The 111,732-nt window shown below is 45.3% G+C and overlaps 2 protein-coding genes and 1 long non-coding RNA gene across 5 annotated transcripts; 1 reads left to right on the top strand and 2 right to left on the bottom strand.

Moving 5' to 3' along the window:
• Positions 1-18,952: 18,952 nt before the first annotated feature.
• Positions 18,953-37,416, bottom strand: LOC142579552 (uncharacterized). 3 transcript variants are annotated; one of them, XR_012827406.1, is made up of 3 exons: positions 36,821-37,416; positions 26,423-26,846; positions 18,953-20,276 (listed from the first exon to the last, which is right to left on the bottom strand). XR_012827406.1 is itself a non-coding variant. In XM_075689888.1 (2 exons), exons 1-2 carry the CDS (start codon positions 36,837-36,839, stop codon positions 26,518-26,520), a joined length of 348 nt encoding a protein of 115 aa, XP_075546003.1. In that variant the 5' UTR covers positions 36,840-37,416; the 3' UTR covers positions 25,740-26,517. The 3 variants fall into 3 exon arrangements, 2 of the variants coding, with proteins under 2 accessions (XP_075546003.1, XP_075546004.1); XM_075689888.1 differs by lacking the exon at positions 18,953-20,276 and having other exon boundaries at positions 25,740-26,846; XM_075689889.1 differs by lacking the exon at positions 18,953-20,276 and having other exon boundaries at positions 25,740-26,843.
• A 209-nt stretch (positions 37,417-37,625) lies between these two features.
• On the bottom strand, positions 37,626-41,526 carry LOC142579553 (uncharacterized). Its single transcript, XR_012827407.1, has 3 exons — positions 41,291-41,526; positions 41,007-41,083; positions 37,626-37,722 (listed from the first exon to the last, which is right to left on the bottom strand). It is a non-coding gene; the product is annotated as an uncharacterized LOC142579553 (long non-coding RNA).
• Positions 41,527-41,777: 251 nt separating this feature from the next.
• On the top strand, positions 41,778-109,267 carry oys (lysophospholipid acyltransferase 6). The gene is made up of 13 exons (XM_075689885.1): positions 41,778-42,298; positions 45,890-46,035; positions 63,517-63,594; positions 73,666-73,758; positions 75,116-75,229; positions 88,218-88,356; positions 90,388-90,429; positions 96,401-96,491; positions 97,810-97,911; positions 101,485-101,588; positions 104,503-104,700; positions 105,663-105,814; positions 108,253-109,267. The coding sequence occupies exons 1-13, from the start codon at positions 42,212-42,214 to the stop codon at positions 108,644-108,646; spliced, it is 1,740 nt and encodes a 579-aa protein (XP_075546000.1). The 5' UTR covers positions 41,778-42,211; the 3' UTR covers positions 108,647-109,267.
• The last annotated feature ends 2,465 nt before the right edge of the window (positions 109,268-111,732 follow it).

The raw sequence follows: 111,732 nt of genomic DNA, 5'->3' as shown, positions 1-111,732 counted from the left end.
CTGCAGGTAAGCCATATGAGTAGTTGCATTCATTAGGTGGCAGCCTGTTGTACACAACACATTGTTGCGAATGCAGAGGTCCCATATTCAGCATTACCTGTGTGACTCTAGCAGTTTAGCCTGCCAGAGCTGCACGAATTCAATTTAAAGCTTTCTGCACAGCTCATCATTTTTTGCTGTTCTGTTCAGTAAGTCCAAAGGCAGACTTGGTTACTGACTGGCCCATCAATACAGCTAGTGCAAATATATTAGCAACCAGCTTCCCACAAATCCTTGCCGCTTGGCACCACAATGTCCGACAGTATATTTTTGTGATGGCCCCCATTTCACTATGCCTAAGCACTGCTGTTTCGTGGGAAGTCTGTGAAAAAAAAAAAAAAAAGGTTTGTTGCCGAGTTGACGAATATCTCTTTGCAGCACCTAAATGGCATGTGAAAGGATGAGAAATTGCTGCACCAGAATGATGGTAAGGATAGTGCAAACTTTGTTCATGAATGCCATTTTTTCAATGTCACAAGTACGAATTATGTTCTAAATCTTCAGTGAAACACCCTATAGCATTAGAAATTTATATCACCGTTACACTAAACAATCTCTCAGGTCCAGAAAATAGGATGTTTTAAGGATCAGTTGGTAGCTGCAGTAGTAAAAAACTACAAATTGTGATGCAGGCATAATAAGCAACAAATGATATGACCCCATAATCACTGAAGTAACAAATAAACAACCAAATACAAAGCGGGATGGACAAGAAGTGCATTCAAAAACATTTCACATAGGATTCTATAGCTTATGAATGGCAAAAGATGCAAAGACAGCATACTTTGCACAGGCTGGTAGGCACCACACATTTGACATTGACGGGCACAGATTACGCAATTTGTAGCATGGATGCAGCTACTTTAACAGAATTGCACAGATTGGCGTAAGTGGTGCAGCATTCTGTCCACTGCAGATGTGTCGTCTCAGAGCACAAAAGGTAGCTTAACTCAATACAAGCAGAGCAATGAGATTGTGGGAAAAGAAGTAACAATTTGCCACCCTAATTCGCTTAACACAAAAAACTACAACAAGACTACAGGCTTTGACTCAACCATTAGTATTCCTTTGCCTCGGACAATGCTCAGCCACGCACATATAGGCATGGAAAAGTTTGACTATAAGTGCTCAGGTACGTGGTGTCGCAACGCACCAAACGCCTGCAGACTGCAGACGCCCCTGCGGAGTGTGCTATTGCCGGCCTTGTTTCTTTTGACTAATGCCATGCACACTGTACCTAATTGTGCATATTTTAATCCAGTAAAGTTCTACGTGCTACCACAATGCTCTGACCTGTTTTACCACAAGAAAGGAAATAGAGAAAAATACAGTAGGATAGAATAGCTGAATGGATTAGGGTACACTCGTTCTAAAGAACAGAGGCACTTAAAGAAGCAACAGAACCAAGTGCAGAAACAGTCACATTTTAAGACGTAAAAAGTTAATTTCATGTCTGACATTCATAAAAGTGAATGAGCGCCTAAAAATGCCTCCAAGTTGTCAAGAAAACACAAGCTCATGGCTAAAGGCTTGGATGAAAGCTCTGGTATCATTGCTATTAAATAATCAATTAGCAAATAAATACAGTAGGATAGAATAGCTAAACGGATTAGGGTACACTCGTTATAAAGAACAAAGGCACTTAAAGAAGCAATAGAACCAAGTGCAGAAACAGTCACATCTTAAGACATAAAAAGTTAATCTCATGTCTGACATTCATAAAAGTGAAGGAGTGCCTAAAAATGCCTCCAAGTTGTCAAGAAAACACAAGCTTATGGCTAAAGGCTTGGATGAAAGCTCTGGTATCATTGTTATTAAATAATCAATCAGCAAATAAGCATTTTTATGAACAAGGCGCAAAATGGTATTAATTCTGATGGCAATTCGTACTCAAGTTTTCATAAGAGTCATGCTTAACCAGATTTTTTTCAATAAAGTGATGCAAACATACCTAGATAATGAACTTTTCTTACAAGAGGGACCCAAATTCCAAATCCTAAGTGGATCAGAAGTGATACTCAGTGTTCCAATAAGTCTTAAAATGAACAGAGCATTCATAAAGGTCAAAATGATGTAAACACGAACAGAATTGGAAGTCACTGTATGCTTCCAAAACATTGGGTAGAAAAAGAATGATCAAGATAAACAATTTGCCAACAAGGCAATGAAATTGACAATGAAATAGGTTCTTTTGTGAGTACACCTACCCCATTCATGTTCATGGCTAGTTAACCCATTGAGTGCCAAAGACGGTAAATCGCCGGGTGTATCTGCAGTGGTAATATTGCTGAAGCCGCCAGGCAGCTGTTTTTCATTATCAGGCAGTTGTTTTTCATTACCAGGCAGTCATTTTTTTTGTACTTAGCAAAGCTATCCATAGATGGCAGCACTTGACAGTTCATTTCAGTATGGCGAGATATGTTAATGATAGATGGAAATAATGACATGTCTTACTTGAACCGACTTTTGTATGTTTTTACTGTTTGTTTTTTGATGGTCTCGATTAGTTGAAAAAATGGCCACGTCCGGTGACCAGCACTGCCTTTCTGAGCATGAGATATTTGACAATAGAGAGTTTTAGTTTAGGGGACGCAAGCTGCTTGCATACGCAAGAACTACAAGCCACAGTACTGCGCACGCGCGGACCCCTACATCTGGGTTTGCACATGCGCAGTACAGTGGCCCCTAGTTCTTGTGTATGCAAGCCGCTTGAGTCCCCTAAACTAAAGCTCTCTATATTCTCCAATAGTGACAGCAATGAGAAGCGTCATGACGACAGCAGTATAACAGCAGTTTCTTGGAGCCTTCATCTGAAGACAAAAGTGAATCTGATGGCAGCTCTGATTTAGAATCACCACAGGATGACCCATGCATTCCCACGTCAAAGAGATTGAAAACGGATAAATGGACACGGAATGCAGGTGATGCTATTGAAAAAGTGAGCAGAAATTTGTTTCCTGGGTCACTGGGATTGAAAAGATAAATTAGTGCAATCCCGGCTGGGAATAGCTCACCTCTGGAGGCCCCAAATGCAGAAGGAATAATTGAAGAGACAGCATTTCTGGGGTGCCAAAGATGAGGTACGCATGACTTTGGTTCATCACCAATGTGCCTTGAGCTGGCAGAATGGGCTCATTTCTTGCGAAAGAATCCACCAGATCCCTCCAAATCTTTTGAAATGGAACCCCTCAAGGAGATGCCAAGTGTGTAAAATTAAAAAGAAGGAGAGCAAGAGCTCATGGAAATTGAAGAAAGTGTGGTGCGGCTCTGCACATGCTGGAATGCCAAAACTTTTTTTTTTGCACAAAGAACTCATGGCTTGAAAAACTGTAGAGAGATATGTGAAAAATATTAGAAAGTAAATAAAAGTATTTTTCATAATTTTCCTAGTAACTGTTTGTTCTAGGTGCTCAAGGAGGAACAAAAAGTGCATATATAGCATACTGCTGCTTTTGGTTAAAGGATTTGTGATATGGAAAGCTCACACACGTATGTGCAGCAGGCAGTAGTGGATGGGTTTAAAATACTCTAGCTCAAACGCAACAGGGCATCCCTATACTCACTGTAAGTCAACAAATGCGACTTTTCTGCTTTTCAGGGCATTGACAGGCTAGAAAAGCAATGTGCCATCAGCTTTAATTGTGAACGCATACACTTTGCTTAACTGTCAGAATGTTCAAATAGGCAACAGTGTATTTGGAGTATACCAACATGTCCTAGTGAAACATCTAATGGTCAGAATTTATCATGACCCAGAATTTTACAGCGCACACAAGTCTGTTGCAGGCATGGTAGATGGATGAGTACTTTTGTTTTGCACTCACATAAATGTAATCGCTGCATTGAACGTGTTAACATATTCGCTGTGGCGTGGGTCAAGGGTGGGTCATGGCAGTTATTCTCCCTGTGTGGCTGTGCAGGGCATTCCTGCAGCATACAAGTGACAACTCCGCTAGAAGTTAACGCAGAGGACGAATTGTTGTTGCTTCCAATATGATGTGTCACGACGCCAAGCGAGACGCAGATGAAGTGTTCCCTCCCTTTTGCCCGCATTCTTCATGAGAGCGCATCCCACAGCGGTGGCACATGGAGTAAATGTAAATGTGTTGTAGGCTTTGCTTCTTACGGTCGATGTGAACATATAAGCGACATGGAATAAACCATATCTTTGGTTGCAGACTCTTAAATTAAGCAAAATGATAATTTTTCTCATTAAAATAGATTTTTTCCGATTGTATGACTCGGAAAATTTTACGGCCTCTCCATTTAAGAAAATTACATCAGCGACTGCATATCTACACTAAAGGTCAATTTTCGATATAACAAACTAAAATACTGATCAATTGAAGTCATAGCGCTTCAAATACTGATTTCAGTACTGTATTTCAGTAATCAAATACTGATTTTACCAACTTCGTTATATTGAGGCTTAAATGCATAATGAAATTTCATTGCAGCTGTGAAGGAATACAAAGACAATAAATAAAAAGAAGTGCATTAAATTATTTTAGGAATAGCATACTTATAGTTTAGGACGCCTGATACCAAGTGTCATGCCCTTGTGAGCTGCCCTTTTACTCTGCATTTTGCTGAACTCTTGCACAATCAAACTTGTGGGTTCTTATGAGGCACAGCCATTCCATGTGGGGCTAAGCCTTTTGCTACCAAACATTTTCTGCAAGAACGACCCAAATTTGCTGAGTGTTGTTATTGGTTCGAGCAAATGTACATGCAGAGAAAGAGTAAAAGAAATACGATTGAATATCTTTATTTCAGAACAGGGCTTTAAAAGATATACTAAAGGAAATAATACAGGGTCTGTCCTGAAAGTAATGTCAGTAAATTTATTGCGACGCGACTGTACGTCGGAGCATGGTCTAACCGGTTGAACCTTGTAGTGGGGGAACCCAGCTAAGCAGCGCTCTGTCGCTCAGTGTGCTGCAAGCACCGGAGAGTGTAAGACGGGCCTGTCTATGAGAGTTGTTTTTTATTCTTGTGCAAGTGAAAATGCAGCGCTCGCTAGAACAAAGATTTGCGATCAAGCTTTGCGCAAAACTGTAAAGCTGCAAATGGCAAGACTGCTGCGGAAACTGTCACTATGCTCAAGACTGCTTACAAAAAACATGCCCTGTCAGATCCGCAAGTGTTTCGGTCGCACAAGGTTTTTTTGGAAGGCTGAGAAGAGGTCGACAACGAGGACCGCACTGCACGGCCAAACACGACCACCACGGCGGACAATGTGAAGTGAGTGAGGGAACTGCTGAACTCAGACCAACGATTAAGTGTTTAATTAATGGCCGACATGTTAAACATTCAGAAAACTCAAGTTCATAAAATCGTTACAAACGATATCGGCATGCGGAAGGTGTGCGCAAAAATGGTCCCAAAAGTGCTCACTGGCGACGAAAAGTCACGCTGTGTCAAAACGTGCCAAGAAAACCTCGACACGTGCAAACGTGATCGAGAATTTTTGGACAACGTCATTACAGGTGACGAGACTTGGGTATGTGAAGACTTGGGTATTTGACCCGAAGACCAAAAGGCAATCATCGGAGTGGCACACGCACTCATTCCCCCGCCGGAAGAAAGCCAGGATGAGCAAATCAAAGATCAAGATAATGCTCATCGTTTTTTTTTTACATCCAGGAACTGGTTCATCACGAGTTTGTAGAACCTGGAACCACTGCGAACTCCAAATTTTATGTGGAAGTCTTCAAAAGACTGAAACGCAGGGTTCAACGCATCCGACCGGACATCGCAGACAACTGGAAGTTGCACCACGATAACGCGTTGGCCTACAGTGCCTTCATCGTCACCGACTACCTAGTTAAAGCAGGGGTGCCAATGATCCCCCAGCCTCTGTACAGCCCGTACTTGGCTCCCCCCGACTTTTTTCTGTTTCCACGCCTCAAGACGCCCCTGGAGGGCAAGCATTTTGGGACAGTGGACGGGGTCAAAGCAGCTTGTGCCGCAGCATTAAAGACCATTCCGGAGGAGGCCTACCGTAACACATTCGAGACCTGGAAGTCTCGCTGAAGCCGATGTTTCGATGTAAAAGGTCAGTATTTTGAAGATTTTTAAACACTTGTAACGATAAATTCAATAAATGATTCTTAATGGCCTTACTGACATTACTTTCAGGACAGACCCTGTACACTGCGAGTTTGTTTAACCCCAGTATTAATAGAAAAATCACTACAGAGCTTCAAAAATCTAAGGCTCGCTGAGAAGGCATGTTCTTTGCATTAAAATAGAGCGGTGCTATCGCTATGATGAATGCCTGTATAACTTATGCCCGAACTAACTTCTGTGTGGTGAAACCAAACTTGTGTTTGTAGGTTTTAGTATGGACAAGCCCAGCTTGTCCTTGGAAGGAGCAGTGCGTATTTGAACGACTAGCGTGGCTCATCCTCAGTAGAGAAGAAGTTAAGGACCACACAGTGATAAACAAGAGAGAACTGTGTCATACTGCAACACAAACATGATTGCTAGCTGTGGCACCGCTAAGAGAAACACGAGTTTCTTTCAAGTTGATGATGTATATAATTCTCATCTGTAGGATTTTGTTGCTAAGCCACTGAAGCCTCGAACTGAGCTCAGACTACTATACAAAATAATGCAACCACTGGTGGCCCATCTGAACACGTTAACAGTCACCGATTGATGTTTTGGTCATGGACAAGGCCACAAATATATTTGAATTAATCGGGCAGTCTGAGAATTGAATTGTGGCAGTAAAATTGATTTCATTATCTTTTTTTTTAGAGTGTCAGTTCAGCAGAAAATTTGTTTACAGGCTTTTGCTGTGTTATGCTTCGCTAAAATAAACTTCACCTGAAATTCTGTGATGGATGAAGTTGCAGGTGCCTGTTGTGTTCACCCATCACGCAGCCCGATGCGTGTCACGGGTTGTCACAAAATGCAGATACTGCAAACATGATCTTGCTTCCCATCATGGTCAGATTAGGCTGTGCTGCAAGAAATCAGTCTCGATTTTTATTGGCCACTATTACCCCAAGTTCCAACCAAAAATGGCCAAGCTATCTTTAAAGAACACAGTTGCCACCAAGTTTTATGCGCTCAGAAACAATAAATTTGCTTATGCTTGTTCTGTTCCATGTATTATGTGCTGCTGCCTACCAAAAGAACTAAGCACTGACAAAAAACTAGACTTGTTGATGGCATTGCTAGAAAATGCGAAGTACCACTGATGAGCTGAGCTCTTTCCTGGCCATTTTTATCAGAAACGTACAGATGAACCCTGCTAGTCCAAGGAACAAAAGCAGTTAAGCCCAAATGCGAGTATATGCCATTCTGTCCAGTATGTGCACACATGAACTTAGTCGGTGTTCGAGGTTGCCGGCTGACTGCCCACAGACCCAAACTCCGCTTCATGCACGTGCATGTCAGTCCAGCCCATGCATATGATCACATGCCTAGTCCTTGGTGTGGTCTACTGGTAGTACAAACATTTCAAGAGCAATCTTTCTACAATGGCTTGCTGACTGCTGAATAAGCTAACCAGCGCCACATCATCAGAGTCGGCAACCAAAGTTGTGGTTTGGCGCTGAGTGCGAGATACAGTGATGATGCCATTGTTAGCAGGAGAACCAGGGCCATCTAGTAGTGGCTTGTAGAAATGAGAAAGCATGCGGATATGTACGTGACAAATAGTGTAACTTCTTTTCCCCAAATGTTTGCCCTCGAAAGTGGGGGTGCAAGCATTATGCAAGTAAATACGTTGCACAGCCGACTTCCATTAATTCAACCTTGATGGGGGCAACAAAATTGATCGAATTATGTGGTGGTTCAAATGAAACAAAACGCAGAAAAAACATCAAAACACACCGGATGAATTTGTATTTTTCAGATTATAACGCGGCTCCACAGTAATACATGCCTGCTTCTCATGTGTCCAAATGCGTAAACTAAAGTGGAGGTAACATTAATGTTCCTGAACAGAGTACAAACCGCACACAGTTTTGCTGGGGTAAAAAAAAATCGCTCGTGTTAGAATCTCGTCAATACTGTAATCGGACATTGTGAGCTACTGTTATTGCTTGAAAATCTTCCTACAGCAGGCCGACAATTGGCATTTTCAATGCAAGGTGACGCGTGTCTAACGCATTCACTGTCCCCTAAGCTCTGCCAAAACAGGCACTACCAGTAAAGGGGTCACCATAGGGATAAGGTGCATGTATGCTGACTGGCCAAGACCTGAATTATCTGGTGAAGGCTAATTTAGGATCGATGTAATGAAACTTGGGGCCCATAGAAATGCATGGGCACTGTCTGGAACTTTCGATCAGGATTGCGTTAACCGGACTCAAATTAATGGAAGTCTACTGAAAACTGACCATGAGACCAAATATTGTATGGGATGTTTGCTAAAGGTGAGGTACGAGTTACAAGAGGTCTACATTAAAGAAAGTGCCACCACAGCCAAGTTACAAACCCTGATTGAGCTTGTTACACACTCACTGTCATTAAGTGGGTTGTACAGTTTGTGACAGACATTTGTGCGTAGCATCTAGAACACCAAGCAATTCTCCATGGCCAGTAACTATGGTCAAATGTTGCTACAGCACTGTTTTCACTTTCATCCTTTGAGCTGTTTTACTGAGTCACAAAAAGACAGTATGCATAAACAAAGTAGAAAAACTGAACCAATACTTGCACAATGAAGAAAAAGGTGATGCTTACATCACAAAGCAGCTAGCTCAGATATGATGCCCTGCAGTGTCACAGCTAGTTTTATCATCGTCGTCATCATCATCATCACCACCACCATCATCATCATCAGCCTGGTTACGCCCATTGCAGGGCAAAGGCCTCTCCCATACTTCTCCAACTACCCCGCTCATGTACTAATTCTGGCCATGTTGTCCCTGTAAACTTCTTAATCTCATCTGCCCACCTAACTTTCTGCTGCCTCCTGCTAAGCTTCCCTTCCCTTGTAATCCAGTCCGTAACCCTTAATGACCATCAGTTATCTTCCCTCCTCCTTACATGTCCTGCCCATGCCCATTTATTTTTCCTGATTTCAACCAAGATGTCATTAACTCGCATTTGTTCCCTCACCCAATCTGCTCTTTTCTTATCCCTTAATGTTAGACCTATAATTCTTCTTTCCATAGTATAAAGTCAAAGTGCGATAAGATCCTATCGTGCCCATAGCACATCGTGCTTTAGGTGCGAGTGAAAGTGCGCGAGGGTGAGAAAGAAAAATGGTGGCTTCAGGCACGAGTGCCGCCTCCCCGCACGAGCAAAGGAAAAGAGGGGGTGGGAAAGCAAGCAAGCGATCAAAGAAGAAGTGTCTTACAAAGAAGTGTCGCACTAGAGCTTGTCATGAGTCTTTTCTTCCTAGAATGTGTCAAGAATGGAACCACCTTACCGCCACGTTGATTGCTATTGAAGACCAGGCACAATTTCGTACGGCCATAATCAACACCATTGCTTCGGGCTTCACATGTCTATGACTACATCACTTGCTGCCTTCTTTGTTTTTTGTTATGTAACTTTTTTTTTTACCCCACTCCCCTCTGTAATACCTTGTGGTCTTGAGGGTATAATAAATTAAATTAATTAAATGTGCGTGCGAGGGTCGAGGAGGTGGTTAGTTGACGCACATTGTGATTCCTGGTGCACGCCTCGGCTGTGGCTGCGTATGGCTGTACGTGTGGCTGGGCACATACGCAGCCACGAACCCTGCTTTAGAGGCTATCTGCCGTGTGTGCAAACAGTCGGCGTGCCGAGAAGGGATAGCATCATGTAAGCTGTCTTCCCACACGTTTAGTATTGAAGGTTGCATAATCTCGAGTTTCAGTGACCTGTTGGAGCGAGAGGCAGACAAAGCATTTGCTTCCTGCTGTCGGCACTTTTCATGATTGTGTCGTCCCAGTGCGGGCGATGCTGTTAGCCGCGGGGGCAGAGTGCACACGAAAGCATGGCTGGCTTCGCTTAATTCGTACCGCCTATGTGAAGATATCGCTGGCATGCCACGAAACCGAATCATTCGTGGCTGACTCCCAAATTCAACAAAAGAAATTGTTTTCTCATTCAAATTTGCTTTTTTCAATTACCCGATAATTCGTAAAATTCTGCGGATCCTTCCCATGTAAGAAAAATCAATTGGCGATTGTACTTATTTGCATAAAAGGTCTAATTTCAATACAATGAAATTTTGACATAACGAAGCAAATTAAAAATTTTACCACTTTGTTATATTGAGGCTTAACTGCGTATAGAAGCAGTGCACTATGCCCTTAATGAAAAGAAGCAAGCAACATCGTAATGCAGTAATGCTATTACCACAGAAAAGATTGAAATGAATGACATTGACATAAAGTAAATCACTCGCAAGTTATTTAGTTCATTTTCCTAGTGCTATGTACTGGAAGATGCTAACAGGGACAAAACGAACACTGGCTATGAAGAGCACAAACTGTAGTTTTGTGCTCCCCTACGTCACTCCTCTTTGCAACCAGCGTTCATTTCATCCCTGTTGGCATCTTCTAGTACATAGCACTAGGAAAATGAATGCTCACCAATTAACCCAATTCATCACTGTTCTAAATGCCATTTTAGTTCCCTTTACAATGTCGAAATGTGTCACTGGGATAATGGTGTTCCAAATGTTTTGATGTTCAACTTCGTACAAACTTCTTTATTACTGCCCTGGCATAAGGACAGCGAGCAATCTACATCTAGTTCCTGGAGGTTACGAACACAAAACACGTTTTTTATTAACCCTTAGCAGTCATGTGCCGAGTCCCACCAGGGATGCGAAAACATCCGTTCCAGTCAGATGTCGGGTAGTGCTTGACTCGCTTGCTCGCATTCTTGGATTAGTTGGGTTGGTAGGACCAGCTTTCGATAACTTATTCAAGTAATAAGTCCCCTTCGCAATGTCTCAAGATGAAGGCAGGAACCTTTTCCTTTCCTTGATGTGTGAACGGATTTCGCACGATTCATGGTGTGAAGTGCCGACAGAATGATAGTGCTTACTGTGCAGGCATGTTATGGATGAAATTCACATAAGTTCAGTGAATCAGCTGATAATTTTAGAGCTGTTATGAATCTATTTCCCCTTCAGATGGCCAGCAAATGTCCTTCAATGAGAGCACTTCAGAAGACACTGACTATGAGGACCCTACATACCTGTAGTGCAAATCTTGGCCTTCACCCAGGACAGTGATTCGAGCACTACCACACATTGCTCAAGTACTGTTGAGAGCCTCGAGGAAAAGTAAATTTTCATAAATAAATCATTTAACGCACATGAGTTCATCTACCTGAGCACTTTTCCTGTACAGCATGTAAATGAGCAAAAAGGCTTGCGACTTGAACAGCCACAAATTGGGTAATTGTGCATGACCATAAAGGGTTAATTTTGCTTTTCAGGAAGTTTGCTATTGGAGCATGGTACAAGTGCAATTCGATAACTATTTTGACAACTGAAAAACCAGATTACCAGGTTCCCCAGCTGCTTGTACAATAAAATTTTGTGCAGTGCAGATATAATTGCAGGCTTCACTCCAAATGAAATTTTGCACATATTTTAGAAAGAGATATGTACAGCCCACCAGTGCCCACAGTACTGCCAGAAATGCAGCTAAGCCAATGTAGTAGTGAAATAAGCGAATGGAGCTTAACCCTTGGCCAAAATTTATATTGCCAATGAATAAATGTCACAAGAAATCCACCGAATGGCAACAACAAAAAAACTTCCAAGTGCACTACTGAACATGTCTTGCAAGAATACAATGCCAATAACATCAACAGAAGGAATGATAGAGATCAAGTTTATTTACACAAAATTACAAAGATCCCATGCTACAAGTGAAAGCACCCAAATATAAACAAGAACTAACAACACATTCACTAAACACATTTACATATACAGCAGTCTAAAATTTATCATGCAAATTCCTACTGAAAGTAAATGGTAAGCTAATCTGTGGAATCCCGCTGGTGCGTTTTCATGTGTCTCGTCAAGTCGGGGTTTCGTCCAAATGACTTGGAGCAAACAGTGCAGTGGTATGGTCGCTCACCTGTATGAGTGCGCAGGTGAGCGTTTAGGTTGGCCATTTGGGAAAAGCTCTGAAAGCATGAGGGACACTGAAATGGCCGCTCGCCTGTGTGTACACGCAGGTGTGTCTGTAGGTTCGTAGTCCGTGAGAAGCTCTGAGGGCACGAGGGGCATTGAAATGGCTTCTCACCTGTGTGGGTGCGCAGGTGTTTGGACAGGGTGGACTTGTGCGAGAAGCTGTAACGGCATGACGGGCACTGATATGGCCGCTCGCCTGTGTGGATACGCTGATGTTCTTTAAGTTGGAAGCTTCGCGAGAAGCTCTGCGAACATAACTTGCATTGAAAAGGTCGCTCGCCTGTGTGGACCATGTTGTGTACTTTGAGATCAGACAGTCTTTCAGTCTCGTAGTCGCAGAACTGACAGCAGTGGAGGCGTCCCTGCGCTGACTTTTCACCCTCGAGCGTTGCTGGACAGCTAGAATGCCTCAATGCTGCACACAGAAAACAAAATGGTTTACCCGAATGTAATCTTTAATTTTAAAACAATGCTCATTATGAAATACCAATGAAATTAAGGAATGCAGATGATTGTGCTAATGATGAGGTTTTTATACATTCATGGAGGTTTTGATGGCGACTTCATATGATATTAATACAAGGGTGATCTGATGTTCTTGATTCGCTTATTTTCATAAATGCACGTACAATGACAGGTTTCAGGAAATTCTCATATTTTCCTCACGTAAAAAACATTTAATTGTGTAAGAATTAAAGTCAGAGGAAGTGAAGTGTTGTGCTATCTCTTGCTGCCACTAGAGCCAAGTCTGATAGCTATACCATTAGTAATGTTTTGACGAGATCCTCAATATATTTCATCTGAGAACCACAGATGTAATAGACTGCAAGACAAACATCTGTGTTACTGTGAGCCAGATTATTAATTTTACATCAAACTAGGTCCAACTACCATAGAGTTTCCTGCAATATTTACTAGAGGGAACTTCGGCACTGCGGTCATTAGATACTAAGGGAACTATAAGTAGAACACGGATTTGTCTAACGTTTGGGCTTGTGGCTTCACAAGTTTTTGTTGCATTACCTGTGCTTTATGCTATATCTAAATTTTCCAGCAATATGTTTTCTAAACATCACACAGCAATAAGTCTCAGTACATATGCATAATCGTTGAGAGTTGCTGTATATATGAAGTCCAAAATCAAGAAGGAAAGGGGCTGACAGATGGAATAGCACACTGTGGTATAAAGTTTGTAAACAGGGATAAGGTGCCTCAGAAAGGCTGGCCAACGTTTCAATGGGAGGACCTATCTTCATCAAAGGCGGCCTCGTCATCCTCGGCATGTTAGTTTTAAAGGGTTAGTGCAGTGACGTCACATGCAGGTGTTGCTGCTGGTGGCTGATCTTAAAGGGAGAGACTTGAGAGGAAACGAGCGCTGTCGTCCGACGTCTGTGAGCTTCGTTCCGCAAATACACCTGGAGGGAATTAATTTGGCACGTGGCAACTTAGAATCTTTAAAAGCGGTAACTTAAATCTGAAATTCTCATATCAACCAAGACACTAAACACATTATGCCGCCAGCTAACCTTAATTCTTAACCTCACCTACTCTACCATTTCGAAAAATTTTTCCTGCCTACTACTCAATTTAATATACTCTTTCAGGCTTTCACGTCTATATCAACTGTACAACCCCCTTCTCCCATGTACACTTGCCCCGCCCGCTTCTGCACGTGTCACCCTCCTGTTTGTTATTCCGGTTTTGGTCCCCCTCCCCTCTCTTTTCCCCTTTTTTTTTCTTTTAATATTTTTTGAAACACCCTCATCAACACATTCCGAAGTCAATATGCCCTTTGTTGGCGCCTCAACCCAGGGTATCGCCATTTCTGGATGCCGCCGTAACGACACCTACGTTGAGCGACTAGGGGCAATGCCTGTTGAAAAAACATGCCGCTGCCTTTCAGTCACCCCATACATTGCACCGCAGACTCCTCCTCGCCATCTGAACTACTTTAAAATAACTCGATGTATTGCTGCTATGCTACTCAACTCACTCTTTCAACTAATGGTTATTTTTTTTTGTCTTTTGTGTTACTCGCGTACTGACCACCTGACCGGCTCTTCTAATGCCACAAGAACATGCCGCCAACGACACCTCTGAATGCTTCCTAACCTCTTGCCTCCCCAACACGCTCCCAGGCCCCCGTCTTTCTTAAAATTTTTTTTCTATTTCTTGTTCTTTCTCTCTTCCTTTTTTTTTCTGCTTTTCTTTCTTTTCTTTCCCCCCGTGTTCCCACTCTCCCGCTCTTGTCCCCTCGTCTTGGGAACGAAGCTCACAGACGTCGGACGACAGCGCTCGTTTCCTCTGAAATCTCTTCCTTTAAAACCAGCCGCCAGTGACAACACCCGCACGTGACGTCACTGCACTAACCGTTTCAAACTAACATGCCGAGGATGACGAGGCCGCCTTTGACGAAGATAGGTCCTCCTATCGAAACATTGGCCAGCCTTTCTGAGGCACTTTATCCCTGTTTACAAACTTTATACCACAGTGTATATATGAAGCAATATTTTCTTGAAACTGTTCAATTTGAAGAGTTGTAAATTATTTGAACCCAGAAGGATGAAGTTTAGGTACATCCATGTACTGTCCACCATTCCCAAGCTGGTTGAAACATCTTGCTTGGAGCTCCTACAAACAGTAGTGCTAGAACTTCTGTAGAAAACTGGATACAACAGATTTTTGTAAGCCATCTTAGCAAGTGCTATTCATCGCGACAGTGTCAATGCTTTGATACAGTTTCACGCCCTTCACCACAGGCTATAAAGCAATAATTAAGGAAATTAAGCAAAACAAACTAATCCGACTTAACAGTGACCCTAACCTCTTAAAACCTGTAGAGTGTTTTTTGAGTAATAACTCAGTCTGGTAATGCTAATGGCCATAACTGCTCTCGAGAATCTAAACTGGCACATTGATCTCACTAATATTTCAAACTGTAAAAAGTGTGGCTAACAAATACAGAACACATGCAAAGTGCAATTGTCTCACAGTGCCGCATAGTATATAAATAACAGGACCTTAAAATGTGTAAACTATTACATATATATTGGTGGTTCTATTAGAACTAACTTAACTTGGGCTGTTCACACTAATGTTGTGATTAACAGTGTTAACAAATGCCAGGTGACTTGCATCTCCATTTTTTCTTCTGCTTCTTCAATTAAATATTGCTGCTTTGTAACATACCAACAAATATGCGTCAACAATGAGGGATTCATGTCAACGTAATCTTACTACTTCTGTTGCAGTTGTTTATATAATGTTGCCCCCTTGACCTTTCATAACTACTATAGCCAACCTGAGTGAATACTAGCCTTAAAAACTATAGAATAGAATAGTATAGAATAAGGCCACCAGTGGTGAGTGACTATGCACACATTTACATTTTTTGTAGTTTTATCAGACATGGACAATGCCATGAAAATGTCAGAATAATGGGGCAGTCCGAAAAATCTAACTGTGATGTTAGATTTCATTTTTTCTTAGAATGCCAGCACAGAGTAAAATTTGTTTACAGAGTTTTTCGGTGTTGTTCTTTATTAAAATTAAATGCACTTAAAATTTCGTGACGGCAGAGCTCGGGGGCACATTTCACATTCATCTACCGCACACATGATGTGCTTTGCAGGTTTTCATGACTTGAAGATGCCACGCACACAACCTTAACATCACGTCAGTTTAGGTTGTGATGTACAAGATCAGCTTGTAATTTCATGGCCTTTATACAGACACATGAGCTTTCTGTCCAGCAAGTACCCACACTTGATTTTCCCAAACTTCAACCTCATCCATGTGGCTGTATGTCTAGCCCATACATGCAAGCTCATGTACAATTGCCAATCTGGTCAAATGGTACAAATATTTTAAGAGCGTACTTGCCGCAATGGCTTGCCAGTCACCACATCTGCCCGCTAGGCCTAACATTGGAGTTGGTGACCATCAAAGTTGCAGTTTGGTGCCGAGTGTGAGATGTGGTGACCATAACGCTATCGTTGAAAGGACAATTAGTGCCATCTCGTAGCAGCTTGCGGAGGTTAACCAGCTCATGAGCATGCATGTGACAGTTAGTGAAACTTTTTCTCCAAATTTTTGAACTCCGAAGTGAGGGTATGGGCCTTAAACGAGTAAATAGAGTAGCAATGAATGCTCCTTTCACACTTGCCTGCTCATGATTAAGAACCAATGAAAGCTCAGTGTGTTACGTGTTGTTCTTCCAGAGGTAACAGAAACATTGGTCCAAGTTATCTGAACTCCTTTTAAATAAATAATTTCACCTCAAACTTGCATTTTCGACGCAGCTCTATGCATTCTGCAAGCCCAGGGTCCTTTGTAGTCATTTCTGATGCATTAAAATGAGGTAGTTATGGGACACTTTTGTGCATATTCTGCTGTTACAAATTTCAATTCGTCATATAACAAGGAGACCATTTGCCAGGTGCTTGAAAGCTGGTGCATGTGGATTGTGAGCACATCATGCTGCCCCCGCCAAAGCTGTATAATTTGGGTTTTGCAGAGCCACTGACAGTAATTTCATCACGACATCAGCCTAAGTACATGGCTACTGGTAGTGCACAAGAATAGTTGCACACAGCAATGCACTGACAAGTTTTTCCCACTGCTTACAGAATAAGGGCACCACTTGTTAATTATTGAATTCCTCATTTGGCCTCTTTGATTACGTTTTATCGACGTTCTTCAAGCCTGAATATTCAGTTAGCAGCTGTACTTCGTAAAATGAAAATGTAACATTTTTCTAGAACCATAAAAACTCCCAAGACTTTCAAGACTTCGAATATGTGGTTTTCAAATTAAAGGGTGTTCAAGGCACTCAAGAACCTGCAGAGACCAATGTTTGAGAGAACTGTCAAGCCAACGGCTCAAAAACTATTAGTACAAAAGTTAAAAGAATGTAGGAATGAAGAAAACGCATGAACATGGGTGTGCAAATAGCAGTTCTTTAGACTGAATTAAATACGAATTGAATAGTGCCAGAAGTGAATCAAATCAAATATCTTTTCGAATAGTTTGCAAATAATGTACAGCCTCCTCAATAAAAATTTTTGTATCCTGGTATTCACGACAATTAGAAGCGTGTGTCATTAACTGCATGGTATAAATCATGATATATTAAAAGTACAAAGGGAGCATTATGAACAACTAAGCAGGTTGTTCACAAACTTGTGGCACATAGGAGCATAAACGGACAGTCATGCACAATCACATAAAATTTATGAAGGTAATGTTGTGAGCTAATATCTATGTATACCTTTGTGATCAAAGCAGACATGGGTATCCTCTGCAGCAATGACAAAGTGAAAAAAGAAAAATAATTCACCTTTTTTCGCGTTCATGTTGTGGCAGATGCTGCCACTATTGTATACAGTATGCTGAAATTAAACTTATCCTGATTTAACCCGATGAGAGAACACAGGTGCTGCGTTTATATACGGTAAACCTCATTAATACGTACACGCTTAATAAGTAATTTCAGTTTAAATATAGTCGCGATTAATCCCCCACGCGGTCGCTATTGAACCTAATGTATTGGCTGACCGCTTAAACTGTAGTCGCTTAACACATGCCAAATGGTTAGTGCATAATATTTAGTTTATTCTTCATCGTGCACAAGCATGGGATTGGCAAAATGCTGTATGTGCTGACCACAGAGAGCGAAGTTGCGACGCACGGACCTTTCCCGGAGTGCAGTCGCCACCGACAGCGACGTCAAAACATGGTAGCCATGATCTGTTTCCTGCTCCGACAGCTATTAGTGCTTCCATGTCGTCATAATGGATGACAATGTGGAAGATGGCCCTCCCAAATCCGACGTGGCTAGTGCGTTGACTGTCACGAGAGTGTCCGCAGAGAAGTGGGGCCAAGTGGAGAAACTGGCTCGCGACCTTGCCGAGTTTCAGGATGCCATCTTCGCTGCAAGGCCGATATGGCAGCAAGTGAAAATCGCAGATTTTTTGCTGCCTGCTGTCAAGTAAGACATATCTGTGTGTGTTTTTGAGTGAGAATTGCAATGTATTTTTGGCCGGTAAGTCTATATAGCTGCTCCTCTGCCATTATTAGTCAATTACTACATCGCTTAGTGCATACCTGATCCAAGTTCCCTGCCAACTACGTATTAACGAGGGTTTACTGTGTAGTACCACACAATACTAACTGCCAAATGTTGAGTCTAAGCAACATTTTGTTATTTAGCCAGAAATGTCTGGCTGTCTTAGTGATGCAGCTTGCTCTAGTATGTTACGTCCGCTGTGTATGGGATGAAAGTCAGATTTATTGCTTCAGTTTGGTACATGATCATGTACAGTCAATGATGTAAAACATTTGAACGTATTAGGAAAATACTTGTATTTTCGAGCGGTGGCAATTCAATTCAATGACCTAGTCGAATATTGACTCAGCGATTCGAGAATCAAATCAAATAGGATAATATGTGATTCATTATTCGAGTGTTATGAATATTCACACACTCCTACAGGTGGACATAACATTTGCTCCACAATTTAAACTGCTGATGAATATCTGTCATAGTGCCCCCTTCTATGACAGTAATAAATAAGTTTCCATAGGCCACCACTAAATTTCTTCTGGAGCATCCAAAAGAATAAAATGATAACTATACTGAAAAAAAGGAAAGAGAGTAAATTTGTTACAAACAAGACTTAATTCTTTAAGTGGAAGAAAAAATATAAACAATAAAGAACAATGCATTCATTGAGCACAGTAAGTTAAGTAGTGCTTTAAATAAGGTCACATGAACTGAGTTCCTAAAGAAGACTAAACACTCAATGGTCGTAAATGGATGTTTATATGGAAAAAGACAATGAAAAGGCTCAAACAGGGTAACAACAAAGAAAGCTCCAAGAAGGAGCACACATATCGCAATCTAGAGGCAACAAAAACATCAGCATAACAGAGAAAGACCACACCTTATGTGCACCAAAAAGATATACTGAAAATAGCAGTTAGAAAGATGCAGAAAAATTCACAAAGGTACAGCTACTTACAAAAGCTATCACACATTCTAAACATGCTACCGAGTGGTGATGCCAATAAAATATTTATCTACTAGCCACAGACATGAAGGCAGAGAAAGAGTGGAAAAAGGTCGTCAACAATAAACTTATCAGGCCAGCATCAAGGCAAATTACATGCATAACCTTCATCAAATGAGGCATGGTCAGTGTTGATAGTGGAGCTGTTTATTCCATGTATTGTCATGCATTTCTTTTCTAGTGTATTGCTTTGTGTTTTGCTTTTCTCTACGTCTGTGGTGTTGTAACTTTCCTCTACCCTATCTTTTCTTTTCACCTGCATCTTTCTCAGCTGACCTCTCTGCCTTTCTGTAAATTAATTCTCCTCTCTCTACATCTTTCTTATGGCCATGGGAATCCTCAGGTGTCCAGTGAGGAGTGAGACAGTTGTGATGCTCCTGGCACTTAATTTCCTATCTCGTTTTCCACTTTGAATACAGCAAAACTGCTACATTACTATTAGGAGAAGCTTTGTCAGACTCCAGCAGCAGTGACAAGAGCTTAAAGCAACAAAGAGAAATATGAGCAGCAGTCAGTCTTTCTTGCAGTTTTCCAAAAAACTAGAATTCCTTTGAACTCAGCAGCTCTCATGCTCCTACTGGCCTCATTTCTTTTGACAAAGACTGTAGGTGCCATAGTTATGTGATTCTGCACAATCTGGCCTAATTAAGGTCCCAGTGCTACTAGTGTCCATCCAATGCAATAAAATAAAAACACAGCAGGCTTGTGCAACCTTGCATAATTGCAGCCCAATTTCCAGCTATGCTGTTGCTTTTGAGCAGTTGCATCAATCATTTCCAAACCACACACTCTAAAATGTTACTTATATATGAGTCATCATAGGGAACCTATATGGGGCAAATTTAAGCTCAATGTCATTATTTGTTCTCTCACACCTAGAAAACATGGATTTATTGCTAGCAAAATGTTGTAGAAACACACATGCAGACAGCAAACTTTGCATGCACAGATGGAACGTGCCCCCCCCCCCCCCCCCAGTTGACATTGAATATTAGCTTGGTGCCACTCTTGTTTCTTCAAAGACAGCAATGATACATTTTATTGTCTTTGTATCATACCTGTAAATAGAGAGAACAACAATTGAGAAATTACTTGCAATGTTTATAAATAGGAGCTGAACTTTAAGCTTTCACCACACATTACCACTACTATGCCCCTGAATTTAAAAAAAATGTCCACTCTTAGAGAAAACATGCGAATGTGCAGCTGCCGGGGAATTACTTTGTGCAGGTGCAGTGAGAACTAATATCGGAGCTGCAGCACGTTGTCTACTACTCTGCCAGCACTCGCAAAGCCTTGCCTGATGCCGCACCATAATTTTGCTTGCATCACGATGTACCATGAATGAACACTGGCCTATCGTACCATCGTACATAAAGCAATGGGAGTTATTGTCTGTCCCAGGAGAAACTAGACAAAAGGGTAAAGAACTGCTCTGAGAATATGTGCATCTCTTACATAAGGCAGTGTTTATGAGGCACTCCTTGGAATTTTCGTGACCGTGTTTGTGACACTTTAAAAAATCAGAGGAGCTGAGGCACAAAATACAGCATGAGCCTTTCACACAATGTGTTGTGTGACTCCTTGCATGCCCGATATCTCTTAGTCTTCTCTGTTATATCTACTCAGTGAGCCTCTTTAATGTGCAATCACAAACAGTAAATGCACATTGGTGCACCGTTATATAAATGCAAACACCTCACTCTAATGTACGACCAGTGAACTTGTGTTCAACGGCAAAACGATGAAATGTACAGACATGGTGGACATTAACATGGAATACACCCCCCCCATGCTGCCAACTATACAAATAAAAATGGTCATCAACCCTGTCGCTTCTTCCCACTGTATACAGGGCACTACAGACAGAACAGTTGGGCGTGAGCAGTGCTGATAATTTTTACAAGTTAATTAGGTAAATTGAGACGAGTGGCCTATAAGCACACAAGCTTACAGGATGCCGAGAGATATTTAAGCAAACAACTCCTCCATCAATAAAACGGACATTACTGGACTACTTGTTAGTCAATTTTAGCAGTTTGTACTGCCAGGTGCCACAAAATTCTTACCATGTTATGAAGGGTGATACGAATGACTGGCATTCATGCACCACAATGCAAGCAAAGCTGTGGTGACAGCGTCATGTTAGTTGTGTGCACCGGCAAACTAGCAAATAACATGCGGTAGGACCTGCCTAAGGCTCTCAATGCACCTGTGCAAAGTAGTGCTTTTAGCAGCTGCATGCACCATGTTGCAGAGTATCACTGCATGCTTGCATCTTTCCTCAAAAAGAAAGAGACAGAACATTTACTGAAAGTAACCGAAATGCAGTTTGTAGGTTGTGTAGGAGGTTACATAAGGCCTTCTGTCGGGAGGAGTAGACGAGCCTGCACAGTCTTCCAAGTAAAATAGTAAAGATTGTGTATAATGGCAATTGATTCCAAGCAATTGATTATGGAAATTTTGCAAATCTGCAATTAACTGACTCTCCTGAAGCATTACCTGCACATGCCCCTTAAGATGCCACCTGTTCTCTTAAAATGTAAACTATATGGAACATTTGGTTCTTTCAGGGCATCAGGCAACAATTGTACAAGGTTCCTAACATTGGCTTTGAATGCTAAGTAATTTTATACAAAGACTGTAACTGTAACTTTATACACAGAATTTAATTTTCTAAAGACTGCCAAAGTGTTGAACAAACATCACCCAGAACCTGCTGCCATCCCCATCACATTTGCAAACATTAAAATTTGTAAAACCTTGTAGACACAATGTTGAAAGAGAATGGGGGGGGGGGGGTGTGAATGTGATAGCACACATTGTTTTTAAAACTTGGCCTGATCACACATAATTTAAGAGATATATAAACACTTTATTGATGATGGTTTACCATAAGACACAATGCATGCAAACACCAGTAAACTTATAACAATACAAGCTTACAGCCTTTTTTTAGACCTCAGTGATTTTTTTCAAATGCTATGCTGTTGGTAATTTTACCTACTTCAGGTGTGTATCTGTATAACTTGGTCAAAGCAACTACCTTCCTTGGGTCCTTTAACCATCAGAAGACTTCTAACTGAATATTTCGAGACTAACAAGCAAAACCTTTTTCTGAAATAGAAATTATTCTGCGTAAATATTATACAAGCATCTGTAAATTGTAAATGGTCACAGGCTGTTGTTTTATTATCACCTGCTTTTACAAATTTTTGCTGCTTAGGCAAAAGGGAGGCAGTTCGTCAAGTGCTTGAGAGCTGTCACATGTGAACTGGGAGCAGGAACTGCTGCCTCCGCTAACGCTTTTAATGCGCATTCGGTGATGGCACCAAAGTGCTAACTGGTCATGCGTAAGCGTAGATGTGCACAGCAATGCACTGGCAAGTTTTTCTGGTTACATGAAGAATGAAGGTAGCCACTTAATTTGTAGAGAATGTTTTGCTCAGATTGGCAACTGTACCTGAGAAATGAAAATTTAAGATGTTTTTTGGAAACATTAAAATTCAAGGATTTTGAAGGAACTGAAAACACAATTTTTGTAAGGGTTTTTAAGAAACTGCAACGACCCTATGCTAAAGAAAAGTGCCACGTCAATGACAGGAGAACTGCCTGTACCATTCGCAACGTTCACAAATGGTAACTGTGCCATGCGGTTTGTTCGTGAGCCAGTAACACAACTAGCGGCCTTGGTGGAACAGGGGACTACTACGTTTACAGGCACAGTGCCTGAAAATTCAATGCCGTTACAAAGTGGGACAAGTGTGCGGTATTCTGAGAAAGCAGATGTGGTTTGTACACTAAATAGTCAAAAAAAAAAAAAAAAAAAAAAAGAAAGGAAAAAAAGAAAAAAAGAAGAAAGCGTAGTCAATGATCAGGTGAGAGAAAAAAAGTCACACATGGATGCTAGACATTGTGTGCCTCAAAGGCATTGCAAAAAGACCCACTGCATTATTTAGAGTCTCAAGTGCCTGGAAAGAAGCTTTCCTATAATCCCAGGCTTTCACATATCCTGCAGTTGCTCTAGCAAAGTCTTTTTGGCTAGTTTGCTTTGCTGATGGTGCTACGGTGCCGATGGCAAGAGCTACGGCGGCTCTTGCCAGCAGGGCGCGTCGGCGCGAGCGACGCTTGCTCGTACCGACTACAGCGTCGTCGTCTCCGGAGTCCTGGCCTGGGATCGTGCCGTCGAGTCGCAAAGCTGCTGCTGTGACCGGCGGACGCCAGCGGTGTAGCCAGGGACAATGTCGGCTCGCATGCTATGGACAGCGTGTGGACATTTCCTCGGCGCGGCCACTGTTGCGTTGATGTTAGACCGTGGGACATGTCTCGCCGGAATATGTGGTGATTTAAGGTTGGGGGGATGTGGGGATGTGTTTTTCCCGCACGGCGCGTCTCCTGTAAATCGGCTCCGCCGCGAGGCCTGCGTGATGCCCGCGGCGGTCGATGTGGTTGGGGCGCAGTGCGAGAGATGGCGCGAGTGTTGCGCTGCTAACGCCGCCTCACGGCAGGGTTACTTGGGGGCGCAGGGGAGGACAGGCTGACTCTTCCCCGGCGGGTCGGCGAACAGCGTGGACATCCCGCGCGCCGCCGACCCATGCTTCTGCGAGACCGCCTCGCATGGCCGCCTCGGAACGCGCCACCGTCCACGTGACCGTACACGCGAATGACCAGGTGTTGGGATCCAGCATGGGGCGAACATATTCGCTCGCTTTCCGGTCGCGGTGAGTCGGACTTCTAGATTTGTCGCGCGCGCATCGGCATGTTTTGTGGATAGCAACTCGGCTAGCAGGCATTGATCTATGAAAGGTGCAATAAATGCCCTTGTGATTGTGTGCACTACTGTGTTGTCGTTCCTTTGTCCCAAGAGTACGGGTGTGCGAGAACCCCACAGGCTAAAATGTTACATGGTTTCAGCTACAGATATACAGTTAACTTCCATTAATTTAACCTCGATGTGACTGACAGCATTCATCATATCCGGCAGGTTGAATTAAAACAGGCAGAAAAATAAGATCAACACATACCACAACTTTATTGGCAGCATTTACCCGATTCTACTGCCTCTCCAAACCTAGCACGCATTAAATTTTTATGGTTTCAATGTAAGAAACGCAATGTGCACCCAAATCCAACAATCAGCCTATTTTATAAGAAGAAATGCTGCAGTTTGCCTGAAGGGTGAAGCATTCATTGCAATAACAATGCCTATTACACAACAGCACAATGTAAGCACCGTAGTTTTATCAGCCGTACAATTGCAGTAAAGGTTCACTTACTTACTAAATTAGCAAGCATAGTGTCATGTAAATATAAGCAAACATGAACTGATCTCACTCGATGACTGCACGCACACACCATCATAATGCTATTATGATCAACGCGAACTGAGGGGAGCGAATGCTTCTGCTGCCTCTCCCTTCACTGTCTCCAAAACTTGAGATTACACAACCTCCAGCATTAGGTGCACGCAAAGACAACGTACATGCAGCCACCAACTTTCGGCCCTGCCAGAAATTATCTCCAAGTGAGGGCACGGCAGTGAGCGGCAAGGCTAGAGGGGGAGATGCATGTGAGGAGGTGCCACAATGGCGATGGTGACGGCGAAAACTTGCCTGGAGTGTCAACATAATCACTATCACAATAAGAAATGTGGCATGCCTGCAATTATGGCAAGCAGAAAAAGATGGAACCTGCAAAACTTCCCTTCAGATAATGGAAATTTATTTACCCTCAATGTCCATCACTGTCACTCTTAAACAGCTAGATTTTAACACTGCTATGGGCCACAACATCATCTCCCGTGCCACCTACTGGATCTGATATTCTGTATTTCTTTATAGTCATTGCAACCATGATGAATGGGAAGTTGGCTACCACCTAGAATAACAATTTTAAAACTTCACCCTTTGACGCAGGCAAGGCTCTGACATACTGAGAGCATGCTCTGTTGCCATTAGGTTAGCATGCCCAATAACTTCTCTTTTGAATGAGCTTTTGTAATGAAAGCAGCATGTCATCATTGCCAAAGTGCACAAAACTTGCTCCATCGTCATCTTGTGATGTCATGGGGACGACAATGGCATCAACAGTAAGTTAATATCAATGCCAAAAACATGGTTTAATGTTTATATCGAAGTAACCCATGGGCCCCATTCAAACCCATTTTCCTGGGGAAAGGTATGCATTAGAATTGGTTAAATACCATAACCATTAATTGTTATCTCCCAATTTCACTTGAAAATATACAGAGGGCAGGCCAAAATATGCGTTTTCTTTGTAAGATAATTTGTGTTTGACGTATGCACTTCCTCTAGTGCTGCAAAGTCACATGCTCACGCCATTTAAATCACAGCTGGAATCCCCATTGGGGTCAGCATGCTCGTCTAAATATCTGGTAAGGGCTGATTTTCTGATTGGAGTGACAGTCTTGGCCTGTAGAAATGTACAGGCAACGGCATGAAGCTTTGGTCAGGATTGAATTAAACAAAAAATAATTAACCGAAGTCGAATGACCAGTAGTGTACTGTACAAAACATAGTTATTTAATGAATTGCATTGCCATGAGAAATGGAACCAGTGTCTGCGTTTACAAGATAGGCTGCTGCAAAAACACCACCAACATGTGAAGCAGTAACCATATGAAAACTACGGAACATAAGAGGGGAAGTTGCAAGGACAATCTTCAACTTAAAGGGATGTCTCAAGCAAAGAAGAGTCCCTTGTCATTCATGGCAACAGCAACTCTGACAGTAGCAATCACACAAGCGTGGGCAAATTTATGCTGACAACCACTCAATATACCCTAGCTGCACAAAAGCTTAAAGAAACAGTGCAAGGTATGGATAAATAAAGCAAGGTTTAACAACTGCAAGCAGCACTTGTTGCAAAATAAAGATGGCCAAGATTATTAAAAACAATGAACATGCAAGGACAGCTTGAAAATAAATGTGATTAGTGGATGTGGCTCATTACTCAGTACTGAATACTGACACTCTATTCACTTGCATGCAACTTGGCCTGGACTTACACATGTGAATATGTTTTTAAACACAACATCCATCATACTCCAATATATCCAACATCTGATGGTAGCACAAATTATACGTCTCAACATGACAGAACACCTTGATCAGTCAAGTTTCGTTGTCCTGAGAGGTGCTTTAGCATTATGATGAAAGACAGCATGCGGTAGTACTTCACCTACTTGGTGTACGATGAAGTCTTGACCTTTTCACGCACACTTAGGCCTGTCATTAAGTTCCTTCTTGAGAGCTACTTGAAAAACGGCAATGAACTACTTCACTGTGCAGTATCCTGGTGACGATGATGCTTTCTCATGTGTCTGCTCCGTTGAACAAAGTGCACGAAGGACATGGAACAGACAGAGCAGCGGAGAGGCCGCTCGCCTGTGTGCGTGCACATGTGTGACTTGAGGTGGGCCTTCTGGGAGAAGCTCCGAGTGCAGATGTGGCACTGGAATGGTCGTTCGCCTGTGTGGATGACCCGGTGCCTGACTAGAGATGATGGTCTGTCAGCTACATAATCACAATGGTGACAGTAGTAGGGAGGCCCTGGAGGCGATGGCTGACGCCTTTTTTGCGTTGTGCAGTCCCGAGTCCTTTTTCCTGCTGCACAAGAAGAGATTGACATGGATCACTGTGGCATCACCTTAATGAGAAAAGGTAGGTCCCTGAATAAAGAGAAGCATTTTTTATGGCAAACCTGTTTGCCATTACCCCTTTTCGTTTAAATTGAAAAACTCTTCGAATAACTTGCTATGACATGTATGAAATCATAATTCAGCTCACCAGGTGTATGTGCACCAATGTTAAGGTTATTGCAGTCATAAAGCTCCTTTCTTAACCGTGGTCAAGTAAAGAATACCATGCATAAAGCCAAGGCGAAGTAACCTGCTTTCATAGGACTGCAGACTTAGTCATGTCATGGTGTTGCTTTATACAGTTATATTTAGTGGAATTATTAGTTCTGCTGCATTACAACTTCTTTCAGAGAGTCTGTAATATATTCATAACCTCACTAAACAAGAAAAAGAGAAAAAGTGCACAATCATGACACTGGCAAAAATAATTTACCTTCCAATAGTCAAAATAAGCAGCACTACATCATCACATGCATCATATTCATTAGACATAATAATTCATGACTCTGCACAACTGTGGATCATGGTGAGAGATTGCCAAAGCATCATTTTTGTTGCTTTCTGTATTGAAATTGATTCAGTGTATCTCATTTGATGGACGTCAATAAACCTGACCAATAAAAGTTACTTTGAGTGCAAAGAAATGTACTTCTACAAGAAGTTTTTGTGAACACCAATGGCAAGAACTTTGATGACATGACAAGAAAAAAATAAAGAAAAAAAGGCGAGCAACAAAAAAGCTGGCCCTGAAACTTTCCTTTCTGTGCTTTTCCTAGAGCCCATGAATCTGAAATTATCCACTGTGAGAGCAGTGCTCTTCTGACATGTCATGCTACACTTAAAAGGGCACCTCACCAGGTCTGGCCATTTTGAGCTGACAAGTGCAGAGTTTACAATGCGCGATAACGATCGTGCCTGCAAAGTATTACATCACTACATGCTGCAGAAAGATCTGAAATTTCAAACTGAACGTCGTTTTCCTTTCTCCTTGTAGCCGCCGTGCTCTAAGCCAAAGGATGACGTACACGTGCTAGTGCGCCTACATACATGTGTTCGCACTGTGACGTCGCTCGTGGTGACACACTACTTCGAAAATTATTCAAGCCAACATCTGTTATTTGTGTAATATATTGCTAGAATAGAGGAACTAAAGCTTTGATAAATAATAAAACAGAAAAACCGAACGTCTGCATGTTTTTGTTTTACTGTGCACTGCAGAAAGAGATATGCACTTCCATTTCGTCTGCTTGTTCCCACATCGTGCAGTTGTGTGCGCAGACACTGAAACTATGCCATTTTCTATCGTGTTCCATCACGGGATCATGCTCTGTGATCCGCTTGTGTTTGCCTCAGTAATTGTGTAGCACTGACTTATACCGCTAGTCAGGTGTCCTCGTGCACAGCCCGCAAAATTGTGCGTTGCGCGAAACGATACAATCACAAGAGGTCGCGCGTGACGCCATCAGCAGAAGTGCACCACACCGCAAAGAAGCAAGGAGAAAAAAAATGAAGGCGGGGCCCATGACGTATGTGCTACGTGATCCTCGAGCTCCGGTATGGAAGAACGCAGGGAAGGAATTTCGCTTGTGGAGGCTAGACGGGGCAAGTGGAGAGAGCGTCTATGTCTGCGGTGAAGCTCACCTCCTGAAATCATGGGTTCGTGATACTGAAATATTTCTATCTCGGCTATTAATGAGCTGATTTGAAAAAATTTTGTGGTAGAACGCTCCCTAGAAGACATCTAACAACTTCCAGCATATAATTGAAATCTGCTATGGGGCCTGGTGAGGTGCCCTTTAACCTCTCCTTGTGTTTTCTGTGTATATATGTTTAACAAGAAGCCAACAATGTGCTACCAAAGCCAAAGAACATGCTACCAACTAAAGTCAGTCTTTATGCAGATGATCGAGTTATCTGTCGCACAATTACCAGTCATGAAGATCATGCCATACTGAATAGAGCCTTTTCCAACTTTCATACTTGGTGTAAGAAGTGGCAGATGAACACCAATTTTCACAAAACTGTCTCTATGTCCTTCTCGACACGTACTAAACAACTGCACCTTCCTTATTATTTCAATGGTATTCCTCTAGAAAACGTTTCTGAATATAAGTATCTTGGCATTCTATTCCCACACGATTTATCCTGGTCCAAACATATTGAAGCAACCTGTTCTAATGCTCTCTCACGTCTAGGTTACCTAAAGCGTTCTCTGCGCTGAGCCCACAAAGTAACAAAATTGCTCACTTAACCATAATGCCGCTCATCTTGGATTACGGATGTGCCATTTGGAATCCATACCTGAAATCTGACATAAAAAACTCGAATCCGTCCAAAAAAAAAAAAGGGTATTCTATTTGTATACCGGTGTTACAACAAGGACTTCTCCCCCTCTTCTAACCTTCCCTACTTGAACTCTTCGCTAGTAGAGCGGCGTAATGTAGAAAGTCTTAAGCTATTTTACACTACTGTTAACTCTGAGCATTGCTCATCCTTGGAATACATTAAGTTTGCTAAAGCGCCTAACCCACAGAATTTTCACCCTCTAAATATAACACCCCTGTACACCTGCACCGAGAAATTCAAATATAGCTTTTTTTCCCCGATCCATTGAATTGTGGAACCAGCTTCCCCCTAACATACGAAAACTGACACCTGATAATTTTGTTAAGGCAATGACTGGTTCATGCCCATGGTTGCTAGGATCATGTATTATATACCATGTTTATATGCATATATGTATGTATTGAGACCATTCTGTTTCTTTTTCATATTTTGTTCACTAGTGCTTTGCTGGGTGCCTTGTACCTTTGATTTGTGTACGTCCTTTTGCTGTGTGTGTGGTACCCCTAAATTTTGTACCCCACTACTGCGATAACCCTTTTAGGGTTGCAATATGTATAAATGAATTTAAAAAAAAAGAACAAAGACACTATGGACAACACAGGGGAAATTACTCGTACTTAATAATTGAATTAAAGAAATGATAAAATTATGGCAATGAAAGTGGATGAAAAATAACTTGCCGCAGATAGGGAACGATTTCATGTCTTTGCATTATGTGTGCGATGCTCTAACCAACTGAGCTACCATGGCACCAGTTTCCCCTCCACCTTTTTGGGTATTTATGTTTTACTACTAGAACTAACCTTGGGTGTGTTAGCCAACGCCCCCACTCACAATTCTAAGCGGTGGATGTGGAACATCTTTTCTGCCACAGGCATGATGAGTATGTGATCTTATTGGGTGAAGGCAACTGGTCAATAAATCTGCACATGCTACCTGAAGGCATCAATGTTGCTGGATTCAAGACCCTAGCAATGTAATGAACAAGAAGAAAGGGGTGAACTGAGGGGCCTGATTTTTATTAATAATGAGAAGCCAACAACACAAAGGACAACAGAGGGGAAATTACTTATTAATTAAATTAAAGGAATTATAAATTAATGGCAATGAAAGTGTATGAAAAAACAACTTGCCGCAATCATACGTCTTTGCATTACGCATGCTGCACTTAACCGCTCCCTGTGTGCTTTTTTGTGTGTGCGTGCATGCGTGTGTGTGCGTGTGTGTTATTTTTGCCAACTTTTTCTAAAACTCTGCAGCATTGAATCTATGCTCCATCTCAGCAGTTCCATGCAGCACTGTGGAAGCTATGGCACTTCGACTAATCAGGAGGGCAAACACATCTAAAGGTATCCATCTGCACTTTGTCATATTCTTAGGAGAAAGCACCTTGCCATATTTTTTTTTGCTGTGACATCCACTTGTATAAGGCTATATAGTGGTGATAGTAGCGAGTGCAGCAGTCCTTTCGACCACAGAGTTCGTGCTCGCAGTGCTACCACGCTCTCTATGCATTGCACCAAGCAAGCTCAATGCCAGCGGCTTCAGCCACTTCGTGCGACCCACCACTTTCTGGCTATACATACTGCATAGTGAACTTGGTGGACACCATGTTCATGAAAGAAGTGCTACCCAGAAAGTTGCCCTTTGCAGTGATGTGGCCATATATATATAAATTTGGTGGTTCTAAGAACAATATTGAATTCTCCTGACCAATGCACATTCATAAATTTTTGAATCAATCTTTTTTGTTATTTGCTCATTTTTGCTAGAGTCATAGAGGTGCTAAATTTTGTGTACCGTAGCACATTGTTGAACAATTCACTAAAAACAAAGCAAGTGCCGAGGTATAAGTGTATTTGTAAGCTGAATGAAAGGCTTCTACACAAACTTGCAAAAGCAGAGCTACTTATAATATAAATTTAGCCAGGAAAATATCCATTAACATTCAAACTACATTTTTTCCAGATAAGCAGCTGCATTTGCAGGCCTCAGAGCTTAGGCCCTGCTGCACAGAACTACTGAGACAAAGCATACGGCTCTCTTCACTGCAACTAACAAGGAATCTTGTCCATGATCCCCAACCTCTGCTTGCTATTAGAACAAACTCATGGCACTTCTGTATCACTGAATGGTACACCCAAAGGCTGTGAAAAACACTTTTGACAACCTTCTTCAAATTACAAGCTGACAGTTTGCTAAGCCATGTCTTGCAGTGTTCTGCTGACAAGCTCACCATCTCGTAATTTTTTATGATGCTGCATCATTTCCATAAGGCTGCACAAGAGTACTACTAGCACCTTTTATTATATTTGAAGACGGGTGCTTTTACATGAATGCAAACATTACACAGTTGGTGACAGTAAAGTAACGCAAGAGAAGCTTTTCCCACAAAGGTGTGCCTGAGTGCACTCTCTTTCCTTCAGCACTCATAAAAAAAAGTTATCCCAGGCCTTACAGAGAAATGGAGAGAAGCTATTGCCTTCCCCACCAGTGCACAACCATCCAACAACAGCCGAGAATGAACAGCTAAAAAGAGCTGTAGCAGGCAGCATAGACACTAACAAAACTGCAGCAACACCACATAGAATCAGCTAGGAAATGTAAATAGAAATATTCTGCCAGGAAAGTGAAGGCGCTCAATACCGAGTGTTCCACACAAATGCAAAAACACATTGGCGGAACACAGTAGAGGAAACTACATTTTGAAAGTGGTGAGGTCCTCATCCAGCAGTGTGATGTATACTGCTTGTATAAAGTTTCAATAGCATGTAGTAGTGAAGGTGCATACACACACATACATTATGCAGCGGCAATGATCCACAATTCGGTTGTAAGTAATCGGTGGATGTAAACACGCATGCACACATGCAACGAGAGGACTAGTGAGTGACAACTGTCAGGCAGGCACATGCACACACACTCTTCAAGTGCTTCTGCGGCTGCATTCTTGACATGCTAAAGACTAGTGCAACAGCAAACTCTCCTAAAGTTCATTCTTGTCAGTAACTATTCTGTTCACGTCAGTGGCAATTTCTAAGATTCTCTTGGTACATAGTTGATTGAACACTGAATGTGAATAGAATGTAATATCGTTGTTAAATAAGACAAGGCTCATCCCACTGCACATAATAATGTAAATTGCACTGAAGAGGGTTATCTGCCATTCTTTGCAATAGCATCTGAAATGGCCATTGGATTTATTGGGGGCATGATGATAGCCATGGATAGTGAATAAATGAATAAGCTGCTCTAAAGTCCTTGCGTCCGCTAATATAAAAAAACGTGTTTCATTTTGAATTCAAACTTGGAGTCGTTGATATTGCCAAACCATCACACGTAGGATGCAGAAAGAAGATCTTCGAGAACTGAAAGAGAAGCAAATGAAGGTATATTGTTTAAAGTACATAAACCCATAAGAAGTAATGCAACTGTCATTGAGCACTTCAATGAGTGCATACACAGTAAAAACTTGCTATGCAGGAATGTGGTGTTACCTGTAGTGAAGTTCCCCATGTGGCAGTTCAATCAGGATGAACATGGTGAGATGTACAGTGCACACAATTCAAACACGACATTTGGAATGCATGGCTGCCGGCACTTGTTGCACCACCAGTGGGCACTAGGCAAACTGTGCTGATGCATTGTGATATACATGGTGTGATGCATGGTGACTGCGTTTGGTCCTCCAGCGCTCACTGGTGGCGCAACAAGTGCTAGCCACCATAATCTTGAGCATCACGTTTAGGTTGCTGAGCATTGTACATCTTCTTTGGGATTCTTGTTGTAACCTTCAGGAAGTTACCATATAGACTGAGCCATAGTTGTACTAGTTTTCTTAAGATTCACTGCCACCAAAGCACCTGTTTGATTTGATTTCAGATAATAAATACCCTGTACTGACTATACTAGAAATTACTGTACAGAATGCTGAGATGCCTAACACACTGGCAGGGTGAAAAGCAAGCTGGCATATGACTATGACTACTGCTAGACTTTGTATGCTGTAATTGTTGATTTCTTAAAAAAATTGGTAAGAAAGAGAGTTCTTTTAATCACACAGGATGAAGGATGTGGCTATTATGCAGAAAAAATCAACAAACCCACTTTTTGTGACTCTTGCCACAACAGTATAGAAGTGCAAATATTCAGTAAGTGTAGTTGTCACGTGAGACTGCTGAGTAATACAGTATTAAAGGTTCATTATATTTCATGTAAGGCAAACAAGAGAATGAAGTCCGATAAAAGGGTGACACAGTATCACTACTTCATGGCCAAAAACGTTTCCCTTGTTTTTCTACACAGTAGCATGTTCACCATGATTCAAAACTAGCACTTCTAAACCATCAAGACATAACTTAATTGTTTTAAGATCATTTCAGCAAAACATACAGACCTAAACAAAGTAATTTATTTGATGAAATGAACTGCAACAGCAAATTAGATCAGTTTTCTAAAAAAAAAAAATAGGTGCTCTAAAGAAATATAGAGATATGAAGCATAAACAGACTGCAACCTATGAATCAGGTCAAATGAAGCTGAAAGTATGAGAATCACTAATTACCTCAAGTGTTCAGCCTTTTGCAAAAATGTGAAGGCTATGCTGTGGCTTCACCATATATATTTTTCAGGGCCCTCCCGACAATCCAGACATTTGGAAGGCAAGTACGGGAATTCTTTTCATTCTTGTGGCAGTTAGAACTCAAAGGAACTTAAACAGCCTGTAGTCAGTCTGATGGTCACAAGCAACCTAGTCTACATACTTCTGACAAAGACTACATCATAAAGGGAAGCAAAAATTTGTAATTAGTGGCTACAATTACTTTTGCTGTAGAAATCACACTTTGCAGTAGAAATCACACAAATGTGGGCAAATTTATAGTGATGAACATTCAACATTATTTAGCTGCGTAGAGGATTAGTGAAACATGTAGTGTATGGTATAGTTATGCACAGCAAGATGGCAGTTGCCAACATCAACTGATACTTGTTGGTAAAGAAGGAGGGACTAAACTGCTCGAAACGATGAAAGTGCCAAGCCTGATTGAAAAGATGGGATGTTTATAGCCGGCATGATATTTGGAGAATACCGGGGGTGGTCAGATCGAAAGACATTCAAAGAGTACCCAATTTTGTTTAAGATCTTTATTGAAACATGAAAATTTCAAATCTTAACGCCATTGGCTGCCCTTTAACTACTTGCCTTAGGTTGAGAAACATTCATCCAGCTTCAGAAAACAGCAGAGGCACAAGTTTAAGTTCCCTGTTCAACCAAAAGTTAGCACAATTTTGCACATACATTTAGACTGAAATAAAGATTTCCAGGATGATTAGCCAACTGCAAGCTACATGTAAACATAAAAATAGCTGCATGTGGTTTGCAAGCTACAGTTTGGCTATTTCTGAAATAGGTATAGACTGCATCTGCTAACACAACATCCAACAATATATTAGAAGACACCACATGCTACATTTCTTAGAACTTGAAGCTAATAATGCTAAAAACAGAGAATAGAAAATGCAGCACTGTGCTTGCACTATGCTTGTCTACTGTCACCTTGGTCCTGTTTTTAGCACTGTTACCTTCAAGTTACAAAATGAACCAAGCAGCCCAATTCAACATGGTCCTACTCTTCTTATATCGTATGAAACAATGAAACATAAAAAAAGAAAGACAACAGCTTGGTCAGGTGATGACTAGCACAAAACGATCATTCAGAAACAAAACAATTATACATCAACCTCCAAGGTGAATGCTTTGTAGCTGAAAACTTCGTGTGGCAAATTAAAACAGAAAATATAATTATTACTCTTTGCTTGCTTAAGAACTAGTGTTTCGAATCAAGAGACTGTACCAGATGAGAGGCTGACCCTTACCTTTTCAACTTATGGCTTTAAAAGCAGGTGCCTTAGATGTGTGTGATACAAAATGCCATTTTGCATATACATAGCTAAAGTTCTTAGGCATGCACCTGCCAACACTCGCACTCATTCAGCCATGCTCGTACATTTTTTGAAGTCTACAGAATCAAAAGACCTCCATTACAAGCAATAAGAGAAAAGCAGTTGTAGAAATGCCATTTCATCATTTGGTGTAGATCTTGTTGCAAGCAAAAAGCTAAGTTGCTGCAGCGACAAGTACTTTTGCTGCAGTGTTGAATTTACATCTATAAACCAGGTTGTCTAAATTTTATCTGAAATTATAATAAATTTATTGGAGCAACATCATGCACATTAATAAGGCAATCAGGATAAATATTACAAAACTAAGTTTCAGAGACTTGTTTTTTGCGCTTTCTTTGGCCGAGGCTCAGTGCAATTTTTTTGCTAAAATGCCGTTTTGGGGCAGGATAGCACAGGAGACTGCTCTTGGTGCAATTTGGCACAATTAGCACACATGTTCCACCATCGATAAAGGAGACTAAGTGCCCGTTTTAAAGACCCAGACTTTTGTTCATGCAATGTCCTGTATTTTGAAAGTATGTTGAAAGTAACAGAATACATACTTAGCATTTTGTACTGTATACAAATCTCCTCGGTATTTGCTTACTAAGTACTCCACTATGTAAACTTTTTGCCCAGTGTTTTACACCTTATCTTAGATCCTTTCTTTGAGCAGCTTCTACATGTCTGTGTTTTTCTTTCTTTTGAACATGCAACCACTTTGCAAAATATGATCAAAGAGCAAAAAGAACTTTATTGTGCTGCTTTGTTACAATCAATTATTCAAATGAATCTTCGGTCGAACGCACAAGGATGAGTGCATACAAGCTCACTTCAGCATAGCATTACCATATTTACTTAAATAATGGGCAGAGTTCCTAGTAATATAATACTACTGCATATTTAGGGGGGTGCAGTCATTGTGTGGCATAAAGGTTTTAGCATTTTAAGCATTTTAGATTACAGTATCAAAAGAAGCTCAGTGAGTCAGGTATACAAAATAGACAACGATATTAGAAGAATGTTGATTATCAACAAAAACTCTGCGTGTTCATTGACTATGGCTTTGGTTTGTGAACATGCTCCGCAATGTAGATTTTCCCGTTTAGCTTCCATGTGAACAGACTAGCTTAGACAGGTTTTAATTATATTTTGGTTTCTTGCTGCAGCTGAACATATCTGACCTTTGGCTTTTGGCATCTAAAGCTCATCTTCAGTTCTTTCCACATGTACCGCTGGGTGGTCTACAGACTACTTCACTGCATGGCTGCGACACAGGATGAACTCGGTTAAAAGTGAGAAAAAGGGCACATAATAGACTAGTACAATAGACACTATAGACACTGGTAAAATTGCCATGTATTATACTTTTTTTTTTTTTTTAGTGCAAAAGATGTGTGCTGGAAGTCGATACCTTTATTGATACGTGGTTTGAGATTGATAATGACAGCTTTATACTATGTTTATTCCAAGCTAGTTTGTGAAGATTGTGCCTGCGTAATATCACACTTAGGATCAGTAAGTATTTCAAGTGCAGCGCCATACACATAGCAACATACTATGTTATGTAGCAGGCAGGAATGCAAGTGTGAGAAGTGGCACCGTGGCACAGAACAGCTATGCTAGTGCTTAAGATGCAAGGAATGTACTCACTCTGGTGGCATGACCCCATGGGGCGAGGTGGTGTCAGACAGTCTTGATGCGGGGTGGTGCCTCTCCAGGGAAGCACACAAGGGTCCAAACAACTGCTCACCACACATCACATGCTCACCATACAACACAACAGTAGAGCATCAGTGATGATTTGAATATCCTCTGGAATATTGAATCCTCAGAGAGAAACGTGGGCACCTTTGTGAAACTGGTCACGACATCTTGTTTGGTCAGGCAATCCAGTAAACCCAGCTCTCAATACCTTGTCAAACTAGGAACACACATCATGTTGGTTGGATTTCGGTAAGATCTACACACCACTGCTAAAAGTGCTAATGTCTCTTAAATATTTCGAAAAGGCACATGCGTCCCCCAGCTATTGCTGCACATGAACTGCAACTACCAAGGGCTCACAGAAATTTGGGTATTGGCTTTTCTTGTGCCAATTTGTATACAAACCCCACTTACGTCATTATCGAATTTCAGTCGAAGGGTCCTTGTGTGTGTACTTTGTTCCAGCTGTGTCCGAAATCGCACTGTGCCACTCGTAGTCATGGAGCACCAACTAGTGACAGCACATGCACTGTCTCACTATGTAGCATCACGGTGACGACTCCTCAAGTGACATTTCATTTGACTGGCCTGCAGAAAGGCCAAGGGGCAGACGGGGCACTGGTATGGTCGCTCGCCTTTGTGCAGGCGCACATGTACCGTGAGCTGGCATTTGTGTGCGAAGCTCTGGGGGCATAAGTGGCAGTGAAATGGCCGCTCGCCTGTGTGAATGCGAGTGTGTGCTACAAGGTTCGACGGTTTGTGGGTTGCATAATCACATTGGTGGCAGTGGTAGAGGCGCCCCTGAAGTGATGCCCGATACTTGACAGTTGCCGGCCGGCCGCGTCGTCCTGCATGAGAAATGTGAGGAAGGTCACTAGTGCAGCGCCAATTGCAAAGCTAGACTGCATCTACATAACACAAAAAAATGAGAGCGAATGTCAAGCATATTTTTTCACTTCCAATGCCTTAGCATAACAAACTTATATGGGTACACAAAACAAATTTTAAGCTTGTCAGAATGAAACATAGCAAGGAAATGCAATGCTCAAACACAAGCAAGCTATGAATAGTGCTGGACCAAGTAAACTGAGGTAAATATTACAACATGCTATGGTTGCACACAGTTTCAGTGCTGTATTCCGTTGCAGAAGCTTATGTTAGAATTTGGTTTACAGAAGTGGCAATATTCCAACTGAACATATTTGTATGAAAAAGACCCCACACAATGGTTATAGTGCAAAGCATGTATGGAGTATGCAACAATGTCATCGAGGCGACCATATTGTTTCACTGACAGCACAATGAAAAAATTCACTTTATCTTGGTCCACCTCCAGCAGTGCAGTAATGAATAGGACAGAAAAATGGCGTACAGTGCATCACATGAATAATCCCTGTACAGTAAGAGCAGAAAGAAAGGAAAAAGTAGGTCATGGTACAGCACAGAACAAGACTATCACCAGCAAAACAATTTTAAGAGTGTCTGAAGAGTGCTTGACAATGAAAATGCTAGTGGTGTTATGGCACACAAGACACAGTGTAAGGTACAAAAAAATGATTACAAAGAATTCTAGTACTCCTTGCAGTATTTAAATTGCTACTCAATCCAGGTGGCAACATAAAATGACATGTCTAAGTTGTTTCTGTAGGTTTACTACTAATTAATAAACATGTGAACATGCTGCTGTCATTTAAAGAATGTAAGATAAAAATAAACATTATATACACAAACTCTACTTCAGGCACTCCATTTTCGCACAATAGATTGTAGCTTAAGTCGAATGTGAACAAAACAAGATGCAAATCCTTTTGTTTTAGTGAAGCATTAGTCTACTTACGTGACTGGACTTCGTGTTTTTACGATTTGGAGTTGTCTTTCAGTTATAGTGTGAAATTAGTGTACTTACGTTGCCAGAATTAGTGTTGTTATGATTTAACAATTTTTTTTACGAATTATTCTTTTTTTTTTTAATCCTTATATGAAAAGGAGTAGCTGGCACCAAATAAAGGCGACATCTCCTAAACACCATGTAATAATAATAATAATAATAATAATAATAATAATAATAATAATAATAATAATAATAATAATAAAAAAAGATGCACATCTTCTGTTGTTTAAACACAGCTGACATGAATCAATATTAAACAATGGAACACTGTAGGTATTAATGCATGGCCGACATAAAACAAAACAAGCACTCTTCTTGAAATGCATGCATTTTGTAGACAATGTGTGGAGCAAAACTTAACCTCCAAAGGTTGAACTACTAGACAGATGGTGCAGTTGCACATTTGACTTACCATATTCACTAGTACATTGGTCACAGAACATATATACATGACAGCATTCTTGAAAGGATCTGCACGATGGCTCAATTTTAAACACATTTGTATTCTCATTTATAAGCTACAAGAATGACACACCACTTCTTTTTCATATGGTATAAGAAAACGCAGGTGAGATGAGAGGCATTCATTGTGTCAGAGTAATGTTTACGCTGCAAAGTATCGCCAACATGCCGAATGTCATGTTACTCAGGGATACAGGTAATGATGCTTCTTTGATTTGCCCACTGGCTTGTTTGCGCCTAAACTATGCACACAGGCGGCATGTAGCAGTTGGTTTTAATACCCTGTATTAAATAAATTAAGTCAGCGGGTTTTACATCCCAAAGAAATACACAGGCTATGAGGGCCACCACAGCGGGGAACTCCAGGTTCATCACACCCAAATCCAAGTTCATTTTGGAAAAAGTTAAATGCACAGACACGGACAGGAATTGAACATGTGACCTCGCACTTAGCAGCACAATGCCACGACCAATGAACCACCACAGCCTGTGCATGCAGTACTTGCCCATTTTGTCCAGCATGCACTAGACTTGTACACCCCGTGCTATAATACCGGATCAAAAATGCAATTTTTTTTTTTTTCACTGTAAGGAATGGTGTTGCCCTTTGATGCTAGAGGGGCAAAGCTCTGGCACAGTCACAGGCATCACAAAATTGTGATTAATGCTTGAATAACAGATTAGTATTGTGCCCAAATGTAGCATAAACCGACCGCAAAATGCCATTTCTGCCGCACTACCAGGCCAAGTGGAACCTCAACCCCTCAACATGCCACTACTTCTGCACTGACAAAATTGAGCATGCAATGAAACTACCCTCCTCCCTTGATGCTACCTTGGCTTTACTCCTGGAGAGGTTATTCGAGCTCAAACCTATCAGCAGTTTAGCTGGGTACAGTGTCCTTACCTGTCTTCCCGAACAACGTAACATTCAATGAAACGGTATTGCTGCCGTTTGCACATAATAGTACATGACGGTGAGTGCATGATGCACAAGTACTGGTGGAATATATTGTTCTCATGAGCACAGACTTTGTTAGGGAAAAGTACTGCCTTATTTTGAAAGCATTTTCAAATTATTAAGGTCCAGAAAGCACCTATCGCTTGATATGCAGGTTCACTCACACACGGTACCATCGGCAATTTACACGGGTCACTGCATGACTGATTTCTGTCTTTTGTACAGCCAATATGTTACGTTACACGTTTCCAGTTATCCATATGGGGCACCATACCATTGTGCGTTTCTTTTTTTAGCATGTTTAGCAAGGTTGGTTGGGTCTTATAAGCATGAAAAAGTATTCGCGCATATTTTATATATACTTGGCACGCGTAAAAATAATTTTTTTTTTCAAAGAAGAATGGCGGGAGTTCACTTGCAACATGGCCAGCAACGCGGGGTGTCAAGACTAGCAATAAAGCTTGGCGTAAGGTTGCAAAGGGGGGGATGATGGCGGTTTCTTCATGCTACTCAGCTGTCTTGCAGTGAAACTTATCTTGTAGTCTGTTCTCCATCGTACTCCCCCAACTCACTTACGCCCCAATCCACTCATCCCTCAACCACTCACACTCAAAGCATGCGCACACTTCCGTCACCACTGTCTGCAACCGCGTATATAGAGAGTGAAAACCGTGCTACTTGAACAATTTCATACACATTGTACAATCAATTATGACGTATACGTAACAACCCCAGCAAATCGTAGATATAATCATATAGTGACGTTGAATATACATGAACGTCAGAATTGAAGTGCGTCTCAACTGCGGTTAGCGTGCCTGTGTAGGGTGTAAGCTGAAAGAGCGACACCTAAGCCATGTGTCATTAAACTTTCAAGCACCTTCCAGAGCCCGACCTGAAAATGAAAAAGCACGTGAGAGAACATTCAACGTTTTAGAAAAGAAATCGACCACGTATGTGGACAACACATCGCGTTTCACAGCGGTGAAGCAAAACACAAGACAACGTGATGTCCTAGGCACCCGAGAACAGTAGCAGTGAAAAATATTAGAAATAGGTGCTTGTTACAAGAACTGAGCAAAATGTAGAACATTTCCATCACTTTTCAACCGTGGGTAGGAGACGAAGGTAAACGGCTTTTATCCCGACTCGTGCGCCATTTCACAAAACAAAACAAAAGAAGGTACACATAGGCAATAATCATCGCGCAAACGTCTGAGCGGTAGGAGCGTTAATGTTAAGGGCATTACTTATCAACAAAGGTTTATCTTATCAAACGAGACACGGAACCCCTAGCATGCTCTGAAACGCTAACGCGAACTTCGTGCGAGCGGCCGTTCTGCAACGTGATCATTACGTCGATTGCGGTGCGATGCAGTGAATTTTAATTTTCTATTCTCGCAAACGTAACTATTCGTTATAGAAGCTGCTTATGCACAATTAAAGTAGTTGTAGTAAAGTGCTTAATGCTTATAAAAAGTTATTGTTTAGCCATGAATAATTTTAGACGCCCCATTTGTAAATACCGAAACCGAAACATTTTGCGCACTCCTGTCGCGCGTGTGCGAGCGCCCGATGCGCGGTGTGCAAGCGGGATCGCAGCCAAGAATGGCGTCGCCGAAGCGCGTCGCGAAGTGCCGCTGGGAACCAGTATTGCGCTCGAGCCTGCCGCCGTCAGTGGCCGCAGGAAGCAGGAGGTGACGGAAACGGCAGAGGATCGACGACGTCGCCGAGGCCACGCTGGCGCGCCGACGAGGCGACACGACGGTGCTCGGCTCCTGTGTCTCGTCGTGCTTGTGACCCTGTGGTTGTAGTGGTGCGCTGCCTAGCTCTACTGCTCGCCGCTGTCAACAACGCGGCTGTGCGCGGGGCTGCAACCATGTGTTGCCGCCTCCCGAGGCGACGGATCATCGCAGCGGCGTCGCCAATGCGCTCGTCAGCAGCGCAGGCCGAGGAGAGGCGCCCTAGAGGCTATTTTTGAACTCTCCATGCGCCCGGAAAGCCGGCTGCCTGACCCGCGGCGATGGATCTTAAGTCGGAGTCGGACTTTTACGTTGGCTGCCGGGCGCTCGCGCCCGTCGCTGCATACTTTGGACTCAGTATCGACAAGGTAGGCGAACCGTGAACGACGAGCCTTGCGATACCGGGCCTCGTTCACGCTTGGTTACCGCGGCTGGCGGGGCGCAGCGTCTCGGTGTCGCTACATGAGTCGTCTTGAATAGTTCGGTGCCGTGTTCAAGTCGCTACTTTCGAGGTGCGCGAAACGATAAACGTGCGACTGTAGACGCGCATCGTGTTGCACACGTGTTCGTTTATTACGCTGCCTGTATACACGCACACCCTCCCAATTGAATGATCTATGCAAGCTCGAACTTGTGTGTACACATATATAGCCGCACCCAGCCTTGGCACGCATACGCGACGGAAAACAACTTGCGTAATGAACGCGTGCGCGCCCGTCATCGTGCGCGGGCGCACGCCCACCACAGCTGCACCTATGTGGTTCTTCGTATGCGCGCTTTAACAAAAGAAAAAGAACGCGACAGTTTACCTTAGCTTGACGTAAAGTTCACGCCCTGTAGTGTGGACTGCGGCACAATTTTCTTAGCTTAAGAGTGGTACTACATCCAAATAAAGTATGGCACGTCTCATTTATCATAGTGATGTTTCCCTAGTTTAATTTACGCATTTTGTTTACTTTCTGCGCGATTACTATATACTGAAAAAGGACTACGAATCAGTACCACGAGTGTCCCCGGTGGCACGCCAATCCCGTAGTTCGGCCCTCCGTGAAAAGCCTCACTGCCTGTATAATGCGTGACATGAATAATGGATGCCATCTCGGACTCGGCGCTGCTTTCCTCTCATTGTTTTCTTCAAGCCGACATCGCTGAAATGGGTGTGTAAATGGCGCCCATCTCGTGTTATAGGGTGGAGTTCAGACGACTGTTTAAAGCACGCCTACTGAAGGTCGACTGCTTTATGAGTAAACACTTAAATCATAGCGCAGCAGGTAAATGCATAGAATTTTGAGAGAGACGGGAGCTTTATGCAGTGTATACAGCCGACATTTACACAGACCAGAAGTTTTATCAAACTACCTGACCATCTTTAGAGAACAAACAATTAGCAAACACGTTTTCTCGGCATAGCGTTTTTCCTGCACTTGAACTGCTTAGACGTGTCGATTGTCTGGAGGTCATCTATCAGCATGTACATCTACAGGGCTGTAAAACGCAGCTGGCGAAAATGCAGTGCTTCATACGAGCGTTTCACAGATGTTTCCATGCATCGACCTCTTGTTCCCAAAAGTCGCCTAGAAGAGTTGGAAATGAACGTCGTATGGCCAAGATTCTGCAAGCGGCGTTTTAACGTAGTACGCCGCTTCTTCAAGTTGTTCCGATTTGTCGCGTTGTAGCTGCCCGCCATCGCAGTACGTCTTGTTTTCTGAACTCGAACATAAACAAATAAAGGAAGCAAGACTCAAAGCTATACTGTAACTCCTGTGAAGTTTAGTTCACCACCTGCTTCCGTTTTTGTAGCGCAACTGCCGACTAACAGTTTTCAAAAGTCGTTGTACATGCCACTTAAAGTATTGCGTCGGGCCTGTATGAAATTTTTACTAACGCCGAGGGAAACATATTTTTCTCTGTTACAAAAGTTACCATGCAAGAGTCGTAATATCAGGGATTTTCCTCCCTGAGCGCCATTGCTACCGTCGTGTCACTACTTGCTGCTCGCTGAAGTTTCAGGCGAGGAATAAAAAGAGAAAGAGAGAGAAACTTGATTAGCGACAGGACAGGAATAAGAATAGGATACCTGTGCTGACTAGCAACCGTTCAGATTATTGCCCGAGAAAAAAAAAATTGGCTATAAAGGAATACAAGTAGCGAAATGATAAGGGAAACGCCTATAATTTATTTACCACGTGCCGTACCTGCATCGTGCAGAGGATTCTTGAGCACTCGGTGCCTTTACTTGAATGCGGTTATCTGTTTATATATGTGAGATGAGAATGGATACGTACTGTTGTCGTAACCTATGAAACTCAGTTAGCACAAGTGAAGCGTTTTTAAATTGCGCGCCGCGAAAACGTCTACCGGAACAAGTTACTCGAAACCGAGAGTGTACGAGTCTTTTGTTTTTGTTTTCCTTTTAGCAACAGTAATGTTTCTGTGTGCTGTGGGGCGTGGCTGAGTGAGCGCGCATCTTCATTCGGGAAAGCTCTCATGCACAACGCACTGCTCTGAGACGCACCGCTGTTTATGGTAATGAACGAAAACAAAACACAAAATATTGGCTACATAGACAAGCAGCGTAATAGTGCGTAGAACAACTTAATGATACGTTAGGAAACAATCAAGCGTTCCTTTTGCCTATATTAAATGGTGGCAGTGCGTCAATCCGGTTTTGACTGGCGGTTGCCACGAAAATCCTTTATTCATTCGTTTCACACGGACACACCGTGTAATTGTGTAGTTACATCTATGTGGGGGTCAGCGCACGTTGCTCTCTAAATAGCGCGCAAATATCGTAAGCTATTGTTCGAAAATAATGTAGAAACTGAAATTGAAAATTTTTATTGGGGTAAGCTACACACCGAAGGTCGTGGATGAGGGGAAAAGATGAATAACGCCACCTTATCCTCTGCTCACTTTCGTGCAGACTGCCAAACTATCTTCAGCTTCATACTGGTAATTAAGGGAATAAATTCTGCGAGTTGCTGTGTTGGACGAATGAAGCTTCATTGTATAGAGAGGCGGAGCGCTCCACTTGTCGGCGCTGATACAAAAGCACTCGCGCGACACCTTGTGTTTGCGAGTTGCCCGCGAGTTCCGGTGCAGTGCGACACGGGAGTGTTTCTGTGCAAACTTGCATAATTAGGTTGTCTGTTTTGAGTGTTATTCAAATGCGCATATGCATCGTTTTATTTATCTCTCTCTTTTCAAGAAAGTGCGTGTCACGGAAGGCGCTTTGTTTTCCGTGACTTTACGTGGCTCCTGCTTTGTACAGAATTTGAACTTAAAAGCGTTAGTCTGGTTTACTGCGGCCCGCATAGGCTGAGGTTAATTTAATTCTCGGGTGTAGCAATGAGTTCGACTGCGGTCAGGCGTCGTCTGCGAAGCAACGGCGGCATTTCGTTCGTAATTTTGGGTTGTCAAACGCAACGACTCAGTGACTAGAAGCTTTCTTCACTGCAAGTATAGTACGCTGGCAGTGAAGCTTACTTGAATGAAGCGGATAATTATTAATTTGTCTCTAGTTTTTCTCATGGTTCCCAACTCTCTCAGCCTAAGTGAACCTTGATATGTGTTAACTGTGCCTGCATAATACTTCGTCGCAGGCCTGGCTGTTGTCACAAGCCACACGTGTACCTCGTTTGAATTCGTTCGATACCATACAGAGGATACGTTAAGGTTTGTCCATGCAGGAGCCTAAGGCTAACGTTCGCATAAGTGGATGAGTAACTTTAGAAGATTTATCCTGATGGTCACGTGCTGCTGCGACGCCGAATTATCAGTGGTAGTGGCTTAGTATACAGCTTACTAAGCAAGTACAAGTTTGCAGTTTGATTCCTTCCTTTCTAGAGCAATGTGCTGTAACCTAGCCTTGCTGCTAAAGGTAAGCGCTATTTTTTTTCACGCTAAACGTATACTATAGCGCATAAACTTAACCATGGTGGTACGCCTTGTGTTCGCAGTTCAACTTCCTGTTCTGCCAAATTGCGTTCCTGCTGTTCTCGTTCCCGTACCGCGTGCTGCTGCATCCGTCGCGGGTGTCTCCGACGGCTAGACACATCGTGGCCCTCGCCGTTGGACTCGCCTTCGGTTATTTCTGCTTCGGATAGTGAGTATGCAGTGACGTCGTCGGCTGCCAGCCACTCGGCGGGACCGCATGCACGCGCAAGTCACGCGCCTGAAAGCGTCGGCGCGCGCCCACGTATCTGCCGGAAAGAGCGTGTGGCAAGCGCTAGAGACGCGTGGGCAGTGGTTGGCAGGCTTGGCACCCATTCCGCCTGTGGTGAAGGCAGGCGTCGACGGGTGTCGGCGCCGAACTTTCGTCGTGTTCGAAGGTGCCGCAGAGCTAAACAAAAGGTACACGCAAAAATTGTTTAAAAAAATTGTGCGCGAATTAAAAATACAACATTTTTTCAAAAATTCCTAGGGAAGATGTATTTCGGACGCGAATAGGCCAGCGCCCTCTTACGGCTGCGGGGAACAAACAGGTGCAGAAACGTTATTTTTCGCGAATAGCAGTTCAGACGAGGTGGAGTAGATCCTACTCGCCAGAACTTGCGTGCCTGTGATATAGCGAGTGAGGCAATGCCTTTCTTGCAAGAAGGAATAACTTGCTGATAAACCGAAAGAAAGCAAGAGCGGTAGCGATGCCTCAAAGTACGCGTCGCCTATAGTATCCCCGACGGGAATGAACACCAAGTACCGAGTATCCATGATGCAATCCCGCTAAACTACAATACGCCTATGGCGTCATATAGAGGGAGGCAAATAGAGAGCCACACAGTCGGAAAAAATGCGATGCAAGCTGCTATAGCTTAAAAAAGAAAAAGACGACCCCCCCCTCCCCTCCCTCCCCCCAGATCAGCATGCCCTATCTCATTGTAACATGCAGATTTTTTTCCCGGGACATATTCACTCAATTATTGAGGCTCAAGTTGGTTTTGCCCAGCAGTTTTCAAAAACGGCTGTGAAACAAAGTGCAAGATTTCTTGAAAGAAAGTGCAACTTTTTTGAAACGCCGAAAAAAACCGCCGCGCAGCATGTACGTTGGCACAAAAAAATTGGATCGGTCGTTTCTGAGCCCCCTCTACAACACGACGAAACGCACTTGGCCTTAAAGTGAATATTAAAAGTTTTGCATAATTCATCTTAGTTATTAAGCGGAATATAAAAAAGTATACTCTAAGGAGCGCCACATGACAGCAAACCGTATGCCGTTGGTTTCATTCAGCTGCCGTTAACCACTTCTTTTCTTAATCCTTGGCACAAGTTACGTGAAACACCCTGTATAAAATTTTATTCGAAAGATTGTTGCTTTTGTCGAAGTAGATCGTAATGTTCTCTAATACTTCGTTACCCTGGTATATGCTACATATTCTCTTACGTTATACCTATGCACCTTTGTTTTAGCTCTACGTTACTTGAATTACCCTCTTGCGTTAACTAATTTACCAGCTCACATTAATTTTACCCTCTCTGCGTTAAATCTCGCTATAGCCTGATTTAACGTTGGCCTTTAGTTTCTCGACATCATATTTCGGGGGGTCCTGTTGCGCTTTATTCTGGATAAAGCAATACAGGAGCGCCCGGAATATGATGTAGGGAAACTAAAGGCTGACGTTGAATCACGATATAACGTGATCTAATGTTGGTCTTAAGATTCCCTATACGTCATTTTCCAGTGTCCCCTGCATTGCTTTATTCAGTATCCACGCCACTGCCAAACCCGCTGTCTGCGCGGTGCTACGCATTGTTTTCGTAGAGAAAGCGGCTGCGTGAGAGAGAGCAAATGATAAAGGAAAGGCAGGGAGGTTAACCAGGACTGAGCCCGGTTGGCTACCCTACACAGGGGAAAAAAGGGGACAGAAAGATTAAAAGAAGAAGAGAAAGTCTACTGGCTATATCGTGCGGTCACTCAGTCCGGATCACAGACGCTGACTCAATCCAGTGGCTTTCAAATATCGCAGCAGAGCTTTTGTGGCCTTCTGTAGCTGCGATATACGAGGCCATGGTCCCAAGATCTTCTTCAAAGTGAACGATGTTCTATCTAGCTGATTGAGAGCTGTGCAGAGGTCATGTCTTTCGTTTTGAAAAGATGGGCAGTAGCACAGTAGATGTTCTACAGTTTCCTCGACGCCGCAGACATTACAGTCGGCGCTATCAGTCATTCCAATCAAAAACGTATATGCATCGGTGAATGCGACGCCCAAGCGTAAGCGGCACAGCGTTGTTTCCTCATTTCGCAAAAGCCCTGGTAACATCCGCATTTGCATAGAGGGGTCGAGGGAATGCAATCGTCAGTTTTCCAGGCGTCTATGTAGACAGCCATCACAGCCGGTCGTGGGAAACACGGATCCGTACACCACCACTGCGGTAACGAGACGCCGCCAAAGGCAATCTCATTCCCCTGGCGCTTCCTCCCACCCTTCAGCCTCGACGGCTATAGGGTCGCTCGTTCATCCCACGGGTGCTTCATAGGGTTCAGCGTTTTTGCGTTCTTTTGTTTTACACATGCTCGGTTGTGCTTTCTTTGTTTTCATCTGGAAAGCTAACGTTTCGCTGCTCTAATGGGATCCTATATATGGGAACGTGTTTCACAGGGAGGTTAAACCTTCCGTTGATGTGAGAATTGTTTTCAATCAAAGCAAGATGTGAACTTTCGATTTCGCCTTCGTTCAGCTGACGGACACTGATGCACTTGTAGCCGAAACACAACACCGTTAGGGCTGTACGTGCTGTCGTGAGGATCGATTATTCAATAACAATGTACATGTGGATCGTGTAGTTAAATGGTTAGACCGGAATTCGAAACGTGTATTTTGGAGAGGTTCAGGCGGAGTTTGACCACCAGCGTCTTTTTATTGCGATAGCAATTATATGAACACTACAGGCGCATTTCTGCCATCGCCGCCGCCGTGATGTTCTGTAGAAGGTCCAAGGGCGATAACATCGTCTCCGCGAGCCGTATGCTGTATGTCGGAGTGAAAGCGTGCGAAGGTGAGCCGACGATGGCGGCTGCACATTCCGGCGGCTGCTGCGTATGGCGCGGCTGCGCGAGCCGTACACCTTAAAACCGAATTGCGATGGGGACAGTACGCCGAGTGTTGATAACTTAAGTGTGCGCAGTGTTTTCGCCGCTTAGTTCGCGTTGAAGCAGGAGGCAGCCCGACGGTCAATTCGCTCGCTGCTGCTACCGCGCTTCCTCACTCCAGCGTTTCGACAGCGAGTTTCCGCGGTCATCGAGTGTGGTGCGTTCGTGTTTGCTTGTGCGCGCGTCACGCCATGCTTGTTAATTTACTTAGTAAGCGGATGTTTACAAGTTTATACGGCCGATGAAGCTACTATCCTTACTTCGTATAGCTGTCTACTAATTTGCTATCGAAATCGATGCTTCGGCTTTCGGGCGAAACTGCGACTTCTTTAACGCGCTACGAAATCTCAGCGCACGGAGTCTTTGGCGCTGCATCTTCACTAGAAAGTGGTCAGCGAGGTCGGGTGCCGAATTTGCGACCTCGTGTTCAGCAGCAGAAAAGGCATCTATAGATCCGAGCCTGCACTGTGGTCAGACCTCTAAAATATACAGGATGTCCTACAGCTATCTTTAGCCAAGGTATAAAAATATGCCGAATCACTGTAAGAGGACACGACCAAGTGCTCGTTGTTTGCTATTGTGTGGAGAAACCCTATTGCAAAACCCAGTGCCACTGGGACCCAGTGCGCCGGATTATGGGCCCAGTGCAGCGCGCTGGATGCTGGGGCGCTGGGAAGGCGCAGCGTGCTGGGAGGCACTGGCTACTCGCGCGAAAAACAGCTCTAGCGTGGTAAATATGCGGTGCCTGGACGCCGTATATATTTTTTTGAATACAGAAAGCAACAAGGAGCGTTTTAGTGCAATAAAAAAATAGAAAAAAAACGTAAAAAATAAAACCGCTCCGACCAGGATTCGATCGTCCGACCTACAAACGTAAAAAGGAAAATAAAATATAGTGTGGCTTAAGCCACACTATATTTTATTTTCCTTTTATTAATCAAGATTTATTAACTAAAGTCGCAAGTAATAATTTTAGGGCAAAGCTTTCCATACAATAGTTGTAGAGCGTTTAAGTCAGCATCTAATTCAGGAGCTTTGAAGTTCCAAATTATTACGTAGTAATGTGTACCACGTCCTCAGGAAAGCTCTCGAAATGCAAAAAACAAAGGAAAAAGAGAAAAAGCATGTGCCATGCCCGCTTGATTCTCTCAAAGGCGCCACGTAGAAGCGAACAGCGCATCTAGCTTAATGTGCTACCTTTTAACCCTTTCAGTACCACTGACGTACCGGTAGGTTTTCACGTCTCTGTCCTGCCAAGTCACTGACGTCAGATAGGAATGTGAGGATCACACCAGGAGAGCATTTGGCATTATCCATGTCATTTGTTCCCTTCTGCATAACCCAAAATGAACCTTAGTGTTCGCTTTATAATGCCTGAGAAAAAGAAATGATGCTGGAGGTGCGTCAGCTTCGAAAAAACACAACACTGAAAGAATGAAAAAAATTAACGCAGAAACTCTTCTGGGAGTTGTCTAATTATGCGTAAGCATTGTGCCGCTTGCTCATCTCCATGCAGCGTGGTTTCATTATCAGTGTTATGAAACTAGATCCGACCGGTATAAACAACAGCGCTGCGGCGAGACGAACTGCTGCGGACGGCGGCGCAAGGTGAACTGATGACGCAAGCAAACTAGACAGCAGGCGGCGGTGCCAGGTGCGCTGATTAAGTTCGGATCATAAGCCAATATCGCTATTTAGCGCCTTACCCACCCGTGTCAAACCATTATCAACCGTACTCCGGCGGCGGCTGCGTATGGCGCTGCCGCGCAAGGGAGGAAAGTGGGAGGCAGCGCGCCGTTTTCCTCCATCGCGTGCAAAGCTCCGGGTGGGAGAGGGAGGGAGGGAGGGAGGCTGGCGTTATACTCCGGCGGCGGCTGCGTATGGCGCGGCCGCGCGGGCCGCCCCCATGTTGAAAGTGATCTGCGATGGGGGCAGAGTGCGCCAAATGCTGATAGCTTTGTGAGTGCTGTGTTCTCGCCGCTTAGTTCGCGTTGAAGCGAGAAGCAGCATGAAGGTGAGTTCGCTCGCTGCAGCGGGCACTATTTTGAAAGCGATCGTCCTACGTACGTGACGAATGGACGGACGGTTTTGCTCGTTGAATAAGCATAGAAATGCTTACGCATTTAAAAAGACAGCAGGTCCCGGACGCTGCGGGAATCGATGTAAGCTAAGCTTTGATGAGACAAGGCGAAACGGCGCTCCACATAAGAAACACGCAGTGATTTTCGGCCGACGGCCGCGTCTCGTAACGCGCCTGTCACGGTTATCATTGGCGGTGGCGTGCAAAGAGCGAAGGCAAGTTGTATCCTGGGGCGATATTTGCGAACGATCACTTCTGGTGATGCATCATCTTCGAGAGATTTACGCGTGTGTCTACATTGGACGCGTCGAAGTAGCTTATCTTTTTTGCTATTTTTTTCACATTCCGCGCTCTTTCTGTAGGGCGCAGAAAGAGTTATTGCTCAACAAGAGCGAAGTTCAAAGCTGCTGGAATAGATGTTTGCTAGGACGCTCTACAACTTTCTTATTGGAAGTTCTGTCCTAAAATTGATACTTGAGAAGTTGCTTTAGCTCGGGTCCAGCTCCGATGCCACCTGTTCCAAGTACGTTAAAAGCAGACGCGCTTCTCTGAGATAACCACTGGGCCAATTTTAATGATATTTGTTGCATTTGAGAGAAAAAGTTGAATCATAGGAACTGTTGGAAGCGGAATTTCGATTTAAGGCCTGAATTTTTTATAGGGAACTTTTAAAAAAATTGTAAATATGAAAAAAGAAGCACGAAGTTTACAAATGCCTAGCTGTGAACCAAGAACATATATCACACTTCTGTAAGCTGCATCGGTTAAAGCATTCAAAGCGGACAGATTTAAAATATCAGTTTATATCCTGCGTGAATTTGTTACATTATTCACAAGGGTTTTGCAACAGTGCTACTCTCATATTAGTGGGTCATTTCAGAGTCGCGTACATCAATTATTTCCGCTTTAGATGCAGTATTAGATGTCATCTGCAGAATGGTGATATCTTTTTCCATTGCTGAGTTACAGAGCCGTCAGCTTAATGGTTTAATTTTCTAAGATAATGCGATTTTCAACAATATTTATTAGAAAATGTATGGCCTAAGTGAAAAATTCGCTAACACCATCACTAGATTCTTAACTTTCTCTTTTAAATACAACAAACCTCATCAAACTTTGTGCCGAGAAAAACAATTTGTCCTTTCCCATGTATTTAGATAGGAGCCCTCGAGCTAAAGCTGCCTCTTATACTTAATTAATTTTGTAATTAAGCCGAGCAAGAAAATAGTGACACTATTTTTAAACCTCAGCTAAAGTTAGCTGGGACACCCTGTATATGCAAACACTGAGCGAGCGGCGACAGTGCAACTGCGGAGTTAGCAGCGCGTGTGACTATATATTTAATAACAATTAAGTCAATCTTATTCGGTATCAAGCGCGTGAAATATGTTCCGTACATTGACAGAATGAAATTCCCATGTGCCACGAAGTTATTTGATCGAACGCAAAAAAGGCTCGTGACGTGAAAATAGACGCAGACCTTTTGCTTAGCTTTCTAGTTCATAGCTGCTCATACTATATGCTAATTTCGCGATTTCCATCTGACAACCGTACCTGAATATTACGTGTTTTTCCCCCCCCCCAAATGCAATTTCGTATGCGTCTAAATTTGCTCCATACGTCATAGTGTCGCTGCTTATTGCACATCTCCCGCACCGCCTACACACTATTATTGCTTACACTCACACCCACCCACCCGAAAGCCACGTTTATGCGTAAAGGCAGCCCCTTCATACATTCCGGCTATAGAGTCCTGGTACCACATTGCGCAATAAGTATAGCTTGCAACGAAAAGATGAGAGTGCACCGGTCCATTACGGAGGCAACAATATCGTTGACGGTGCACAGCACAGACATAGGGGGCGTGCCATAGAGTGTGTCCGGAGAATAGCAATGCACTGGCGTGCGTACAAGTTTTCAAGACGCACGCATTTACGAAGTCCGAATCTGCTATGAACGCACGGAGAGAAGGCCGCTGAGCACATGGCTGCCAAATTGCGCAACTGGCTCAACGTGTTACCACAGCTAACTTGTAGACGAGTGTGCAGAATAAAAGTGACGGAGCACTGATTTTACAAAGGAGAGCCGGTTGCAAAAAGAAAGTTCCCAAACACCATCTGACTGCTCACAGACACACAGGAAAAAACGCACACTGTGTAGTAACTAGAGTCCAGAAATGATATGTATATATATATATACACACACACACATCACTTTATTACCTTAAAGACCACGTTCAGGGTATTGCATAAGGAGTGGTTAACATGTGCAGTCGACCGATTTCTTTAACAGTACCGTGCGAGCGTCGACTTTAGACTGACCGGCCAGTCAGAGCCTTCTAAAGGCGCGAAGCGACTGGATCAGCAAGAGTAGTGTATGCACTCAAAGTTCACTCGAAGCGCAGGTTTCGTTTGCTAGGCTCTTCCCGCATGCCTGTCACCGCCCCTGTCGCGATTAACTCAGTGCAAGTTTTCCCTGCTTATCGGAGACAGCAAGTGCGCGTGAACCCGAGCACGTCCTTTTTTTTATAGCATATATATGACGCTGTAGTGCGCATGCACCGTATAAGATAAAGAACAAAGCGCGCAAAAAAGATATGATACAGTTGCTTTGCAGCTTTGCATGCTTTGTTCATTATTTTCCTGTGCATGCGCGTTCGTACTGTGTCCCTTGTCCGTGTTTATATTGCGCTATTTTTCAGCCGTGGATTCCTGCCAACTAGCTCGCATTCATACCCCTTTAAATCACTAGAGCAGCACACGGGAAAAGAAAAACATGCAAGCCAGAGGCGCATGATCCTGTTATCTCCAATAAAACGGGAAGCTTGCGCCGATTTAATCGTGCCAGGGGTTGTGTCGCGCTGGTATACGAAGAGCCTATAGCATGCAGACGAAACTCGCGCTTCGAGTGAACTTGGTGCGCGAGCGCCACTCTTGCTGATTTCGTCGCTTCGCGCCGTTATAGAAGGCGCTGGCCGGTTGGCCAGTCGACGCTCGCGCTGTACTGTTGTAGAATCGGTCGACTGCACACGCGAAAAACGGCAGGTGCTACGGTGCAACACAAGTTTGAACAGCTTCCATAAATTCTGACTGACGTGTGATGGCAGCAGCATTGCGGGGTAGGTCGTTACAGCCCGAGGAAACAGCGGGGCTTGAAATGGTGACAGTTCGTGTGCGAGGACGAGCAACCTGGAGTTGACAGTCGATGGCTGGTGCGCTGTGACATGCGTGAAGATGATGGCGTGATGTAAGGTGGGCGGCTTAGTGAGCCGCAAAAAAATTTGTGACAAGGAGAGAGCGTGCGCGGCGTTACGACGACGAAAAGCAAGAGACGTCAGGCTAGATTCTGTCTTTAAGAGTGAAAGCTGATGTTATATGAAGAATGAATGAACCTACAGTCGCACGATTCTGAACTGAATCGAGTGCATTGACTATATATGTTTCGTGAGGATTCCAGATGGCGGCGGCACATTCCAGTTGTGGTCTGACAAATGATTTGTACGCGAGTAGTTTGACGTGCTGCGGAGTATGGCGAAGTTGACGTTTAATGAACCCTGAGGTCTTGTTCGCTGACGAATTTACGTTAGTCGCATGCGCATTACAGGAAAGGTCGTGGGACAGGGTTATGAATAAGTACTTATACGCTAGAACTGATTCCACTGGGACGTTTGCAATTGTGTAAGTAGAGAGATAGGGATTACTGTGGCGAGAAATTGAAATAAATTTGCACTTGTTAGGTTTCAAGGCCATTTGCCAGCGGCTGCACCAGTTTAGCACGTTAAGGTCATTCTGGAGAGATGCTTGGTCAGAGATGTTAGTCACCGTGCGATAAATCGCACAATCGTCAGCGAACATGCGAATAGGACTAGATACATGCGGATGAATATCGTTAATGTATATTGGGAAAAAAAGCGGTCCCAAGACTGAGCCTCGAGGGACCCTGAAGTGACAGGGAGGGGTTTGGACGAGTGGTTGACAAGGATGAACCAGGAACGATTAGTTAGGAATTAATTTGTCCATTGCACTACGTGAGGATCTAAGTTCGATCGGGATAATTTTTATTAGTAACCTGCTGTGAGGCACTGTATCAAAAGCTTTGGAGTAGTCTAAGAAGATGGTATCAGTTTGAACGTTCTTATCAAGGTTAACGTGCAGGTCATGAAGGAAGAAACAGTTAGTCGTGTTTCAATTGAAAAGAATGAAATAATTTTGCTGAGTCTAAAAAGTCCATTATATGCGGGTATATGACATGTTCCACGATTCTGAAAGGGACACTAGTTAACGAAATGGGCCGATAGCTTCAGGGGTAGTCTTTGTTACCTGCTTCGAAGACTGGAACGACCTTTCCCGCTTTCTAATCAGATGGAAGATTGGAAGCCAGTCTCCGAAAGCAGCATCAGTCTTCGCACTTGTGACGGGGGGGGGGGGTGATACCCAGGGTCGACGTTATTCAGGTCCTGGGCATGTTTGTCGAATTCAACGGCGGGAACGGAACGGCTCTCCGCAAGATCATCACAAAGACGGACAACGCTTTCCGCCTCGTTCGCAGAATAGCAAACCGGCACCGCGGAATGAAGGAAAACAATCTCCTGAGGCTTATAAATGCCTTCGTACTATGTCACTTTACGTACACAATTTCTATGCACAACTGTCTCAGAGCGGAGCGAGACAAGCTCAACGCTCTCATTCGCAAAGTGGTCAAGAGGGCTCTCGGGCTACCCATCAGGACCCATACCGAAGATCTCCTCACGCTAGGGGTGCATAACACTGCCGAGGAGATTGCCGAAGCACAAGAACGCGCACATCTCACTCGCCTGATCATCACAGCAGCAGATAAACACATCCTCGAAGAGCTGAGTTACCAACCTGCGGGATTCCCGATGGTCAGTACCGCTATCCCTAGGTGCATTCGAGACAAGTTCGAAGTGACCCCCTGTGCCCCGAAACGTCCATCCCGTCCATAACGAGCGCAGACGCAAGGCCAGAGCAGCAGCCATCCTCAAACAGATCAAGCAACGAGACATTAGAGCAAGCTTCGTCGACGTCGCGGAGTACAGCGATGGGAAGACCTTTGTCATCGTTGTGGTCGACTCCAGCGGCAAGCTTTCCAATAGGGCCTCCATTCGCACTTCAGACCCCGGAGCCGCCGAGCAAGTCGCCATCGCCCTCGCCCTGTTAGACTGTCGTGGGTCCGAGATATATAGCGATTCCAAAACGGCAGTTAGGGCTTTTCAGAAGGGTTGCATTGCCAAGCAAGCTGCTCGTCTCCTTAGCAGCTCGAGTCGATATGCTGTCACGCATCATTCAATCCACTGGTTTCCCGCTCACGTAGGATCGGTCGAGGGTGCTCCCCCGAACCTCAATGAGTCTGCTCATGAGGCTGCGCGTGACCTCACCGACCGCGCTTCCTCAACAAGAAGCACCGACTCCCCTCCTCCCTACGGCCACAGGGACGCTCCCGCTACTCACAACGAGCTTATTAAATTCTTCTACATGTCTAGAAGGGTCTTTCCACCCCCTCACCCCAAGCTGAATAGGGCGCAAGGCGTTTCGCTTAGGCTTCTGCAGACCAGCACGTATTCGTGTCGGTCCGTTCTCCAGGAGGCTTACCCGGACGTGTATCGCGACGACGCCTGCCCCTCCTGCGGGCAGACCTCCACTCTTGCGCACATGCTTTGGGAGTGCGGGTCGACATACCCCAAGTTCATCAAGGAGGAGTGGGACTCGCTTCTGCGTAGCCCCGCTCTAGAAAAGCAAATCCTGGCTGTCCGGCGTGCCCGTGACCGGGCCGGTGGGCTAGACCTGCCGGTCCCGACGTGGGACTAGCCGGGTGCGCGATGAGTTCGTGTCCTCGCCGGACCTGCAATAAAGTTTCTTCACTCACTCACTCTAATCACATGGTAAGGCACCTGTAGACAATGGCTACGAGAATAATAGAGTGAAACGTGCCGTGGATATATGCTTAGTATTCATTAGAATCTTTGAGTTTATTTCGTCTACACCAGAAGTAGTACATGTCTTGTTTTTCTTTTTTCAATTATTGATAGTATGCCATCTGTCGAAAACACAATGGGTCGCATGTGCGAAATTATATGTTAGTAGGTAGCGGAAAGTCTGGAGTAGTAGGGTGGTAGTTCATATATATATATATATATATATATATATATATATATATATATATATATATATATATGAACTACCACTCCAGACTTTCCGCTGCCTACTAACATAATTTCGCACATGCGACTTATCGTGTTTTCGACAGATGGCATACTATCAATAATTGAAAAAAAAAACATGTAGTTCTTCTGGTGTAGACGAAATAAACTCAAAGATTCTAATGAATACTAAGCATATATCCACGGCACGTTTCACTCTATTATTCTCGTAGTCATTGTCTACAGGTGCCTTACCATGTGATTAGAAAGCGGGAAAGGTCGTTCCGGTCTTCGAAGCAGGTAACAAAGACTACCCCTGAAACTACCGGCCCATTTCGTTAACTATAGTGACCCTTTCAGAATCGTGGAACATGTTATATACCCGCATATAATGGACTTTTTAGACGCAGTAAAATTATTTCATTCTTTTCTTAATTGAAACACAACTAGCTGTTTCTTCCTTCATGACCTGCACGTTAACCTTTATAAGAACGTTCAAACTGATACCATCTTCTTAGGCTACTTTAAAGCTTTTGATACAGTGCCTCACAGCGGCTTACTAATAAAAATTATCCCTATCGATCTTAGATCCACACGTAGTGCAATGGACAAATTAATTCCTAACTAATCGTTCCTGGTTCATATATAGTCTCCCCTCGTGAGTACGTGCCGTTTCTGTCGGGCAACGGACAGCAATAACAAGGTCTAGGGGTGTGTGGGACCTATATTTTTTTAGACCAAATTGAATTCGAATCGAATGGTGCCAGAAGCGATTCGAATCGAATTCTTTTCTAATAGTTTGCGAATAATATACAGCCTTCTCAGCAGAAACGTCAACCAATTTTCACGTCGTGGTATTAACACGACACAAGTACTTTTCTGTCATTACATTGCACGTTAAAAAACATGTATTTTAAAAGCACATAGGGAGCGTTAGGAATAACTAAAAAGTTAATCACGTGACTTTAGTTTATTAGCCCTATATTTACCACGCTTTATCCTGCCTCTGATGTACGCCACCACCTACACCGCGGTACCGAAGAGCGGAACTGGCGGAAAGGGGGATATAGCTGTGGTGAATGACGTTTAGTGTTTTCTAGTAGGAACATTTATTTGTGTTAAATATAGTATGGCCGAAGCTGATATCATGTATCGTGTGTTAAATTCCCTATCAGTGCTAAGTGATGAAGTCTAACCTAAGGCACATCACAAAATTGATTATGAAGAACGAGGAATACGGAAGAAAGTAAATGAGCTGGGAGAATGTTTAGATATTTGTACAGGAAAAAAATCACCTCCCAAGCACTCCGTACATACGGTTAACCAGCGAAGCTGAAACGTGCGGCCCCGGGGTTTATCGCTGGGTTAATCCCGACGGTTCATAAACGATGGCTTGGTATAGGCTGCCTTATCCTTGGCCCGCAGTTGTTGCTTGCGCTCGGCTGCACGATCCTGCTCTTGTGCTCGGGCTGCAGCATCGGCATGGCGTACGTAGACAAGTTCGTTGCCGGTTCTGCTCTCGACGTTGCTGATCGAAAGCTGCCTGCTCCTCAGGAGTGCGTATGACGCGTGGCCTACCCATTTCGCAACTGCAGAAAAACTGCTGCGCGCGTGCGCGCGCTCGGCTGCGACGGAGAGCAATGACGTCACTACTGGCGCAGCCAATCGCGCGCCCCTCTTTCTCTTCCCTTTTTCGCGCATGCGCATGGGGTCGTGCCGGAGGAGTTTTCGGCGTACAGGCGACAGACGGATGGACGGACGGACGAATCGGCTAGCCACATAAAACTTCGCTTAAAAGTTTGTTAGTGCTCTTCCGTGCATACGAGGTCATGCGTTATCACATTAAGCTCAGAAACGGAGCCTTCCGGCCCAAATAACATTTGTGTATGCCTTCGCGCTCAAACAAGAATGCGGGTCACGTGCGGCGGTGGCAGAGGGAGTGAAAAAAAGAAGAAATGTCGCGGCAGATGATGTTAATGTATCGAGTATGTCGCAAAGAAACGCCTTCATATTGAATACGACGGGTGAACACATACGCTGCAACTATACATGTATGTAATATCCAAGCAATACCCACTACCTGATGCCATGTCTAAACAAAATTTATTTGATTCCTTGTTGTTTTAGCGGAAAAAGCCCAGCTCCGTGAGCGACAGCATGCTCTAGTACAGTATCTCCGCTGCGCAGGGGATAAGTGCTATCGTGTTCTTGCTTTAATTTCACGTTTGATTATGCGCAGTCGACGAAATTCGAAAACCATCCGAAAAAAAACAATATATATATTCGGGTTTCTCGAATAGCGACTATTCGATTCGAGAACCTAATCGACCAGCGGAGTATTCGATTCGTAATTTATTCGAGAGTTTCGCATATTCGCGCGCCCCTAATAACAACAGCCAACGTTATACCCCGACAACTGCGCGTTGAACCCGCTGTGGTTGGTTAGTGGCTATGGTGTTGGGGAAGCTAAGCACGAGGTCGCGGTATCGAATCTCGGCGTCGTCCGGTCGATGGGGACGAAATGCGAAAACACCCGTGGTACTTAAATTTAGGCGCACGTTAAAGGGACCTCAGTTGCTCCAAATTTCCGGAATCCCCCACTGCGGCGGGCCTCATAATCAGAAGTTGGTTTTGGCACGTAAAACCCCATAATTTAATATATTTTTTTTAAACTGCGCGCTCAGTCCCGTTATATCCGTTCGCCGGAACGGCGGCTATCTCGCCCCCAGCGCGCGACGGAGAATGCTTTCCCGCAGCTGCAGCGGGGTTGCAATGTTTGAGCAGCTGGAGCTTCGTTACTTTGTTTCACGGGTCATCGAGTTCGCGCAGGTGCGCTCGCCCTCGGCGGTCTCTCGGCGGACGGCGCACGCGCCCTTTTGCAGGAGGATGTCTACGTGCGTACCTGGCGTGCGTTGTGTCGCAGATGGTCGGGCGAGCATTTTCTTTTCCCCCCTTCCGGGTGTGTCGGTCCACGCGGCGGACCGGGTGATCACGTGCAGCTTGCCGATACGTTCGACGAGCCATATGATAAGTTCTCGATTGATAGAAAAATTCCCGTGTGGGACTAACCTTGGGTTGGTATCTTTGTAGGCGGTAGCCTTGTGAAGGCCCCTCAGCATATCAAGTACCTATCAAGCACACGTACACATACACATACCTATGAAGCACACGTACGCACGTGTAAACGGGGTGTTTTTCTTTAAAAAAATATTTTTAGACCGTAGAGAACTAAAAAAAAAGTCGGTTGTGGCAGATAGCGTAATTGTTGTCCTCGAGCTGGATTACTGGAAGCGGCGGACATTATTCGCACGATAAATCTAAATGCACAATCGGCTAATTAACAACATTGGACTAATAACCTTCTTAATTATTTACTTCGCGGCACATAATGCAGTTTACGAATTGTAGCCGGTCAGTTTTCAAGACATTCAATTAGAACGAATTCTATGGATCGCACGAGTTTCGCGATGTGCTTCATGAAACTTGCAGTAAACGTGCGCTATTGTTCCACTTTTATAACAAACCGCCATTTTATGCAATGAAGCACAAAAATAAATCGAACGCCCATGTATTTTATTGCGCACTCTGAGAATGAATATTTCGAAAGTAGTGTTATCTTCCACAGGCGATTAAAAAAATCTGTATGGTTAAAGAGACAAATAGAGAGAGAGAGAGAGAGAGAGAGAGAATGCGGTATACGTATTACACACTTATATGTGTGTATCTTTATTGTTTTTCACAATAGGTATAATTAAATGTCCCTACCTTCTTTTCTTCCGTGTGATTTTCCATTGATATCTCTTCATTCCGGCCCTGTTGATATTGCCGTTTGTCTTTTTCACTACTGCCGCTGTCTCGGGAAATGGCACAGATTTCCTTCCCTCTCTCTTCTCCTTCTCGTTTGGCGGCATATAGCCAATACATTCGACCTCCGCAAGGCGCCGTATACGTTCATCCAGATTCTTCGGACGACCCGTAGCAGAGGATTGAGAGAAAACCGCCACAGATCACCCCCTCTTAAAACAGTTAAAACGCGTGTCTATCCCATTCGTAGAGCAGTTTGTAACACGCATCCTGACGCGTAGGAACGCGCACCGTAACTAACTTGTTTCTTCGAATTCAGCTATAAGAGGCGCGCGCTCAATTTAAAAAAATATATATAATTGTTGCTCTGCAACCTGCCTAACGCTGTTGCTATGCGACGCTCCTGACGCCCAGAGTAAGCGGTACTTTTATTCAGTATTAGAACGTGTTCACTAACAGGAAACGACATGATTAACTTTGTAGAAACACGCCAAAGCGCCACGATATGATGAGGGACGTGAAGCAAATTTCGGGGACGAACTTCTTTCTTCGTTGTCAGCTAGAAGAGGCGCGCTCACTTTTATTGCGATAATACTCGTATGGGCACTCCAGGCACACTCCTGCTGGCGCCGTGAAGTTCTGTGTAAGCATAGAGAAAGAAAATGGTATAAAGTCCAAGGGCGATAACACCGTCGCCGCGCGCCGTATGCTGTATGTGCGAGTGAAAGCGTGTGAAGGCGAACATGCGAACGCGCTTCAATCTCGCGTGCGTGAGCAAGGAACGCGGACCGGAAGGTGGGGCGTTCTTCTCCGGCGGCTGCTAGGGTCCTCCTCGCCCGCCACTACGTACAGAGTGGAGACAACCGCGGTGTCTACTACGGCGTTGGGCACGCGCATGGCGGACGCCGTAGTAGACGCCTCTGGCGGACGCCGTAGGGACGCGTTGCCGGCGCTCGTGTTTCTTGAAAGCGATCGGCGACGTGGCCAAAGTGCGCGCCCGCACGGGCCTCATCTTCAAAGCGATCTGCGATGTTTGCAGAGTGCGCGCAGTGCCGGTAGCGTCGTTTGCTCTGTCCTTTCGACGTTTCGTTCGCGTTGAAGCGAGAGATGCGCAAAGGTGAATTGGCCTTGCTGCTGCTGCGATTCCTCACTCCAGCATTTTGGCAGCGAGTGTCCGCGCTCATCCGGCGAGGTGTGTTCATGTTTACCTGTGCGCGCGTGACACCGTGGTGGTTAATTTAGTTAAAACACGTTGACGGGCTAGTTTGTTTGAATCCACGATAGAATGTGTAAGCGCGACTGAACAAGGTCGTAGAAAGAAGCAGACACGCAAAGACAGCGCTGTCTGTGTGTCTGTTTCTTTCTACGTCCTGGTTCAGTCACGCTTACACATTCCATCATTGTTTACACGGCCGCTCAAACTACTATCCTTACTTCGCGCACCTATCCGCTAATTTGCTATCACAATCGGTGCTTCGCCTTTCGGGAGAATCTGTGACTTCTTTTTATTTTATTTTTAGTGGAAACTATAGGGACATCTATATTGTCCCAAGCTGGCCATAAACGACCATAAGTTAGCTCACAAACCGAAAAGTGGGGGAGAAGAGCCAAAGAAAGCAGTCGATTTAATAGTCAAGACGTTATAATCTTTCTTGTTTTCTTAGAGGTGGTGGGGATATGCTGCCTGTTCTTATTGTGTTGCCCTCGTCGTTTCTTTTTCGTGTTTTTTAAAGGAGTGCTTTGTGATGAAAAATAAATTTTATGGTGGTTTCCAGACATCAATGAACCTGCCCTTGTCTATGGCGGCATATATATATATATATATATATATATATATATATATATATATATATATATATATATATATATATATATAACACGCACGAATGCTTAGTAACGTGCAGGTAAAATCATTTCAATACATGCTTAAATTTGTTCAGAAATTTGTTTTTTGTAAATGTCTTTATCTATTGCAAAGTGTTTGTGCGAGAGCGAGCGTTGTTTCAACGCCTGTCGTGAACACTTCCTCCTATGCACTGCATGTTTTACATAATTGCGCACACGAAGTGCGATGTATGTATGTATGTATGTATGTATGTATGTATGTATGTATGTATGTATGTATGTATGTATGTATGTATGTATGTATGTATGTATGTATGTATGTATGTATGTATGTATGTATGTATGTATGTATGTATGTATGTATGTATGTATGTATGTATGTATGTATGTATGTATGTATGTATGTATGTATGTATGTATGTATGTATGTATGTATGTATGTATGTATGTAGCGCTGTATGTGCAATGCAAGTGAGCGCGCCCGGTTTGTTTCTCTTTCCTTTTTCCCTTCTTTTCTTTTGGCAGCGCTAGTATACTTCACGCGGCAGCGTGCGCAAGAATCAACTCTCGAATACGCAAGTCTTATACACTGCGTGTCTTTTGCTATTTTCAGCCAAATTCTTCACCTTGTTGCGCAAGCCACCCTTGTTTACATGATCATCAATTATGCGAATCCCGAAAGTATGCACAAGTAAGTACAACAATACTCTCGTTCTTTATTAGGGGACGGGCATGCCTTACGCGTGAAGAGCAAAGAGGGACGTTGTATTGTGTCTCTAAAATCCTACAGCCGCAGTACTTGGGTTTGCATGCCGCAGCGTTTTAGCGATAGTCCTTGTGTAGATGTAGTTATATATGCACACGATGTATCGTTTAACGAATTCGCAGGGCCGGTCGCACGTATAACGGTCCGTCATCGATTACATTCTCGAGAAGGTGCACAGGGTGACGTGATGAAAGCTCGGCGGCGCTGTAGTCAAGATTGATTTGGTGTATGCAAACGAAAACGTGCTCTCTCGTTAAGTGCGCGCATGTGTTTATTGGCATAATTCGGATAATTACGACTAGCTCTATAGTGGCGTTAATATTCTCGAAATAATAATAATAATAATAAAATAATAATAATAATAATAATAATAATAATAATAATAATAATAATAATAATAATAATAATAATAATAATAATGCTCGAGAACATGTTCAGGCGCTTTCCTATAGCGATTATTGTTTGAAGCAGCGGTTAGCGAAGGATCAAAGAAAAAAAAAATGTTCTCGTCAGTCTTATTTCTCTTTCTCTTTTTTTCCACAACCCTGACGAGTCATTTTTTAAAGCACTACGCGTTGTAGAACGCCTCGTGTTTGCGAATATTGTTTTCATAAAGCTGTACGTATATGAAGTATACTGCGAGATATCGTGATATCGCCCGGAGGCCGAAGCGTTGACTGTTGTAGCGAGACATTTCTCGTACCGCGCATTCGCCGGACGTTAAAGAACGCTAGGCGGTCAAAATTAATCCGAAGTCCACCATGAGGGCGTGCCTCGTAACCAGATCGTGGTTTTGGCATAAAAACTCCAGAATCTGGCAAGGTATTAGTACACGATCGAAAACTGGCTTCCTTTTCTTTGTTTTTTGCCTCATGTTCTCGCAGTGCGCCTCTTGGCACCTTGGACGTTGAGCTGTGGCGTTGGCTGCACGGGCAACTTAGAGTTACTCTGTATGGCTCCCATATACAGTAAATCTAGGGCAGCTATCGTTCCGACGCTTCAACTGCCCTCTGTGGCATTTGCGCTAAGGTTCAGTGTTCAAGGAAGCTGTAGGCAGGCTTTGGGTGGCGAGAACGGGGGCGAGAAACGGTGGTGGGAGGTGTAAGTCTTTCTGCTCGGCGTGAGCGTTTTTTTTTTTTTTTTTTTTCTATTCCTTTCGCTACCCGAAGCCGGAACATGACTCCGACGCCGCAAACGCGGCTGGACGTGTCCGTTTAATTGCCATCGCAATGTAAACGTTAATTTAGGCCGCAGGCAGAAACCGGAGGCGCATGTTCGCTGACTGCCCGCTTTCTTCTTCGCTGATTGGTGCTCTGAAAGCCTGCTTCCGGGTATTGATCTCGCCATTCTGACAAGATTTGTGCATATGGAGCTTTCTGGGATCATGTTAGCTGCGCCGCACGTGGCCTCGTCTGCACACGTCACTAAACAGAGATAGCAATTTCCTTTGCCGGCATAGCTTGCGCTGAAACTGACTGCCGAACCGTAGTGACGTCACGCTCGATCCGCAGTTTGCCCGCAGCAGGTAATGGGACAAGGCACAGTAAATGTCGAACCCAACCTATTGTGTAGTTGCAGACGGCTCTGAATCGGGTCATTTTTTTGGGAGTACAGTCGACCTTCGTTAATTAGATCTCGGTTAATTCGACTTTTTGCTTAATTCATACATGCCGGAAGGTGCCGGTGACCAATGGACGAAAAGATCATTTAATTCGAACGCGAAAGCATGCCGATTTGCTTAATTCGACTACCACTGGCGCCCCCTCGAATACGCAGCGGTTACTAAACGTTCGGAAGCACAACAAATTTAGCTGACGGCACTACTTGTTTTCTAGGCAATGATGGTGACGGCAGTAATACGGCAATGGTCATTAGAACTCGCGCTGTGCCCTGGGCAACGTCTCTTTTCAGTATTCCGTTCGCGCCGATAGCAGTTGTTTGGGATCGCACCGCTGGTACGATCTGTTGGGAACTCGGCGCTGACGCCCGTGGTTGTACCTGGGTCGCAAGCCCCAAGGGTAGCGTTGGCCTGGCGGCCTGGGGTACAACTGGAAGCATCCGAAGGTCCCGGCAAAGCATGAGTCGACTGGTAACAACGAAACAACTTGTTTATTTTAACATCGCAAAGAGTTGGCGGTCAGGTTGACCGAAGTAGAGAGACGGGAGAGCACTTTACTCAACAGAAGAAATCGGAGCCCTCCTTTTGGCGTCCGGGGGCAGCTGTTTTTATACTCTCGCAGTTGAGGGCAAGAAGGAACCCCTCAAAAGACGAGCACGTGAATGTACAATGGGCTAATGGTGACGCACACTGTCGTAGCGCTGCCGTAGCACCATGTCGAGCACGATCTCGTAGCACCCTGTCGTAGCGCTGCCGTAGCACCATGTCGAGCACGATCTCGTAGCACCCTGTCGTAGCGCTGCCGTAGCACCATGTCGAGCACGATCTCGTAGCACCCTGTTGTAGCGCTGCCGGTCGGGCACAATGACTGTAATGAGAGGATGATCCCTGCTTTCGCATCGCCTGGTTCGGGCACAATGACTGGAATGAGAGGGTGATCCTTTGCGGTCGCATCGCCGCAGTCGCGCCTGGAAACACCTGCCGATGAGCGTTGCGGCGACGATGATCGGGCCAAAATGTCTGCCGCCCCGCCGCAGTCGCGCCGGCAAAACCACGTGTCGCAGGCGAAACGCAACAGACCGCCCCGCCGGGGGAAGGAGATCCCGATGGACAGGGGACTGCATCCGCTGTCCGGAGGGATGTCGCTCGATGATGCTCATAACCGAAGTCGGGCGTCCCTCGACGTTTCTTGAGCGCAGCGCACAGAGAAGGCCTCGTTCTCTCGTTCAGGTTCGCACGGGACACTGCAAAGTGACTTCGGGAGAGTTCACATTTTTGTTCTCGTTCCCGGCAAGCGTTAGAACTACGCTGAAACTCAACCGCTCAGTCAGCAAGCACGGCACAACCCTCACTAAGCCCTGCCAGGCTCTTTCCCCTTTTTATACCACTGCCTAGTTCCTTACAGTAGTCTAGCATCACTCAGAACGCGTCCACAAATTGAAAAATTGCACTAGAAAGCATATCATCACTTTGAAACACTAAACAAAAGCAATATGTTAAAAAAAAATCCTGCCTCAGGAAGAAAAACATCAGTAACAAACAATTTTGAGGCTGATTCCTACGTTAGGGGCTTCGACTTAAGCCATCGGCGTTACCGTTGAGACTCCCCTTTTTGTAACGCACCTCAAAGGAATATTGTTGTAAAGCGAGGCTCCAGCGCAGGAGGCGGCCATTTTTGGGAGAGATGGTCTGCAGCCATTGGAGAGGGCAGTGATCCGTCTCAATGATAAACCTCGAGCCGGCTAGATAGCATGACAATTTCTGAACGGCCCACACGAGACATGCACACTCTTTCTCGGTGGCGCTATACGCCTGCTCACGACTGGTCAGCTTACGACTAGCATACAGGACGGGGTGTTCTACTTCTCCATTTTCCCGTTGGCACAGTACAACGCCCATGCCTCGCTCACTAGCATCGCACTGAACAACGAACCCTTTTGTATAGTCTGGCGATCGTAGCACAGGCTGGTTTGTTAGGGCACTCTTTAGGGCGCTAAAAGCTCTTTCCTTTGTCTCGTCCCAGACGACTGTTTGAGGCTCTGTTTTTCTTAGAGCATCCGTCAGGGGAGCCGCGATATCAGAGTACCTAGGGATGTACCTCTGATAGTAGCCGGCGACACCCAAGAACGACCGAATATCGGTCTTGGTGCGCGGTTGCGGAAAGTCTCGCACAGCGGCCACTTTTATTTCAGAGGGGCGGCGACGACCCTGACCAATCACGTGACCGAGGTAGACAACCTCGGCCTGTGCTAACTGGCACTTAGGAGCCTTTACTGTCAAGCCCGCTTCGCGCAGGCGGGTTAGCACTGCCCGCAAGTGTGCCATATGCTCAGACCAGGATGCGGAGAATATCGCTACGTCGTCTAGATACGGTAAAGCGAATTCTTGCTGTCCCCGCAACACTTTATCCATGAGGCTTGAAAAACAGTATGGCGCGTTCTTCAAATTAAAACTCAACACTTTAGGACGGAATGTTCCCATTGGTGAAATGAACGCCGCATACCTACTAGCCTCTTCTGTAAGTGGAACCTGCCAATAACCCCTGACAAGATCTAGGGTGGAAATAAACTGAGCGCTACTAACTTTCTCAAGGCGCTCCTCGATGTTAGGGATCGGATAAATTTGATCCTTAGTGATGGAATTAAGCCTGCGGTAGTCGACGCAAGGACGAGGTTCCTTGCCCGGTACCTCAACTAAAATCAAAGGGGAGGTATAATCACTCTCACCTGCCTCAATAACACCGAGCTGTAGCATTTTCTTTACCTCAGCCTCCATAATATCGCTCTGGCGGGGTGACACCCGATACGCCTTGGATCGTACTAGCTCTGTGGAGGTAAGTTCTATATCATGAGTAAGTACAGAAGTCCTACCAGGCCTCTCAGAGAACAGACCTTGAAACTCTTGTAATAGCTGGTGTAGTTCGGTTTTCTGCTCGGGCGACAGCGGTGCTTTACTGATAAGGTCACTAATGACTTGACCGGTGTCTTCCCTGTTCGTCACTGAGCCTAGTCCCGGAAGCTCGACCGGAAGCTCTTCAGGAACGTTTACCATCATGCACACCACTGCTTCCCTTTGTCTATAAGGTTTGAGCAGATTACAGTGGTAAACTTGCTGTGCTTTCCGCTTTCCTGGCAGACTTACCACGTAGTTAACGTCCGACAGTTTCTGAACAATTCGTGCTGGGCCCTCCCACTGCACGTCTAGTTTGTTGTTTAGCGATGTGCGCAATATCATGACCTCATCGCCAACCTCAAAACGACGGGCCCTGGCTGTCCGATCATAATAAACCTTGGCCCTCTGCTGGGCCTTTGTCATTGCTTCACCTGACAACTCCTGTGCCCTTCTTAAGCATTCGAGGAGCTTAAGCACGTACTCCACCACGACTGGGTCGTCGCCCCTACCTTCCCACGATTCTCGAAGCATGCGAAGCGGAGATCGAAGCGAGCGACCGTACACCAGTTCAGCTGGCGAAAACCCCGTAGCCGCATGCGGCGCGGTCCTTAAAGCAAACATCACCCCAGGCAGACACAGCTCCCAGTCAGTTCGATGTTCAAAACACAACGCTCTCAACACGCGCTTCATGACGGAGTGGAGCTTCTCAACGGAATTCGACTGTGGGTGGTACACTGAGCTGTGTAACAGCTTTACCCCACACCTTTCGAGAAAAGTTGTCGTCAAAGCGCTAGTAAACACTGTGCCCTGATCTGATTGGATTTCCGCAGGGAAACCAACTCGCGCAAATATGGACAGTAGTGCATTAACTATCTCAACTGAGCTGAGTTCTTTAAGCGGCACTGCTTCAGGGAACTTTGTCGCTGGGCAGATCACAGTCAAAATGTGTCTGTACCCCGTGGCTGTTACCGGCAGAGGTCCCACAGTATCAATAACGAGCCGTCTAAAAGGCTCCGTAATGATAGGTACCAATTTCAACGGCGCCCTCGATTTGTCCCCTGGTTTGCCCACCCGCTGACAAGTGTCACATGTCCTCACGAAATGGTCTGCGTCCCGAAAACACCCTGGCCAATAGTACTCTTGCAAGAGACGGTCCTTAGTTTTCTTAACTCCAAGGTGTCCGGACCACGAACCCCCGTGTGACAAGCGCAACAGATCCTGACGATAGCATTGAGGCACGATCAGCTGATCGAACTCCACTCCTCTGCGGTCTAGATACTTCCGGTACAGGACTCCACCTCTTTCCACAAAACGCGCAGTTTTCCTGGCGATACCTTCTTTGACATTGCAGCGCACGTTTTCCAGGCTGCCATCCTTTTTTTGCTCGGCTATCAAAGCCGTCCGGCTGACTTTTAGCAACCTATCAAGTCCGTCTGACGTAGGCGCGATGAGCAAATCAGTAGATAGCTCTTCTAACTTTCCCGCGTCGGGCGTTTCCTCTCCAGTATCTGGCGCCTTTAACGTTACAGACTCAAGTTTATTCAGTTCGGGCGTGCTCGGAATATCAGCTTGCTGCGCCTCTGACCCTTTTTCGTTGTTTGATAACGTCGGCCCCGCAACTACCGCCTTTGCAGCGAGCTCCCGAACCTTCGATCTGGTTAAGGCCTGAACACTAGCTTCACCAAACAAAAGCCCCTTCTCGCGCAGGAGGTGATCGGACCTGTTTGAAAATAGGTACGGGTACTGGGGGGGCAGCATAGATGACACTGCCGCCTCCGTCTCAAGCGCTCCGAAAGGTCCTTCAATAAGCACTTTTGCTACCGGCAGACACACGCTATGAGCTTCCACGGCTTGCTTGATCCATGCGCACTCGCCCGTGAACATATGGGGTTCTACGTAAGACGGGTGAACTACATCCATCGTAGCTGCGGAATCGCGAAGCACTCGGCACTCTTTCCCGTTCACGAGGAGGTCTCGCATGTAAGGCTCGAGAAGCTTCATGTTCTCGTCAGTGCTGCCTATTGAAAAAAACACAACTTTTGGTGTTGTTTCCGGACACTGCGCCGAAAAGTGACCCGGCTTCTGGCACGTATAACAAACGCCCGCTCGCCTCATCTCGAACCGCTTTCTGCGTTTGGCTGCCGCCGTCTCTTTACGTCTGGTCGGACTGCTTTCACTCGCATCCGCACTACGCGTGTCCCCCTTTAATCTCATGGGCGTGAATTTCGGTCTCTCAAACTTCGAGCCAAATTCACCCTTTTGACCGTCCTTAGCTCCGCGAGCCCGACGCGTCACAAACTCCTCGGCTAGCTCAGCGGCTTTAGCCACCGTACAAACGTCTGGCCTATCCAAGACCCAGTATCGCACGTTCTCCGGTAACCGACTATAAAACTGTTCTAGCCCGAAACACTGCAGAACCTTATCGTGGTCACCAAACGCTTTCTCTTCTTTGAGCCACTCCTGCATGTTCGACATAAGCCTATACGCAAACTCTGTATATGACTCACTTCTGTCTTTCTCATTTTCCCGAAACTTCCGACGGAACGCCTCCGCAGACAGCCGGTACTTTTTTAGCAGACTCGATTTTACTTTGTCGAAATCCTCTGCTTCCTCTCTATCCAAGCGAGCGACTACGTCGGCCGCCTCGCCGGGTAACAAAGTGAGCAAGCGCTGTGGCCACGTTTCCCGAGAGAACCCCTGCTTCTCGCACGTTCGCTCAAAGTTAACCAGGAACAAACCAATGTCCTCTCCAAGCTTAAACGGCCGCATCAGGTCAGTCATTTTGAACAATACGCGTTCTCCTGCACCGTGTGCCTGACTTCCATTACGAGCGCGTTCCATCTCTACCTCAAGACGCTTCATTTCCAAAGCGTGTTGACGGTCACGCTCTTGTTGCTCTCGCTCTTTCTGTTCTTTACGTTCACGCTCTTCTTTTTCTTTCTGTTCTTTACGTTCACGCTCTTCTTTTTCTTTTTGCTCTTTAAGTTCGCGCTCCTGTCTTTTTGCAGTCTCCCTCTCTTCAATGGTCTCAAGGCATTCCGACAGCTCGTCATCCTCAGCCTCTAACTCAAGAATAGCCTTTAGCAGTTCAGGTTTTCTTAGTTTGTCTGAGACATCCAGACCCAACTCTCTTGCAAGCTCCAACAATTTCGGTTTGCGCAACGACTTCAAATCCATGGCTGCTCTGAATGCTGCTTTCTCTACTGCTTACTATTGTCTTGCCGCAAACTAACCCGGCAGCAACGACAACCACAATTACCAGCTCTGTTTCTGACACTAACAAAAAGCCTGGCAAAGCTCAGAAGAAGAAAGTCCCGCACTCACCAAACTTCGCAGCCAAGAGTCCAGCGCAGTCGTTCCGCTGCAGGCAACCAGTCATCACACAGGGCTCGTTGCACTGCTCCCGGATCGTCGATGAGCTGCTCAGCATACAGTCAACTGCATCTCTTCGCTGCTGGCCTCCGTTGTCGCGATCTCACCGCTGGCAGACAGTTGTTTGAAGTCGGAGGCGATCCCACCGCTGCCACCAGATGTTTGGGATCGCACCGCTGGTACGATCTGTTGGGAACTCGGCGCTGACGCCCGTGGTTGTACCTGGGTCGCAAGCCCCAAGGGTAGCGTTGGCCTGGCGGCCTGGGGTACAACTGGAAGCATCCGAAGGTCCCGGCAAAGCATGAGTCGACTGGTAACAACGAAACAACTTGTTTATTTTAACATCGCAAAGAGTTGGCGGTCAGGTTGACCGAAGTAGAGAGACGGGAGAGCACTTTACTCAACAGAAGAAATCGGAGCCCTCCTTTTGGCGTCCGGGGGCAGCTGTTTTTATACTCTCGCAGTTGAGGGCAAGAAGGAACCCCTCAAAAGACGAGCACGTGAATGTACAATGGGCTAATGGTGACGCACACTGTCGTAGCGCTGCCGTAGCACCATGTCGAGCACGATCTCGTAGCACCCTGTCGTAGCGCTGCCGTAGCACCATGTCGAGCACGATCTCGTAGCACCCTGTCGTAGCGCTGCCGTAGCACCATGTCGAGCACGATCTCGTAGCACCCTGTTGTAGCGCTGCCGGTCGGGCACAATGACTGTAATGAGAGGATGATCCCTGCTTTCGCATCGCCTGGTTCGGGCACAATGACTGGAATGAGAGGGTGATCCTTTGCGGTCGCATCGCCGCAGTCGCGCCTGGAAACACCTGCCGATGAGCGTTGCGGCGACGATGATCGGGCCAAAATGTCTGCCGCCCCGCCGCAGTCGCGCCGGCAAAACCACGTGTCGCAGGCGAAACGCAACACAGTGTTGATCTCTGTGGGCCACTGACCAACGATGACGTGCATAGCTATTGTAATACAAAGTTGAAGCTAGTCTGTTGATAGCGACAGACTACTTCAAGCAGTAGATATATTTCAATTCGTAAATTTTGTCGCCGTTTGCTCATTCGACCCTTCGGATAATTCGACCAAATAGTGCGGTTCCCAGACGATCGAATTAACGGGAATCGACTCTGCCATACATGGCCTCATTGGATGACTAGGATCTAAGCCGCACAGCTGTGACGCGCGCAACACTTTACGAATTGTAGAGTTACTGTATATGCTTTATGTGAATTTGTTTTGTAAGCAATTTCTGGCGTGATTCTATATGTGGCCGTGCGCATAATTACCGTGGGTGCCGCGCTCTTGCACTGCCATCCATATATCATCGTAGTACAACCTAAAATTAGGCTCACAGGTAGCATTTCGCAAAATATGGTTACAAATGACGCTTGTGAATGTGACAGCCACGGAAATTTACAAAAAAAGATTGTAGTTAAGAAAAGCACACCGTCTGCTTTCTTTTTTTATGAGCTGTAAGACAGAGTGCTTTTCTTGACTAATTTTGAGAAAAATCAATAGAAAGAATCAATCGAGTAAACAATAGCAAATCTCGGTTATCAATTCAGTCGATCGTTTACATTCCCTTTGTGGACAGGAAAGGAGCATCCACATATAGGCTGCAGCTGGTGTCGGAAAGTAATTGCCGAACACTTAACTTTCAGCGTAACTATTGCTCGGATATCCGATTAGCATATACTTACCCAAATAAGCCGCACGAGACGGGCGAGAAACATTCTTTTTTTTTTGTCTCTTTCTGTTGTTTTCTGAGAGAGACTTCTTTGCATTCGAGATGTCTTTGCGTGTGGGCTGCTTCGTTTCGTTGCCTTCGCCATAACTTTCTCCGTTCCAGCTCGTTCCGAAGCACGAGGTTGCGGGATCGAATCCCGGCCACGGCGGCCGCATTTCGATGGGGGCGAAATGCGAAAACACCCGTGTACTTAGATTTAGGTTCACGTTAAAGTACCCCAGGTGGTCAAAATTTCCGGAGTCCTCCACTACGGCGTGCCTCATAATCAGAAAGTGGTTTTGGCACGTAAAACCCCAAATATTATATTATTATTATTATACAGCTCGTTCCGATCCCCTTCCGCGCTCTTTGACCTCGTTTTCCAGGATTGTGCTGGCGGTCGGCATGGGCTACTTGTCGGCTATCCACATAATGCGGCAGATCTACGACTACGGGGGCTACCATCTGGACGTGACCGGGTAATCGTGCACACTATTTGCCTTCCGCTTTAGCCCTGTTATATATCACGTGTTCTGCGTAACTTGTGCCAAAATGTAAAGAAAAAGAAATGCAAGCGCCACGTAGCTACATGGAACCAAGGTAACGATGTTTGCCATCGCTCGGAGTAAGTCAGCCTAATTGCTTGTGCTTCGCCTAACTACAGGATTAATAAATAAAATATTATTACTAAATCAGCTGCCCAAGTTTTATATTCAGACCAAAATTGCCGTAGAAAATTGTAGACCATCATGAAAATTTTCCGATCCAGCTGTCTGTTGCGCTATACGTGCTACACGAAGGTTCTTTTTCCAAGCCTGAAAGAAAGCCCGCGAAACATGAAAAAGTTCCGCGCGACGACTTTTTGCACCTCGGTTCAGTCCAGTCACGTGGAACTTGCGTAGTTTAAAATTTCGGCACAAGTTACGTTGGACACGTTACATCTACTACCCGTAATCGCGGCCCTTGGTATACCATGTCGATATTATAATGAATGAATGAATGAATGAATGAATGAATGAATGAATGAATGAATGAATGAATGAATGAATGAATTTTTGCAGCGCCATAAAGCGCGCAGTGATACATCCCAGACTTCAATGTGCGAGTGTTTTATTTGTTCTTCCGGTTATTGGAGCGCGCGTCTTGCTTACGATGGCGTGTAAAGAGCGCTGCAGACGAAGACGGATGTATACGTTTTCCTTAACCGTTCATTTTTTTTTCTTTATCTTTTGATTAGTATTGTTAACGTAACGAGAACGAGAACTTAGAAGTTGCTTGGCAACAAAGTTGAGCGATAAGAAAAAAGAATGAGAGTAAAGAAGATGCAAGGGGGAAAAAATGAGAAGCGACATCGACGTAAGTTATTTGGCGTACGGGTACGTTATGTATTTCCGACCACCAGCGCGGTTGCCATTGTCACAGTCATATCTGCTTCAGCTATGTGTTCGGTGTATGCGTTAAAGGCGATACTTGCACGTATATAAGCGCACTTAGCAAACACATAAAAGCTAGACAGACGTTGCATTAGTCGTGCCTCGTTAGAATTCGTTAGCATAGTGAAGTGAGCTAACGCGGCACCGAGACATAGATAGATAGATAGATAGATAGATAGATAGATAGATAGATAGATAGATAGATAGATAGATAGATAGATAGATAGATAGATAGATAGATAGATAGAAAGAAAGAAAGAAAGAAAGAAAGAAAGAAAGAAAGAAAGAAAGAAAGAAAGAAAGTAAGAAAGAAAGAAAGTGTGTGTGTGTGATTTCATTAAAAGCGCAGCATTACTGACTTCATTTGCATTTGTATTTCTGGCATGCAATTTCCCTCCCACAGTCCGCTTATGGTGGCCACGCAGAAGGTGACCAGCATAGCTTTCAACCTGCACGACGGTCTTACAGAGAAAAAGGACATCATCCTGCACCCCGAGCAGAGAAGGCAGATGATAAGGTGAGGGTGGCATATACGTATGCATGGCAACCCATATCAATTTGCACATCTGCCAACTCTCCCGAATTTTAAAAAAAGTTTTCGAATTTTGGATCGTTCTACGATCTCGCGAATGTTGAGTCAATATTTACGAAACATGTTTTGTTTTTTGGCAAAAAAAAAAAAAACTTTAAAGGGATTGGAAGACGGCTTAGCGCAAGGCGGTAAGGTAATACGTGCAAGAAAGCAATTGCATTGGAACCTTGGCCGTCCGCCCCCTCTTGACAGCGCAAGGTGCCAAATGATATGCACCAGAGGGCTACGTGCTTCGAACAAGCTTATTCTTACCAAGTTCCTGAAGCCCGCCAAATCGGCTGCATTGCGCTCATTGATAAAGTCATCGCGTGATCTAAAAACATTGCGTAGATTATCGGTCACTGCTGTTACAAATTTGCTTCGGCTGCTTGTACGCTGCATCAATAGGTAAATAGTGGTTAATAAAGTGCGTATGTTCTCTATAAAAGGTGTGCGCTCAGGGAAAAAAAGGAAAGAAGAAAGAAAAACTCGTGATATCCCCCTCCCCTCTTTCCTTTGTGTCCATAGGATTTTTGGGGAATTTTAATGTTCACAGGTTGACAGACATGCTTTTATGTACAGGCCTAAAAACTAGGAATGCCTCCTGGCGGTGTTTGAGCTAAATCGGTGTCGTTGAGCGGTCGCCTCAAGCCAAGTGCTGTCGACCCTTAATCTCATGTTGAATGCACGAGATCGACGTGGAGAAAGTCGAGCGGTGACGCACGAGCAGCTGAGACTTCGATCGAGCACTCCATGAATTTATTCGTATATTTTGCTAACAGCGAAGTAACAGAGTTTACGCACGACAAAGTTCCGTGTGGAGTCGATCACTCTTTTTTTTTGTTCTTCACATCTTAGACAAGTAGGAACCAAGTTTAGCTAACGCTGTTTTAACCATTGAATGTACGCAGAAGTTTAGCTCTTAGATGCGCTTGAGCGCGTGCGACGCGAAATGTTGTGACGGCGCACTTCTTTTTTTTTTTTGACAACGTGGTCGTTGTCAGGTGTAGCTGCGGTTCATAGATCTATAGCACAAGGTCGCGGGTTCGCTTCGCTGCCGCGGCTGCTGCGTTCTAATGGAGCAGCAATGCGAAAGTGACCGCGAAATTGTATATCTAAATGGTGGCTACAGGTAATGTCATGCAATGGGCCAGATCTAATCCATAGGCGTTCGCTATGGCGTTTAACTTAGCCCAGGTGTTACGGTCGGCCGTTTGATCGTTGAAACCCGCCAACCAATCCGGATCTCTGCGTCTGTTGCAAAAGACTGCGCAAAAAAGAAAGAAATATGGATTGCGCGTACTCGAACGATGAAAGGAAAGAGCAGACAGCATGCTGTAACAGTACCGCCAGGTTATTTCGTCATGTCTTTAAACCAGTTGTGTTAAGGAAAAAAAAAGTATATTGCTATGGTTAACGACTCTACGAATTCGGGTTTCGTATTTCGTGCTTGCTGGTTCGCATTGCAAGTGCTGCTGCCGCTATACTGCTGAATACAAGCTTGCGGGATCTTTTTCCTGCTGCCGCGACCGCATAGCGATGAGTACAGATTGCAGATGCGCTCGCACGCTTAGATCATTTCGTGTGCGTAAAAAAAGAAAATGAAAAAGAAAAAGGCAGATGTTCGAAAGTAATAGGAATTCCTCCACAACGGCGCCTCTCGTTTCTTTGGGAGCTTAATATCCGCCGTCACTTAGCCTGTGCCGGATGTCCAATTCACCCTGTCTGCCAGTTATGGCCAAGTAGGGGAGCCGCTCTTTGTATCTGTCCTTTGACATTCATACTGTGGGCGACGCTATTTAAACTTTAGCAAGGGTATTGCTCAGCCTTTCCGGTCGTCAATATAAATTCAGCTTCGCCGATATTAGTCGTCATGTCCGGTATTACAAACCTCGCAAGGTATCGCCAAACTAACTTGGTTACATCATCATCATCAATATTATTTTATTTATTTGGTGGCAACAGTATTGCGACCAAATGAGGTAAAGAATGTCCGTTCCACTACTTCGCTGCGAACATCCACTCCAAATGCCGGCGAAAATTTATTGAGAGAACCACTGTAGCTATTGCAATAAAAATTTAACGAGTTGTAGGGCAATTCAAAGGTGATGTGTAGAATAGCGCAACTTTAGATGTTAGCTATATGTTCCTATAGTTATGCATCAACTATAGGTGATACGTAATTCGGAACATAGAAACGGTAAACTCAGAAATAATCAGAACAGCGCCGAATCTCGTATCTTCTCGTTCTTTCGGTACTGAGTTTGGCGCCGTTTGTTAGAAAAGGTGATGTGTGGGCAAGATTTAAAAAAATTATGGGGTAATAAGTGCGCTGTGTAATTCTATGCGGTGTTCAGGAGGGCGTCGTTTCAGAGCTGTCGGGCGACCACGATGAAACTTGGAAGGAATATAATCTGTTTTAGGAGGAACACGGTGGAGAAATCTTAAGGTGTTTGAAGGCGCCGCAGATAATTAGTGCTTAGGACTAACTGCTGATCTTCTTAACGCTTGCTGAAGGACTACTAGTTTGCGGGACTACTAGTTCGCTAAGAATATATACACTAGGCGCCGATATGCGTAGGAATATAAGTTGTGCGTTGAGAGACACATGCTAGAGAAACTTAAACAAAACATTTAGTTACGTTAACGGTGCTGTAGAAACGTTTTGTAGAAACTCGTCCGAGCTGCAAATGAAACTTAAGAATAGTTGCTGTAAGTAAACGGCTCGACCTTTCTGCTTGAAACTTCGACATTATGCGACAAGCACTCTCAGCTTAAGGATTGTTTCATGAAATTACTTTTTTTCTAAGTTCAGTATTTTTTTTTATAAGTTCAGTACTGTTAATCCGAGAGCGTTAACTCTAAGTGGCCTTGCGTTCAACGATGGCGACGCAGCAGCAGTGGCTCAGCCTGACGCTCGAAGGCGGTGAGGAAAAGTACACGATGACTGCGAAAAAAAAAAATAAATAAAGAAGGTTTCACGGGAACCGCGTTTCTCGAACTTTGGATCGCTGGAATTCGGGCCTTGATTTTGCAGCGTTGCACAAGTTTGCAAGGCCTTCCCTTGATGCATGAAAAAAAAAAACAGAAGATAAAAGTTTTGCATATAAACGAAAAGACGAGCACGAGATAGTATACAGAAAAAAAAACATAGGCGACAGGACGAGTGCTGGCGTCTATGCGGTTTTCTAACTACTTCGGGCTCGACTTTTCGTACTCACGAATATGCACTAAATATGCACAAGTTAGTTTGCTGCGCGTGCATGAACTCAATACTCCGCAAGACAAACACGTGCATCTAACTGGAGCGTCCAGCCTGGTGGCTGCTTCTGCGGCGCATACACACACTCATTCGCACGAAAAAAAAAATGAAAATAATAAACAAATATTGCGAGATTTGCGAGTCGTGGACTTCCAACATGGTTGTCACACGGCAGTGTCAAATTCTGTTAGATGCAGTAAAACCCAGGGCCCCGTTATGCGCAGGTTCTTCACGGCTTTATAAAAGTGAGGAGTAGTACCGACAGACGCGTCATTTCGCTCTCTTTTTTTTTTAAGCATGCTTTGCTGGACGCCCAAAAGAAAGCGCGAATTCTCCTGCCTCTAAAGCACTCTTCTAAGGTATCGACACTCAGAAGCTGACCACTGTTGGTTGACGACGGCACGAAATATCTTTTTCCGTTTACCGACCAGAACAGTCTAGGTGCTAAGATGCACCTCGATATAGACATCTGCAGCCATCGAAACGTGTGACGCCTGTTGGACAAGTCCCGACGAGACGTTCCGGAAGTGCTAGCGCGAGATGGCGATTAACCTGCCGCTAGACACGGGAGTAGCCAGAAATGGGGCTATCACATATCACAATAGACTGGAGGAGGAAGAAGTAGACCCGCTTCGGATTCGCAGTGAAAGGAAGGCGATGGCGGCAGTTACGCATTCTGTTGCGCAGAGGAAAATAGCGATCACGGCTATGGTGACCGCCAATTAATGGGAGTTGGCGCAGAAGCGTTTTTCAATTGTGCCTATTATAATTTTGGATGTTGTATAATTTGTCTTGCTTTTTTTAAATTAAGGTCCCCTTTAGACCCATGCGCAGTGCAGCGTTAGGCGGCGCTGTAAGCGTGCGGTATATGCCCAGAGTTATTGTGTCCCACTGTATTTGTGACCGAGCGGCTACCGCTTGTTATTGTTGCGTGACAAGTGGAGGCTGACGATTTTGTTCGCTGTTTTATGGGAATTCAGAAAGGAAACGAGCACGTTTTGCTTTAATTGTTCCCACGATAGAACTTTGTGATACGAACTTAAATATTAAGTTATGATGTTTTACGTGCCGCAAACACGATCTGCTTACAAGGCACGCCGTATAGTAGAGGTCTCCGGAATAAATTGGACCACCCGGGGTTCTCCTAATTAATTTTTAAAATTTAGTTCTGGGGCTCTACGTGCTAGAACCACGATTTGATTATGAGGCACGCTGTAGTGGTGGACTCTGAAAATTTGGACCGACTGGGGTGCTTTAACGTGCACCTAAGTCTAAGTATACGGGCGTTTTCGCATTTCGCCCCCATCGAAATGCGGCCGCTGTGGCCGGGATTCGATCCCGCGGCATCGTGCTTAGCTGTTCAATAGCATAACAACTAAGCGACAACGGCGGGTGATACGAACTTGAAACATGCTAAGATCAATCAATCAATCAATCAATCAATCAATCAATCAATCAATCAATCAATCAATCAATCAATCAATCAATCAATCAATCAATCAATCAATCAATCAATCAATCAATCAATCAATTAACGACCACCGGGTCAGCCCTTAAGCCTGAGTGCGCGCATGCATACAGTTAAAAGGAATCATCTGCAAGATAAAGTAAGTAAAAAAAAAGAGACAAACGATAAACAAGAAATGACACGAACTGGGCGTTATAGGAGAAAGCATACAAAAAGAAACAACAAAAAGTAAGTTGAAAAAAAAAAGGAGCGGAAAAGGACTTGAACAGTGTGTGAAAATTACTATGAAGCAACAATGCCAAGCTGAAAAAAAATGACAGCAATATCAAGATCAACAAAACAATTGTTATAAGGACTCTGTATTCCTTGGACAGCTGAGTGTTGAATGTGGCAATCGGGAACGTGGAAAGTTCTGTGGTCCCTGGGGACATCTGACGCGTAATTCTAAATACAATACAACTGAGGAGCTCGGGGCGGATGAGGCTACTATGAAGGAGTTTGAACATGCAGGGACAGCAGGTCAGCACGATTACGTTGGCAGGAAGTGATGACAGGGACGTTAATCCAACAGCGTCCCGAACAAGACGCAGCGCCATTATTAGAGAAGCGGCTATATATGTTTAGAAACCTTTTTTTGGACCCGTTGTACGATGTTGCCGCTGAATTTAGAAGTGCCATTCCAGACCACCGGTGCGTATTGAAGACGAGGAAGACATATTGCTGCGTACAACTTGCGGAAATGTGTAAAAGAACTGAATTCTCTCGATAGCCTGCAAACAAAACCGAAAGAACGCAGACTCCGCATTGCAGCATGTTTAGTATGAGAAGAAAAATGTAAAATTGCGTCGTAGAGTAGGCCAGGATCACGGATCTCAAAGACCTTAGATAACGAAATGGAATTCACAGAATAAGAAAACGGAATACTTGTTTTGTCGAGTGAAAGCCATAACTTTTGTTTGAGCAGCATTCAAGGTGAGGTCATTATTTTGAACCATGCAGGAAAAAGAAAAGAACAAGAAAGACCGGTCGGACTTCGTGATTGCCACAGTCGTCAACAGTGTGGATTTCCTTGAAAATCTTGATGTCGTCGGCATACTGAAGGAAAGAGGAATGCCGAATAGCGGAAGAAACGTCACAAACAAATAAATATGAGAAGGAGTGGTCCCAGTACTGACCCTTGAGGGGCGCCGCTAATTGCCTTGTACAAAAATGACGTTTAGCCATTTAGCCTTACCATGACATGACATCAAGAAGGTAGCCGTGCAAGAGATGGACGACAGAAGAGTAGGCACCGAAGTGCGTAAGCTTAACCAGAAGGCAGTGAGTGGCCGATGACGTCAAAAGCTTTGCCGAGGTCGCAAATAATAATAATAATAATAATAATAATAATAATAATAATAATAATAATAATAATAATAATAATAATAATAATAATAATAATAATAATAATAATAATAATAATTATTATTATTATTTTTACCAGCCCATTCTTGAACGCCTGGGTTAAGCTATAGGGCACGCCGCGGCTGTTAGTTGTGTGAGGGATAAACGCACTTGCATTGCAGGTTCGACGGACCGCCGTGTTCCTGAAATGTTTACGGCCCAGCCGTGCCATGCTTGCGGCGTCTCTCTATCTCTCTTTCTTTCCTTGTGCCGTAAATAGCGCGCGTTCATAATTTGCTGTTTTCGTCTGGCCTGCAGTTCACGTGCTCAGCCGTGGCGCCGCCGTTGGCTGTACACTGACAGCCGATATAGCAGTGCGTTGAACGGGCTCTCGTTTTTTTTCTTTTTTTTTTCTTAAGCTGTTGTAGCTGCGAACGGAATTCGAGGCGAGCGCGAACCGACCGAAGAGTGCTGCTTACGACTGACGCGCCACATGCTGGCGGCGAAATGAAACTCGTGGACCGCTAAAGACGGCTCGAAATGGCTAATTAGCCGACAAAGAAAAGGGGGAGAGGGAAGGTGCTGAATGGAAACACTGTTTATTTTGGCTTTGCTAACCGTCAGTGCCTAGATTTCGTTTTGTAGTCGGGCTCGAGAAAGCGTCGTAATTTATAGATAGTTCTGTTCTCCACAGGTGGTGCCACATCGAGCGTGCAGACAAAACACCGCGCTAGCTTTGCCTTGCTAAGCACAGGGCTGCGTGTTCGATCCCGGCCGCGGCGGCAGCAATTCTGTGGAGGCGAAATGCAGAAAGAAAAGCCCTCGTGTACTTGTATTGAGGTGCACGTTAAACAGCTTCCGTTGGTCAAAATTAGTTTTCAGTCCCGCCTCATAAGTCATATCCTGGCCTTGGAACGTGATCCCCCCCCCCCCCCCCTTTTCAAGATTTTAGTTATCGGATGACTGAAGGATGACTGAAGTTTGCTCCTATGTTCTAAGCTCTCCAAGCGCTGCTCGCTCACTTGTAAACGCCATGCAAGATAGCCCTTGAAAAAAAAAATAAAAAGTGGGAATTTACATGTCAGAACAGCAACATGATTATGAGACACGTCGTAGTGGGGGACTCGGGATTACTCTGGCCACCCGGGGTTCCTTAACGCGCACCCAGTGCACGGTACACGTAGGTTTCTGCATTTCACCCCAATCGAAACGCTGTCGCCGTGGAAAGCAAAAAATACTGGTGAGAGCAGTGATATTTAAAATTTGTCGCGTACATATTTGAAACACTTCTGATTGGACCTGTGCTGAAAGTTTGAGTAATAAATATTATGCGTAAAGTGTTTTCGCAAAGCGAACTGGCAGATAGGCGACTCAATGTTTGCTTTCGGTGTCACTGCGTTGTGTAGCGGATTGACTTCTTTCATTGTTTGTCACAGCGTTTCACGTCGATAATATTTTTCAGTGAGCCGTACAGGCGCTTCCCTAATACACCAGATACGATAGAGTAGACGATTTCATATTTGACGTTCCTGCGGAGACTTCTCGTATGGAGTCTGCATACTGTGACTTGACAAAACTCACTAAAGAATTGAAGAAAAAAAGTTGTCAGTCAGTTCTGCAACTGTATACGCTTTTCGTGAGGTGCTGCAAGATATGCGACGAAGCTCCATCTTCAATCTAATTGGCGCCCGACACAGATATTTCCGGCCACGTGGTTCCAGCGATCAGCTGGCTGCTGAGGTTGGGCATTTCTTATCGCCACCGTATAGTAACTAACCACCTCCTTCTCACAGCGAGGGGTTTCGCGACGGTCGCCGCAGCCTATACCTTCCGGCAGCGCGTGCTCAGACAGCACGAGCGCTCGAGATCGAACTCAGATAAGTAAGGAACAAGCGCGGTTGTGCAAGGAAGGAAGGCGTGTTGAACTGGCTGGCGGCTCCTGTGCGCAGCCGACGGCGTAGCTCGAAACGCATCGCCCCCGAGTTTCAGACAAGTGTTGCCAGGCGCTGCACGAAATAAAACAACCTTTCCTTTTTTTTTCGTTTTCTCTTCCTTCTCTTTCGTCCTCTTTATATTAACCACCTCGTGCTAAGAAGGCCCGTTCTGGTCAGATTGCCAAATTGATTCTGCGCTGGTCTCCGTTAGACGTCGCGAGGGAAAGCCGCCCGGCAGCACAGACCGCTGATTGCTATTTTACTGCTTTCGAATGGTTAAGAGTATGCATCGAGCGAGATAGTGCGTGTTGTACGCGCCCGCGGGATATTTCGCTCCCTTCTTGGCCACCACACGTGCTCCTCATTATTTCGGGGGATCGCGTGCTCAGAGCTGTGACTCGGGCAACTGTTCTCGCTCTAACGTCGCCTTCGTGAGAGAGCGGCACCACTCAGTATTTCGGTCCTCTGATGTTATTTATTTTTTCGTTTTTTGCCGCGAAGATGGGAACGCTGGATTACGAATGGGCGTGAACGGAAAAAGCTTGCATCGCCGAGACACGCCGTGTGTGCTATAGTTAACGATCGGTGCCGACTTTTCCTTTCGGCGAATCATTTATCCGTCTTGCGAAACTCGTCTCACTCATTACTCGCGCGTAGGCAAACTTGTTTCAAACGGAGCCGTTCCGTATTTTAATGCTAACGATAAAACGCGCTTGAATATGAAGGCAACAGCCGGACGTTATTGCGCACTGTTGCGAAAGTTGGATTGCTCTGTTGAAACCCGCGTGGCGCTTATAACCCATAAAGATAAAGCGTGGACACCTGTATACGCCTTCGTCTTATATATATATATATATATATATATATATATATATATATATATATATATATATATATATATATATTGTGGGAATTTATAAGCTATTCTTTGTCATCTGTACATGATCATCATCATGTGGGGTTCATATGGGGTTCTTCTTCATCATCGCTTGTGGGGCTGTGGGGATGGCTCTCGAGTGTGATCCGTGCTGTGGGCGTGGTCGGTTCGCCCAGGCTTTGACGCGGAATAAACGTCGTGATAACTGCTGCGTCACAATATATATATATATATATATATATATATATATATATATATATATATATATATATATATATATATATATATATAATATTACCGGGCATCACGTTATCGTGTATACTAAGAGGCGTAGCTTAGTATACACGATAACGTGCTGCCCGGTTATTTCGAGCGAATCGATAGCTGAGGGGGCAGCGAGCGCCCTAGATTTTGTTTACGGAAAGCCGGGGCCCGACCAAAACGTCGCCAGGCCGTTTCGGCACGCTAGGCGAACAAGAAATAAACGAACCAAGGCGTGACCTAACTGCATTTACGCGAGAATCGATGGAGACTTCGTCGGTTTCATTTCCTCGCGCGCTAACGTGTTGCCGATGCGATAATAAATTCAAACAGACAAGAATGTATCTAGGTGTATGCCGTGCGTTTTTATTCAAGTAATGTTTTAGATCGCGCGGTATTTTGAAATAGACCTCCTGTGGCAGGTAGCACAAACTCCAGTCGTTTAGCTGGATTGCATTAGAAGAGGCGGACGTGCACGAGAAATGGAAATGCATAATATAGACTAATTAACGAAATCACTAACATACTTTTTATTGATCACCTTACGGCACATACCGTATTGCAGTTCATGAATTGCAGCCGATTACATTTCAAGGCGTGTCCACATGAAACGAACTTTCAGGATGACAACACTTTCGAAATACTTGTTCGCGAGAAGTGTGGTGACATTCGTGGGCGTTGCAGTTACCTTCTTGTGGCAATACATAAAATGGCGGTTTGTTAAAAAGTGAATGGAACAGCAGTGCATTTTACCGCAAGTTTCACAGTGCATGCATATATATATATATATATATATATATATATATATATATATATATAGGAGGCGACCGACCAATAGTAAACAGCACGTATACCGACAAAACGCTTTGTGAATTTGGTCCCTTGTCTTTTGAACAAATACATAGTTATTTTCTAACCCTTTGAGGGTCACACTTTTAATGCGTCTGCATTATATATAGAGTGTCAGCGTAAAAGAGTGTGTGTGTCTGCGAAGTGTGGGAAGCCGACGTGGTAGAGGTATAGAGTGTACGTATGTATGTACACCCATGAGCAAAAGTATACGGACCAGAGGGTCGCCGAAAAAAACAAACAAACAAACAGAATTTCTTCGTAATTAACACGCACAAACGGAAACTGATGAGTGCACTGGAAAATTCGTGATGCCAAGTTTGGACTGCAGTCTCGAATTTCAAGCTTCATCAACTGACAGAGCAGCAGAAAATGAGTTTTATCGCGCAATCCCTGGTCCGTATACTTTTGCTCACGAGTGTACGTACGTACCTGTGCCTGTGCGTTTAGTGCAAACCACCGTCAGTTGCGCTTCGCTCCTTCAAGAGGCAGTGCATGCTTCGAGGGCGCTCCTGAACAAGACTTTGCAAAATGTGGTGAACGCGGTTTATATATCACGGATCCAGGACCTTAGAGAGGTGCGACGTAAGGCTGACGCATCTCTGTCGTTTACCTCTTAAGTTTTTTATGGCAGATTTAGTTTGTACAGGGAGACTTATTTCGAGAGAAGAAAGAAAGATAACGAGCAAAATAATTTTAGGGTGCCAATAAAGCGACCAAAAATAATGCGTGCAGTTTCATTCATAATTTAATAACTGAGTACATGATGTACTAGCACAATTATTTCTTTACGAATGTGATATAGTTTATCAGCGTTTGCTGGAACGGCCTCAGAGCTTTGAAGCGCTTGGATGTAAAGCACGGAATGTCCCCGTACCTCTGACACCAATGTCTTCAAATGAAAATAGCGCCGGAATCTGGCCAGGTTAAAGAAGGAAAGAAACTGAAAAATTTTTCGGTATTCCTGCCCACAAGATCACCTTGTCGGCCAAGTTTACCAAGCCGGGCGGCCCAGAACGACCACCCCAATGGATACAATGGAAATTTGGAACATGATTTAAAATCGGCCTAGCAAAATGCAATGTTTATATAAGATTTTTCTGTGCGAATACAAACCTGGCACTTTTGGTGTTCTTATGACGGGATGCTCTAATTAGTGTCTTTGACAATGTGTTGTTCTGGCGAAATTCGAATCTTCTGAAAGTACATTGAGTGACGAAACTTTAGCCTGGCTGTTTTTCCTTCTACGTGCTAAGGCTTCATTTTCTTTCTTTTCACGCGAACGCCAAAGCAAGAACGTAACAAGGTAACACGAGCTTAGTGTTACCTTGTACCTATACTATATAAACCTATACTGCGCGAAACGCAGTATAAGATAATGGAAGCATGCAAGTCCTGGGCGCTCCTTCGTGCTTTTAGCGATGCACATAATCGTTAAAGCCCGATATTCACTGTAGTCATCGTTGGATCAAGTTGCGGTTTTGGATGTTGGTGTTGTCTTTTGCCACTGTTCGCCGTTTGTCGCAATTGCTTTGATTGTTATTGGGCTGCTTGTATTTATCATTCGTCTCCCTCCCCCAACAGCTGGCATGGAACTTAATACAGCTTAGACCGTTTGAATTTGTTAATGTTCTCATTGTATACGGGGTACTCTTGGGCATAGATACACTGCTACGCTATTCCCGCCCACGGCTTCATTACACCGCCTTCTTTGCCTCATTTAATGGCACTGGGCATGCAGGTTTAATCGATATTTCACGTTGAAAGCGCGCTGCCAAACATGCGGTGCTTCCGATCAGATTTCAAGCGGAAAAGCGACATAAAAGAATCGCAGTTTCGCCCGAAAGGGGAAGCATCGATTGCGTTAGCAAATTTGTGGACAACTAGGTATAGGAAGTAAGGATAGTAGTTTTATCGTCCGTATAAACATATAAGCATAGACATACTAACGAAATAAACGAGCACGGTGTCACGTGCACACAAACAAACGTGAACACATCTTGCTTGATGACCGCGGAAACTCGCTGTCAAAATGCTGGGGTGAGGAAGCGCGGCAGCAGCGCCGGCGAGCGAATTAACCCTCGTGCTGTGTCTCGTATCAACGCGAACTAAGCTGCAAAAGCACAGCGCGGCGGACTCTGTCCCCGTCGCAGATGGCTTTCAATATACAGCTGCCCGGAGTTCTCTCCCCCTCCTACGCTCCTACCGGAGCCACGCGCGCGACGGAATACGGCGCGGTTCCTCCCCGCTTTCCTCCCTTACGTAAGCGAGATTGAGTCGCGATTGCCGGCTCACTCTTTCACTCTCACATACAGCACGCGGCACGCGGCGACGATTTTCTCGCCCTTGCACTTAATACTCTGCCTCACAGCGACGCCAAAGGCAGAAATGCGCCTGGAGTGTCCATATAATTGCTATCGCAATAGTAAACCTAATGTGCGATAATTAGGTGCACGTTGGTGTACTCCTGCGTACCGACAGCAGTGCGTTTAAAATGAAAGAACATCCCCGTTGAGCAAACCTGTACCCCCCGTTTCGCAGTAACGTGGTAGCGAAGTGAATGCCATCCGTCCTTTCGCGCTCGATATAGCAAACAGAGCAGTGTGACGCGGTATGATGTTCTCCGTATACAGACGCGTGTATTCGCGTGATCACGCTCGGGTTTGGCAGACACCAAACGTACAGCGCGTTCTTTGCTGTGCCGAGTTATTGTACAACCGCGTGGTTGCACAGAGGCAATGTAAGCGTGTGACGGGGGGGGGGGGGGGCATGCGGCGGGTTCTCATAAGCGCGGCTTATACATAGCATACGAGTGTGACTCCACTGAGGCATGGCGAAATGCTTTGCATTGGTTGGTTGGTTCCGTCTGCGCACGTCTGACTTCGTCCTCCGCATCGCAGCCGGATGCCGAGCCCGCTGGAGTTCTACAGCTACGTCCTGCACTACCACACGCTGATGTGCGGGCCGCTGGTGTTCTTCAACGACTACATGGACTTCATCAAGGGAAAGCAGTTCTTGAGGCACAGCGTCCGCACCGGCGTACGTATTATGCGCATGGCGCGCACGCACGAAACTCTGTCACGCAGGTTGGCAAGGAGCTTGAGCACAAAGAACCAACCACTGCGGCAGAGATGGGTCTGTTGGTGGTTGATGCTGATGGGCCTCGAGGAATAGCATACACAAGGCGTTTTTACACAACGACGCTAAAGACGAATTCTCAAAGGAATCTTCAATGTGTCGGTAACTACCGTATTTGCACTTAAATAACGCGGCCACGAATATAACGCGACGGGGGAGTTTCGTTCGCTCAGAATAAGAGCAACATAATATTATGGTTATAACGCGAAGTGATGCCGCAAGGAAACAAGAAACGACGAATCAAAGCGAGTGCTCGCAGGGCTTTGTTGATCGTTCCTGTGAACTGGCCTTCGCAGTAACGAAAAAAGAAAAAGGAAAAAGAAAGTGAGAACTAAAAAAAATAAAGTGAACAAAATAATGCTGACGTATTTGTCACTGTCGTCGAGAACGGCGTCGTCTGATGTGACAACCACCAAGATTATTGGACAAACAGCATTTCAGAAAGGACCGCGACTCAATCGAACTTGGCACAGCCTTCCACGGATAGCGCAGTGAACGACCGCGCGACTTCGAAGGCCGCTCGCTTGACGTGCCTGCACAAGAGAGCCGCCGATCGTCTTTGCTCAAGGTTGCGATTAGTACGCCGTAACCGCACTGATGCGGCATCAACTGCGTTCTAAGTCGGGAGAAGAGGGACTGCTTGGAAGTGCACAGTGGCAACTCCCAGCTCGCTGCTTTTGCGCAAAGTGGCAGCAGACACAGGAGAGCTAGCACAACAAGCAGGCAAGAAAAAAAAAAAGAAAAAAGAAACGCGTTCCTGTCACGAACCTGAATATAACGCGATGTTCGTTCTGAGACCAGAAATCTAAAACGAATGAAAGGAAAATTGCGTTATATTCGTGCAAATACGGTGGTACATATACGGTCGCCCGGCGGGGTCCTTCTCCTTGCAAGGTCTCTTTCTTTTTTTGTACTTTCACATATACATGGCTGTCCGCAACTTGGTGGACGGTAATTTGTTGTTCGAGACACCGCCGCGAGGCAGTTCTAATGGAATTTTCATTTAACTCGTATACCTCCCGTTCCCTCGCGCGACTCTTATGGGGAGGAAGCAGTGTGAGCGTATACGCAATCTTCCAAACACGAATGTTTTAAATATAATAAGAAATTTAAATACGTGGCTGACACGACGCCAAAGCTTGGTGAATTTGAACTGTATGTTTATTTTTATTTAATAAATAGTATGGCCGTATGCTTACGTTAATGATGGCTGAAACGTTTGGCACTTTGTGACATTCTCACTCGTAGGTATTTGAATTTATGGCAGCTCTACCGCACGCGATCAAAGTTCGGTTGCTTTTGGCCAGTTGGAGTGAAACGTGTTTATTTATTTTTTTATTAAATTTTTTTTTTATTTGCACGCAAGATGTTTTTGTGCCGCTGGAACGGCAACCGGACTGGCCGGTGCCCTTTGTCATGGCACAATGCAACCACCCGCGGTCGATGCTTGTTGTCATGCTCAGAGTGAATACCCATCACCGTACTGTCAACAAACGTCGACTTAGTGGCGCCATTTTATTTTTGAGACAGCGCAGTAATGCGTGTTTAGTCGCATGTCGAGTGACATTTCAGCCTCTCCTAAGTGTTGTCATTAGGAATAAAAAAATAAATAAACATACATCGCGCATAAATGAGCACAGTTATATGTGCACGACACAAATGCTTAGTCTGTGCATTTAGGTGTTCTTCTTCTTCATTATTATTATTATTATTATTATTATTATTATTATTATTATTATTATTATTATTATTATTATTATTATTATTATTATTATTATTAGTGTTTGCGTTTTTATGACAGTAATAGATACGCTCAGCCAGTTGGCCCATATCTGGAAGTGCTTCCGATCGTTCAGCCTCTCGCGCTACGCGTTTAAGTTTTGCTGCACTTGTGACTGATTCGACGCTGGCTGTCTTCTTTCACCGATGCAGCTGCGGGGACACCCGACGGCTGTCGTGGAGCCGTCACCAACTGTAAGTGACCTCTTCTCCGCCTTTTCCAGGACTATACCTGCCGAGTCGCCGTGCGCGTTGTGTGTGCACGGTAATTTCAGGCACGTATATTCTCTATATAACTAACTGGCCGTAACGGTCTATAGTCGCACCCAGTAAAGTGCTGGGGAGAAGCACTAGAGCGCGCCTCGGATGTGTGCTCACCATAGCGCCAACCACTCAGAATGTGCCTTGTCTAATGAGAAGCTGGTCCATGTGGACTGATAGCGATAACGGAGGAAAGGTTATTTTTGGAGAGAGCCTACGCATTAAGGGGCATAGATAAGAAGAGACGGATGAAAAACTTTGTTCCGCAGTACAGGTCGGGTAGATTTGCTTATTCAAGTCTTTCTCAGTGAGTAGGTAAGTGGCCAGTGGCAACTCGAAGCGCCGGGAGACCATATTAACGCTGTGCACGTACACGCTTCTTACGCGGCACCGAGAAGCGACACCAGAGAGGAGGGATGCCCAGTGCCATTCTCTTTCATTTATTTATTTATTTATTTATTTATTTATTTATTTATTTATTTATTTATTTATTTATTTCAGTACTCTAAAGGGCCGAAGGTTATACATAGAGGAGTGGGTATTCCTTATACACAAAACTCTTCAAACGTGGCTTTCTTGAAACCGGTAGCATCAGTAATTGCAGCAATGGGAGGAGGGAGTTGATTCCGTAAGCTGTATGTGCATGGTGTAACGGAATTAAAAAGGAAAAAAGATTGGTATGGCATGTGGGAACACCTACTTTGAATTCGTTGTCACTGCGAGAATACATGTAGGTGGGAGGCAGAAGGAGCTCTTCTTTGAGGAAGGGGTTAGTAAAATAGATTTCATGAAACAAACGCAGCCGAGGGAGCATGCGGCGCGATTCGAGACTATAGGAAGAGCAAGCATTGATTTTATCATAGATACACTGGCTTCACGTGAGCAGTTGGATACAAGAAAAACGGGCGGCACGGTTTTGGACACTTTCGAGAGCACGCGATGAGGTAGCAGTGGATGGATCCCAGAGAGAACTGACATGTTCGAGCTTGGTTATCGCCAGGGATTTATAGAGTACAAGTTTCACGCGGGGGTAGGGGCGGATCGGAAATTTCGGCGCATATAGCCAAGCATGTGCGGTTCGCATTCTTAGGTACAAAATCAACACGTATATTCGAACGTCAACCAACATGCAGCATGCGTATTGTTTACGAAGCCAGGGTGTTCAGTGTTCCGTTGGCCTGGCTCTAGGTGACGTCACAGTCAGAAAGCTCGGGCGTTCCGTTGCTGCGAGGTGTTTCGAAACGACGCGCAGCTTTGCTGCATCTGACGTTTCTCTTAAGCAGCGACAAATGAAACGTGTCATCGGACTATACTGCCGTCGGGACGTATAGATTGTAAGTTAGGTCTCACGGATGCTCAATATGTGACAATGGCGCGGCGCGTAATAGTCGCTGCGGTGCCGCGACGAAAATAAGACGTCGGGAACGCGTACCGCCTAATCGCAACGGCATTGATTGCATATCACATTGACCGCAAATAAAGACGGGGACAGCGGAAGAGAACACAAAAACAACACGGGCGGTAACTGGTTTATTCACGGCAACCCGTGGCCACATATAGGCAAATAGAACACGCGCAGAACGCAGCCAACAAGAGTTCTCTTCAACTGTCCCCGTCTTTATTTCGTGGTCAGTGTGTTATGCAGTAAACACCAACTAGGCCAAACTGAAGCTCTTCTGAGGCATTGATCGCGTGCGCGCCCGCTCTCCGTGCCTGGTTTGCCGATGGACAGCGGGAGCCTGGCACGACGCAAGAAGGGCTCAGAGCGGCTTAGGCGCCTCCTGTAATTTCGGCGGAGCTATGGTCACGCCCGTGCAGTTAATGCAGCTACGTCGCGCTGCCTGGCGATTTAAGCCGCCTCCATTTTGCGCTTCTGTTGCCGCGATGTGCGGTTTGTATACGTCGCCAGTCCGGCTCTCTCTGAAGGGGAAACGGATGCTTTGGTATTACTGCGCGCGAGTCGGCCAGACGCCACGACCGCTAGCAGTGTGGCTGTATGTTCATACTACCAAATAAACACAGCGTAACTTTGCTGGAAAAGGCGCAACTTACGGTGAAGTCGTGCGCAGGGCACACGCACCTTCGTCTCCCATATGTTACGTCTTCTTCTTGCTTTGCGTCTTTTCGGTCGTTCAGCGCCGTTATACTATACGCACCAACTTCCCCGGCAAGAGACTCCCTTACATAATCACGAGCTAGAGGCTCTTACCAATAGGAGCGCTAATATGGAGAAGCCGCATGATATGTAGGCGCCTTTCGATCGAGGGTACACAGAAACGTGGAATGACCCGCCGCGGTGGCTTAGCGGCTATGGTGTTGCGCTGTTAAGCACGAGGTCGCGGGATTAAATCCCGGCCGCAGCGGCCGCATTTCGATGGTGTCTAAATGAAAAGGAAACGAAAACGAAAAAAAAAAAAGATGAAATAACACCGTCCATGCTTCATGCATTGGGGACACGTTAAACATCTCTTGGTGGTCAAAATTAAGCCGGAGTCCTCTTCCCCTCACCCCCACCCGCACCCCCTCTCCACTACGGCGTGCCTCATAATCAAATTGTGGTTTTGGCACGTAAAACGCAAGAATTCACTTCAAACGTGGAATTATTCCTATAGCGGATTCGTCTAGTGCCGCACTTAAGCGCATCCCAAAAGCGTGCACGTTTTCTTTCACCGGGTCCGTTTGTCACGTCGAGTATCGCGTGAGGACAGCCGGCATCGAGCCGGGGATTAAGCCGCCTCGACACACTCTTATGAACTCTCGGTTCCCATTGCCTCTCCCCCGCCTTAGGCGGTAACCACATGCACGCGCCTCTGTGCATGCTACCGAAAAAGAAACCAGTTGGCACACTATATAATGCCTCGCAGGACGCAACTTCACACAGCGCCGAGGCGCGTCCGCGCGCAGATGCCCGTGTGGTTGCCCTTCGAGTCTCCTTCACCATGTGTAGAGCGTCAAAGCATCTGCACCGCAAGTTTGGCAGGTGTTACACTCTGGTAACACCAGAAGGCGAAAGTCGGCTGCACATTCGGTAATACGGGAAGTTATACAATCGGGGTTAGACGTCTTTGTAAGGCATATTGGTAATGCATCAAGTTATACTATCGGGGCCAGACTTCTTGCAAGTCATAAAGAGCCGCAATGGGGAACACGTGTGGCACTAAGGCGACCTCCTCACTAAAGCGCAGGGGCACGCGCCTCTTCCGCGGTGGCGTACTTGCGCGGCCGTCCTCGCGACCCTCAAGAGCGCGCACGTTCCTCCATCGCTCGCCGCCGACAAACCGCCGCCGCCCAGACAGTGACGTCAATGAGCAGAGCGCGCGCGCCCGCTTTTTCTGCGCAGCAACACCTGGCACGACATGAACTGCTAAACTTAAAATTCGGCAGACATTTAAGACTGCATACGTGCGGGGAATGCGAAAGCATACTGTCTGTAGACCTCGGAACGTCATCAACGCACTCATCTTATACACTCATGACGTAGCGTCACCACCGTCACGTGCGCCGCCCAGTGAAGCACACGCTAGTCAGCGAGGTGGCTGCGACGTGACGTGTGTAACCAGGCACGCACTTGACACACCTTCAGTAAGCCGGAACCGTGGAGCAGCCGTGGCTTCAGGGAACCGTGCTCGTCTCGCACCCCGGACGCCCTTGTTCGGTTCCCACCCAGACCGTAGTGTACCAAATGTTCTTTTCAAAGCCACTAATTTGTTTTGTTTACAAGAACCTCCCTGCGAAATGCGACGGCAATCCGAGCATTTTCTTGGCGTGTTTTTATTCTGTGGCGTCGACCATTGTTCGTCACGGCGCAGTTTCGCCAAGGCCACCGCCAACATAGACACCCAAGGCTTTCGCCTTAAATAGAAAGAGAGAAGCTGTAATTTTGTTTTCGTCTAACGGCGTACGGTTCTTGAGACGCGTCTCAAATGCTGGCTGTGCGTGCTAACGCTCGTGCGTCTTCCCAGGAGAATTACATTAATCAAAGTGGGCTTTCCCACAATAGGATCTTGTGTGCGAAGAAGTCAACTTCAGAATTTACTTTCCAGTTACCCGTAGTATAGCCTCACTGATATGTACTATGGCTGGATAGCGCACCGAGCGCCTTGGCTGAAGCCGCCGAAAGCAAACTGCTGTCCCGGAAGTCGGTGCTTCACTTCGCGTGCATGGGAGTTCGGCACTTCTTTTCTTCCCCTAACTTACCTGCCTATTGTGCCGTAAACTGCTAAAGCCGGCAGGAGAAGTGTTATGGAAAGACGCTCAGAATTTGCCATCGCCGCACCCACAGCCTCGCTAACATGAGTGGCGCGCGCTGGAAACACACATGATTGAGAAAACGCTTAATGTAAGAAAAAAAGAAAATCGCACATGGGTTCAGATTATCGTAAAAAAAACTTACACAGGAAGAGACATCAGCACCCCCCAAAACGCGGCAAACCAGGAATGACAAGTTCTTACGGCTGCAATATTATAAGACCGCACGCGCCAGTAAGTGCAGCATATGCCCTATTTCTGGGACAAGCGGCCGCATCACGCCACACTTCCTTTGGCTTCACCTGCGCCCGGATCGCCGAGCGGGGAGGCAGTACCCAGCAAAACATAGTAGAGATCAGTGTATAGCCTCCATGTCGGGAGTATTAATGTGTGCGCGTAACCGTAAACGTCACATTACAACGGTAAGCGTCCCATATCGTCAATTAATTAACAATGTTTTAGTTTTTTTTCAGTATGCAGTGGGGTATGGTGGAGTATACGCAGTGCATAGTTAAATCCACTGACGCGTCCGAGTTTCTGTGACATACAGCATCAGGACATTATGGTGAGGACCATGAAGACGTTATCCAAGTGATGTTGAACGGTGGAACTGCGTACATGGCTGAGTAATTTGAACGCATGCCATTAAACAGACCATGAAAATATTGTGGGCTAGCACATGTGGCCGCTAGGGCAAGAGCCCCCTCCTCGCAGAGCCTTCGCAACATTGCGTCGTCCTGGCGGGTTAGGCCGGCTACGAAGTTTGAACCACACCGTGGAATGACACATTGTATGGGCGCTGTGGAAATGCGCTTCGCGGGGTCAGAAGTCACTGCAAAAGTCACCTGCAAAGGGGACGATGTGCAGTAAAGTACACTTGGGTAGCGGAGTTGTATTTTAGATTAGGAGGCATGGTTTTTGCCGGGCTCCGTCGGCGCGTGGTCATATCTTGGGCTCATAGGAGGGGGTGTGGGTGGCGCTGTGAGGTTTTAGATACCGTATGTACTACTCTTGTACGGTCCGCATCTTCGACATTGAAAATCTAAGACGTAGAAGAACAAGTTTCGTTACAGACGGCTCACATTGGTGCGTGCAAGTTTAGTCAAGGTGACAGCATAAGCGAGAGATAGGTAATTGTGGCACGGGGTCACGTCATTGTTTGCTTGTACGGCGCAGTAGTTTCTTGCGCAGTGTATTTTATGACGTCATATAATCATAAATTTGTGTAACACCCGCATCTCGTAACGATTCCTAGAAGAGAAAAAGTGTATGTTTTATTAAAATTATTAAAAATTACGCCAACTTACCGTTCTACCAACGATTATCAAAGCGCGCGCCTTCAGAGTATATGCGCGTACAAAGAACATTTACGTTGTCATTCGGGCAGCGATTATTCCTCAAGCACGGGTCACCGCGACTTGTGAGGTGCTGAAACGCAAGAAAGGGAGATCGAGGTTGTTGAAGCGCCCATTTATTGTTACTCAGTAGAAAAGATGATAGTTGGCTCTTGGAGATTCACTAAATGTTCACTATCGCATTTCAGTTCAAATCAAGTCAACTAAATCAATCTTTATTCAACATGTAAGATGTTTGGCTACATTGGTCCCTGGTGTCCTCTAGTGTTTGCTTAGTGCTTTCTTTTGTTTTTCATTTGCAGTGGGCGACTCTGCAGAAGCTTTCCGTTAGCTTCATGAGCGCCGCGAGCATCGTTTACCTGCTTTCTGCCTACCCTATCGAATACATTAAGCGTAAGTACACAATAGCATATTACGCTGCTATCGGCATTTTTATCAAGAAATTTAGCTATGTGGTGAACACACGGTAGTAAATTATTGTTTTTATTATTCATACGTATGGGTATAGGAGTGTACAGCTATTGCATTGTTTAAGTACGGCGGCCGCATTTCGATGGGGGCGAAATGCGAAAACACCCGTGTACTTAGATTTAGGTGCACGTTAAAGAACCCCAGCTGGTCCAAATTTCTGGAGCCCCCCACTACGGCATGCCTCATAATCAGATCGTGGTTTTGGCACGTAAAACCCCGTATTTTATTTTTCATTGTTTAAATATGCACACGTAAGCGTGCGCGCAAGAGCTGTAGTGATAAAATAAACTGCTGCACTTAATTCGCGTTACGTCAATGTTATAATCTATTTCACTTGCAAAGCTCTCCTATGTTACTTGGTGGGCTCCCTGGGTTACCTATTCGATACCATAGTTGTTTATTTATGTCAACATCTCTTTACTTCTTTTATCTTCATGGTCACTGAAGACGAGGAGCTTTTTATTCTTTTTGCGTGCTGACAAAGCCGCGCGCGCTAACGTCAGGCCAGTAATTGTGTGGGGTGTGCTGGTGACACGTAAACGTATAGCATTCGTTAGAGCTTACGCAGCAGCTCACTAAGGCGAGATGGGCTGTAACTTGTACCAGTTGCTTTTGCCGAACCGTTACTTAGACCATGGCTTTAAAATTTCCTAATCCGCGCGTGGCATTTCACAGAGCAGTTCAGTCACGAGCCTGCCACGTCACCGGAAGATTTCGTCTGCTTTCTTCTGCGTTGCAGGAGCTACTGTAGTTATATATTTTCTTTTTTTTTAAGAAAGGGAGGTTTACAGAGAAGAAATACGCAGTCTTGCTTTCTTGTTCTGTCACGTGGCTTGACTTGTCCGTGACACGAGCTGCTATTGCGCGAGCGAGAATTGACGAAGCGACGCGGGCGCGTTCTTTAACTGACAAACGTGCTATTTTAACAATAAGCTTCGTCTGTGTTGAACGGATCTAAGCGTCGACAGTCTACATCTCTAAAGCCCAGGAGGGAGCGTTAAATATTTTTTGTGTGCCTGCATTGGGACACGAGCTATTTACCAACCTCTCAACGCTAGTTTCTTTTTTTCTCCTCTTCATGTCTGCTATGCTATACGGACGTATTTTGTGTGTGTGTGTGTGTGTGTGTGTGTGTGTGTGTGCGTGTGTGCGTGCGCGCGTGCGTGCGTGCGCGCGTTGATTTGCATTATCGGATCGCTTACGTGCATAATCACTGACCTTTTGCACGCTTTTCTCGCAGAGGATGACTTCCTCTACAATAGGAACAGGTTGTGGCAAATGCTGTACATCATCTGGGCCACTTCGTTACACCGGCATCGGTACTACCACGCCTGGACTCTAGGTACACAGGTGATTCTCCAAGAGCGACTCATTACGCGCCTCTGGTATCGTAGTCGTGCGTCGATTAGATTCCGCGATTGAACCGAGTTGATATGATCTAGTGTCCGTGGCCACAGCACTTTGCTCTCTTAAACCGGTGTTCTGCGTGTGCTTTCGATAGTCGCTGAGCTCTTTCGACTGTTGAAAATTTCAAGCGGCTCCGTGCACGTGAAAAGACACAAGCGCAAAATAAAGGACGTACACGCATTCTGGAGAACTCAGAAAAACTTGTAGCTTCGTGCTACAGTCCAGGTGGACGGCACTTTATTCCTTTCACGGAACTTGCTCCAATTTGCGGGCTTCCACAGAACTGATTTGCCGGCTCAGTAACCATTTCAGATTTGCAGTCGGCTGCGACCATCACTCTGGTAGGACGAGCTTGATGAGTTCAACAATAATAATGGTGAGGAACCACCAGTCATTATCACGTATAGCACCAGCCTAATTAGTTCCACTACAGAACAAAGACAGACTCGCAGATGCATGCAGGTATACATGTTAGTAGTGCGACAAAAACGAAACACGAAAACTAGGAAAGTGCTCTTCCCTTGGGTTTTTCTTCTGCCTCCATGTCTTATCTGTCTACCGCGTGAACTGAACGCACACCCGCAACCTCAACTTTTCCTACTCCGTTACCCCAGCAGTCCATATGCGGTTCCACCAGTGAATCCCGTATTTGTATGTTGTTGGTCGCTGACGCATTTCTATAAAACACTTTGGGTGCTAGGAAAAAAAAAATATGCTTACAAAGTTCAGTGCACGGACGTTACACCGTAGATAAAGATAAAGAGTGGTGCTGTAAGAATGCGCACATTTTTCCATATCGCTAAACGTATGCGTAGGCTGTCTCAAGAGATCGCAAGAATACGAGAATATTATGTGCCATGAGGCTATTATGTGTTAGGCTATCAGGCTTTGTTCTACGATTATCTGTTGTAGTTACTTGTTTGCCGAAAAGCACATGGTGCATGGTCTCTGGCTCCCGCAGAAGAGATCGTAGACCATTTGAATTAAATTATGGGGTTTTACGTGCCAAAACCACGATCTGATTACGAGGCACGTCGTAGTGGGGGACTCCGGAAATGTGGACCACCTGGGTTTTTTTAATGTTCACCTAAATTTATAAATACACGGGTGTTTTCGCATTTCGCCCCCATCGAAATGCGGCCGCCGTGGCCGGGATTTGATCCCGCGACCTCGTGCGTAGCAGCCCAACACTATAGCCATCAAGCAATCACGGCAGGTTTCGACCATGTTAATTACCGAAGGTATCTGGCCGGCAGCGCTGTATTGTTGTCACTGTTGCTCCATGTGACAAAAATAAAGTTCTCGATATTTTTTTTTTCTGTGTGTCTGTGGGTTTGCGTGCTTGGACGTGTAGCTTTTGTTGGCGGACTTATTTCGGCGCTGTTTTGTTGGTATAACAGTCAGCACAGCCTAAGACAAAATATCGAAGGTCTATAAGCTATGTATGTTGACGCTAAGCGATGCATGTTCTACGCTAGGCGACTTGTGCTTGAATAATGTTCACTATAGCCATTTACGCGTACCCGAAGCGAGCGGGTAAAGTCAGAATTTGGGATTAGAAAAGCAGACCCGACGGCGTTTGCTTATCTTTTTTTAGCGATTCTAGATTGCAGGTGCGCACAGCGTCGAGGCGAGGCTAGACAACTGAACGTGCGGACCCACCTTCCATGTTAATAAAAACTTGGAGCGCCAAAAACGCGAAAGACTTAGAGAAAGAAACACACCACACGCGCTCACGCGTGTTTCTTCCTATACGTCTTTCGTGTGTTTAGCGCTCTAAGCTTTTATAAATATGCGTTACCAACTAGCCCACCTATCCATCCCACTTTCCAGTTTCAGGAGTCGGCCTGAGCACCCCCGACCCGATGCGAAAACGTTTACATCCACGTTGCCAAGTGGATCGAACTGAGACAACCTTGCTTGTGCAAGTGGATTGAATCACCCCGACTCTGCGACCGCCGAACGCGACTCGCTGTCGTTCACGTCAGGACGACTTGCAAATTTTACTCCTAGACAAGCCGACGAGAAATAGCACAAAGTAAAGTCGCACTTTCGCCCGAGAGGCGAATCATCGATTGCGATAGCAAATTAGTGGACAGCTTTACGAAGTAAAGATGATAGTTTTGTCGGTCGTATCCGAAAAAAGAATTCTGCAACATCGAAAGGACCTACCGTCACAGAAGAAGGCCGTGCAAGCGCTATTGCGCTTTTTGCGATCTACCGGCCTGTGTGAACGACTTTAACTGGAACGCCTTTTGTGTGTGTGCCTCCATGTGTGCGTGTTTTTTTTTACCTTTATTTTTTTTAACGTTTTCCTCTCTGTCATCTTTCTAACCCCTATCCCCCTTCCCCAGTGTAGGGTAGCAAACCGGAGACTCATATCTGGTTAACCTCCCTGCCTTTCCTCTTCATTCTCTCTCTTGTCGGTCGTATAAACTTGTAAACATAGACATACTAACTAAATTAACAAGCATGGTGGCACGTGAGCACAAGCAAACATGGACACATTCACTCGATGACCGCGGAAACTCGCTGTCGAAACGTTGGAGTGAGGAAGCGTGGCAGCAGCAGCGAGCGACTTGATCTTTGTACTGCGTCTCGCGTCCTCCCCCCCCCCCCCCAACGTGAACCAAGCCGCGAAAATACAGCACACGGGCGGACTCTGTCCTTGTCGCAGATGGCTTTCAAGATACAGCGGCCCGCCGCGGCCGCCCGGAGTAGAGCGCGCCCCACCCATTCTTCCTCCTCCTCACTCTACCCCCGGAGCCTTGCGCGCGACGGAAGACGGCGGGCTTCCTCCTCGCTTTCCTCCCTTGCGTGCGCGAGATTAAGCATAAACCATGGTATGGTACGGCGTGTGCACAGCTGCTCAGCAGAAACGCTAATGCTTGTGCGCGCACAACGCCCGTGCCAGCACTGCCCTCGCTCCGGCAGAGCTGATTGAGCGGAGCGTATAGCTACGCGTCCACTTGGCTTTGTAGCTTTTTCAGTAAAACTAACTGCGCGTCCCTGGAGACCTTGTGACCCTCCACGCGCCGGCCGCGCATGCTTGTCGATGCCGTGGCAGCTCGACGGCTACTGCGCCAGTGGCGCGGACGCGCCTCGTGTGTCCGTATAGTTGATATCGCAATAATGAAGAGCGAGCCGAGGTGCGTCACTTTCTTCGCCTTTCATTTAACAGCATGAAAAGCGTTGATTGAGGAGTAAAGTATGCATTGTGGATCCGTTACACGAGATGTGTTAATTGTCTGAAAGTGCCTGATAAGGTCGTGTTTGCATGTTCTGAAGAACAATACGGGATGACTGTGGTGGTCGACCACTGTTCGTGTTATCCCAATACCGCTCGATGCCCGTGTGGCGTATCCAGCTCAACTCCTCGGGAGTGCGCGCCGGTGCAGACGCGTTGTCATGGCTACCGGAAAGTCGCTTTTGCACCTTATTTCATTCGTATTGCACCCTATTGGTGTATGCAAATTAAGGAAGGGTCTCTCTTGATCAACGTGCGCAGGTGAAGCAATTTGTAATGCTGCTGGCTTTGGTTTCAACGGCTACACAAGTGACCAAAAAGCGCGATGGAACCTCATCAGCAACGTGGACATCGTCACCATTGAGGTACGCGAAATATATAGTTTTTAAACAGTTTCACGACAGATGATTTCTTCAGCTATACTTGAGCGACAAGAAAAGTGAAGTAGGCACTTTAGCCCCTTTCTCTTGAATCAGTCCTAACAGTCTTGATGGTTTAAAAAGGAACAGTGACGGTGCATGTTATGGTAGAAGACAACTGCATTTCGTAGCTTCAGTAGTGCGGAACACCACTGAGGCCCTGAAATGTAGTTGTGTTCCGCAAGTGCTCCTGTTTGACCATTATTTCATATCGCGGGGCCGCGATATGAAACAGTGGAATTGAACATGCTTGCGGTTTTGGTACACAGATGTTTTGGTGTTGTACTATATCTACAGGTTTTCCCGCTGAGTTTAATCCAAACGCCATTGAAAATAATCCAGGTGCCAGCCAATTTAATCTGAGCGCCAGCATATTTAATCCAAGTGCCAATAATTAAATCTAGGCGCCACCACATTTAATCCCAGTGCCAGTCAATTTAATCCTGTTGGAAATTGATTGAGAAACAAATAATTCTTGCAGAAGAGGTCGTAACAGGCGTCACGAATGCCGTCTATTCATTGATGTGATCACTATATTGACGTCAGCACTATGGCAGCACAGTTTCCACGCTACCGGTGTCGTCATGGCTGCTTCAGAAACACTTCCGTGTGTTATACCACTCGCTCATTTCCTCCTTTTCGAGTCGCATTTTCGAGTGACAAGAGTGACCCACATAAGTGAGTCAGAATCGTGACGGATATTACGCGAATTGCGTTGCGATCATGACATGCGATTTCCTTCCCTATCGTCTTGCATATCGATCGACATCGTTCGCAAGGGTAAAAACTTGCTCACCATTGCTCAGGCACTTGACATAATCACTAAGCGATTCAATATAGCTCACTAAGCTTGTGTCTTGCATACACTGTTATGCTTCCAACTCGCATATCAAATGAGATGATTCTGAGAATGTAACAGCTTATTCTTGAGTGACATGATTAGGTCACTAGTGACCTACTCGACGTCACTACCGTCGCACATCTTCTAACCCGCCTACTAACATATCAAAGGAAATCGCTCTCAAAGCTTAAAAACCTGCTCCCTATCATTGACTAAAGTGACGTGATCACTAGTGACTCTCGTGACGTCACCACGCTTCTCACGCAAGCACTATCTTAAACTGCCGGCATGCTTATCAAACGAAGTGCACGATTGGGTGAGAACCATGATGACATCATGTGAGTCAATAGTGATCACCTCACTGGCTGCGTGATAGTGAGCCGGTTATTACCCTTTATAAGCCACTTCGTTTGATATACATGCCGGCAGTTTAGGATAGTGCATGCGTGAGAAGCGTGGTGACATCACGACAGTCACTAGTGATCACGTCACTTTAGTCAATGATAGGGAGCAGGTTTTTAAGCTTTGAGAGCGATTTCCTTTGATATGTTAGTAGGCGGGTTAGAAGATGTGCGACGGTAGTGACGTCGAGTAGGTCACTAGTGACCTAATCATGTCACTCAAGAATAAGCTGTTACATTCTCAGAATCATCTCATTTGATATGCGAGTTGGAAGCATAACAGTGTATGCAAGACACAAGCTTAGTGAGCTATATTGAATCGCTTAGTGATTATGTCAAGTGCCTGAGCAATGGTGAGCAAGTTTTTACCCTTGCGAACGATGTCGATCGATATGCAAGACGATAGGGAAGGAAATCGCATGTCATGATCGCAACGCAATTCGCGTAATATCCGTCACGATTCTGACTCACTTATGTGGGTCACTCTTGTCACTCGAAAATGCGACTCGAAAAGGAGGAAATGAGCGAGTGGTATAACACACGGAAGTGTTTCTGAAGCAGCCATGACGACACCGGTAGCGTGGAAACTGTGCTGCCATAGTGCTGACGTCAATATAGTGATCACATCAATGAATAGACGGCATTCGTGACGCCTGTTACGACCTCTTCTGCAAGAATTATTTGTTTCTCAATTAATTTCCAACAGGATTAAATTGACTGGCACTGGGATTAAAATGTGTGGCACTTGGATTAAAATGGCTGGCGCAAGGATTAAATGAGTTGGCACGCGGATTAATTCGGATGGCACTGGGATTAAATGTGGTGGCGCCTGGATTAAACTATTGGCACTTGAATTAAAAATGTTGGCGCTCAGATTAAATTGGCTGGCACCTGGATTATTTTCAATGGCGTTTGGATTAAACTGAGCGGGAAAACCTGTAGTTCCGTTTATAAATGCTACTGGCCGTGACTCCAGATATCTGCATGTAACCGTCAATATCATGGGGCGTAATGTTGTCTTGTTGTGTTATTATGTCAGTAATTATATTTGTATTAAATGCGATAAGCCTTGCATGTTCAAATGTGCCTTGACTCTTGTGTAATTATGGCATGTCCGGACTTGAATTAGCACACAGCACTGCTTGTATCGAAGGGCGTAAAATGAGGCTCCTTCGGTTCTTCTACGACCTCCGTGTTAAAACTGTAGCACGCTACACCTTTAGATTCGAAGTGCTGAAACGCACTTGTCGAAAAGCATAATATATGAAAGGTTACGAGAAGTGCACAATATTTGTCGTATGGCAGAGGTGCTTTAACATCTACTTGCAACATCATCCTGCAAATCTTCCTCACACCTTTCTTGTGAATTTCTCATCGAGTATGCTCTTACGCTTGCCTAGTGTACATTCCACTTCTCAAACGCACTGCTTGTTTAAACCTTCGTCTTTCTTGCCGGCTGTCAGCGTTCAATGCTGTCACGTTCGGCGATAATCTCTCGTCTTTCGTTGCGTCGAAGAAGTGCACATCGCGTTCGCCGCAGCGGACGAAGGCGAGCAAAATACTTTAGAGGAGCGGAATCCGAACCGGCCGTGCATTAATCTGCCTGTACCACGCGCAGACTTCGACGAGTCTACGCGAGCTGATCATAGCGTGGAACAAGTCGACTCAGACCTGGCTGCGCACCGTGTCGTACGAGCGGGTGCACCGCCACCGCACCCAGCTGACGTTCATCCTGTCGGCCATGTGGCACGGCTTCTACCCGGGATACTACCTCACCTTCGGCACCGGAACGCTCTTTACGCTGGGCGCCCGAGCGGTGAGCTACTTGCGCATGCTGTTGCGCGCTCTCTTGCTCGAGCTTGGCCGTTGGCCAGCTTTTGCTCCGCGCTCGCCGGATAATGCGAGAACCCTCATTATACGATACCTTCCGCGACAGCGTCTCGGCGCCTGCCTGGTTGTGGCAGAGTTGTGGGCAGTGTAAGAGTATGCACATACGTGTTCGCGTCTTGTTTATCTTGTGGTATTTTTCGCTGTCGCGTTGGGCTCGTAAAGAGCGTTGTAACGATCGAAGCGTGGCATCAAACAACGTCATTCGCTCATCGCGACACTGTAGTTACGCACATTATAAGCTTGCGGCCTTGTAATACAGTCTAGTAGCACTTGCTGTTGGGGAACTTGCTGCATGTCAAATAATCATATTACTATTATTTAATAATACTAATATTACTATACATTCTTATCAGGAAGCTTATATGCTAGACGTTATGAGCTTACCGCATGCTTATGTGGCAAACTTATGACCATTCGTCGTTCGTAACGCTAAAGTCGTATCGCGCAAGGAATAGAACACTGGGAAAAAGTAAGTTTCTGATGGAGACGCTTTGCTTTTTCCAATTTAAGTGACAGAGCGCAATTCAGGCGCGTGTCGTAACCACCGAGGCAATAAAAAGCCTCGGTGGTTACCGAAATAGACAGCCTTATCGATAAATCGCCGCGCCGGGCATGATTGGCGTCGCGACTGTTTCGCGCGACGTGTAGTAGAGGCGCCCTGACTCAGCAGCCAAACTGCGCTTTACGTACGGTCCTCTTTTAAAGTTTAGAAGGCATTACACGTTTCAGAGAACTTCTCGGTGCTACTACAGGTGCCCCTGCGCGTAGAACTTCCACCCCTTCAAAGCCACGTACACAAAGAGGAGCGCTTCTGTACTTTATTTAGAGAACTTAGGTTCGAGGTGGGTCGTCGCATGACGCGTGTTTATGCCGTTGCTGGATTCGCAGGTGCGTCGTAGCGTTCGGCCCCTGTTCCAAGGAAGCCGCCGGAAACAATGGCTGTACGACCTTATCACCTGCCTAGCGACCCGCGTAGCTGTCGCCTACATGGTGTTTCCGTTCCTTCTGCTAGACTTCCACTCCAGCTTCAGGGTTTACCGGTAAGCACAAGTGAACTGCTAATTGATCGGACTTTATTTGAGCGATCTGTTCAGACGAATGAACTACAGCAGACTCCGCTTAAACGTAGCATCAGAGTCCTTCAATACTTTTCATCAGATAAGTATTGAAGGATCCTAGTAACACGTGGAGACAGAAAGATGTGTTTCGTTTATCCTCAGTTTCATTAAAGCGATTGGCATGAAACTCACCAAGAATCGTTTTATTCGAAAAGTGTTCGAGTTTTTTTTTTCTTACGTTGCTGTAGCGAAAAAAAAAAAGAAGACATTATTGCGCTCTGGCTATAATATTGTAGCTTATTTTGCGCAAGGTTGTGTTCATGCGTGACAGAATTTCCGATAATCCTTGCAGTCCTTCCGACTTCAACTGTGCGCTGCAGGCTTTCAACTGCATCTCTTGCAACCTGGCCCGAAGCACTATAACGCGCACTGGAACAGAAACATATGTCTTCGTCCATAGAATTGATAGAAACAAGTGCATTACTTTACAGCTTGCGCGACAATTTCACGTTGTTTACGCGGGATTCACTTGCTACTGTAGCACACTTCTTAAGGCCAAACTACGCGTGCGCGTGCCGGCGCGCGAACGCTCGCGTCCATGCGCCTTGCGTTTGCCGCGCCTCGCGAGTGATGGCGGTTTGAACCTACAAGGCACGCGCCAGCGCGCGTCGCCTTGGTTCACTACTGTCGCCTTGCTAGACATCGGTTCTTATTTTCATGAGGCAGCTGCAGTGTACGGACACTTGTCTGGAGAAGATATCTGGACTCGCAGCGCGCTTCGACGCGCACGATCTGTCCAGCACCATCTGCGCATGCGCGGAGCGCGTGGGCGCGAGCTTTCACGCGCCGGCAAGCGTACGTGTAGTTAGGCTTTAGCGGCGAATCACGTGACAATTTTAGCCGCTTTGGACGTCATAATTATGCAGTTACAGCGCTAGATCTGGTTTATGTTTTGACTCCATATTTAAGGAAAAGAATATTTGATGCTTTATTTTCGTAATCTTTGCGTTAGGCACTTTTTTAATCTAAACGAAGGCAGCAGTTTAAGGTTTAAATAAAGAAACCTGTTCCAAAGAGTCGGCATATTTTATCTCCCTCCTTGAAATGCAACAAACCCCATCAAAATAACCTGATCGCATGACGAACAAATCGATTTCGTCGTTCCCACAACAGACAAGAGTTGCCGAGGTGCAGTTTATTGTTAAAGGGTCGCTAAAAAGAATTAATGATCGCCAGTTAGCTTTTGAAGTCTGTGCAGGAGTACGTTTATCTAGGCCCCGTTACACACAGGGGCCCCTGGTAATGGGAATGAAATTTAAAGAATAAAAATGGGTTGGAGTGGCATACCGGAGACATTGCCAGATCCTGACTGGAAACTTACCACTATCGTTGAAAAGAAAGGTGTGCAATCAGTGCAGTCTTCCGGTGCTACCATATGGGGCAGAAACTTGGAGGTTGACAAAGAAGCTCTAGAACAAGTTAAGGGCCGTGCAAAGAGCGATTGAACAAAAATGTTACGCGTAAAGTTTTTTTGAAAGCGATGTGGATCAGAGAGCAAACCGGAATAGCCGATATTCGAGTTGACATTAAGTGAAAAGAAATAGAGAAGGGCATGCCATGTGATGCGCAAGGCAGATAACCGGTGTACCATTAGAGTTACAGTATGTGTGCCAAGGGAAGGGAAGCGCAGTCGAGGACGGAAGAAAATTAGGTGGGGTGATAACATTAGGAAATTAGCAGGCACTAGTTGAAATCAGCTAGCACCAGACAAGGATCGCTTGGAAAGGCCTTCGTCCTGCAGTGGACATATATATATGATGATGATGATGATGATGGTGATGAAAAAGGAATGTGAAGTTGCATTAGCAAGTTAACGCGTATACGATAGAAGAGCGGCCAGTCGTACCGCTAAAGGGGACTTGGTAAGTGAGAAAAGATGCGAACACGAAAAACGTCGGGCGTGTCTCTTTCCGAAAAATTTCCGCATCAGTTCGTCATGATAATGAGTACTCTGGCCTAGTGAGTTGTTACTATGCAGACTACGTTGCATTAATGAAATACTAAACAACGCAAGTTTCGAAAACTTTTCATGCGTTAGGACGGTCCCACTGAAAAGAAATCCTCTGAAGTCCGTGACGTCGCGCTGACGTACACCGGCGCTGAGATTTCGTCGTGAAACTAAACAAAAAAGAGGAAAAGGTGAAGATTGGCTTTCATTTTTTCCTGTAATAACCAACTACTTTTTTGTTAGACCAATGAAGACTGAGTTTTGAAGGCGTACCTTAATTACGAGTGTATGTGAGTACGTTTTGCTCTTTTATGGTCTATCTAAAGTGCCTAGGTTATTGCCTCCTCCCCCCCCCCCCCTCCGCGACGCCCCTGACCTCCCCCTTCCTTTTCCGATGGCGTTCTGCGTGCAGCCACTTCGGATTCGTGGGCCACGTGATGTGCCTGCTGGCCATGTACGTTCTACCCCGGGTGCTGCCGCCGCCACCGCGATCGCCGTCCCGGTGTTGTGCGTCGCCCACGTCACCGCACAAGGTCGTCGAGAGAACTCCGGGCAACGCCGACCTTAGCCTGCCGGCCGACCAGGAGACGCAGCTGAAGGATGAGGACGAGGACGAGGACGACACTCCGCAGCCACATAACTCGGAGTCGGACGACACGACCTCGGCGGACTCCGCGCTCGAGGCCGACGTCAAGAAGTCGAACTCTCAGCAGTCGCAAGTCGCGGAGAACGACCAGGCCGCGCCGACCACCACCCTTCGCGACCCGTCCGAGAAGCAGCCGCCTGGTGATAAGAAGACCCAGTAGAAAAAAAAAAGCAGTCCTATATAGACATTTCTTCCCCAGGAACGTCCTGTGAAGAAATGAAAAGAGACTGAAGCAAGAGGGCAGTGCGGCATCCGATGTGTTACCCGCACGCGGCGTTGTGCTTTCTCGAGTGTGTCGTGTTTTACGCCTTTCGTTTAGTAAGGGCAAACGCGGGCTTCGTAGCCGTGTATGGGCGAGATTGTGCCGCTTGCGAGATGTTGTGTCGATGTTCCAACGGGCGTGTGCGTCGTGGCCGCCGTTGAAGAGTCGGCAATACCACGCAAAATGGTATGCTATAAATAGAAAAGGAAATTAGACGCAACAAAATTATCTTAGCAATTAATAATATTAATTAACGTAAATTAGCATTAATGACGAAGCCGCAGTGGTAGCGCTAGTAGGCCGAGGGTACTCGGCAGTCATATTCGGAGACTACCGAGTCCGTGAGCCGCTTTCCGAGAGTTCGTTTGATTATGGGCTTTTCGTGAGCCGAAGCGTCTCCTCAACATTAATTGCCTAGCGGCTGCATCACCAAGTTCCTATGTACCGCACGATGTCCAGGTACGCGCAATGCAATCAGTCAGTTTATTAATATATATACATCTCGCCACGCGTAGCGTATTGAGTGCCGTACTGTTTTCTTTCCTGCAAGGCCTTCGTAAAAGGTGACAGCGCCCTGCGGTATTGTTAGCCTACGTGGCATGCATGTTTCTTTGGATGCAACGCGTCTGTGGATGTTGTCTCTTTCACGTTGTTATAGCTGACTGTTCCAGGTGTTGGCTGGTCATGCGCCGTTTATCAGCAGCTTCGGAGTCACGTTTGTGTTGTTCCGTCGTTGAGTCTTTCGCCGTGTATATAGACCCTGCCCCCGTAACGACCACGTTCTCACGTGAAGAACCGAACCGCGTGATCTGCATCAGTCAGAGCCGACCGTTTAAAACTTGGTCCACGGGCTCTTGTTTCAGTGTAACCATTCCCGGCGGCGCAATGCAGGCTTCCGCCTACAAACCTTGGTCTCACGTTTGTGGTACCTACAAAAAAAAAAAAAAAAGTCGGCCGTTGCAACCCCTCTGCGACACTGGATTGTACGGCATGCATCGAACAAATAGATTGGCTGCTCGTTGTGCTTCGTAAAACTGAACGAAAACTTTTGAGAAGGCCTTTAGGAAAGGTGCCTGCTGGGTGATTGAACAACTCTGGATATTTGCGGGAGACCTCTGTGCATACCTCTACGTGAGCTGGACCGCGGTGGGCTCGTCAAGATGCAGCACACGTATGTGGTTTAAGGCTTGCATGATGAAGGCGTCGCTTTCTGACCTGGCGAGTTGAACTGATAAAAAAACAGTGCTTCCGGCGTTGTCCTACTGTGTGGCACGCCTGGATTGTGTTAGCCATTGCACTGCTGGCGTTTCGTTTCGCTGATTCGCACTTTGTGTGCCATGAGCTTGGTGTAGGGTTTTCTATTCCTTTTCTTTCGCTCCACTTCCTTCGTTTGAGACGTTTCGTGGTGTGCGGGGCTTATATAGGTTCTATTATTGTAACTTTTTTTTTTTGGCTTGAGATAGCAGCGCAGCATTGTCAATCCTTATTTCGGCAGAACTACCGTGCCGTGCCCAGGCAGAGTCGGCATCGATCCCTGTGTGTAAATTTGCCTTTGTAACCAATTTAACACGGACGCTGTGGTTCGAATCGGCTGCAAAGGTCGCGCGACGTCTTTACGTCCGCTTCGCCTAGCGCCGAAAGGCTTACGCATATAGGCCGTCGGTTCACTCTGGCCTAACTTAACGATTCGAGGTAAACTGTACATAGTGACGTCTGGACTGGCCGCCCACTGACTCGTCTGCGATGGTCAACGGCGAAGTACTTACGACACCAGGGCATGTGCATTTTCTCGGCTTGGTACAGTTTCACTTCCTTGTTACCACAGTTATTGCCCGCAGAAAGCTGGGGCGCAAGAACTGGGACTCATTTGCGCTCTCGATTGAGTAGCACGAACGAAGCGTCCGGTGACACCAGATCCGTTGCGTTCGTCCCTTTACTCTGTCGTGCTTCTATGTCTGTCAGTTGATGCTGTTCGCATCCTGGGTGTAGTCACTACGTGAGTTGCATATCTTGTGAGGAAGTTAATGTGTCCCGTAGTGTTATCGTTGTGAAATAAATGTGCAGCAACCTATTACATAAAACGCGCGGTCAAATGGACCATTCAGTTTTAGCAGGCATATGCACCGCGCTGTGTTGTACGTCTTGGTTGTGCCTGATTGGCTCGTAAGCTTATCGACAAAGACACTACATAACGCGAGCTAAAAATAACTACAGGAATGTTTGAGAAAAAAAAAACAATGCAGTTCTGTAAGTCTACCAGCTTTAAGTTTGCTAGATACTACACAGTTTTGTGCCTTGATTGTTGAAAAAGACCGTGTACACTGCTGGTTTGACTTTACGCCCGGTAGTGTGTGATTTGGATGAAGATGTGTTCGCCGTTATCGTTTTTTCCATCTGCGAATTAATCGTGGCCGCCAATTTACTAACCGGTCTTCCTGCTCTCACTCATGCACGCGGCACAGGAAGCCGTGTCACGTGTTCGCTGCCGACGAAATAATTGCGACGCCTATGCAGATATACGGACTTGTGAACTTACGCAACCAAAGGCCCACCTACAAAGATCGGGCTAGTTCAGCAGCCTCGTTCCTATTAAAGTCCCAGTGAGCTCTTCCCATATAGTATTCACGCGCTCTTCTGTTCGCCCTTCCAATACGAGGCCCAAGCTTCAAACTGTTTGCATTTCCTTTCGCGTGTGCGAGTACATTTGTCGAGAAGCACTGATGAACGGTGTCTCGGGGGAGAAGAAAGAAAGAGAAAGCGTGGGAATGAGTTCGCGCCTCTGCTCCTTTGCTTTTTCAGAGCTAATTTGTGACGGAGCGGCATCTTGTCCCAGCGGTGGCGCCCACCACCATACGAAGCGCTATCTCTGCACTGAAACTGCTAAAAATGTGAATTGACATGCCAACAGCACACGAAGGCGCGAGCGACATGGAAGATTTAAAAATAAAGTTTACGCAGATGAGAACAGGTTATGTAAATCGAGG

This window comes from Dermacentor variabilis, chromosome 4 (assembly GCF_050947875.1).
Source record: "Dermacentor variabilis isolate Ectoservices chromosome 4, ASM5094787v1, whole genome shotgun sequence".
Taxonomy (NCBI): domain Eukaryota; kingdom Metazoa; phylum Arthropoda; class Arachnida; order Ixodida; family Ixodidae; genus Dermacentor; species Dermacentor variabilis.
This window is presented reverse-complemented; position numbering and strand designations above follow the sequence as displayed.

What these genes read in the sequence shown, in the direction of transcription:
- oys (XM_075689885.1), top strand. Translation starts at nt 42,212, where the DNA reads ATGGATCTTAAGTCGGAGTCGGACTTTTACGTTGGCTGCCGGGCGCTC. An exon ending in TTGGACTCAGTATCGACAAG is followed by an intron (nt 42,299 to 45,889) that starts GTAGGCGAACCG and finishes TTGTGTTCGCAG; the next exon opens with TTCAACTTCCTGTTCTGCCA. An exon ending in GGCACAGCGTCCGCACCGGC is followed by an intron (nt 88,357 to 90,387) that starts GTACGTATTATG and finishes TCACCGATGCAG; the next exon opens with CTGCGGGGACACCCGACGGC.